General features: G+C 30.0%; 1 protein-coding gene across 1 annotated transcript; it reads right to left on the bottom strand.

Moving 5' to 3' along the window:
* Nucleotides 1–16,600: 16,600 nt before the first annotated feature.
* LOC142328161 (uncharacterized) lies at nt 16,601–113,087 on the bottom strand. The gene is made up of 5 exons (XM_075371704.1): nt 112,049–113,087; nt 57,924–58,060; nt 49,380–49,566; nt 35,695–35,754; nt 16,601–17,049 (listed from the first exon to the last, which is right to left on the bottom strand). Exons 1-5 carry the CDS (start codon nt 113,085–113,087, stop codon nt 16,601–16,603), a joined length of 1,872 nt encoding a protein of 623 aa, XP_075227819.1.
* Between the last annotated feature and the right edge of the window lie 31,092 nt (nt 113,088–144,179).

Below are 144,179 nucleotides of genomic sequence, written 5' to 3' on the forward strand. Positions count from 1 at the left end.
GTATAGAAGTGAATTGAAAGGAAAAAAATAATTAATCTAACATTCATTAGACTATTAGGTTGATAAGAAAGTTAGTGTTTGACTATAGAAGTAATGATTTTCAATAGATTATTAAAAATATTTTGATGACTATTTTAAGGATATAAATTGGTGATGAGACGGAATGAAGCACAAAGTAAAAGAGGTGCGAGCGTGATCTGGTTTGAAGTCAACAAACCAAAAAGGAAAGATAGTAGCGTAAGAGCATTAGACTCAAAACATGAATACAGCCGGAAAATTTTCCTGTCGATCAGACCGGGTGGAAAGGTTCCTAACCCTGCCTCATTTAACATACTGAAAGTCGAGAGTCTCATTACCATTTCGACATTTGTTTATAAACAAAAAAAATGTAAGACCATGATTTTTTCACAATTTTGTCTGTAGGTCGTTAAATACTGATTTTACAAAAAAAAATATTCTTGTCAAAAATTTAGAGCAGAAAATTCTACACAAACAGTCTATGGACACATCCCGATCAATTATAAATAAGCGAGCAGTCGTAATAAACAATAGGGCTTTATATACTGCTTAAGCGGAGTAGATCTATAAAAATGGCCCACTTTATATCGATTAAATGTATCGTTATCTCGTTTTTCGGTTGTTAACTAGTTAAATATTGAGTTTATCGAAAAATGTTACAAATAAAAGTTGTAGAACGGAAAATGTTACACAAAACATCTAGTAAAAGTTTTGTAAAATCATAAATAAACATGAGAGAATGATCTGTTACATCAAAAAAAAAAAAAAAACAAAATCGTTTTTTTTTCTTAAATAATTAATTCTTTTACGACTCATTTACATCGATATACAGTGGGCCATTTTAGTAGATCTATCCGGATGTATAGATTTACGCACAAGTAGTATATAGAGCGCTACTCTTTATCGCGCTTGCTCATTTATTTATAATCTGATCGGAATGTGTTCGTAGACTCTTTTGTGTTGAACTTTCCCCTCTACATTTTTAAAAAGAATAATTTTTTCTGTAAAATCAATATTTAACAACCTACAGCAAAAAAAAAAAAAAAAAAATATGGTCCTTAATTTTATTTTATTTATAAATAAATGTCAGGATGGTAGTGACACTCTCTCGACTTTTAGTATGGTAACTGAGACATGCTTAGGGATCTTTTCCACCTGGTCTGATCGATAGAAAAATTTTATTCCTATATTTATATTTGGAATCTAATGCTCCTAATTTATAGTGTTTTTAATTTTATTTATTCATTTAAAATTTAGTTACACAATACATTAATTTAATTACTGTTTATCTAGAGTGTTTTAAATAAAAATAAATTACTTTTATTTATTTATTTGTGTCATATAATATTATCTAAAAGAAAATTTAATTATTTTAGAAACTGGTAATGTAATGAACCCCACTTTTTCAGTGTCCCAGACCTTGACTATACTATCAATGCTCTGCGCTCTTTGAATTCGCAAACGTCAAAGATTTTGTTTTTATAACTCATATGATTCTCTTTAGAAAATACTATAACGTTCTTATATTAAAAAAAAAAAAAAATAATAAAATAAACAATAATTTTTCGTTGAAATATATTTTCTGGTTGTATTATATATTATATTATAAATATATCTATATTTATAACAATAATGAATATTTACAATACGTATAACAAATATTATTTTTTAATAATATGAAATCATACATATTTCACTTTTATTTACTTATTAAAAATATTAAAAAATAAAACAATTATACAATTATTAATAATAAATATTATATAATTTTAACATAATAAAAACATTTAACAATTAATTAATTTATAATTAACATTAGTTAATTATTACACGACAACAATAATAATAATAATATTAATTATTGACAGAATTAATACTTTGATTACTGCCCAATATATAATATTGGATACAACTTTATTTCTGTTAAAGCCCTAGACCAGTATATATTTTTTTCAAAATCGCGAACTGAAATATAACTAATGAATACAGTTATGATTCTTCTGATGCTTAATTATGGTGTGTTCATGTTTCAAGTTCCTGCGTTAAGTTTATCTGTATAAATTTATAATTCTTTTGAAATTTAAAATAATATATTGTAGGTGTACAGGATGTATTCTATGTTTTTATGTATTAGTAATTTTTTATGATAATGGATGCATAATTTCAAATATCAATTAGACACAAAAGATATAGTTACGTATATTTTGTTGTATTTCAGTGTTATAAAGGAGAAAATTATTAAGGTTTTTGCTTTACTGATGTCCTATAAAGAATAATAATTTTCATTTATTATAGCTATAGTGCAAATTTCGGTGTATATTCCAGATTTTCTACCAATAAAAATTTGATTAAAGTAAAAATATATGCGTGGAACTGAAATTTTTCATTAAAAAAAAACGTGAATAAAATTGTGCAATACATTTTTTTAAGTACTATTTTTTCCGTGTGGGTCTTCTATAGACTACGCTAAAACAATTGCACTTTGCATTTTACTTTTTGGCTTTGATGTTTTGCCAATATTTTTTCATTCTTTTATTTTGTATTTGTTTTTATACTTTTGTTATATGTTTGCCTTTTTTGCCATTAATTTTTTCTCAAATGAAACTGTATTTTATTTAAAACAAAAAAAAATTATCATACATTTCTTTCTTCCTTTATCTCTAAAAATTATTTAAATATTTTCCTGGTTAGTCTGTTGTTTTTAATCATACTTTTTAAATATCCAAAGAAATCTAGTGTTATGTTTCTTATCGAGTCTAATTATTAAAACTTTTTAGTAACCAACCTCTTAACTATTTTAAACAATAATTTTTTCTATAATTTTGTGAAACTGATTATACATGCTAAAATTATGTTCATTTGGCATTTTATATTTAAGTAAATATTAAATAAAAATGTAAAAAAACCGGTTTTTATTTTTATATTTAGTATTGAAATCTTAAAATTCCAAGTAAGTTTAGTTTGGCTAGTATAAGAATTATTAGTTTTTTTAATATCGTCTAATAAGTGTCGCAGTACATTTTATTATTGTGCGATTATAAAAAACGAAGTACTTCATAATTACTTAATTTATGTAAAAATTATGTTTTAGAAAAAATATAATATAAATAAGTTTTCACGTATTATTACGTGTTTTAGTGCTTAAATTTCACATTGTAGGATATAAATTTTTAATTATAAATGTTTCTTAACTGATATGTTAATTCCAAACGTGCTGTTTTATTTATTTATTTTTTTCTCCGAATAGTTCATCTTGGAACACTTTAAATCATTTATTTATTTGCGGTTGTTTTTTTTTTACTACCTGCCTAGTACCTCTTCTTTCTAATATCTCTTTCATTTGTTCTTTGGGTTTTGGCGCTTCTTGGAACCTTTTATTTTCATCTTTTACTATCCTCTTTAACATTTCTCTTTTTCTTTTAATTTCTTCAGTTATCTTCAGTTCTTTTAGGATTTTTTGGACTTGCGCGAACCATTTTCTTTTAGTTTTTTTACTTTGGAAGAAATCCAAAATTTGTTTAGTCAATCTACTGTTATTCATTCTAAGTAAATGGGAGTAAAATGCAGTTCATCGTTTCCTTATCGTGTCTGAAAATTTTTCAATTTTAGTATAAAATTTGTTTTTTTTGGAATTAATTTTTTCTGATTATTTTGAAATTTAGATCTAAAATTTTTCTTATAATTTTCCTTTCTTTTTTTCTAGATTTTCTAGTAACTTTTGGTTGCACAGTCTTAGTGTTTCTGCCGTTTAGAGAGCTTTATCACTATTTTTGTGTCGAAATTTTGAGTTCCATAATAAAGACTATTTGTTATATATGTTGTTCGTTAGTTGGAAACCTAATTCCATTTTATTAGCTCTATCTGTTAACGTATTTTTATCTAAACAATTCTAACTGATCTACTCTCTTGATATTTTTAACTATTCACTTTCTCCATTTTTTTAATAATTATACTAAAAAAATTCGGGCAATTTTTATCAATAGTCAAAATTTTCGTTTTCTCAAACGCGGTTTTTAATCCCATTTTAGCAGCTTTTTCTAATTCTTTAATTTGTTGGTCAGCTTCTTTTCAGTTTTTAGCAAATATGGCCAAACTTTCAGCGAAAGCTAAACAGTTAATCCTTAGTCCTTTATTTCCGTCTTATTCCACTATTTTTGTTTCATTCTGCTTATTATTTATTAATAAAAATAATTTATTTTCATTTGTATACTGCTATATATTTTCTTCAATTCGTTAGCCAACTACCGAATTGATTAGAGTTATGTGAACAAGACGTCTTTTAAATAGAATATTTTTTCTCTATTCTTTCAAGTTTTCTAAGTTTTCCATTACTATTTTTTGTTTTATATTTCTACAAATTTTAATTTAAAAAAAAAATCAAATTTCATATTTAAAAAAAATCTAGCTGTAAAATTATTTGACACGAGAGTACACAAAAAAAAGATGATATTCAATAAATAAAATTAAATAAATAGCAACATCAGTTTATTAAACCGAATGCTAAAGGTTGATTTACTATAATCGAGTAAACACAAACTAATGCGAACAAAATTTAATTGTAATTCTTGAATCTAATCCTTTATTATGCTGTCTGAGGAAGTACAGCATAATAAACTAGCGTTTGTTCGTATATCGTAGATCGCTTTTAAAGATTTATATATATTCAGGACTATATATTGTGCTTAATAGTAAACTAACTACTAACAGGTATTAGAAGCAAAATTCTTTTATGAACATTTTCTTTAATCGTTTGACTTATTTGTCTGGATTAACATACGCGCGCGCGCGAGCACACACATAAAATATATATATAAGTACATACATATGTACTTATATGTATATGTGCGTGTGTCTGAACAAGTTTTGAAAGCAATCTAAAACAGTAAATTAGTTTGATTTCTTTATAGCAGTCGGGATGCAATTCATGTGCGGGATTTTTTTATCAGTACAAAACTATTTCACAAACTTAAAATAACTATTTATTGTAAGATTGTTAAATTTTAGTTCAACTAATTTGCAACATTTACCCACCATAATTATGCATTAGAAGATACTTAACCAATAATATATTCTGTATAAACTTATTATTTAATGTATATAATATTTTTCACAGTTTTATACATTTATAATGATACATATATGAATAATTTTTTTTTTTACAAAATTATATTATACTTTTCTTATGTTCTAATGTGTTTATAATATATTTATATATATTTTTATTTACATCAAATATATATTTGTATATGTGTGTAAGTAATAATGATATTTTAGCTACATTATACTAAATACATTTTTTTTTTGTTCCCGAATATACAATACAGTTTTACAGTTATGTTTCAATTAATGGTATAATAAATATAATTATATTAACAATAATAAATATTTATAATACAATTATGAATTATTTATTTAAGGAACATCAGCTATAATTATGTAAATTTATTTACAATAATTAACCATTTTTTACGCTGTATTAAATATATTTATTTAAATTAATAAATAAATTAGCACATACATTTTCCAATAAATAAATAAATATATTTATATATATACTTATATATATATTTTTAGGCACACATTTACATCGTGTACAAATATTCTATTTATTTATCGATATTATTTTAAACATATTTACATTATTAAATAAGCATTTTAAAAATCTGTTCCTATTTATTTATACAAATACATATAATTTTTTTTTTAAACTATCGTCTAAGGTAAAATATCATATTTGTAAAAGATATTTTTAATTATTTATGTTATAATTTTTAAAATAAGCAAGGTATTTAATCGCTTTATTGAGAATTTTACAAAAAAAATATAATTATATATATATATATATATATATATGACCAAAGCTATATCTATTTTTGTCATAAATATTATTTTTTAAACTTTTAAAAATTTTTGCCGCCATATTAGTTTCAACTTTATTTAAAAATAAATATACTTATTGTATTTTTAATTTTATAAATAAGTGAAAATTTTCATGTTTTATTACATACACGGTGATCTATCTTTATATTGTTATGGATTATCCTTAATCAAGCTTTCCTTGGAGTGTTAAATAATAATTATATAAAACATAATAATATTGACAATAAGAAAAAAATAGTTTAAGATCTTATCAGTTATTAATGATAGAAATAAAATAGTTTTTTTTATAAGTTTTCAAGTTGGCGGCTATAAATTTACAATTTTCTAGTTTAAATAACCCATAAGTTATCTAAGTAATCCCACGTTAAAAAAATAAATAAACAAAAAACTATTAAGTTCTAGAAAAGAGAGGGTTGCAATATTTTTATTTTTTATAATTTTTGACATATATTTTATTGTAATATTATATAAGTTATAATGGAAAAATTAGTAATTTATAAAAAGTGGAGCAAAATACACGTTTTTATTTCATATTAATTAAAGTACTCCATAATAACTGATACCGGTTTATAGGTATCTGAATCAGTTATATACAACAACAGTGCAGCTGTGAATAGAAACTTATATTTTCTATTGTCGAATTATATTCATATTTTAGTATTAGCATTATGTTTATTTGTTCCTGTATCCTATAGAAAATAATATCATTTTCTTTTATGTACCCCTATTTTTTTGTCTTATCAAAAAAAAAATTACGGATTGCTGTTTTATGTGTAATGTTACTGTTTGATTACAGATAATATTTTTCTATTTATAAATGATATTTAATACAGTGATTAGTGCCTAATTGTATTTTAGAAATCAATAATGCATTTTATAAGAAAAGCCGTAACAAAAAATACCTATATATATCGCACTTGCGATATACGGTAAAATATGATACAAAATCATAAAATTAGATCTTAAAATAAAGTAAAAAATTGATAAAGTATTTAAAAATATTCAGATAAATGATTAGAGTAGAAAGATTTGAAGGAGAAAAAAAATCGGTTTGAAAATTAATAAGAGTAAAATATGTTAGGATAATATGTTAAGATAATATGAAAGGAAAGAGAAATATACTTAACTATAAACTATAATTAAGTAAATATAACATATTAAAGTTACAGAATTTTTTCTATTTAGCGAGTAAAATTACAAAAAAAGAAGAAAAAATAACACAGAAATAAAACAAAGAGAATGGTGCAATAGAGAAATCTCGGTACTTTTTCGTTTTATGCTACCCGATAATTCTTGCCAAAATCAACTCAAAAATAATTATGTTGAAAAAAAAAATTTTTAGGCTAGAAAAAAGTTAAACATTTTTTTGGCTATTTCGACTCTCCAGATCTAATATGTTTCGTCTAAAATCAGTGTTTTTAATTCTGTGATTGTAGATTCTAATACCTGAAGAAATAGAATATTGGCTTATAAAAGGTAAGAATTTTCAGATAATTTATTATTTTACATGAAGTATAATTTAAAAGTTTGTTTTGTTTATCGTGACGTAATAGCTACTTTAAAAAATATATTTACAATTAAGAAACGCAATCTTATAAATTTGCTCATTACCAAAATGTTCTATATAAACAGTACTACTTATAGCGTGATTACTGCAAAGTTCACAGCACGCTATCTATTAGTTTATTATGGAAGCTATAAAGTTTTGATAACCTCCGCGCTCCACCAGTTTCTTTTTGTATTTATTGTTTGATCGATATAGTAGCTATAATTTGAAGTAGGCATTTGTATCTATAATAATTTGTATTAAAAATTAATACTATTTATTTTAATAATTTATATTTATAATTTTCACTTTATGTTTAAATATTATTAATTATCATTATTATTACGAGAATATATTATACTATTACGAGAATTGAGACCCTTTAATTACATGTTTTTAGAATCCTAAAATTTACGAGTAAATTTTAATTAAAAATTTTAAAATAGAGTTCGTAGCCTTGTGTAAATGAGTGTCTTCTTATATGTTATTAATTACTAAAATATTATCCTTTGGTTTATAATTTTAAAATATGCATTAAAAATCTACTTAGTTTGAAGTAATCATAATTTAAGGAAATTTATTTTTTCCATTATATAATCTTAGTTGCAAGACATTATAAAACGATTTTTGAAATTATAGTTGAAAAAAAATTTATCATGAAGATAAAAAAAATCCACATACATCTTTGAAAAAGTATGCACGTAGAAGAAAAATATACGTACTAAAAATAATATAAAAATCATACATAGGTGATAAAAAACAAATGCCAAACATAGATCTATGAATTACATAATAAATGATGTAGTTTAACAAATTATGTGAAATAAGTTTCTAAAATATAAGGTATATACTTCTAAAGTATATGGTATATACTCGTATATTACAAATCCAACTTCAAAAAATCAGGTGGGGCTGTGTCAGGGCGCACGGCCATTGGTTTAATGTGAACGTTACAGACCTTGGATGAAGTACAGACCGACCAACTTATCTGTAGAGTTAAATGGAAGAGCCACCATAGTATTTCTTTTGAACAAAACTGAAAGTCTGATGGAAAATTTTAGTTCCTTCATTTGGTCAAGTCTATAGATAAATTAGTCGGTCTGTATGTCAGCTAGTCAATTTTAGTGTATTGGACTGAAATAAAAAGGAGACATTGACTGCGTACTAAATTTAATTTTAACATAAAACCGACACTAAATGGTACATGATATTTATCTCGACTAATATTCGACGACAATTTTGTTCAACATTGGTCTGTGATATGAGAAGTAAGAGATATAAACATAAAGCAGTGGTAGAGGTGCTCGCGCCGTCGGCGCCGTTCACTAAGCGCGCCGTGGCAGCTTTGCGACGCTTCTGAAATAGTCTCGCTCGCTCGGCATCGGACATTGGGGTACCTGTGCGTGGCCCATAACCTCCCCTTTCCAATGATATGCGTAATTTATATTTCCTGTTGACTTTTACGAGGGCTGAGGGTGATATATTGAATTTATATACTTTTTTATGATTATTTTAATTTTATATGCTTAAATATTGTCAAAAATTCACTTATTATTATTTAAATCGATCTATCTCGAAAAATTCTAAACACAAACACACGAATCACCGTCTAAGTCGTGAGCTACACTGAATGGAAATGAGGGAGAGCGCCAGTTTTGGCCGATCTGCGCTGTTCCTTCTCCCCGCCAACCCGCTCGCCAGTGATGCAACTCAAAGTCGTATCGGCAAGATGACTATGTATGTTATAAAATGACACCGTATTTACGTCTCTGAGACTAACATTTAGGGAGTTATTAAGGCATGATAATATATTACGTTACGCTACAAATTTCTGTTCTGGTACCCTATGTTTTGGTGTGATTTTATAGACGTTTCACGTTAAAACCTCCCTAAAAAATAGTAATTTTTCTACTTTATTTTAAATTTAAAGTTTTTGAAGTTAGTAAAAATTAAAAACAACATAGGTATTAATTAATTATTTAGTTGTATTTGGTACCGATTTAAAAAAAAAAGAATAAATTTGAAGAAAATTGAAAAAAAAAATCTATTTTTACTTTTAGTGATTTTTTTTTTTTTTAAATTACGTTTAGATAAAATATGGGTAGGCTAATAATAATGATATCTGTATCAAAAAAAAAAACAGTTTTTAAAAAAATAAAGGAGAGAAAGATTCTCTTCACAAAAATAAGAATTGGAACGTTAAGAAACATTGTAGACTACTACAGATCGTGAGCAAATTGTTGTAGTGCAAAATATATATATATATATTCGACTTTGTTATGTTAATATATTTTCTTAAAAGCTTTTCATGAATAATTATTTTGAATACCAGAACTTTACATCATTTCACAATGAAAATTCAAAACAGGAATGACGAAAAAATTCCACGTTATTTTCGTAGATGGAAAATATTTTCGTTAAAAAAAAGTTATTCACTGAAATTATAAGGAAGTAAGAAAGAAAATTAAGGAATTAGCTAAGGTATTTTCTCAATACAATAAAAAAAAAATCATTGAAATCGGTTCGTTTGTTGGTGAAAAGAAATATTTAAATAAAGAAAATACGTATGGATTAATTTATATTTTTATCCTTTTTCAACGTCAATTAAAATGTTTATCTACAAAAAAAAGATATTCACAGAGAATATATCATTGATAAAAAGTGATTTTAAATAATGAATTTAGTCATATGTTTAACATTAATATTGTAAATATTATAGTTTCATAAATATGTTTTAAAATATATTAAACCTTTTCTAAAACGTATGTTATATAACATTTATGTGTTAAATATAAAACATAATTTTTTATATCACATATCATATGTTTGGTTCGTTTCATTCATAAAAGAAAGGTACAAAGTGCAGTTCGTATGAATTACTTTTTTTCTTTTAATTATCTGATCAATAAATAAGACAAATTTTTTTTATTAATTTTGTATAAATTCAATTAATCAATCAATCCCAATGCGCGCAACATACATCGTTTAACTATTATTGCATACACTGGGTTTGAAAAAGTTCGTGTATGTGTACATACATATATATATATATATATATATATATATATATATATATATATATATACATTTTTTTTTCATTTAAACACGAAAGCAAAGGTTATACCTATGTAAAGCAATTTTTTTAGGTAGTATTTTAAAAATAATTATAAATTTTCAGTTCTAAGATCTATTCGATTACAAAGTTATCTCTAATTTTTCAGTTTTCCATTAATTAAAAAAAATAAATAAATAAAAGCGATTAAGTCTTCTACGAATGAATCAATACACTGTGACAATTCAAAAAGTCGAAAAGCAGAAGTTACTCTATATTTTCATATTTAGTAAAGTACAAATAAAAGTGATTTTACATACATATATATATATATATATATATATATATATATAAAGGTAAAGGCTACAATTATAAATCTCTCCTTTAGATTTCTCCTTTTTTGTTTTAAGAAAATATAAAGGAAAGAACGTATTGACATGTAATTCATCAGTTTATATAAAGGTGCTGAAGTAAATCATATAAGCGTCTTGGAATAAGGTTACGTACAAACAATTTTTCAAATATTGACAGATTTCAGCAAGCGTTAATTTTTATACTTCTGGCAGCCCAAATAAATTATATACTACTTATTCTAGTATCATTTTTAAAAAATATATTCTTATATTTCACTGGAAATTATTGGTTTTTCATCTTCTCTATAATTTTACAATATAATTGTTATTACTAATTAATTACGAGTATTATTTTTACAGTTAAATATAAACTTTATTTCACACTTAAATCTACCAATCAGTATGAAATTATAATAATTTTTATGATATATTTTTATTTAGCCTATAATATATTTATTTTTAGCATAAATACATTTAATTTTCTTATTACATAAATATAATATTTAAATAATAAAATAAATAATTTAAAATACTACTCACTTTCTAATTATGCATTCTAAATAATGTTTTAAAAACTAATCACTTTTTTAAGCTGATCAAGTTAATAATCGGATAATTATCCTTTATTTAAATTAATTTTAATTTACATTATGAATACACTAAAAATTATAAACATAAATATAAACTTTTATTGAAGCGTACGAAAATTAATTTTAATTAAAATTGTTGAAAATAAATATGTTTTTTGTTAGCAATTATTACATTAATATATAAAGTGCATTGATAAGTTTCTATAAAGTTTGTTGATATTATACAGAAACAATAATGAAGGCCTTTATTTGTATACATATTTAACCTTTCATTCCTGCGTTACTGAATTTTGGTATTTTATTATTTTTTTTAAATAAATGTTGTTTGAATAATTTATAAGTAAACTGTGCTTGTTTATATATATATATATATAAAACTGAATGACAAATTTACTATTAAAAACTTTTCTAATATTATTATTATTAAAACAAATTTACACTAATTGAAGGCTATGTATACGTATATCTATCGAAGAAATAATATATTAATAAAAATGAAAAAAAAATAAATTTATATTTAAAAATTCTTTTAAATATAAACTTATTATGTCATAATAGTAAAGAACATCTATATAAAATAGCTAGTATAATTTTTACTCAAAAATGATGTAAAATTCTATTAATTATCAATAAAAAAAGTAAAGATTTTTGTCTAATTTTTCGTGAAGCAAGAAAAAGATCTGAGAAGTATTTTCATAATTTTTAAATGGTTTTGTGGAGAAAAAACTTTAAAACCTTAGTATTCAGTGTTAAGTTGAGATAGATAATAAGGAATGAGTTGGAATTGAGAGAAAAGGAATTAATAAAGATGATAGAATTGTATGTGAAAAAGAAGACAATGTTTTTGGATCACGTACTATTAAAGAATTGAGAGGGGATGGTAGTAAAATGGATAGTATGGTAAGTAGAAGGTTTTATAAAAAAAAAATAATAAACGCCTTAGAAGTAACATATAAATAAAGAAATTGCCCTTTAGTACCGAAAAATTAAGTATATCTAAATTTCATTCACCACAAAATAGATTCAAAGACGAAAGAACATGAAAATTTTAAGATATTTTTAAAAATATTACTTATTCCATTCTTTTTAAAATATGATATAATGGAATTTATTTTGTGAACTATTACTAATGCAATAAAATAGATAGGATGTTGGAAAATTTACGTATATTAAAGAAAAGGTTTCCCTTAATTAATTTACTTTGTTTCTTATTTTCTAAAAGAATCGTATCGATTTTATTTAAAGTCCTTCAACCATTTAAAAAATGTTAACTCCTAAAACACACGCTCATACAAACAAACATGAGAAATATGGAAATAGACAAAGTGACTGGAATCTTACGTTTATTATCGTATTTTTAGATATGTTTTGCTTTAATCTAATAAATAAATAAAAAAGAAGTTAGCTATTATAAATTTATTATATTTATAAAATTAATTAATTCTTTTTACAATTCATCCTTTTTTAAATTGTGTATGTGTTGTGTGTGTGTACGCGCGCGCGCGAGTGCTACTTTTAATAAAACTTCATTTTAATTATGAAAAACAACGAATTAAAATGATTTACAGAAATTTCCATTTAAAATTTTGTAATAGTAAAACTTTGAAGATATACAGGACGTTTCATAATCTTCTTCGGACTTTCGAAAATTCATTAACAAAAAACTGTTTCACTCATAAGCATAAAACAAGTACTGTACGAAAGAGTACTTCAAACAGTTTTTTCCACATTTACTAGGCAGTTAGTAAACCATTTGCTCGCTAGGCGTCGACAGTAGAGAAAATGGCTGCCACGGGAAGCGAGAAGTCGTTTTGTGTGTTAGAATTTCACTTGTCGAAGTCAGTAATTTCTGTGCAACGTGCGTTTCGGTTGAAATTTCATAAGAAGCTACCAAGTGACAATTCAATTCGTGCCTAATTCTCTGCCTGCAGAAAATTAGGAATTCCGAAAACAACAGTGTGGAGAGTTCTCCGTAAACGTTTATTATGCAAACCGTACCATCTTCAAATAATCCAGCGTCTTTCTGATAGAGATAAAACACGTAGGCTCAATTTTTGTTTACAGTTACAGGAATAGATGTTGTTAGATGAAGGTTTTCTAAACAAGATAATTTTCAGCGATGAAGCTGCTTTCCATATTAGCGGCAAAGTAAACCGTCATATCTGAAAACCCACACGCTTATGTGAAACACATTCGGGATTCTCCAAAAGTAAACGTTTTTTGCGCGATCTCTCGTGAGGCAGTGTATGGGCCGTTTTTTTTTTTTTTTATGGAAACGACAGTAACCGACATGATGTACCTGGATATGTTACAATCATGACTTATGCCTCAGCTACACAACGACTTCATTTTCCAGCAAGATGGGTGCCCTGCCAATTTTCATAACGAGGTTCGACAGTACCTTAACACAACATTACCTCGGTGCTGGATAGGATGTGCGTCTGAAGAAGACCAACACATTATGCTGTGGCCACCAAGATCACCAGACCTCACGCCATGTGATTTCTTTTTCTGGGCTTACGTGAAAGATAAGGTGTTTATCCCACCAATGCCGCATGGTATCAGTGAGCCAAAGGATCGCATAATCAATGCAATCAACTCTATCGAAAATGACATGTTAGAACTAGTTTGGCAAGATCTAGACTTTCGTGTTTATGTGTGCCGTGTCACCAGAGAAGCACATATTGAACATTTATCGATTTTAACAAAAACTGTTTGAGTCCCTGCATCACCTCGTACAACTTTCATTTAAGTAAGTGAAATATTTTTTTTGTACTGAATTTTTGTAACTCCTAAGAACATTATGAAACGCCCTGTACAGCTTTAAGCTTTTATAAATTTCCACAAAAGTTGAGACAAACATCTTTTTGTATTGGTATTTGTATTTAAAAATTGAATTACAAAATATAACACAAACAAATAACTGTATCTTTTTTCTAGTAACAGTTTTGAGATAGGTATAAATCATTAAAAAGTTACTTACTACAAATAATTTTTTACTTTACATCATAACTTATGTTTCCAAAAAAATTATTCAAATTAATATTCTCAATAAATTTAACGATTGATTGTTTAAAAAGTTCGATTTCCGTCTACTAAAGGATAATTTTCTTTTAGCTTTCTTTTTCTCTTAATTTTTTCCCATCCTTTTTCGTTCTTTTTCAGTGTTTTTTACTCTTGATTCTGGTGCTTATTTTGTTTCTCTTTATCAGTGGGGATCAGCTTCAGAATCATTTCAAGTTTAAGGATATATTTATTTTAAGGTATATTAAAATTTTAATTTATTAAAGGTTTTAAACATTTCTTTAACTATGAAGTGCCGTAGGTTATTTTATTTTTTATTAATGTTCAGATTCATGTACTTTATGTTTTATTATGAACGGCTTCCTGGTTTTCGTAATGATAAGCATTAACCAAATTTATATATACAAACACTTCCTGTCTGGCTAGGGGACTCTGTTCCCTGGACTTCTACTGTGTTCGTTATCCTGTGGTTGTGTGTAAAATACTGATTAACAACAGTTAAAGCCTGAAAAGCTCTCTTTCCTCCAACGTTTCCCTCGATCTTGACATAGAAGCATCTGTTATAGACGAACAAATCCCTTTTGGTTCCCCTTTTCCATTATCCTGGAGAACCCTATATGTCAGGAAGGGGTTAAGGTAGAGAGCTGAAAATTGGATAGTCAAAAACGCATAGTTTATTATTTTTACGTCGAAAAACGTAATCAAAAATGATATAAAGTCGTCGTCCAAAAGGAAAAATCTACAACTTCACCTCCAAGGCGGCTGAACCTCGATCTGTTGCCTAAAAACCTTTTCAGCGATAATCAATCGTTCGGTTGATTCTCATGTGTTACTATTATAGATAGAACCGCCATAAACTTTTGCATTTATAATATTAGAGTATCTATTTTTAAATTCACTGAAATATCAGAGTGAATTTTCAGCTATGATTAAGAAATATCTTTTGTTATCCTTATTTGAAGATGTTTTTCTTTAATGAATTTAAAATATTTTGTGTATTTTAAATTGCTACTTAAAAGCAAGAATTGTTAAAAACGTAAAACAATTTTAAAAATTTACAATAAAACTTCGTTGATTTTGTAATTATAAATAAGTTAACAGTACTAAGAAAAATGTTAAAAACAATCGTTAGGCGTATTTGGAGAATATTTTTATATTTATCTACATAACTTAGGTTAAACATTTACAAATAAAACATTAATTAACTAATAAATTTACTACTTTTTTTGTGCGTAAATGCTGGCTACCAGACATGAACTATCTGATAATCGATAAAATAAAAATTTAATTGAAGACATTAATTTTTTTAAATAAAATTTTTAAAAAGAAAAACTTAATTTTTTTTTTATTTTTAGAAAAGTTTTCCCGATAATTCAAGTTCAAGTTTGATACACTTCAACAATCAGTGACCACTAAATATTAATATTTAAAATTTAAAGATAACTTAATTAGCCGAAATTTAGCGCGCATAAATATTCTTTTACTCCGCTACAGAGGAAAGAAGAGAACCTTCATTCGCCAACGAATATAATTAAATGGTAGCGGAGAGGTGAAATAAAGTTACCGCGAAAAAATGTTTAAGAGCAACCAAAAGAAGTAATTTTCCTTTTTCTCGTTACTTCAACCTTCATAAAAATGGTAATGTAGTTAGAAAAGAGGAGTTAAAATATAACTTACTCATCTTTTGTATGTTTACATATTTTATCCAAACGTACACAGTTCTTTTCGCCACTCCGCTTTCCATTTGACGAGCAACGACGCTCTCTTCTTTTCACTTCCCAGTAGTAAGCGATTACCTACGTAATCTCTAATATCTATTATAAAACGGCGATCACCATATTTTAACAATATAAACCTTAAGATCAGTAATTTGACTTATTGACCGTACGTCACGTATAAGATGTCGAAATTTGAATCCAGAATGATTGAATTTTTAAAATTGGTTTGAGTAATCGGTATTTATACATAATTTGAATATACATATCTAATACTTATACAAATAGCTGAAAAAGTTATATATCATTTTATTATGTTTTTCTACGACCGGAATGAAAGGTATTTGTATAATATTTATATATATGTATTTTTAATTAATATTTAATTAATTATGTAATTATCTATTCTTCACTAGCATTTATTATTTGCAATGTATGAGCATGGAACAAACACATAGTTGACAACTTATTAATATAATTGTAATAATAGCAATTATACCAATAACTGAATATATTATAATTAAATGAACCAGTGAAAATATAAATAAAGTTTTATGACACCATTTATTTGGTTCGTATAATGTCGGTTGAAAATCAGGCCATCCTATTCCCCATATCCAATAATTTCCTAATATAAACCATATAATTAGGAAACTGGTCAATAGAAAATTTGTTATTCTTCCTCCGGCTGATGTATCATCACCTGCACTTGAACCCGATGAACGATTTCTGGCATCTAATCTTTCGTATCTTCTTGACCTTATTTGACTCCACAACATCCATATCATTTTTATAAGGCCAAATCCACCTCCGACTATCATATAAATCGGAATGTGTGGTTCCATTGGACAATCCCTTGCAAATTGTATTCCTGTAACATAAAAATTAATCATTATTAAATTAATTGATTGTATTATCATATATAATGTAAGGAACTTTTAGTTCTTGATTTTAATTATACGGTGTGGAAACTTCCAGAGGAGTACGAGAGAGAGAGAGTGAGAGATGGTATGGATACAAATTTAGTAAATAGTATATTTAGTTGTTGAGGCTAGAGAGATGATCGATCAGAATCTGAGAAAGGAAATTACACCAGATGTGAATAAAGTTAAGTATTTAGGCATTTTTTTTCAATAAAGAACAGCTACGATGAAGTTATAAACTAAAGAAAAGGCATAACTAAAGGAAGGATAATTGTTAGAGACTTACATCTTATTTGATGAAACAATAGAACACCAGAAAGAGATATGAAGAAAATAATATATCTCACCATGATTCAAAGTGTAATTCTGTACGGAGCGGAAGTATAGAAAATTAATAGAATTACTGGCAAAAGAGATGGAAGTATTGTAAAGAAGTAAGAAGATTGGACAAAATTAAGAATGAGGATATAAGAATATTATTAGGATATAAGAGAATATGGAGGCGGAAAGAGATATTATAGATGCAGAGGCAATTGAGGTCGTTTAGCAATGTGTGTAGGATGAATGGATCAAGCCTTCATAAGAGGATTTTCGAATTGCTTCCTATAAAAAAAATCGAGTGGGGCTGTATCGGGATGCACGGCCGTTGATTTAACAAGAAACGCTACAGATCTTGGATGAAATTCATTCAAACTACAGACCGACCAACTTATCTGTAGAGTTACATGGGAGAGCCACCATCGAATTTGTTTTGAACAAGACTGAAATTCTCCATTGGAAAATTTTAGTTCCTTCATTTGGCCTACTCTACAGATAAATTAGTCGGTCTGTATGTCAGCGAGTCACTTTTAGTGTATTGGATTGAAATAAAAAGGAGACATTGACTGCGTACTAAATTTAATTTTAACATAAAACAAACACTAAATGGTACATGATATTTATTTCGACTAATATTCGACAACAATTTTGTTCAATACTGGTCTGTGATATGAGAAGTAAGCGATATAAAGCAGCGGTAGAGGTGCTCGCGTCGTCGGCGCCGTTCACTAAGCGCGCCGTGCCAGCTTTGCGACGCTCCTGAAATAGACTCGCTCGCTCTGCACCGGGCATTGGTACCCTATTGGGGTACCATTTTCCAATGATATGCGTAATTTATATTTCCTGTTGGCTTTTACGAGGGCTGAGGGTGATATATTGAATTTATATACTTTTTTATGTTTACTTTAATTTTATATGCATAAATATTGTCAAAAATTCACTTATTATTATTTAAATCGATCTATCTCGAAAAATTTTAAACACAAACACACGAATCACCGTCTAAGTCGTGAGCTATACTGAATGGAAATGAGCGAAAGCGCCAGTTTTAGCCGATCTGAGCTGTGCCTCTTCCCCGACAACCCGTTTGCCAGTGACGCAAATCAAAGTCGTATCGGAAAGATGACCATGTATGTTATATATACCGGTTATGGTAAGCTTCTCTGTTAGAACTGCACGGCGTACGCATGCTCACGCTCGCAGTTCAAGTTTCGTATTTTTCGCCGACCTGAAGATAGGCCGATGCTAGCTGATAAAATCGTATAGAATATACATTTAAGCTATCTTGGTCATTCAACTTTAGTCATAGACAATAATCTAACAATATTACTTTGTATTCAACCTTATCTACTTCAACTAGTATTATTTTATACATTTTTTTTTCTTAACAGAGATAATATTTAATTTATAAGAAAAAAAATTATAAAAAAATACTGTTAATATTGAAATTCCAATAAAAATGGAATTTAAAGATTTTATTAAGAAACGAGATATTTTGAAAATCTGCATAGCAAAATTAAAAATATTCATTAATAATTTTAATTGCGAATCAGACAATTATGATCTGTTCACTATAAAATTCAATAAACTATTAGAATACGAAAAAACATTTTTTTGAAGTTCAATCTGAAATAGAATTGCATAAAGATGCAACAGATAAAGATTTAGAGGGCAGGGACGTATATGATAACATTTTTGATAAACTTAAATTAAAACATAAAAAATTAGAAAAACTTTTCAAAATTTCAGACGCAATTGAGTCAAATAAAATTACTGACAAACCCAATCAATTTAAATTAAAATCTATACAAATTGAGCTCTTTTACGGTGATGTGAAAGCATGTCATATATTTTTTGATCTTTTTAATAGTTTAGTTCATAACTGCAAACAATTTTCCGATGGTGAAAGATTTTTTTATCTAACAAATTTCTTAAGGGTAATGTTTTAGATGTAATAAAAAATTGATCAGTAACGTTTGAAAATTATGAAACTGCCATAAACTTACTTACGGCTTGTTATGACAACAAACGACTAATTGCAACTAAAGATGCTATGGAAATTATTAATCTAAAACCATTAAAAAAGGAAAAGTCCGAAAATTTATCTAAATTCATTGACCAAATTAATTCAAATATTAATACATTGAAGAATCTAAATATTGATTATTTAGAATTTATTATAATACACTTAATTACTCAAAATTAAAACTTAAATACTTAAAGAGACTGGGAAACAACATTGGAAAATAATGAATTTCTAAAGTTAGAAATTTCTAAAGTAAACAGCATATTGTGAAAAAGTGTCAAAGCAATCGTAAATGTAAAAAATGCTCACGAAAGCATCATACGCTAATTCATTTAAACAAAACGCTGCAAGAGCCAGCAATTAAATCTTCTAAGCCGAATAAAGCTCCTTCGTCTAATAGTTCATATTGTACTTTAAAATCAGAACCTAACAACTGTTTTACTTGCAACAGCTGTAGTTAATGTAAAAGATAAAAATGGTAATTTCATCCAAGCCAGGATATTACTTGATTCCGCTTCAATAATTTCATTTTGTATGAAAGGTTTGCTGCTAAACTTGGACTTCAAACCAAATCTGTTTTAATGCCGATCACAGGTATTAGTAATGTTATTACTAAAGCTAAGTGTTGATTTAAACATCAATTTTAGGTAAGAAAACTTTAATTTTAATTTGAAATGTCATGTACTGCCATCTATTACAGATCTGTTACCTAATGAGTTTGTAAACATAACTGACTGGAAAATTCCTTTTCAACTTTTTCTTGGTGATCATAATTTTAATATTCCTGGGCAAATCGACATTCTTATAGGCGTTCAATATTATCTTTCGTTGTTTAAGCCTGTTCAATTAACTCATAATTCTAATCATATCATACTTCAAAATACTCGTCTGGTTTCATATTCTCGGGTCAAATCCGTAATAAATCTAGTAAACGGAAAAATAATTCAGATTCATATCATTTTTTGTAAGCAATGAACAGCTTTCCTCTCAATTAGAGTCCTTTTGGAGATCTGAAGAGGTCGAAGATCGTTTACCGACTAAGGAGGAATCTTTTTGCGAAAAACAATTCGTAGTGCCAGTTCATACTAGCTCTAAATTCTACCAAATGTTTTAACGTATTTCCTTCCATAAGGGATTAGGTATGGACTCCATGGAGACTAGGCCTTCTCGTATCCATCTAGTTTGTTTTTGAATAAAAATACATTGCGGTCTAACGACTCAGTAGGTAAAAAGTAACATATACACTTGCTCTTTCAACCGGGGTCACTGGGATCAGAATAACAAAATTGCACGATGGACGTACAGAGATTCTGTAATAATATATGAATAAAATTTTAATTATATTTATTCGCTAAAACCAAGGAACAAATCCGTTATACATTTGGATAATATGTATTACTTTGATTTTTGGGATGTATTTAGCAGAAATTATTTATTAACTTGTTTCTTATTAAAATATTTTCAAGTATTGCTTTTGTAATCTGGCGTCTTCTTTGTTTAGTCTTGTGTATGTTTGTATTAGTTGCCTGGCCAGTTGCTGCTCCTTACTCTGCTGATAATGGCGCAGGACGAACCAAGATATGCGCCAGGCGACTGCGCGCAGCTGACTCTGTCCCGCTCTCTATGCTCTTAGTCTTTCTTTCCCACAGTCCGATGTAACATACTTTTAAATATTTCATTAAATAAAGAATCCTTTTTTGTTACTGTTAAATATTAACTAATACTTTCTTTCTTTTATTGATAAGTTTGAATAATAATTATATAAATATTTGAGTTAAATATTAATTGTTAGTCTTTGATTTAGATTTAATAATAAATTATAGGTAAATAAATAATAATTACCTAATAAATTCTAATTCATATGGTATAAATCAAAAATTAAATTATTATAAATTACATAAATAAAATTAATAAATAAATAAAAATACAAATATAAAATATAAATAAAAATAATCTAGGCTAAGGAATTAAATTAAATAATCTGTTAATTAATTGACAACGGACTGCTTCTAGCCTGTAAAATTTAACTGTTTCTTGAGTTGTGATTTTTTAACAATTGAAGCGCTTAATTCAAAATAAAGAGCGCAGGGTGCGGAAAAGGATTCTTTTCCGCACCCTGTGCTCTTTATTTTGTGCACCGTGGTGCACCACGTGGTTCGCTCTGCGCCAATAGCATCTAAAATAATAATGTTAGTATATACAGCAAACAAGATTCATTGGGTGTCTTTTGGATGCCCAATGGTCAGATGAGTAATTCATAGTCGTGCGAGTCATGAGAGGTACGCTCGATGTCGTACTAGTGTCGAGATATCTCCAGCTTGGATGGAGTATCGATCACTTGCTGGAACAAGTTGGGCAGGATTCTGGATGGTCTTCCGGGCACCAGAGTGCTGGTTGCTCTGAACACTAATGCTAAATCTCCCGCCTGGGGTTCTCCACTCACTGACCCCAGAGGCACTAGTCTCGAACACTTCGTGGAATCCAGAACCCTCTACTTGATTAATACTGCAGAACTACCGCCAACTTTCTCTTCCGAACTGTGGGAAAGTTACATCAACGTCACTTTGGTGATGGGTGACTTGCTACGAAGTACAAGTAATTGGAGTGTCTGGCCCGAGGCCAGTATTAGCGATCATAAGCTTATGGTTATGATCCTATGAGATCGTTTACGGAGGCGGTCTAAGAGCTCTAGATTCGGGACGCTATAACCTAAGGGGCCTGGATCAGCACAGGCTGCAGTGCGAGTACGGGGTTGCCTTGCAGGGGTTGAACTGGCGCATGGAGCACAGAGAGAAGGTGGAATTGATGGCTGAACAATTCGGCCGGGCCATCAAGACTGGCTGCGATAGGGTCCTACGGCGGCCTCAGCCAATGGACGGGCTCTTAGGTAATGGCCAGTCCGCTGATCGGTGAGTGCCTGGAGCCGTCATGGCCGCTCTTTCCGGGGAGACGTCTGTCTAAACGCAGGCGGAACCCCGGGAAAAAGTTATGGTCATCTGCTTAGCGTGCTGCGCGCAAGAGTTAGGTCCGCTAGGAGAAGATACCAGCGTCGCCTCCAAACGGAGATTATCGTTGATGACATGCGCGCTCAGCGTCTGCAGATCTACCTGCACGCTCGTAATGAGTATTTCATACCATCAACGAAGCCAGAGTCAAGTTATGGCAAGAATTTATGCACGAGTTGTAGCGTAGCCCCTGGCAGCTGGCAAGATCATGTTACCGGCCGAAGCCATTGCACATGCTATCCAGTAATCGATGCGGGTTTGGTAGTCGTGACCACACTTTAACATCTGCGGTGACTTACCAGGCGTTCCTGGATACTCTGTTTTCAGATGCTCCGGAGGGTGAAACAGAGGTCGACGTTAGGGCGGGGGCTACAGCCTTCCCTGGCATACGGGCTGTGCATCCCGTAGATATAGATCGAGTGGTTTCTCGAATGGCACTGAAAAAGGCACCGGGATTGACCAACTTGATCCGGATATATTCTACCATCTGCTGTCTGTCATAAGAGAGCCGCTTGGCAGGCTGTTCACGGGGTGCCTTAGCTGGGCTGCTTCCCGACTTGTTGGAAAGTGGCTTTGGTGAGGTTGCTCTTAAAACCAGGAAAGGATCCTGTGAGTTCGACAGTTATCGGCCTATCAACCTCTTGGCGGTAATCGGCAAGTTGTTTGAAAGACTGGTTGTGGAACGGCTCTGGGAAAGCATTGAGGTGAACTGTTTTCTAAATCTAGGCCAGTATGGCTTCACGAAGGGGTTGGCACGGAAGATTGCATTTTAAATGCTGTTGCCGAGGTGGAAAGCGCCGGCTGTAAATATGTTTTGGCAATTTTTATTGACATAATGGCAGCGTTTCCTTCATTGTGTTGGAGTTCTGTCCTCTATGAGTTGGAACGCCGCAATGTTCTCGTAGCCCTTCAGGCCGTAGTACGTGACTATTTGTCTAATCGTACGGTTCTGTTTAAAGATGCGCACCTGTTTGTGGAAAAATCCGTCACCAGGGGAAGCCCGCAGGGTTCTGTTCTCGGTCCCCTGCTGTGTTTCTGGGATTGACATTTCCGGAAGGGGTCACGGCCCAGCCTTTCGCAGATGACTGTCTCCTTTTAGTTCGTGATAATTCACGACCGCAGCTGGAAGATCGAGCGCAAGAGGCTTTGTCAACCGCGGAGGGCTGAATGGACATTCAAAATCTAAAGATTTCTGTGCCCAAGACGAATGCTTCTCAAGGGTGCAAACAAATTATCGTACAGTCGTAACCACCAAAGGCTCTGTGATCAGCCGAGTGAGAGTTCATAAGTACCTAGGCGTTTTACTTGATGAGAAGCTGCTGTTTAGCAACCACATTAGGCAAGTAGCGGCGGACGCCGCCTCAGTGATGCACGAACTTAGGAGGATTACTCGGAAGGACTATGGGTTGTCTGGCCGTCAAATGTACATGGTGTACCGAGGTGTCTTCGAAAGCATGATCTCTTACGCGGCGCCTGTTTGCACGCAAAGATTGGGTATGAATACAGCACTTGTTCAAAATTTAAGGAGTTTCCAGTGCAGAGCCTTAATTGCATGCACTGGCATTTTTACCAGTATTGGGAAAGGCTAGTGGTGAAAGTTCGGGCAGCCATGTGAAGATTGCGAAGAGGCAGGGAGGCCGAGGTATTTAGGATGCGGTTTCGGACCGAGCCAGTACCGGAACGGAACGGTAATCATAATGCACCGGATCTAAATTTCATTCGGTTGCCCAACTCCCGCCAGCAGAAGAGGCTGCAGAGCCTCGCGATGGAAGCTAGGCAGCAGGAATGGCACACCATGATTAAGGGAAGATCCTTGTATTAATTTCTACAGGATCTAGGAAGATGGCATGCCTCAAGCTCGTTTTAAAGGGCAACGGGTGCCCAGATGATCACCAACCATGTTAATTTGAACCAATATCTGTTTCGGTTCTGCCTTACAGCTGATGAGCTGTGCGTCTGCGAGGAAGTCCAGTCAAATGAACACCTGATGTTTGACTGCCCAGCTCGGGGGGGGGGGGGGGGGTGGCAGAGACCAGACCACCCTGGAACTTAGAGTTCAAGGGCAAAAATTGGCTAATCACAAGCGGCGAGTCAATGTGACGAGAGCCGTGTGGGAGTTCCTTGATGCGTTGCTATGTTCATCCGACATCAGTAGTTTACTTAAAGGAAAGACTCTTAACGCACTGCTGTGGGAAGCTAACCTTGAGATATATGGCTGACCACCAGCCAATTAGGGCCCCAAGCGCTTTAATATGGTAGACAGGTACTTGCTGGCGTTCAGTAACCTAGGCGTGACAGCGAATTGCTGCCTAGACAAAGTAAATTTTAATTTATGGTTGTCAAATTAATTTTTAGTAGCTAACGAGGTGCGCCTACCCATTTTAGTAAATATATGACAAGTGAGCGGTTGGGACACGTAAGACGGTGGTGTATGGCACCGCGCTTAGTCCGCTCACGCTGTTAGGTAAGTTCTAAACTGGTTACTAAACTGTTTCGAGGCTCAGTAGCCGTTTGTGGCACAGACATTCAGTCTTATGCTTTAGGGCGCCCGATTTGGGTGATGCCGGGAGAAATGCCAAGCAAGCCAATACAGCAAACAAACAAACCAACGCATTATAATTTTTTATTGGAGAGGTTTAGAGTACTCTATAATATTATATATTTTAATGATAATTAGTATAAAAAGGATATTAGTTTAAAATATCAGTAATATTATAATGAGTTTTAATAATAATAAGAAAAACTTAGGTAAATTTTGTTGTATAAATAAATAAAGTGTTTATTGAAAATGAAGTTTTAAAAGAGATTTTCTAAGTTTAAATAACGAATCATTTATTTCACACATAAATCCTATCATCAAAACAGAAATCTTTTCTTCTATAAGTTACGCTACCAATAAACCATATGAGGCTTATATTATACGATTTCTAACCATAAACCTAGTAAAAGTTTAAAAAGTTTTAAACGTAATACAATTTATATAATTTAACTACTCTTTTATTCATAAAGTAGAAGATATAACTAAATTTTATTAACTAATTTTAATAAAATTTTTTAATTTTATATTAGTTAATATAGTTTTAATAACTTAAAACATTTCATTGTAACAATTAATCAGCTTAAATTATTATAAGCTGCACTTAAAAAAATAAAAAATAAAAATAAATCCAGCGATTTATCTGACAATTACGTTAATAACCAATGGAGATCAGAAAAAGGTACAACCTTTCATTACATAGGTGCTAAGAGAAAGAGTTTTAACTGTTCTACTGAAAACTCTTCGGTCAATTTTTAAAAATCTTTCGATAAAATAATGACTGTTTTGACATTTAAACAATTAATGACTCAAGGAAAAGGTTTTTTTTATAGTTCCAATCTTGTTATTAGAACTACGGTACATGTGAAGCGATGAAGCGTAATGTTGTAGATAAAATTAAATTTATTTCTTTTCCAGAACTTTAGCTAATATCAGCATTGTTAGTGATAAATTAATGTACGCTTTACTAGAATTTATATCGAGAAAAAAATAAGAAAATACTCGTTTGTCAATAAATAATACTTTAATGGCATAAATCAGAAAAAAAGAATATTACTAATTAACTGGTAATTACGAAATATTTTTATTTTTCAAATGAAAAATGCTAAAAAAAGTTTATTTTATACATTTTCAATAAAATGTAATTGTAGCTCTTTATAAAATTACATCTCACACAAGTGTTTTATTACATTTCTTTCTCATTTACTAAAGCTGTAGCTAAAAGATGAACTAATTGGAACTACAACAAAGTCCATTATATGGTGTAAGGAAGTGGTCTCAAACTTTTCCGAGTCGCGGCGCCCTTTTTCAATTAAAATTTTACCATGATGTCCTACCCTAAGTAAAAGTATGACTATTCGTAAGTAAGAAATAAAAATAAATAATACTCGTGTATCTTCATTATTCTTTTACTTTATTAACACTAAATTAATAATTATAAAGGTCTTGGTTCAATTAATTATGAAGATTTTACAATATTTTGCGGCGCCCCTGTGAAGAGGCCGCGGCTCCCCGGGGCACCGCGGTGTACAGTTTGGGAATCAGTGGTAAAAAGCCCAATTCTTTTTAATAATATCGTCACGAGAAAATTCAATTTAATCAAAATCTGGTTTCAAAGAAAAAATTTTCTGATTTAAATTCATAAACAAAATAATATTTTGCTAAGTTTATATATACTCCTGTATTTTTCACTTTCATAAATTAGTTTAAAAAATAAATTACGACGCAATATCTGAAAAAGGTTTTTCATACTCTTCGTATTGTAATTGAAAATTAATGGAAAACTTTTCAAAATTGCATATGTATAAAAAAAACTGAAAGCTATTTTTCAAAAATGTAAACTTTGGTTGGTTTACTTCCCCATCAATAATCATATATAACTCCGAGCTAAAAATTAATTCTTCTATATTTCTTCGATCCTTATTCGATTATGTAAATGTTATCCAGTAAAAAACTAAAATAAGTATTCCCAAAATAGAGAGTGTCCCACGAAGAAACGAAGAAATTTTCGGGACATGTCTTCCTGGAGAAAATAATGAAAAAAAAATCATAGGTCTGGAAACGCTTTGTTTTCGAGTTAGTGGAAGATTTCGTCCGGATTTCAGCTCTTGTAATAAAAAGAAGCGCTACTGTTATTTTTGGGACCCAAATTAAGAAGTAAAGTTGCTGGTTTCTTGTGTAATTTGACCTGGGAAATAGGATAAAATAGGTTCCAGAACTATAACTCCAGTAGTTTTTAAGATATTCGACGTAAAACACAAATTTTGGTATCGAAAAGCAATTTTTTTTTTTAGGTTTGTAGTACAATAACTTTGTTAATTAACTAATAAATGCGGAAAATTTAGTAACAAAACTTGTAGAGAATTTAATTCTGAGAAAATTAATGTAAATACAGCCAATAGAAAGTAAATAAAGACTTTTAAAAATCGGGTTTTTGTGCTGATACAATCCTAGGCCACAAAGATAAAATTCAGCCAAAAAAAGTAATTTTTCTCTTTTTATCATAAGGATTGATTAAAAAGGAAGCAAACTTAACTACTATTTTATTTTTTAGCAAACTTTACGTTTTTTTTTTTTTTTATAAAATAGTTAAATAATGTTTAAATTAAATTACGATTATTTTTTATTGAAATTTAAATATATTAATTTATTTTCATATTTATTCAGTTAAAAAAATGAACGTATTCTTTTCAATATATGTGTACAGCCTCTGAGAAATATGGGAAAAAACTTATAGTAAAAATAAACTCATTTCCGCTAGTCACATAAAAACAGAAATGTTTCATTTTTACACGTCGTCATTTTACACGCTAAAAAATAAAAACTGTAATGGTTAATTCATCATATTCGTTCCAAAATAGTTCGCAAGAATAACGTAAATATGTATATGTATATATGTGTATTTTTTTTTTGTCTTCAGTCATTTGACTGGTTTGATGCAGCTCTCCAAGATTCCCTATCTAGTGCTAGTCGTTTCATTTCAGTATACCCTCTACATCCTACATCCCTAACAATTTGTTTTACATATTCCAAACGTGGCCTGCCTACACAATTTTTCCCTTCTACCTGTCCTTCCAATATTAAAGCGACTATTCCAGGATGCCTTAGTATGTGGCCTATAAGTCTGTCTCTTCTTTTAACTATATTTTTCTAAATGCTTCTTTCTTCATCTATTTGTCGCAATACCTCTTCATTTGTCACTTTATCCACCCATCTGATTTTTAACATTCTCCTACAGCACCGCATTTCAAAAGCTTCTAATCTTTTCTTCTCAGATACTCCGATTGTCCAAGTTTCACTTCCATATAAAGCGACACTCCAAACATACACTTTCAAAAATCTTTTCCTGACATTTATATTAATTTTTGATGTAAACAAATTATATTTCTTACTGAAGGCTCGTTTAGCTTGTGCTATTCGGCATTTTATATCGCTCCTGCTTCGTCCATCTTTAGTAATTCTACTTCCCAAATAACAAAGTTCTTCTACCTCCATAATCTTTTCTCCTCCTATTTCACATTCAGTGGTCCATCTTTGTTATTTCTACTACATTTCATTACTTTTGTTTTGTTCTTGTTTATTTTCATGCGATAGTTCTTGCGTAGGACTTCATCTATGCCGTTCATTGTTTCTTCCAAATCCGTTTTACTCTCGGCTAGAATTACTATATCTCAGCAAATCGTAGCATCTTTATCTTTTCACCTTGTACTGTTACTCCGAATCTAAATTGTTCTTTAACATCATTAACTGCTAGTTCCATGTAAAGATTAAAAAGTAACGGAGATAGGGAACATCCTTGTCGGACTCCCTTTCTTATTACGGCTTCTTTCTTATGTTCTTCAATTGTTACTGTTGCTGTTTGGTTCCTGTACATGTTAGCAATTGTTCTTCTATCTCTGTATTTGAACCCTAATTTTTTTAAAATGCTGAACATTTTATTCCAGTCTACGTTATCGAATGCCTTTTCTAGGTCTATAAACGCCAAGTATGTTGGTTTGTTTTTCTTTAATCTTCCTTCTACTATTAATCTGAGGCCTAAAATTGCTTCCCTTGTCCCTATACTTTTCCTGAAACCAAATTGGTCTTCCCCTAACACTTCCTACACTCCCTCTCAATTCTTCTCTATAGAATTCTAATTAAGATTTTTGATGCATGACTAGTTAAACTATGTGTATATGTGTATATGTTTTTTAAAGTATAAAAAAATAACGATGTCTGACCGGATCTGTAAGTGTAACCTTTCAGATGAAACGTTATTTCATCACGGGTTAATATCATATTTTAAAACTAATTTTTGTATAAGTTATAATTTATGTTTGAAATAATATTAAGTTACATAAATAAAATATTATAACACAATTATAATTATAATGACATTAAGTTATTAAAAAAAGATTTCATAATATTAACTTATTATTATCTATCTATATTTGTTTATTGTTTTCTCGTTAGATGGTTCAAGATAACAAGTGTTTGTTTAGTATCGCCTCAATTTTGAACCTTATTTTCTAGATTAAATTGAAAAGTTTATTATTCATGTTTCAGTTTTGTCTTCAGGCGACGGACAATATGCACCCAACAAGCCTCGTAAATATTTCTACACACCTGTTACTAAACTTCCTATCCTAATAACTTTACACAATTCGGTTTATTTATGGCATCCAATTTGGTTACCGTATAAAATACAAGTATAGGTTAATATTTACAATAAAAAAACTTATTTTCTTTAAGGATATCAGATTTAAAGTTAATATACAGCATGAAATATTTTTAGAAAGTAATTTTGTATATTAATTTGATAAAATTCTGTTCTGAGTTGAGTTAGTAAATATAATGAACGTCTAATTTTTTTATAAAAGTATTTGTTTTCGTAGAATATCAAAATCGCAATTAGCATTTGCTACTTATCCTAATGACAATTATTTTTACAAAAATTCGTAAATGGTTAAAAAATATGTAAGATTTAAATAAACCAGTAAAAATTCTAAGCTTCTTTTATCATCGTTATATTTATTTAAATAAAATTTCAGTCTGACAATCAAACTCAGAATAAAATACTTGGGCATTATATTTTACCAAAAAATAACGTGGACACCACTTAATTATAATTAACAAACAACAAACTGGATAAGAAAGAACAAAACTTAATAGTTTTGTAACTTAAAAGGTCGATAAACGTTTTCTAGAAAAATCTGAACAGAGAATATTTTTTTCTCTGGAAAAATAAATGCTAATTATACGTATGAATAGGTAAAAACTAGAAAATGATACTACTCGCGTCCAGTAAGTTTAATAATAAACCCTATGACTTAAACCAATAGTACGTATGTAATGACAATTCATCATGACTTATAAATAACGAACGAACACAAAAACTGTAATAATTACAAATTCTTACGAATGATGTCACTGTAAAATAAAAATTCACTCTTCAGACAACCAGAAAGTATGCAGCAGCAGTCAATTATTTACCCGTTTATAATTTATCTAATAGTTATTAGATATCATCACTAAATCAGCCGATTTTTGAAGTCAAGAGTTCTAAGGTTCCAGTCTTAGTAAAGGTTTTTATATGGATAAATCCATAGATAATGTTCCACAGATAACGATCCATAAATAACACCCATAATCCATAGATAACATTTATCCACAGATAACGGTGTTGTTTGGTGGTTGCATTTCAATTAACCATACGTCTCAGAAGTGATCGACCTAAGTCTATTCCAGACTACATGTTTACCGGTTTATGCTTACATTACACTACGTCTGATCTGGCAAGCCGGTGGCGGTAATTGCATTTGCCTATAAACACATACCTAGGTCCGGAAGTAGCTGGAAAATTGGTTTGAAAAAAAAAATAGTTCATTTACCTGTTTATATTCCACTGAAAACTGGAAAGACGTTGGAACCGAGATTTTTTTGAATAACTAACTTATTTTATTAAATCAAGTAATTTTTTTACTAATTAGTGTTCTCAATTTTTATTGTTGAAGAAGTTGTCTACTTCCTTGTGTTATTCGTGTTTTTTTTTATTCGTTTCATTATCATTCCATTTACCGATGCATTATTATACACAGAAATGAAAAAAAGATTATCAAAATAGTACATTATATAACGAGAATATAATGATAGCCATTAATTCACGACTACGAAGTAAATTACGACACGATTCTTCGCGAGAGTTGTAATTATAGAAAGTTGCATACCGTATTTTTTCTACGGCTGAGAAAATATTGAGATTATTGATTTAAATCGTTGATAGAATACATTGTTTACGAAATACATTAAACAATACATTTTTGTGGCAATAGATTATTAATCACAAATTCTGTCTTTTCATTAATATCGATCGGTGTTAAAGATATTTTCTTCCTCGGAATCTGACATAATTAATAAAAGTATAAACAAAGTAATATAGAAACTTCTCTCTTTTTTCTGTTTAGCCTCTGGAACCACCGTAAGGCATTACTTTAGAGGATGATATGTATGAATGTAAATGAAGTATAGTCTTGTACTGTCTCAGGTCGACCATTGAGGTGTATGGTTAATTGAAAAATCCAACCAGCAAACAATACCGTTGTCCACGATTTAGTATTTAAATCATTGAGTCCCAAAGTGGTCCAGGTGGACCCCCAGGGATTCACGGGAGACTCGACGGGGGTCTACGTTGGCGTGACAAAAAAATGGGGGTTCACAATTCGTAAGCGGGGGTCCACGAAAATTCATCTGGTTTTGATAGTGAAGAACTAAACTGTTGGCTTGACTTTGCGTATCAATCTAGGCAGATAATGTTTTGAGAAGCTCAGCGACTGTTACTTATAAAAACTTGCATATTCCATATTCAGTACAACGAACGTGTCGAGACTTGCAAAGCGCCTCCGTCTGCAATGCTTGTTCAGACGTGCAAAGGGATGAAATATGACTTGTGGTGTGTGTGCTAGCAATCTTGCATGAACTTGTTTGATTCTTCACTAATATAAATACGATTGCCAAGGATAAACGTTACTCATTTGTTTCCGGAATTTCGAAAAGAAAAGTAAAGTGAATAGATGTTAGCGTTTGCCAGTGTCGGAAAAAGTAACCCACCGGGTTGGTCTAGTGGTTAACGCGTCTTCCCAAATCAGCTGATTTGGAAGTCGAAAGTTTCAGCGTTCAAGTCCTAGTAAAGCCAGATATTTTTACATGGATTTGAATACTAGATCGTGGATACCGGTGTTCTTTGGTGGTTGGGTTTCAATTAACCACACATCTCAGGAATGGTCGAACTGAGAATGTACAAGACTAACACTTCATTTACACTCATACATATCATCCTCATTCATCCTCTGAAGAATTATCTACACGGTAGTTACCGGAGGCTAAACAGGAAAAAGAAGAAGAACTGTCGGAAAAAGTAGTAAGTACTTACCTGCTACCCGAAACGCAAATTTTCATAGTTAGATCTAATCTTCACATTTTCCGTCGACTGGAAATATGGTAAAAATGTAGCTGCAGGGAGTCCACCGGAACCAACAAAATTTTGAAAGTGGTCTATGAGAAAAATAAGTTTGGGAACCTCTGATTTAAATCCATATAAAAGTAACTAACTGCCTTTACTAGGATTTGAACCTTAGATTCTCGACTTTGAAATCAGCTGATTTTCAATGACGAGTTCACAACTAGACCAACCCGGTGGGTTTAATATAAAATGTAATATAGAATCATAGTTATTTATTGGTGTACTTTCAAATTAACCTCTGCTTGATAACTACTAAAGTGGATTAAAATCAAAGTAGAAAAAAACAGCTGATAGATTAAACAATACACGATTCTGAATGGTCAGTGGTTGAAAACTGTAGGTTTCTGATTGGTTGAACACCTATGTAGTAATGACAGTCGTGTAGTGTTGTAATTCACATACATATACAGTCGTAGAATATTAACCATACCTCCCAGTAAAACTTAAAATAAAATAGTTTTTTTAATTTCAAGTTTATCATAAATTTAATTTTTCCTATCTTTATTTGGAATTAGCCAGAGCATTAAAGATAATAAGAATTATTTTAAACAGTTATCAAAATCTCAATTGCTCGAGAATTAATCGTTTTTGTTAGCAAATGAACCTTGTATGACGAATAGTTTTATTATAGCGATTATTTTTTAAATATGTAATTAAATAAAATATAATTTTATTGAAATAACAGAAACGAAAACGGCAAATTAAACAATAATTTGGAAAAATAATTATTAAAATAATAATAATAATAAACAAAGTAATATAGAATTAAATATAATTTTGAAAAGTTTGTTTTTACTTGACGTAAAATGCGGGTGAACATAAATTATCAGTGCATTTTAGAGGTAAATAAAAAATTAAAAAAGGAATGTGGTACGCGTTGATTTTTTTAAACATTAGTGTTCAATTATTAGTGGTACCTACATTGTGTAGGTTTGAGAGTTACTGATGACTTTGAATGAGCACGCCGGCGGGATGTTAATGACAGGAGATATCGTCAGTTTGAGCAATGGGTATCGTGCACGAGAAAGCAAATCGCGTATTATGGTTTCATAAAAGCAGATCTTTTTTTACTGTTCGTAGACGTTTTTGTTTAGAGTACGGTCATGATCCTCCTAATAAAAATTCTAGTAAACGTTGGTATCAGCAATTTAAGAATAAAGAAAGTTAATACACAAACATGATGCTGGCACACTTCGTCTCCGACGAAGTTGTGGATCGAGTAAGAAAAACTTTTCAGAGAAGTCCCCGGGTAAATCGACTCGTTGTGGGAAGAACTGGGATTACCGTAATTGATAATTTTGAAGCTTCTAAAAACGTACTAAACTTCACGTCTACAAAATTCAGTTGTTGCATACAATTTAAGATAAAACGATAAACCACGCCGTTACAATTTTTACGTGGACATTCTTGGTAAAGTAAACGATGATAATCTATCATCGCGTGATAAAGCGTCATGAAGCTATCTTCCATGTTTTTGGTCACGTTAACCGTCATAATTGTCGGATTTTGGGTAGCGAGAACCCTCATGCCATTCGACAAACACAACGTGATAGCCCGAAAATTAATATCTGTTATGCGTTGACAGCTTATGAAGTGATAGGATCATTCTTCTTCGCCGAATTAACAGTTACTAGCGCTAGCTACATACATATGTTACAGGAGTATGCAATACTATAAATTTAACATCGGCAACTCAACGTTTACTTCCAACAAGATGGCGCACCACCACACTGGAGGTTTATATGTTAAGGGCTACCAACATGAACAATTTTCTTAAGGTTGGATCGGCGTGATGGACCAATTCCCTGTCCATCTCGATCCCCTGACGTTACGCCATTCGAATTCTTTCTTTGGAGATTTTTTAAAGATAGAATCTACGCAACGAAGGTTATCAACATCAATGAACTAAAGAAGAATCGATGATGTAATGATTGGAATAACTCCAGATATCCTGTGTAATGAATGGCGTTAAATCTAATATGCTTTAGACATTTTATGCGCCACAAAGTTGTTCATGTGGAATTTTTTTGAAGTTAATAACTGTTGTTAAAAATAGTTTAAAAGGCCTTGTTCAACAATAAAACATGCACTAAAGTACATTGCTTTGTTATTATTTTATTAATAATGCGCTGAATTATTTATGATCACTCTATATACTTCTTCATGAATAAATAATGAGTTTGCATGTACGAATTTCCACTGTAAGTATCTTGGAAGAATAATTAACAAACTAATCAGAATGTGATTTCATTTTATTTTGAGTTAAAGGCATGCTTTTATATTGTAGAGGTTTATTGTCACAAATAAAAACCTATAAGATTTATCAGTTATATCAATTATGGTTTCTGAATAAGACCGATGAGTTGAGTGAATCTGTTAAAAAGGTAATGAATTTTTTCAGAAATTATTTAATTAAATAGTTATCTGCGATTTTTGTACTGCTTAAATACTTTTATCCTAAATGACAAAGTTTAGATATCTATACTAAAAAATATCAGCGTTGTTAACGACATTTAAATTTGCTTTATGATATTTCACGGAGATATGGGTAAAATTCATTATTTAATCCATGACTAATTTTCAAGGAAATTTCCATGTAGTGCTAATGACAGCAAAGATAATAATAATCTACATAACATGATCTGTATTAACACATTATTGCTTGTTTTACTGTAACCAACAATCCTGTTTAATATCATTTGTCCTCCTTTACCTCAGAGTTTCTATATTATCAGTTGTAGTGTATCTGGAATATTCCAGATAGGTTGTATAGGTTGCTATATAGCAACCTATACACCAGGAAATTGATTAATCTAAACCATTAGGATATACATACAGTTACATATAGATTCACACCCACGCATATCCTACGACAGTGATTCCCAAACTGTGCGCCGAGGCGCCCCGGGGAGCCGCAGCCTCATCACAGGAACGCCGCGAAACATTATAAAAGCTTCATAACCAACTGAATCAAGACATTTATAATTATTAATTTAATGTTAATAAAGTAAAAAAATAATGAGGATACACGACTTTTATTTATTTTTATCTCTTACTTACGAGTAGTCATACTTTTACTTAAGGGTAGGACGCCATGGAAAACATATTGAAAAAGGGCACCGCGACTCGGAAAACTTTGGGAACCACTGTCCTACGGCACAAAAAATTGTTATTCAATGAGAAACAACTAATCAAAATTTCACAACATACCTATGATAAACATCATCAGTGGAAGTGCCAGAAGACAAACGAGTACGACGGTGACAACAACTGTAAAAAAAAAAATATAAACATAATAGATAAGGGAAATAAAAATAATAATTTATCAATGCAAATTTATTAGCGTACATTTAAATTCAAATATATAGTTTTTAATTATAGCCTAATTCTATATGAGCAGGAAGTAAAAGGAAGGGTACATTTTAAAATAATAATATTAAAATTCTAATACATATTACATATATATATATATTTATAGATATGATTGATTTTATCAGAATTTCAGAAATAAAGGTTAATAACTAAATTTTAATTTCATAGAAACATAATCATGCTTATACATTAATTTATTTAAAGCTAATCGCTTTCGTAATGACCTATAAGTCATCAGGAATAATAAATGCTACATAAAATCATTTAAAGTTCTTCTTTTCTTTTTTTAAAGAGATTCAATTGATAAAGGTAAATAACTTTAGTTTAATTTATGGTTTGAACCATGATCTCTGAAGTAATACCTTACGGTGGTTCCGGGGCTAAACATAAAAACAGAGAGAGGTGGTCGTCGTGGTTGGATGAGGCCATATAAGGGGATAGAGTTGCTTGTGTAAATACACTAATGGAAATGTCTGCCAAGGCATTTGTCTCGGTGGCATCTGAGAAGGTGGTGTGGCAACCGGTATCCTCAAAGACGGATGTCTCCTCCTACGGGAGTCCGGATGTTGTCTGGTTTGGTAAAGATGGTATTGTTATTTTTTAAGAATAAGTGACTATTCAAGATTGCAAATTCATAAATATATACACAAGAGTAAGTTAACATATTAAATTTTTTTTGGGCCCCCGATCTTGTGGAGGTCGGCTGGATGCAATGAAGCCGCAGTTACTCCACAGGCTGGGGTCCCGGGGGCTTCCCCCATTTTCAAGCTAAAGCTGATGCCATGTAAGTATGCGTATGGTAAGTATGAGTGTTGCGAGAGTTGTTGGTGTGCGTGTGTCTGTGCGTGGGTGGTGTATATGTCTTAGTATATTTAGTGTTGTTATGTGCTGGTTTTTTAGTTATGTGTGGATCTGTTTTTGTGTGTGTATGTGCCTTGCTATTTTCTTTGTTGTCTGAGTATGTGCGTGGGCGCTTACTCCCCCTTTTGATGTTTTACCATCTATTCCGAGGAGGTGGGGTCGCCAGAGGTGGAAGTTTAGTCGGTAGTGCGCAGGAATACATACGCCCTTTTTACTATCTTGCGGAACCTGTTAGCGAGTCCGACACTGCTCAGCACCCGTAAATGGGGTTCCTCCACCTCTTAATTTTCTCAAAGTTAAGGCTTGCAAGTTTCCCTTCATGTTAAACAATGATCTGACAGCCCATTTTTTATCTTAAAAACAACTCATTCTAACATTTTGAAGGAGTCTTAAAAAATTACGTAATATTTTATACAATATAATTATGTAGGCATGATAAATAATTTAATAATAATGAAAAGCTTAGCGTTTATTAAGGCGTTTCAGAGCAAAATACTAGTGATTGATTTTGTTACAAACGAAATCAATTTCATCATCTTAGTACTTGTTAACCAATAAAACACCCGGAAATATCGCTATGTGGGCATCAGAAATACTATTATTACGCTAATAGTTTCGTTAATAGGAATTCTATCCATGCGATTAGCAAGGATAGAATTCATGGATTGTGATTCTCTACATGAGAAGCACAATGCTTGAAGATCTTTTCTTAGTAGCAGCCATCGATTTCACTATATTCAATAAAACAAATGAAAAAAAATCTGATGTGGACACCACGTCTTCCTTGTACGCCTATTAAATTACATATACAAATTTTTTTCTGCACTTCGTTTAGACTTATTTCCTTTGAGAGTGAGATACGATCCTCCAATTCTTTAATAAAGTGGACAGTTACACAATTGCATTATGCATATGCAATTGCATTTTTGTGGTGTCCGTATCAGAATTTTATATTTGTATATTAATTTTTTTTGACGTCGCTCAAGTAGTTATGTGATGTAAGTGAGAACGTGTCGGATCCGTAACCATGGACACATCTGTTTGAATCCGACTTCACATACATATATACATTTTTTTAACTTTTTTTTTAAATATTGATTTATTAATAATTATTAACCTCTGTAAAATTTTTTGGATTAAAATGAAAGGTACATAAAATTTTGTTTCACTAATAACTTCTGATATTTTTTTAATATTTTTTTAAATTGTTATTATTGATATTTATTTATTACAATCAGGGGTTAATAATTATTAATAAATCAATATATTTAAATTAAGTCGGATTTGAACCGATGTGTCACCCTTTGTAAGATCCAAGTATTTCATTAATAAAATTTTATTTGACTATAACTCTAGAACCAATGAATTAACTACCGCTTATGATATATCGTTGAAAATCTTTCAATGAGGGCTTATTACTGAAGTTAAGAAAAAGTCCAAAATCCAAATTTTTTGGATTTTGGGCTTTATTGGGCACTTTTGGTACAGCCGATTGCAATCAAAAGGGGAGGTCGCAGCTAGATGTTACAACAGTCCTAAATCCACAATTTTAACATCCTACGGCTAATCGCTTTTGAGTTATGCGAGATACATAAGTACAAACAGACGTCACGCCGAAACTAGTCAAAATGGATTCAGGAATGGATATTTCCGTTGAAATCTGAAAACCGAAATTTTTCACGATTACAGTACTTCCTTTACTTTGTTCAAGGAAGTAAAAATAAATCAGTCCGATCAGTTCAGTTGATGCCTATACTGATTGAAAATAGATTTTCAGCCCAATTTTTTTTATATATAAGATAGCTGGGAAAGTCGTCTAATACTTTACCAGATATTATTATTTTAGTCTCTTATGACTAATATTTTCCTTTCTTTTTAGAATTATTATTTTATTAAAATTGAATTAATTTAATGTTGCTTTTTTTTCTATTTATATTATTTATTTTATGAAAATCAAAATTTTTATTAATTTTTTGGTGGGTATTTTCAATGAATTTAATTTAATTACTACTGTATATTATATTATTACATATTAATGTTTGATTTTACTGCTATTAATATGAGTACGGAATTTTTATAACATTACCTGGTTAAAAAAATGACAAGCATAGATCATCGTATCATCATAATAAAAATAAGTCATTAATAATAAAGCAAAATTATTTTGTAGATGATTTTAATATATTTTAATTAATTTAAAAAAAAAAAATTGTTACTATTACAAAATTAAAATTGTGTTACAATTGTAAGATTTGATGCAGGTGGTTATTCCTTAAAACATTTGTTATATTGTAATTATTGATGGAGTAGAATAAGATCAATAAATATTTGTAGTATTTTAAGAATGGTAAGAGTGACTAGCAGTGTTAACGTCACGTAATGTTTAAAAAACTTGGCAACATCGAACGATGCTAGTTAGTATTCTCAAGACCGACTTGAAATTATGTCTCGTCTACTTCCGCCGTCAGATTTGTAATTAGTTAGATATTGTTTTAAAAGAATTTTTTTTTTCTCTTTGTTATTAGTTGCCTACAGAAGTTAATTACAGAAGTAAAACATCCTCAGGGTAATAATTTTTACAAAAAGTTTATTTATGCAGCTCCATGTAAAATGATAAGAAATAATAAAATTTTCCCTCTGAAAATTATTTAAACAATTTGATTGCATTTTATCCAGTCATTATTTATGTTTTATGTTATATTCGAAAAATTCCCTTAGCACTATTAACTTATAAAACTTCTTATACCTCAGCTGATTATTGTTCCACTTATCTCACTGAAAACTATCTTTCATTGCTTTGAAAATAACATAAATCACTTCTTTCCACTTATCTCTTTTGTTTTTTCCTTTAATACCGTTTTCATTTATTCTATAGTAATTTATCTTCACTTGTTTTTGATAAAATAAATAAGTTATTTTTTTATTGGCCATTAGATTTATCCTTATCTGTTTATTAAATTATATTTCATTGATGTAAGTGGATTTTTTAAAATTCTTCAACAGAATAGTAAGAAAGATGTAATCTTTCTTATAAATATAAAATTAAATATATACGATGTTCTGGAATGAAATGTTCGTACCTAGGAAACTGATTAAAAGTATATAAAAGTTAACAAACACATTATATTTATCTCAGGTTAAATGTTCTAATTCGCCGGCCTCCGTGGCGCGAATGGTAGCAACACGGCCTTTCATCCGTAGGTCCCGGGTTCGAATTCCGGTCAGGCGTGGCATTTTCACACACGCTACAAATCATTGATCTCATCCTCTGAAGCATATGCGGTTGACCCGGAGGTTAAAAAATGTTATACCTCGATTCATTATTAGTTTGTCCTTTTTTTTTTTAACAAGAAATTATAATTAAAAAACGAATGAACGTATGTTAACAGGGTTAGATATACTTTCTTTTATATCAAAATTCTCTGATAAATATAAAAATATAGCGATTTTGAATTATAAAACTTCAATACGGCAACCGGTTTAATTTTCAAATTATCAAAATCTCGCTAATTTTTCAGTTCTATAAAATTTTATTTAATAAGTACGTTTAAATACATTAATATATTAAACTAATTGACACTTTATTTGTTATAATATGACTTCATTTACATATTGTTAATAATATTTAATAGAATTTTATTGTTATTGTTTTAATATCTGAATCTGTTCTTGAGATTTAAATTTGTATTAAAATACACGCATATTATCAGGTGTAAAAAAAATATCAGGGTTTTAAATGGTTATAATATTTCTTTAATGAGGTGTACATTGTTGAAGACTGGAATCAAAGACTAAAATGGATAGGTTTTAACTGCGGGCTTGGTCGTTGATTGATTCCCTATCTTTCTCCTTAACAGTGCCAGTAGCAAAGATAATGTCTTTTGAACAGAAAGATTTCTGTGTTTAGCAGTTTGTTAAATGTGAATCCGTAGTTACAGTTTAACGCACATTCCTAAAATTACAATTTAATTTTGATCCACCAAATGATAACAGCATTCGTCGATTGCATAATCAGTTTGAAGCGACTAATTTTTGTGAAAAGGGAAGAGTACGGAACAGCCAAGGCTGCCCGAATGAAACATTGAACGTGTCAGGTAGTCTTTCCTGCCTAAAAATTTGTTAGGAAGACTAGCAACTAACTAGCAAGACTTACTAACATAGGAAGATACTAACTATTAATACCGATTAAGGTATTAATACTATACCTTAATCGGTATATTAATAATATAGGTATATATTATCGGTATATATATATCGGTATATATTAAGGTATTAATACTCTACTATTAATACCGAGCGTAAAGGTTTAAGGAAACGCTTCAAACTGTTACAGGTTTTAAAACCTACTGACTATGCTGTGCATGCTAACTTCGCAATCGAAATGCTGTAGGATAAAGTTGACGACTTTTTCGTTCGTATTGTGTTAAGTGCTGAGTAAAAATTTCATCTTAGTAAAAAGTTAACGTATCTGGTGGTCAGAAAATTCCCGTGAACTCTTATTATGTGAAAGGGACTCCGCAAAATTACATTTTTTCTGTGCGATATCCCGACGGCAAGTTTATGGGCCGTACTTTTTCGTTGAAGCTAACGCAGAAGGAGTTGCTTATTTGGATATGCTGCTTACATGGTTTATTCCTTAATCGAATGCACTGGTGTGTTTAATACAACCTCATACGAGGCTACCACCGTATTGGGAAAAGTTCTCCCAATCGATTTAGTGATGAAAGTTCGGCAGCTATGTGAAAATTGCAAAGAGGTAGGGAAGCCGATGTATTTCGGATGCGGCTTCAAGTCGGGCCTATACCGAAGCGGAACGGTGATCGCAATGTACCGGTTCTAAATTTCGAACAGTTGCCCATCTCCCGCCTGCGGAGGAGACTTAACAGCCTCGTGATGGAAGCATGGCACCAAGAATGGCACGCCACGACCAAGGGTTGGTCGTATACAGGACTTGCGGGGACCTCTAGTTCGTTTTTAAGGGCAACGAGAGCCCCAAGTGCTCTCCAACCAAGCGAACTTGAACCAATATTTGATTCGGTTCCACCTGACAGCTGATGAGCTGTGGGTCTGCGGGGAGGTCTAGACAAACGAACACATGTTGTTCGACTGCCCAGCTCTTGGGGGGGGGGGGGCAGAACTCATGTTACCCAGGAACTTAGAGGTCAAGGGAAAAATAGGCCACTCATAAGCGGCGAGTCAATGTTGCGTGAGCCGCATTGTCGGAACGTGTGGGAGTTCCTTGATGCCGTTGCTTTGTTCAACCGGCAACAGTAGTTTAAGGGATATTAGACTCCTGCCGCCTACTGTAGGAAGCTACCCTTGAGAAATGGCTGGCTGTCGGTCAAATATAGCTCCATGCGCCGCTATAATATGGTAGACAGGTACTTGATGGCATTAGGCGACCTAGACGTAGCAGCAAACTGCTGTCTTTGATGGAATACATTTTAATTTTTTGACAAGTCATATATTTTAGTATGTAGACGGGGTGCGCCTGCCCGTTTTAGGAATATATGACAAGTGATTGGTGGGACACGCAAGCAAGTGATGTAGAGTACTGTGCTTATTCCGCTCATGCAGTTAGGTAAGCTCTAGGAGCTAATTAGGTTATTGGTCGCTAAACCGTTTTGAGGTAAAGTAGCTGTTTGTGGTACGGACATTCGGTCTTATGCTTTAGGGCGATCGAATGGGATGGTGGTGGAAGAAATGCCAGACAAACCAATGGCTCTTTCCTCAGTTACAAGATGGATCAGATAATTTTACTTGGCAACAAGATGGTGCGCCTCCTCATTAGCAAAACTCTGTTTGAATTGGTTGAATGACGTTTTCCACAGCCGCTGGATTGGTCTGCAAGGACCCGATAACAGAGCATGTTTGGGGTACTTCCCAGGTCACCCGATCTGACTCCAAGTGATTTTTTCCTTTGATGTTTAATAAAGGATCTTGTGTATGTACTTTCGTTAGCTGTCTAAGCGATTTGAGGTACAGGACTGAAGCAGCTGTCGTTTCCATTAATCCAAACATGTTATAATATGGTAAGAACTGTCTTATCGGTTGGATATGTGCCGCATGACGAAAGGTGCTAACGTTGAACACTTGTAGCACTGTAAGAGTTACTCGTCCATTTTATTACTGATTTATTACTTTAAGTAAAAGCTAAGTAATATTTAATAAGTTTAAAACCCAATAATGTTTTTTGTACATCTTTAATTAAAAATTATAAAAAACTTACTTTTCCACATTCCGTTCAACGTGTACACAATTATATAATTTTCATAGTGCCTTATAAATTGTATATTATTTTGTAATAATTTTACGTTTTTTTTTTTTTTTTGTTTAAACTCCGGGTCCACCGTTAGGCATGCTTCAGAGGATAAGATGAATGATTTGTAGCGTGTGTGAAAATGCCATTCCTGACCGGGACCTCCGGATGAAAGGCCGAGATGCTACCATTAGTGCCACGTAGGCCGGCAATTTAACTAATTTTTAACATTATTTCACGTATTTATATTTGAATAATTAATATGGCCTTTAAAGGACATATATTTCTGATTTTATAATTTATGTTTTTATATTCATAATTTATATTACAACGAATTGATTTATATATTATTATACACCGATCAGAATAAACGATTTATTTATTTACATAAAAAATTATAGGCAGATGGATAACAAAGCGAGATTGTAAATTTGTTCATAAGAAAAATTTATTTAATGTTTGAATCAGTTAGGTTTTTGCAGTACAAAAATAATTAAATTTTATCAGAGATATTAAAAAAATTGTAGGTATATAATTTAATTAGAAATATATCCTGATATCAGACATCTTGCAGTTCGACTCAATTATGATTATATCCCGGAAGTAAACGTGGTACGTGAGATGAGAGCTAAATTTCAGCTACTTTGACGTAAACGTTGTTCGAACGTGACCGCAAGCAAAAATCTAATATTATAATTCTCACTCACTTTCTTAAAAAACTTTATAAGACGTACTTGAATCCATATTTTTACATAATTTATATTATTCTGATCAATAAAGATCCTTTATTTTAATAATAATAATATAATATACTTAAGATTTACGACAAGTTTTAAATCTGTTAAAAATCAAAAAAAGACAATTGCCCAAATGTTTTTAAAAAATCTGATGTAGACACCACATGACTTCCTTGTGCGACTATTAAATTAATTAAACACACTTTTTTTTTTAAATGAAAAGATCATACAATTTTATTTCAATAATTATTTTTGATATCTTTTGTTATTTTTATTATTGATTTATTTATTACAAAAATCTTTTTACAATCAGGGGATTGAATCAGATATATTGATATATTAATATATCAATATATTTAAATTAAGTCGCATTTGAACCGATGTGCCTTACCCTTTGTAAGATCCAAATGTTTCATTAATAAAATGTTATATGATTATAAATCTGGAACCAATGAATTAACTACCACTTATGATATATCAAATTTTTTTTTTGTTTTTTGGGCTTTATTGGACACTTTTGGTCCAGCTGATTGCAATCAAAAGGGAAGGTGCTCAACTAGATGTTACAAAAGTTTTAAACCCAAAATTTCAACATCCTACAGCTAATCGTTTTTGAGTTATGCAAGATACATAGTACGCATGTACATACATACATGCGTACGTACAGACATCAAGGCGAAACTAATCAAAATGGATTCAGGGATGGTCAAAATGGATATCTCCATTGAAATCTGAAAAACGAAATTTTTTGCAATCACAATACTTCTTTTACTTCGTACAAGACAGTTAAAATAGATTTTGCCATCTAACGGTCGAAATCAGAAACCTCTGGACACGGTTTTTGAAATTCACATTTGATTTTCAAATGAGCACATTCTGAGCATGTTAGGCTTGCAGGTGCATAAACATTGCTCTTAATGTAGGATAATTACTAATATAGGATAATTAAAAAGTGTGTGGGTGACAATGTTGTACATAGTATAATTTTTTCGAGTTTATTAAATTTATTCAAACATATATTTTTATATTTATAACATATTTATGTTTATATATTTATACAATTTATATAGCCTATAACATAAGGGTTTCAATGCAGGGTGATACATCTAAATGGCTTCAGTAATTGAGCTGCTATGGTGGAACAAATATACATACATGCATACATTCTATGTACACTCCTTTTGGACAGTATTGTAAAAAAAAACCTACCAATATACACTAAATTTTCAATTAATATTTTTTTAATATAATAGATACATATTATTTGAATAAATAATCAAAATTACTTAATAATATGTTGATTCTATCCTTTAATGTTTAATACTTAAAGGATATGGAGATAGTCTAAAGATTTTAAATGGAGGGAAAATTTAATCATATGACTTTCAGTTTAGTATTTCAAACATTCCAAAAGTAATTAAAATAACATAAAACAGCATTATTTAAGTTTTCTGATTTGGAAATTCCCATTGATAAAACTAATTACATGGTCAATGGAAAAGAGTACAAGATATTTTTAAACAGAAAGGATCATTAAAGTCGTTGAAGAGTACATATGCCTCGGAATTATTTTAATTTCAGATGTAATGTCAGCTAATAATAATTTGGAAAAGATTGGTAGAGGTATATTGATCATTATGATATATTAACTTCTTTTTTTGTATTGATTATCAAACAGCACTAAGAATTAATAACAGAAGATCCTATGAGTAGAATATTCTATTATTTTACAGAAAGCTCTTCTCATTAAGCATCTGAGTGAGATACATGTGTAATCTTCAGACATGATTTAAAAGCACAGAGATCACTCAACCCTGTTTGAGTTTCTGGAGAATTTATCACATTCAAGATAAAGTTAGAAAAAATGATATCTAACTAAAATGGGCAAGAATTTTTTTTTAATTGATAAATTAAAGGTTGACAGTAGGTGGTCACCTGCAACCAGTGGATGAGAATAAAGTGCTTCAGAGGATCTAATCATGAATTCCAGATACATGGGCAATGAAAAAATTGAAGAATATAACTGTAAAAATGGAAGAATATAAATGTAATGTAGCAAGATGAATGCTGAATGCTGTACTGTATGTATGAATGCTCTACTGAATGCTGTAAGATATTTGGTACAATTAATAATAATTCAGCTGGTCTGTTTCATTGATTTTTTTTTCTTATTTAGGTTAATTTAAATGACATAAAACAGTATTATTTAAGTATTTTTCGATGGAGACTGGAAATTCACATTGAGAAAACTATGTGTATTTTCAGTAGAATGAGAAACAGGATATTTTTAAAGAGAAAAGAATCATTAAAGTTGTTGAAGAGATACCTCAGTTAATAATAATCTGTCCTGCAAAAAAAAAAATTATCCTATTTACAGTTTGGTAGTATATTTTTTTTCCATTTTTTAACAAATATTAGCATTCTATTGGTTTAGTATAATTCAATGGATAATCTTAGAATCTAATGATTATCTGAGAAATATTAGCATTATTCATACAGTGTATTTAAAACATTATATTTTATCTGAAGTTAAGATGAATACTATAGAATTACAGAACTGCTTTCGCAACAGTTCTAAAATATCACTAACCCAATTGGTGGAAACAGTAGAAAACAAACCCAATAACATTCTAGAATTTATGAGAATATATGTATAGTATTATTATATAGTAAAAAAATTATGATTTTATCATAAACTCTCAGGAGTTATACTCAGTTTCATGTATGTATGATAAGAAGGTATTTGATTAAGAGAAGATTTGCCATTAACTAATGTAAATATATGATTTGGGTCGAAATAAGTCAGGTTAAAACTTAAAACCAACCTTTTGATGAATACATGTGTAATTCAAATCAGAAAATTAGGACTAATCTATTTTTCAGGTTAGCTGAACAAATATACAGTTAACAAATGCTGTAATATTTATTAATTTTTTTTTATAATTATGATCTATCCTGGTGCTTTACGTTTTGATATAATATATAACACTAATTTGATTTAAACATTACAAAAGTAATTAAAATTACATAAAACAGGATTATTTAAATGTTTTTCAACGAGAACTGGAAATTTACATTGAGATAACTATGTACTATATGTTCAATGGAATATGGGACAGGATATTTTTAAGGAGAAAAGGATCATTAAAATTATTCAAGAGATACATTACTGCATGCTATTAAATCACCTCTCTGTAAAATAGTTACAGTATATTCTGTAATTACTATAAAATAACATTTTTATCAATTTATTTAGAAAAATAATAATTCCTAATAGGGTACAACATTAATGAGGATGTTTTAAAATAATTGGAAATGATGTTAACAAGTAATTTTTCAATGCTTATGTGGACATTTTGTTTTAATAAAAATAGTGTAAAATCATTAAAAAAAAAATTTTTTTAAATTAAAAACAAAAATGATTAACAATTTTTTTGCAGATGTTCAAAGCTTATCTCTTGCAAAGCTTTAATACATTTGTGGTTTTAATTAAGTGATCTAAAATAGGATCATTTTCAATAAGCTGTTACTTTTTATACAAAGCTATATTACTTCCTTGTACAAAGTAAAGGAAGTATTGTGATCATAAAAAAATTGTTTTCAGATTTCAACTGAAATATCAATTTTGACTAGTTTTGGCAGGACGTCTGTATGTACGTATGTATGTATCTCACATAACTAAAACTATTAGGCGTAGGAGGTTGAAATTTTGGATTTAGGACTGTTGTAATATCAAAAAAAATTTCGATTTTGAACTTTTTATTAACTACAGTAATAAGCCCTCATTGAGAACTTTTCAACTATATATCATAAGTGGTACTTATTTTCATTGGTTCCAGAGTTATAGCCAAATAGAGTTTTAATTAATGAAATATTTGGATCTTACAAGGGAAGGCACATCCATTTGAATCTGACTTCATTTCCTTTTTTCCTTAACAATATTTTTTTTATTTTAATATATTTATTTATTAGTAATTATTAAACTCTGATTGCAAAAAAAATCTTTACAATAACTTATAATTCAATAATAACAATAAAAATAAATAAAATATGAAAAAAATCAGTAGTTATTAGTGAAATAAGATTTTATATACTTTTAAAAGTGTGTATATGTAATTTAATAGACATTATTACATAGCCAGCCTCCATGACCTTTCATCCGGAGATCCCAGGTTTGAATCCCGGCCAGGCATTGCATTTTCACCCACACTACAAATCATTCATCTCATCCTCTGAAGCAATACCTAACAGTGGTCCCAGATGTTAAAAAAAAAGAAAAAAAGCATTATTACATATGTGTATAAGTAATAGATTTGGTAAAACATCTGATTATTTAATATTAATTGAAAATTATAATTTAGAATCATATTATTCTTGGATATTCTAGTTTAGTTTTATTTAATTATTATGGCATCTCTGTTTAATTTTATCTACATTAAACTTAACTAAAGAGCGACTGAGAAATAGATCCTCACAAGAACAACATATATGCTGGGGGCATACATGCCGGATCTTTAATAAATTGCAAAAAATTCTTATCTTTTAGTTCATTACTCTTCTAATATTGTTAGACAATATTCTCCCTAAGTCAGAGTTGATCATTCCATTTATTTGTATTTGTTGCCAATCATTTAATCGCTCATTAGTTTGATGTAATTTTTCTGATCTTAATTTGTGTACATGTTCTCTAGTTTCAGCAATTGTGTAACTGTCCACTTTATTAAAGAATTGGAGGATCGCATCTCAGTTTCAAATGAAATAAGTTTAAATGAAGTGTAGGAAAAAATGTGTAATTTAATAGGTGAACAAGGAAATAATGTAGTGTCCAATCAGATTTGTTTTAAAGTGAAAATTGAATCAATTTACGAGACTGTTTTTAATATATGACACTTTGCATCAAAAGTAAGCAGGAGGAAGTTTTATAAATATATATATTTATATATATCATTATGTGTAACTAAGGTTACATTATTTCTCTCTCCAGTCAAAGTGTTGACTGAAGAAAGAAATAATTTTTTAATTAATTTTTTTTTTACTACATAGGTAGTCAAAATTACCTATATATATAAATCACTGATTTTCTGTGCTATTACTAGAATCCAAAATTTTAAATTTAGTTGCTAACACCCAAATAAATAAACTTATAACAGAATATAATTGTTTAAAAAATATTTTTCAATTTTCAGAGGATTTGTCAACTTTATATTTCTTAATTAAAACATTAATTACCTACTTTCTATACATAATATTTCTCCAAACATTCTTTACAGTTTTTTTTTTTCATTATTATTTTTCCATTTTTCAACACAAATTTAGCAAATTAACATTTATTTAGAGGTGTGTTACTCCTATATCTGTAAATAACACAGTTTTGCAAAATACAAAAATGTATTTTGCTGGTGGAATGTTGCATATATCCACCTTACACCACCTTACAGTCTTTCCAGAGTAAAATCATTTTAACTATGCATTCTAAATTCATTTTCTTTCAACAGCGTAAAATAAATTGTAGTTAAAACCAGAATAAGCTTATATTAAACTAAACACAGGGATACATGTCTTTATAATTTACATTGAAATAACAATCTACTATCACTTAAGTGATGGCTTTATAACTACATGTTTATAATAGTTAAGTATAATAGAGTTCAGTTAATTTTACTTACCAGTTCTATACATAATATGTAAAGCTCTGCAGACAAAGTCACAAAGGCCGGAAGACTCCATATTGGCATGATTCAATTGATAAACTACTGAACCATAAGCAGAAAGTCCCATACTGACATCAGCATTGAGCTTTGTGTGCTCACAAAGTTGACGTCTATCATCTGCTGAGACCTGCAACAAAACCAGCTAATGCTGTTGTCTCAACTAGTTCTGACATTCAAAGAAAACTAAATTACTGTCTATAAATAATATTTAACATATATAGTTTTTGAAATGATTTTACATGAGCTTATTACATTTTGTTATATTTTATTTTATTAAAATACTTATTCAAATAATACATTAAAGTAATTTAGAATTAAACAATGTTAGAAAAGGTTTTATATGTTAAAGAAAGCAAAAATATTTGTGTTCATATTACAGTTAATCAGTTTTATGAGACACTAGTAACATTTCTACATGCTTACATTGCCTAAGTGCCTATACAGATGTATACAGCTAATGTATACTCAATTTACACATGAGAAAATAATGAATTTTAAGCTTATAAATCCTATTTTTATATGAACAAATCAAAATAATTTTTGTTTACTTTCATTATAAGGAATATGTGTAGGAAATTTCAATTTCCAAAATATTTGGGAAATTGGCTTAGCTTATTTACTACCAAAGAAGATCATATCTATCTGTAAAATTTTCAGCTATTCTTATCTTCCAACCATATTTCGACAAATTTTTAATTTAACTTTTTACTTATAATAACTTTTGTATGATTTAAGGCACTTCTAAGGCTTTCCTATTTATATTTGTATGTATGACTTAAATAAACTAAATTAAATTTAAAAAAAAATTAAAAAAGTATGAAAATATTGATGTATTAATCTCGTATAGTTTTTAACCTAAATGAACAGATGCTCAAAAAATTAGATTGATTCATATGATACTAAAGTGGTTTATAGATGTATCTAATGGTAGCTTTCTTAATTCAGGACCATCAGCTCTTGTTTTTGTGAAATGATTGTACATGAACTTGTTACATCTACGGATTGCTATCACAGTATGTGTTTTTATTAGGACCCAACAATAAAATGATGTCTAGGAATCGTATTGAAGACCATTAGCATTAAAGTATAATTTATAAAATAAAAAATAAACTTAAATAACAATTAATAGTTCTCTAAGATGCAGAAAATGCATCATTCAGTATTTAAATAAAATTTTTTAATGTAAATTTATTTCAAAGCATTCTTCTGATTCTTTAGAATGATAATTTGAAACTGTTTTCCTTTTTTTTTGAAACTGATAATCTTTAGCTCATAAAATTTGATAAATGAAACAATTTAATAATTGTTTGTTGTTCAAGACAATTGGCACTGAATATTAGACAGAATAATTTATTTTTATGATTAACTGAATCAAATTTAAACTTAACAATGGTTATTTATATATGTTAATTTTTTTCCGCTTTCGAGGTAGTATTTTGTAACAATAGCACAACTAAAAGTTATTACTGTCAGGTTTTCAAGTTAGAAAGATATATTTATGATATAATAATCTGTACTGTAAAATTTAAATGCTAATCTTCCTCATTTTTCACTGAAGATGATGGTGAATACATTTGAAAATCTTTCAGCTTAAATAAAAATGTCAAATTTAAAATTGTTTCATTTTGTAATTCAAAATTAATAATTTTGTATAATAAATATTATTAATAACCATTAATAAATTTTGAAGGTTGTATTACAATATTCCCTCTCTGATTACTACATCATGGTACAGAGATTACAATCAAGATGTTTGTTTTATTATTGGATTGTGTTAATTGCCAAATCGCTAACACCATTTAATTAGTAATAAAATTCATAAATATTTATTTTAATATTAATTTTTATTAACAATAACATGATTAATTCAGTTTATTAATTTTATTTTTGATCTGTTTTGTAAATGAAAGTATGAGTGATCAAAGCAACTAAGTTATCAAGTAAAAATATTTAATTAAAATATTAAGACACTTGTTAAATGGTAATGATGATTATGATGTAAATGATTTTATTTACTGATCAAAATTTAAAAGTGATTTAAAAACCATTTATTTATCTAATAAAGAATAAATAAAAAAACCCTAATATATCAAAATAAATAAATTTAAAATTTAAAAAAGAAGCTTCATAATGCATTTTTTATGTGGGTTGATGTTTAGAAAACAAGGATGAAAAGTTGGTCAGGGGTTATATAATTCTTTTAGAGAGAACTGTCAGGAAAATAATGGAATTTTAGATAGTGAGAGGGCTAGAGTTGTAAAGAATACTGACATAAAAGAGAGAACTGGCAGATATAAAAGTGAATGTAATTTTACTTTAAGGTCAACTAGTACATGACATTAAAACCAAACAAAATGTGTTTTAAAAGCCGAATGAACCAAAGTCATATTTTTCCATTATAATTTAATATAAATAAAAAATTTCAATTCATAATATTATGAGAATTGTAAAAACAGTATAATTGTAAGAACAGAATTGTAAAAACAATACTGTTTATAATGAACATTTTAAAGGATGCTTTATTGTTTTGTATTTCATGTAATTAGATAAACGGTTGGCACTGAGATGACACATTTAATAACAACATTACTGTAAATTTATTGGTTTTAATGCTTTGAAAAGGGTAATAAAAGATTAAAAAAAAAAAATTAAAATGAACCCTTCTGCAGTCAATATGGTAAAAAACAACATAACCAAAATAAAGATTGACAATAAAAGTAAATTCACCTAAAGAAATTAACTGCTTAATTGAAATTTTGTGTTTTGTTTTCATTAGTCACAAAACTAAAGAAAGCAAAAGATCATACAAAATGTGCAATTATCAAGCTGTTCTCCTACTTTTCAGACATGTATTTCAATTCAATTTATGTCGATTTCAATGTCTGTAAAAAGGAATAATAAATGATTTGGCATATGTTTCTGTTTTTTAAGGAAGAGTGCATTAGCAAGGGTAGGTACCACAATTTCTTTTTCCAAAGCTGGCCTTGAGCAGGGTGTTGAACAACATAATTTATTCCTAAACGGATGTATGAGTACTTTCTCTGAGGGTTCTTATACCCTCTTCCATTTAATAATCTTTATCTTTTCTTCCTGGTATAGGTAAAATTAGAATGTGGTAGTCTTGATTCTGGCAGCTTTATAAGTATAAATGTGTTTTTATAAACATTTTAAAAATAATTAAAATATTAAATAATATTAGATTAAAATTAAAATAATTAAATATTTACAAAAAAATATTTTAAAATTGTTTCTTTATGACGCTTAGTGCACAATTAATCTTACAGAATAAACAATTTTACATATTGGGGAAAACAGACAAAACAATAAATATAGGCAAATTCAACTGGAAAAATATTTGAAATATCAGTTGACATTCAAAGTTTATGAATTGTGAGCATCAGTATTAAATTCTTACTTTCCTAAGCAACTGGGGAAGTGTCCTTTACTAATATATCCTTTAGAAAACTTTTTTCTGTCTAACTGTGTTGTGTATAAATCACTTTTTATTGTTTTTTGTCTTGGCAAAAAATCTCTGGTAAGTGATTTTTACAGGCCTCTTTTGAAGCCAATTTTATACCATTAAGAGAGATCTGTAAAAGACAAAACAAATTGTAGTCCGATAGTTCACAAACAGGACTATATGGTGAATGCATGGAAACTTCCCAGTTAAGCTACCTCAGTTTTTGACAGGTTACAAAAGAATTGTGAGGCATTGTCATGACAGAAGACAACACCTTCCCTAATGATCAATTCTAGTTATTTTATCTTGATTACTTGGGATAATCTTTCCAGTTGTTGACAGTAAAATATCAATCATCTGACATCTGAATCAATCATTTGACATGTATCAGTTCTTAGTTAATAATTCCTTTCCAATCTTATCTCTCTCTCTCTCTCTCTCTCTCTCTCTCTCACACACACACACACACATTTTTCACAATTTTACAAGGACCGAGCTTGATGTCATTAACCACAGAGTTGGTCTAGTGGTTAACGCATCTAGCCAAATCAGCTTATTTGGAAGTCGAGAGTTACAGCGTTCAAGTCCTAGTAAAGCCAGTTATTTTTACACAGATTTGAATATTAGATCGTGGATACCGGTGTGCTTTGGTGGTTGGGTTTCAATTAACCACACATCTCAGGAATGATCGAACTGAGAATGTACAAGACTACACTTCATTTACACTCATACATATCATCCTCATTCATCCTCTGAAGAATTATCTAAACGGTAGTTACCGGAGGCTAAACAGAAAAAAAAAAAAAAGAAAGAAAGAGCTTGATGTCAAGATGTGTATTGTGCATGAATGATACGTTTTGTATGTTTGAATGGGGCGACTGAATGTGTAGAAAGGACTTTACAATTTAAAATAATTATTTCTGTAAATCATTCAAATCATTTTCTGTAGATTATTTCATCTCTGTAATCATTTATTTCTGAAAACTTTTAACCACATTTCCCTAGTTATTGATTGTGATGCAATTTTGTATTGTTTTTACACAATAAAAGGATTATTTATCTATTTCACACATGCTCACACACACCAAAGTGTGCACGCACATATTATCACTTTGATGCTGCAAAATTTAATCCATTAAATTTTTCATTGTTTAATCATGCAGCACTCAAATATCAAGTTTATTTATATCCAGCCTTCTTCAAGCAGTTTAAAACTGTTTTGTGGTCAATGTTTTGGCTCATTACTGATATCATGGCTGCTAAATTAATTTGATATCATCATCTTGTTCAGTCTTTCCCATGATTTCATTGTCTTCTTCAGTCTCGATCAGAGTAATGTGTTTTATAAAAACAGATCTGCATTATACAATCATTACAATATTTATATTAATAAAAGTTAAATATCAACTAAGTTAATAATAAACTAAAAATATGTACATGTACACCAAATCATTCATAGAATGACTAGCGTACCCCATCGCAACTTCGCCCACAATATAGATGTAGCTTCACTCGCAATTTTTTTAATAGCATACTAATTTTTTTATAAATAATATTAAATCAACAATATTATATTTAGACTTTCATTAAATCCTGATAAAACTGTAAATAAAAATTTTTATGAAAAATATTGAAGGAATATACGATAAACAATGAATTGTTGCCCAAAACTTATAAAGGAAAACAAAAACAAGTCAGTCATCAGCCAGGCCTGGGTTGGAATGCCACTGATGTAAATGCCTCAGTAAATTTGCATCAATAAATGCACCATTCGTAACTGTGAATGCCTCAGAAAACGAACGAGTTTAAAGTTAAATCAGTGCTACACTCATACCGATCAAAATTATGTCTTATGCAACAAAGAAATTCAGACCTACCCCCAAATAAGTCGATTTATTTATGTCACCTAACAAGTTGAACGTAACCTCATTCCGGTCCGAGCAGGAGCCGGGGACAAACCTCGCACTACCGCTCGGTCCAATCATGGTGTCTCGTGTGGTATTACCAAGTTACGATCAGGACCGCCACCGGCGGAGGGAAGCCACGCCCACACTCACAAGGGTTACCATACCCCGGTGGCGCGGCCACCCTCACCAACGGGAGTCCGAAAGCGAATCACAAACAATACCAATATAACCGTGGCACGATGCGCCTACCTGCAACCAATCAATTGTCTAAGACGGAACCCTAGCTACCCGGTATCCTACCACGATCGAGTACCTCGATTAAACTCCCTCTGCAGACCTACTCACCGCAAGGGCGCGAAGAAAACCAGCCACTATAGGCCATTCCTCGTGGATCATCCAGTTAATACGGAGATCCAGAAAGGAATTATTCTCTCAAGTTCCCTAACAGCTCATGAACGTTCGACCTCATATCGGGAACAGACGTAGAGAACGTGATCCACTCATCAGTCCCACAATCCGAGCATTGACTCGAATTCACCAAACGAAACCTAGCCAAACTCGCCCGAAAGGCACCATGCCCGGAGAAAAACTGTACGGTATACCGATTGGGGAAGACCCATCCAAACGCACCTAAATCACACACTATAGGAAATATACCATGCGTGTAGCGACCTGTGGGCGATTCATCCCACCTGACCTGCCAAGATGCAAAGCCCCGGTCTTCAATCTCCTGCTTTCGTTCTGTCGTCAATAGGTTATTTACCTGGAAATGTAGCGTTCCTTACGCTTATTAGCCAAGATATCAATTGGTTTGACTGCGCATTTCCTTCTCATCAAGGATAACACCCAGATATTTTTGAGCCGTAGCATACCGAATCGGGAGACCAGCCATCCGAACCCGGATTCGTCAAGAAGCAGCCAATCGGCCTTTAAGCAACATCATTGTGGTTTTCTCTGGACTAAAAATTATCTTATGTTGGAGAATCCTCAGTCGGAGTGTCTCATAACCACGAGCAGCTCGAAACTCTACCTCGTTACGCGAATCAATAGCAGCGCGTCGTCAGCGTAAGCGACAACACTTAGTTAAGGTCTTACAAACCTCCGATCCAACATCACGCAGGGAAACGATCCGGTGGCTGAAATAACTTGAGAGCACTTCTAATTCATTTCGTGTACACTTACGCTTCTGCATCTGAAACAGGGCAGAGGGCCACCATAAATTATTAAATGCCCCGGGTATGTCCAGAAAAAACCCTAATACATATTTACATGGACTAGACTAAGCTATATCCATCACCATTAGTATGGCATCCTCAGTGCTCTTGCCCGGTCGGAAACGATACTAGTTGTCCATTAGCAAATGATCAGTGGACAATCTAACATTAATACGCAAATATAGGACCTTCTCAAAAACCTTGCCAATCGGGCAAGAGCGTTAGTGGACGGCAAGAACTAACAGTAGGATCTTTGTCGCCACCTTTGAACAACAACACCAAGTCTCCACGCTTCGGACACGCTGGAAAGTGGCCGGCGAAGAGAAACCTATTATATGTTCTTGTTAGAGGACTAAGGACTTTTGGAAGCGCTCGGACGAGGAGCTCCACTGTGATCATATCCGGGAGCCTTGTGTTGTGCTATACTACAGAACACCTGGCGCACCTCCGCCTCAGTGATCTCAGTTGATTGTAAGTCGGTCTCGAAAATCGCGACTTCCCGCCTGACACGCCGGTGGTATGAAATCTCACTCACCACAGCGTCATCCGGAAGCAAATCATTCAGCAAAATACTAAGGATACGGTCCTTATCAATTACCATACACCCTGGCGGGTTGGCAAAGCTGACAGGAGGACATCTTTCCTGCGCTTATGTCCAAGGGCTCTATATACAACGGCCAATGGGTCTCTATTCCCTTGCTTCTGAACGAAGGAGCGCCAGGAATTACGCTTGGTGGCCCCAATTCTATGAAAGTACCTAGCCGTCCTTCTGCGGTAATCCACAGTTAGGACCGCACGCCGTCAAGGCGTCAAGGCAGAATCACCCTCTCGTTGCGCAGCCCTTCCGAGTCGATTCACAGACTGCTTCATTGCTGTCAGATTCCGAGACCACCAACCAGATATACGTTCCCGGCCGGTGATTACCAGAACTAAGGGATAGATTACTGAAGAAGTTAACGCCACACCCTACCACATGTGTAAAGAGCTGTACGAAGCTTCAGAGATCGTCTCCAACAATGTGTTGCTGCTAACGGCCGCCTTCTTGGGGACATTACTTTCAAAACTTAATGGTTATTAAATGGTATGTTTTGCTAATTTAGAAAATAAAAATATTTTTTCTCTATATACTCCCCATTACGTTTTCATAACTTCTCAAAACTGCTTAATTGGTTCTGCCGCACTCTGTACCTGTAATAAAAAGAGCCATGAATTTTCTCTGTACAGCTTTCTAAAAGCATAAAATTAAAGTGTTTTCTGATTTCATTGTTTCAGAGTGTATTTTTCATTTCATAAAAAGTAAGTAAAGTTGCTTAAGTTGCTTTAAATTAATTTTCCAATTAAAGCAAAAAATAAAAAAAAGGTTCTAATTAGCCTCTGGAACCATCGTTAAGGTATTACTTCGGAGGATGAATGAGGATGATATGTATGAATGTAAATGAAGTTAATCTTGTATAGTCTCAGGTCGACGATTCTTGAGATGTGTGGTTAATTAAAACCCAAACACCAAAGAACACCGGTATCCATGATCTAGTATTAAATTAAGGAATATATTTGTAGGTTAATTACATCATTCATAGTAAGTATTGTTATAACAATTTGCAGGACATCTTATAAAAAAATGTAACAAATTACCAAAATTCCAAAATTTGTGAGGTTTTTATAATTATGTAATTATAAAAAAAGTAATGATTAACAAATTTGTTGGTTAAAAAATGTCTAAAAATTTAGATGTAATGATTATCAGCATGACTGGCTAGGTTTAAGAAAGCTTAAGTTTTTAAAAAATTTTTTGATCTTATTTATTCTTGAACGTTTAAAATATTTTTTAAGGAAATAAATTTTTAAGTAATTAATTAAAACAATTTTATATTATTATTTTTTAAAACAATGTTATTAAAATAATAGTAAAAATACTAACCTGGCTTACACTGCTACTAGCTCTTCTTGATCCTCCTTCAGCCATAACAGAACTATAATTTAAATTCACTTGTGCTCCTCTTGCTGACATTCTATATGGAGATGGACTTCTATTTATACCACCGCCTCTTGATGTACCTGTAATAAAAGCAGAATTGGCAAAATAATAATAAAATCAGCTAAAAATTTGATTTATTTTTTAAGTTAAATATGAGGGTTATCTGAAAAGTTAATAAAAGTAAATTAAAATTAATATATACCGAGTGTTTCTAAGATAGGCCGCCAAACTTCTGCAGTTGTTTTCTTATATTAAAATAAAGGAAAAGATTCCTATAAACATGGGACTGGAAATGCTTTGTTTTCCCGCTAGCCGTCATTTTTTTTTTTCTCTAAATAATTTGTATCTCGGAATGGTTTGACTAATTACGTTGAAATTTGGCATGGCACTTACTTTTGTTTGAAAAATAAACAACCGTATCTAATAATATTTTTCAAAATGCCGCCCATTTAAAATTCTTAAATCAAAATAACGTGAAAACGATAAACTTTATTAAACAACCACAAGAGTCGAAAACGTTTTCTTTTTTAATCCTAAATAAACTAGCATACTTGGTTTTTTATACTTGTTTTATAAAATAACAAAGTAACCGGCGTTACTCGTATATCATTATTTGCATAACAGGATGTCGAAGTAATGCAAAAAAAACTTCATTCGTGATTTTACAATATTTGTTGTTAAAAAAAAAAAAAAGATATGCATTAAGATCAAAGTTTTATTAATCAGATGATATTTAAAAAAAAATATTTAGAGCTGTTGTTATTGTTTACATTTGCATTCTTAAAAGTACTCAATTTGTTTGTTTTAATATTATACTATTTAAAACGGTTCAATATTGTTATCGTGAGTAGGCGGATATGAATTTTATGTACGGACGAGCCAATGGTAATAGCCAGGAAACAGCGCGGTTGTATTCGGAAGCATTTCCTAATCAATGACTTAATCATCACATATTCGCTTCAATTTTTCGAAAGCTTTCTGAGACTGAAACTCTGCACATTAAAACAGAGAACCGAGGAAGACCAATGAGATCGAGGAAAACCAAGCCAAACAAGAACAGTTGCTCTAGAGGAAAACATTTTAAATTGAGTCGAAGAAGATCTATATGTAAGTACTCGACAGCTAGGAGATATGCTACAAGTAAATTCAACAGTATGGAAAGTGCTGCACGAGTAATTGTTGTATCCATACCGCATACAACGTATTCAAGCACTTACACCTGCAGATTACCCAGTTAGAGTGAATTTTTCCAGTGGTATCAACTGCAGAATGTCGATCCCATTCGCAGTTTTACTGTTTTGTACTGATGAAGCTACCTTTATGAAAGATGGTATTACAAACTTACATAACAATCATGTGTAGACAGATGAAAATCCCAATGCCATATTTGAAGAAAATCACCAGGAACTCTTCAAAGTGAACGTATGGATCCGCATCTTCGGGGAAAGTTTGTTGGGCCCTTACTTCCTGTCACAACTCTGAATGGTAGTAATAATTATGGACAGTTCATAGAAAATAAACTTCCTCTACTTTTGGAAGATTTGCCCTTGGAAAGAAGAAATAACTACTTCTTCATGCACGACGGTGCATCAGCACACTACCTACTACATATGAGGCAGCTACTCAATATTACATACGGACAGAATTGGATCGGAAAAGGCGGACCGGTATCATGGCCTGCTAGATCGCCTGATTTGAATCCTATCGATTTTTATGTGTGGGGACACTTGAAACCTTTGGTTTATTCAGCGATGTTGAGACTCTTCGACAAAGAATTACGAAATCATGTAACGTCATAAGGAATCAACTTGGGATTTTTGAACGAGTACGCCAGTTAGTGCAAAGGCGTGTTGTATCATGTATTACCACAAATGGAGGTCATCTTGAGAACTGTTGTGATTTTTTTCTTCTGTTTCTGGACGTTTTAGGTGCCTGCTGTGAACTTGTTATTTCATGTATTTTTCAAAACATTTATTTTCTAAATGTTTATCTCTCAAAACATGTCGTCATATTAATGATTATTATATTTTCTATTCAAACTATGTATTCATTTTTAGTAGAAAGCTTGGTTATTTCATGAAGCAAGTAAAAGAACCAATTATGTTAGTTTGTTTAAAATTAAAAAAGAAAACGTTTTTGACTTTTGTAGTTTTTAAATAAAATTTCTCGTTTTCGCGTTATTTGGATTTAAAAATCTTAAATGGCCGGCATTTAGAAAAATTATTTTTCTAACAGTATGTCTTTATCTTAATAAGTAGTACCATCCCAAATTTCAATGTAATTAGTCAAACAATTCTGGAGATAAAAATTATTTAGTGAAAAAAAAATGGCGGCTAGCGGGAAAACAAAGCATTTCCAGTCCCATGTTTATAGACACTTTTTTCTTTATTTCAATATAAGAAAACCACAGCAGAAATTTGATGGCTTATTTTAGAAACATTCTGTATAATTAAAAATTATGCTTATTTTTCTTTTTTTTTTAATGTTAAAGAATTTGGCTGTAAAGCTCCATAATAATTACATTCTTCCACTAAATACAATTTACCACCTCCTTAAATTCTTCAAATAACAAAAGTTTCTTTCTATGAGAGAAAGTAAATTTATTTAGCAATGACCATAGGAAGGAGTAAATGAATTCAGCTAAATCACCTGCTTTTATGGTTATAGAATGAACTAACACGCTTTCACAGACTATTAATTTACTTTTTCCAATTTTAATTATCAATAATTGATATGATTGTTAGATGCTAAGTTTTAGCTGCATCTAATTATCCAAAAGAGAAAAAATTGTAACCAGAATTGTTAAACTTCAGTGATCTGTGAGATCCAAGTTAAAAAATATAAATTTGCATTTAAAAAATTCCAAGAATTTTTATTCTTTTCTTTTTCAAGATATTCCTTCTTAAGATTTTCCCGTTATTGTAGAACAGCAGGATATAAAAAGTGAAAGACTATGTTTATTATTTTTTTTTAACAGAAGCTTTTTTATGTGATGACTATAAAAACAGTGATATATCTACATAAAAATTAAATTTTACATTGCTACATCTGATCGATCATCAGTAATTTCAAATTATGTCTAATTGATCAAGAATCTTAGTGAAATAATGTCCCTACTTGTTGATGCAGATTGCTAAATAAAAAATATCACTAGCCCCTGTGTGAATTATAGAGAATTAGATTTTTTTTCCTTTCTGGTAAATTTTTTTCATACTATCTCTTTCAAAGGGAGAAAATCATCATCAGTCCATTCATTTCTATTAATCAGATTATATTTGTTTTTATTATACTGTAGTAAATTGTACCTTATATACCATACATATATTACTACAGTAGTAAATTCAGTAAAAACGTCTTTAAATGATCTTTGAGGAATTGTGAATTACAAACTTTATTTGATTGATTGTAAGGAAAAGCTATTTTACAAGTTTTCAAAACTTATAAAATTTTTTCTGTTTGATCAATATTGTTACACTTTGTTGACATCTATTACAAAGATTTCCTCAAGGTTTTTTTTAGTGAAAGTAAACTTAACATAAAAAGTTTAGGCTGTTTATTTGAATTATAACCATATGGTGTACCAAGCAAAACCTTCATACTGTATAGATGCTGATTGCTTGGGCTTAACAGTTTTTCATCAATTAACATTTATCTTATTAAATGTACTCGTATAATTAAAGGTAAAAATTAAAAAAAACTTTTTTTCTAATTTCTAATAGAATCTTTTTTTCTGTAAAATGCAAGGACTACTCTACTTTTGTTCCTTCCTTATGTCATCAACCATTTGTTATTTTATTACCTATGCTATAAACTACTAATCTCCCCATGTAAAAGTTTAATTCCTTATTATTCCTTTTCCTGTCATATTTCATCACCTTTAATTGATTAGATCAATCTGATTGTCAGAATGTACTCCTTTCTATTCAAGGTCTCTTTAAAATCGATTGATTCTAGGATCAACGGGTAAGAATGTATTGGAAGGGCTAGTACATTTCAGTACACGTTCTATATCTTTAAAAATATCTTAGCGAGTTGAATGATAAAAATTAATTCATGAGATGTTAGATTAAGTTGTTGTTCTCTCATTTATTTGCTTCTAATTTCATTGATATGCTAAGAATTACAATTTAATTTTAAATCTTAAGACTTTCTTCAATTTAATCGATTTTTGACACAAATACTCATCAATTTAAACCCGTATAGCGTATTCAGTGCTATTTTAAAAAGTATATTTCTTTTGATGAAATATCATCTACCCCTACTTATTTTTGTTTACATTTTTTAGAGTTGTATAAAATTTTGATTTCATAATGAAATTATAAAGAGCTAAATTCATGTGGAATTTAGCTCTTTCTTTCTCCTTTAATGTGATTTTTCATTCAAATTTCTGATGTAACACATTTTGGTTTCATTTCATTAAAATTTTCTTTATATTTATTGTCTTTCAAGTAATTAGATGTAGATTTTTACACGACTGCCCAAAAAGAAGTGTAATATATTTAGGGTGTATGTTTAGGTATGTATGTGTTTTTGTTTCATTGTAGAAGCTCAACGGCATAACCTATTTAGATGTGTGATCCCATGTTGGAATCCTTATGTTACAGGGATGGTCATAGGCTATAAAAAAAAAAAAAATATATATATATATATATATGTGTGTGTGTGTGTGTGTGTGTGTGTGTGTGTGTGTGTATGTACATGTGCATGCGTGTGTAGTTGTGGAGATTTATTAGTATCTGTAATCAAATCATGGAAAGGTTTTTCATTTCATAATTTGATCTAAAAGTCTTGTAAAAAAATTATGAGGTTTATTTTATATTTTCCCAAATCTCCTGGCCTTTTCTCTTTTCGATTTGTGTTTTCTTATAGATTAATTTTTATAAATGATGATTGCAATCTCTTATTTAATGTAACATTCTCGAAGTCTAATTCCCTTTTTTTTAAATTATCTAGTTTTTTACTTTTATTTTAACTTCTAACATTCTATGTCCTGACTCACAGAATGTCAGACCAAATGAAACAAAAGTCACCATGCTATCCACTACATCATTTGGTCAAACAAGTTATTGAAAATTAAATATTTTTTATTTCATTAAAAGGTTTTTCATTTTCAGTTAAAAGGATTAACTTAACATGACTTAACATTTATTTATCAATTCTGCAATGATGCAGATTGATGGTAAAAATGAAAAACTATTTTGATTTGTATTATTTAATTTTTTTTAAATTCTATTCAGAATGTTTTACGAGAATTGAAAATAGATAAATTTATTACAGTGATGATTTATTTTCATTCAATATTCAGTTTCTATTATGAAAAGAGGTGGCTAATCTTTCATGTGATGTAACTGCAGTAAAGTTAGATATCCCGTTGATATTAGTTACAATGTAATTAAGGATTCATTATGCAGTCTGCCCACCTGGTCTGTTATTCCCATCCACCATTGTTACAGTAAAGTGAAATTTAAATGAATGGAGTAAAATGCAGTATCAGGTGCAAATATTAATCCGGTTTTTTTTTTTCAATTAGTCACATACATTTAATTTATCATTTCATGTTATATCTTTCTTCAATTATCATTCATGTGATGTAATGACATAAGATATTAAATTTACTTTTATAATAATAATAAAAAAATTAGAAAACTTTTTAAATTTTTCATTGTTAAATCATGTAGCACTCAAACATCAAGATATTTTTTGTACCAAATCTTTTTCATAAGATTTAAAACTGTTTTATGGTCAATATTTAGTTTCTAACTGATATCATGACTTCTAATGTGTCACTCTTGCCCAGTTTTTTCCATGATTTCATTAACTTTTTTCAGTCACTCGCTGACCAGGGTGAGATGCATTATAAAAATAAAAATTTCCAGATTGTAAACATTTGTGCCATAATACTAATACTGCATGATATCCATAAACATCACAAACTTCTTTAGTAGCCTGATTCACATCTTCCCTTTTCTTGTAATACAATTACAAAATGTTAAATTTCTTCATTATTTTCATTCATATTCAGGGGGCAATAACTTTTAAATAAATAAATTAATATAATCATAACCTTTATATAGATATTCATTAATTTGACATCTTTTAAAAATATGCAAGTTTTGATAGATTTTATTAATATTGCAAAAGTTAAGCAATCCATCTGCTGGGAAAATACAATGAAACGTTTTCCTCTACCATACACAAATACTTATACGTACACATAGATAATATTATTAAAAAAGCTTTTAAATTATTTATTATTAAAATTATAAAAATCTATTTTGTTTTTTTTTGTTTTTACTTTCCTGGATCTTAGCTTAATTTCAATGTATAAACTGATTTTGCTGAAATTTGGGACAGAGACTTACGTGTATACAACAGTTTGTTGGTAAGATTTTGGAGTCAATTTTATGAAAATTTTGTAAACATAACCCCACTTTATGCTCAATACATGCATGCATGCTTATCTTACCATTTAAAAAAAAAATTGTCCCAAAATTCTCCTTCCCTAAAAGTCAAAAAAGTTATCTTTTTATTTATTGCATATTTTTAATTGAATTTTTTTATGTCTTCCTAGGCATAGCAGTAGTGCAAGTGAACCAATAATATATTTTGGGGGCAATTTTGAGATGAGGGAGCCAATAAAAGTTTAAAAATATTGATATTCTGAATTAAAAAAAAGCCTTTTTTGATTAAATCTTTTTTATTAATCTTTTAATAATAATATTATAATTAAATATTTTCATAATTCACTCCCTCCCTCACACCTTTAAAAAGGTATCATAGGTAACTTTTTATAGGTCGGTAATATTTTTTAGTTGGATATTTTTTAGTTTTTTCCATTTAACATAGAAAATGTAGAGAAATCAAAATATTTTCTTGAAAGATGATTTTGGAGGTGGGGAGCAGAAAAAAAATTAATTTTTTGAACTTTTTAAACATTTTTTGGGGTTATTTAAACATATAATTATAATTTTACAATAAAACTTCATCATTAATTACCCCTACACAAATAATAAATCTTAGGAGACTTTTTTCATGTATGAGTATTAGTTTTCATGTATCATGTATTATTTTTCCATTATATACGAATAAATAACCAATACCAGGAAAGTATTACAATTTTTTGTCAGTTTTTAAAATATTTTATTGTTAATTATTAGTTCATTATAAACTAGTTGATTAATAACTATTATTAATTGTTTAATTTGGAATTTGCATATGATATTCATAGACCTCCAGAAAGCTTGCGATCGAGTGCTGCAAAATTTGATATGGACGGCATTGAGAAGTAACAGTGTTCCAGAACGATATGTTGACATCATTGTGGACATGTATCACGATGCGACCACAAAGGTTAGATGCATGCCAGGAACATCAACGGCTTTTCATGTGAACATGGGGGTACACCAAGGCAGCGTGCTGAGCCCACTGCTCTTTAACATTGTTATTAATTATCTGACATTGCACATCATGGATGAATTGCTGCTGAGAGTACTTTTTGATGACATGTGGGTCTCGCGAGTGAAAGTGTTGCGGCGCTACAACATGTTTTCAATCGCTGGAAATGTGCAATTGAAAGTCACAGTCTGACGATCAGTGAATCCAAAACAAAATATATGTTCTTGCCATTCAGTGACGCACAAGCACCATCGCCTGACGTTATGATCAATGGTCGAGTTATGCCGAAGTGTACAAGTTTTAAGTATCTTGGTTCTATATTGAATCAAAGAGATGTGAATCATCGAATCACCGTGGCATGGTTGAAGTGGCAGCAGATTTTGGCTGTTCTTTGTGACAAGCGTATGCCTCCAAAACTTAAGGGCTGAATGTACACGATATGAGCAGTTTGATCGAGATCTCACGACCGCAGAGATGAAAATGTGTCGAATGTCTCTTGGTGTGACTAAGTTGGACCACATCAGAAGCGAACGAATACGAGGCTTCCTTCAAATAAAAGAGTCAGTGGTGGAGAAAATCTCTCGAGAGCGAAATGATTGGTTCGAAAAGGTTAATTCTCAGCACCCTTCAAGTGTTACAAAAAAAGACAATGGCTCTTGATATCCCGCCGGTCAAGAAATGAGGAAGACCGAAGAACAGTTGGTGTAGGCAGTTGGAAGATCGATGATTAAAACATGGCTTGACCCAGCAAGAGAAGGACGATAGAATGAACTCCAGAATGACACTCCGTTCAATGAGACCAAATTGAATTGAAATTTTTACTGTTTTACTGCTTACCCTGGAGACTTTTGTCTCACAACAGGAATTATATATGTAATCTTAGTCATTACGTATATTAATAAAGCAAGGAAGAAGATTAATTGTTTAATTTATTCTTGGTTAAAAAAATTAACGAAAAAAGTTATAATTAAAGAATGAGTTCTAACACACGCATTATGTACTATTATTTTATCACCAAGTAAATAAATATATTAAATAATAATATAATAAAAAATAAATAAAATTTTTTTAGCACATGTAATCAAACTTTTGTCTACAATAAATTAATTAAAAACACTAACCTTCTTCTTTTTGTGTAGAGATTTTTCTTTTAATAATAACATATAATTTCTTAAAGATTAATTAAAAAATTTGTTTCTGTGAGATTAATTTTTTCTGATATATTGAACTAGAAATAAAGGATTAAAAAGTATAAATAACAATTATTCAGTAACTAAAATCTGATGATGTTTTAACAAAAGAATAATTGAAAGCATAATATATTATTGCTCTATTGTCACTCTATTTACTCTTAGGATAACCCATACTGAAACTTGCTGGATGAATTTGTTCATTATATTAATTAATAATGAAACTCATAATGACCAGAAAACAACATTGGGTGGGCATTTAAAATCTAGTTACAAAAAAATTATCCATAAACAATTCTTGAACCGAATCCTGCAGCATCTTAAAAAAATTTTGTAACAATAAATCCTAGGTAAGATGTTAAACTGCATTACATAATGTGAAGACTTCACAATATCATTAAAATGTTTGAAATTGAATGATATAAGGATAATTAATTAATTAATTGTATGGTAAGTATGTCACTGGTGAAGTCACATTTAATAAACTAACTCTCATAGATTTTTTGCAATTTTTTTGCTGAAATTAATGAATTCTGGGTACAATTTACATCATGGTGTTGGCATTTATAAGTGGATATGACCATAGTAGCTGATATCACTTAAAATCTTAAAATATGAAAAAATTTGGCTGGTAATGATACAACTTCAGTATAAACCATTTTACCTTTGGTAATGAAACATTCAGCTAACTACTTATTTATTTCTAAGTAATCATAACATCATTTTAATTTTTGAGGGTACAAAAATGAAAAAAAAGTGTATTTATAAATCTTTTAAAAGTTAAATATTAATTAATTTAGCTTTTTTTAGATGATTAATTAATTCACTTCATAAGCTCAAAGATTTGCATGGGAAGGGAAATAATGTAAAATATGATTTTTCATGTGGCATTTTTATCAAACCTAACTGGTATTAAACCCAAAACCTTCGAGATGAAACTAAGAGAAACTAGAATCCTGTCATAAGGATTACTATTATACCTATCTGTATGTGAATTTACAAATATGCTTTTAAAAATAATTTGGATATTAAAAAAACAAATGCTTTCTTACTTACTCTTATTTAAGTCTTATTAATGTGTACTTTTAATATAAAACATTAAGTCTCTTATACATAACTAAATTATTAGAAGTAATTTTTTTACTCTCAACTACATAGAAAATATTTTAGATTACGTATTAAGAAGTTAAAAAAAAATTTTTGTTACTAATTTAATTACCTGTTAGTAATTTTTTATAATAATAATAATAGGTAATACTAATTAATTATACCTACTGGTGAAAAAATATTATAAAATAAATATCAGTGAATGATGAAAAAAAATCTGGCAATTAAAAAAGAGGTAAATCAACAAACAATGGAAGCCAAAAAAACTTCAATCAAGCCAAGAGTTACAAAACAAGAGAACAAAAAACAAAGGAAACAAAGCTATCGTTTCTCGTTTTTTCTTTCTTTTAATTACTACTATCTCTAATTATGTGTTTTCTATTAATAGCAAAAAATAAAAATTTCATTACAAACATAAATTTTCCATTTATTATATTTATCCATTTCTACTAAAAGCTTAAGTTTTTATGTCATGAGAGTAGCAGAAGATAAGCGATTAACATATAAGATAATTAAATGCTCTTATTAAAATGCTTCTGCATTCAGCTGCTAGAAAGGATATGAAAATTTATCATAATTAAACATTTTCATAATTATAATTATCAATATTAAAAATTTGTATCAGTGATTGAAGATTAGGCTGTTATTAATCACTAAATAAATTATGTGGTACTAATTAAGTTAGGTTAGGTTAATTATACAATTTATTAAGATACATAGGCTAAAAATTAAGATTAGGTGAGGTAATTCATTTTAATATTAGAATTTGGTTTTTTTTTTCTTGTAAATAATAAATAAATTTAAGTTGTATTTAAAATAAAATGTTGTCATTTTGTAAATTTTGTGTTGTAAACAGGTAAATACAATATTCAGGTAAATAAAAAAATACTAGTAGATAGCATATGCTATCAGTATTTTTTAAGTATTTCAGACAAGCACTCTATGACAATGGTAAAAATATAATACATAGAAATGAAAATTTCAAACAGAACAAGTTTTGCATAAAATGAATGAATCTAACACCTAAAATTCTTAATAAAACACTATAATTGGTATTTTTTAAAACAACCCATTTTCCTTATGTGAATTTTTAATATTAATATCTATTTGTGCTCATGGAAAATTAATTAGAAACATGTTTCATATATTTCACAATCAGTTATTTTAAGTTAACTCAGTAATAGTAGGTGTTAATTTATTCTATTTGTCTATATAACTAATATGTAGAAAACTTAACAATTTTTACTAATGATTAAAATATTTATTAATTTAAATTTATTAATTGTACTGTTTATTTATTCACTTTTTGTAAAAAAAAACACAAATTCACAAAATAATACCTTTTCTTTTCAAGAAAACATGTAATTACTTATTCTAGTAAACATCATTTTGTTCTCGTACGTTCCCTTTACTGTTTACTTTAACCTATACTGTTACTTCTTGTACTCTTTATAATTAACTGGATGATTTTATCTCTTCCTCTATATATATATATTTACGTGTGTGTGTGTGTGTGTGTGTGTGTGTGTGTGTGTGTGTGTGTGTGTGTGTGTGTGTGTGTGTGTGTGTGTGTGTGTGTGTACTTGTTTGTGCATATTTTTGTATAGAGAATTTCAAATATATTATGAAATCATTATGTTTACTTAATGGTAGATTGCCAAAGAAGTTGTCAAAAAAGTTAATTAGAAGGAAGATTAATTGGGCTAAAAATTCATTAGTATTGGGGGAAAAACATGGTTGATATATGAATATTTTGAAAATTTAGCAGGAAGGTCCATGTCAGGATGAGCTAGATGAATTGCTATGATGAATTGAATTGGAAGAGGAATCTAGAAATTTTTTGATTGAATGGGTGGAGATGTCTTTCTTCATAAAAGGTATACTAAATTTAATTTTCTTCTGGGAAAGAGAGAATATTTGATTGCTGAATATTTGCACTAGATGTGAATTTAAAATCTTCTTAAAAGTGATTTAATGTGATATTTAATAAAGAAGTGCAATGTTGCCATTGAATAGTTGTTCAGGTAAGGAGAGAGATGAAAGATGTTCTTTAAACAACATATGTGAGGAGGAAAGCTTCAAACATTTCTTGGGTAGGTATCCAATCTTGGATGAATTTAAAATTCAGTATTTTGGAGGTCAGTAATAGGTATTTTTGGGTGAACATGAGATAATAAATATACTGAATAGAGAAAATTGGTTAAAGGTAATTTAGTGAATTTTTAATTTGAGGACTTCAATATTGACTATGATTGATTATAGACAGCAGTTAATTTATGAATTTAATTATTAGTTCAATTTATTTATTTTTTTTGGATTATACTATTTTAATGTATCAACCTGACAGATGACCTCTGGGTTAATCAAAAGTATGGTAGTAAATAAAGAAGATGTTATATTTTATTTTTATCCACATTACTTTATTTCTTTATTCTATTTTATTTGTAATTTTTTGTATTACAAAATGTATTTTCTTTGAAATATTATGAAATTAGTTCACTAAACATATTATTATATATAAGAGAGAAAAGAGGAAAAGAAAGAGAGAGAGTGAGAGAGAGAGAGAGAGAGAGAGAGAAGAGAGAGAGAGAGAGAGCGAGTGAGGGGGGGGGAGAGAGAGAGGGGGCGGAGAGAGAAAGAGAGGGGGGAGAGAGAGAGAGAGAGAGATTACAAATTTTGCTTGGAAGGAACAGGACAATATTTGCATAAAATTAATGAATCTAACACCTAGATTTTTTAATAAAGCACTATAGTTATTAATAATTTAATGTACCTCATTTTCCTCCTGCGAATTGTTAATTATTAATATCTATTTGTACTTCCAGAAAATGAAACAGAAACATGTTTCATATATTTCACCATGAAATTTAGCGTTGCTAAATTATTTTAAATTAATTGTATAACAGTAGTTGTTAAAACAGTTTATTCTATTTGTATACATAACTAAAATGCATATCTAATAACTTAACATTTCTACTTTACCTCATAATTAAAATATTTAGTAATTTAAATTTATGAATTGTACTGTTTATTTATTTTCTTTTTATATAAAAAAAAGAAAATAAATTCATTACATTATACTTGTACATCTTCTCTAGAGAACAAGTAATTATTTATTTCAGTAACAACTTTTTTCTTCTCTTCTGTTCCCTATAATTGTTTCAATAAAATGTTTGTTGTAGAGTTAACTTCTTGCATTCTTTATAATAATTAACTATATTATTTTCTCTACAAATAAATCATTTAAGTAAAGTGTGTGGCGTGTGCGTGCGCGCGTGCGTGGGTGCATGCACGTAAAATCTTTGTAACAACAGCATTACAAAATGTAACATTTATCATAGAAAAAAAATAAGTCGTTAAAAGATCATATTAATTAAAAAAAATATTAAATAAATAAAATAATTATAAAGCAGTTACATGAAAATAATAAAATCTTCAAAAAATAACAATAATTAACGTCCAATAATAGAAATTTTATATTAGTACATGTTAAATGAGGATAAAGAAAATAAAATTTTTATTTAATTACAATTATTTAAAAAATTTATACATTTATTTCAGCTCACTTTAACAATACCGAGACTTCTTCTTATTTTTTCTGTTTAGCCTCTGGGAATTACCGTTCAGGCATTACTTCAGAGGATGAATGAGGATGATATGTATGAGTGTAAATGAAGTGTGATCTTGTACAGTCTCAGTTTGACCATTCCTGAGATGTGTGGTTATTTGAAACCCAACCACCAAAGAACACCGGTATCCACAATCTAGTATTCAAATCCATATAAAAGTAAGGGCCTTTACTAGGACTTAAACGCTGGAACTCTCAACTTTCAAATCAGCTGATTTGGGAAGGTGCGTTCACCACTAGACCAACCTGGTGACACTACTGAGACTTCCTCCATTTTAACTCAACTCGCAAAATAGAAAAAATGTTAAAAAAGAAAAATTAATAATGTTAATAGTATTTCATTCAATTTTGGTTTAATTGTAAGAGACTAGAATTCTAGTGATAACAAAAAGATTTTGAATCCCTTTAGACTCAAATTTTATTTATCAAGTTTTTTTGTGCTGTCACCTAGAAGCTGGACACATGTGATGGAATAACAAAATAATTTAAATTTCATAAATTAGATGGAGTGGCATGTACTGAGAGGAATATAAAAAAGGTTAAATTTTTTTACTTAAAAGGGGACTACAATTAGACAACCAGAAGTAATCTATGCATGTGGAACACTATTCAATCTTAGAAGAAAAAACAGAACAGAAGAACTTAGTGGAAGAAGAATTATAATAACAATTTTTAACAAAAAACATGTGGTAGATTTTTAAATATCAACTTCTTCCTAATGAAATCATTTGTGAAGAGAACGAACCCTTACTGAACATCATGAAAAAACGAAGAGCGTGGCCTTCTGTAGTCATCTAGGCAAGGCTCCCAGAAGAAAGGCTCACCAAGAAACTACTAAACCAACAAAAAAATAAAGTTAAAAATGACTGGCTAAAAGAAACAGAAGAAGACATTAAAGAACTTAAAACTACAAAAGAACAAGTTTTGAACAGAGAAGAAAAAATTATACTTAAAAATATGAAAACAAAATTGAAAATCAAAACTCTGAAACAAAGAAATTATATATCACATATGAACAGAGATTCCAGAGGTCTAAAAGAATGAGAGAGTATTGGACAAAGAGAAAAATTCCCAGAAATGATCTTCCCAACATTGACTAGAATTGTGCCAGTGAGGGCCTAAACCACATAATAAAAAAGGGGAACTTGTTACTGAGAGGCAATTTAGAATTTTAGAATTTAGAATTAACCAAAATACTATAATACAACAAAGATTAAAGTTTTTTCAGTGTATTTGAAAGAGGAAATCATTTTAAAAAAGAGAAGTTTAAATATTATAAGATTTTACCAAGGGTAACCAAGGGGATACGGAAGAAAAGAAGTTCTGGTCCAAGTTGAATTTATGTTAACAATGTGACACTATTTACTTGTACTTATATTTCAAAATACAAAGCATTTTGGAAAAAATATGCTCAATTGTGGTATTATTTTTTTGGTAAATTTTAGAGTGTCTAGATGGTCTAGAATGCCTACGGTTCCAGGGTGTTCTGCAGTATAACTACATTGAGTTTATTTACATTCAAGCAAGTGTAAAAGTAAATTGTTCAGCGGAAAAATATTTTTTTCAAGACAGTAGTTTAAATGTTATAATATATTCTCAATTCTCAATATTAATTTATTGGAAGGGCTAAGAGGAGTAGATAATTGTGAGAAAGAGGTAGTTACATAATTATTTTAATTTTTGTTGAAACTTATCAGGGTAAAGAGGACCACAAAATCTATGATGCTTGGAATTATAGAGGGAGTCAAATTTTATGTAACTCTTGATTTGTTTGTTAATCCTAGAAGTAGGACATTATGAAATAATTATTTCACCATTGAAACATATATTTTTTTACATGAAGGACTAAGATCTACAGAACCTGAACATTATTTACGTCACAGAATTGTTTTTACTTGTCCTTGAAGTCAGATTGCATTAAAAAAAAAGAAAACGGTTTTAATGTTCTCATACATCTGGGTTTTTTATTTTTATTATAATTATGATGACGGAATGCCTGATGGAAAGTCTGACCTAAACTTCTTAGATACGATTCTGATTTTTGCTTGTCCAGTTTAAAAAAAAATCAAAAAAACACAATAAATATGATAATATTGCATTTTTCCTTATTTTAATTTTTTGTTAAAATTCAAGAACAGGAATTTTGGTGCCTAAGGAGGAAACCACCCAAATGGGTTAAAAGACTTACGGGCATTTTTGCCTCTACCACAATTATTAATTTTATTCTTTATTCATTTATTTTTGTTTACTCTAGGAAACAAAAAATATCTGTTGTTCTGATTTTCAACATTTTACTTTTTTGTTATTTATTATTTAGAATAATGGGGGGGAGGGCTAGATGGCTTATAGGGAAATGGATACATAAATATCTTTAAGACTATTACATTTTCTATTTCTTCTTGAAGATAGTATACATCTACAAAAAAATCAATTCAAATATTTCAGTTTAAAAATTTTTCCCTTTTCAATTGAGAGGGAGGGAAGAAACTCTTAATCAAATATAGTAAAGCTCTGGAAGTCCAAAAATATTTTGTTGATGTGTGATACTTACAACTAAACTGTATTATTTTTTTTATGTTAATATATTGTCATGAAAGAATATCAAAGGAGGAGAAATCTGGCAGGAGATTAGGAGAGATAGCTTAACTATTACATATCCTAAACAATATGGAAGAATTAAGCTTTGAAATAGATCTAATTAATTTGCAGATCAGTAGTTTGTAAGATTATTCCAGGCAAACAAACAAACCATTTCTATATCCTTAAACTTGTACAATAGCACTGATTTATAATGTTATAATAACTCTAATTTAGAGATATTTTGCGTTATTCCTTCATAAAATAATAAATAATGCGATTTAATGGGAATTAATATTAAGAATGTTTTGAAGTCATAAAAATAAAATTAAACTATTATGTAAGTAAATTGCAACTTTGCATAGGTCGTCAATTGCTTCATTGGATAATATGTATACGATAATGAAGTTTTCATTTAGTATCTATCTGGAAAGCACATGTATCCACACGATTGTGGATACAGAGTAGTGTATGTCGACTCCAGTGTCTTATTGATTATAGAATCACCACTTCTAGTCAACCTCTTTTTTGACTTACAGACTTCGACAGGAAATTACTGTTTTTAAATTACCAGAATAATTGGTATAATTTCTACCTAAACTAGTTTACTTATATAAGTAATAAATTAAAACTTTTATATATTCTCTTAATAATCTTCATATATATATATTTTTCTTAAGCTCTTTGGTACCTTTATTGAATACCGGTACCATTGATTATTTTTTTAATATCTAGTTTATTTCTTTTTAATAACATAGGAATGAAATTCGATTAAATGCCTTGAATGAGAAGAATAAGATAAAAGTAATTTCCTTATCACAATGAACATACAACTTGGTGTCTATATCTAATGTATTGCATCTGATTTCTTAGAGTTGGTTCGGTGCGTTTATTATGAAACATTTTAATTTTGCTATCAATGATTAACATAAAAGTTTTTAAATTACCGACTAACGAATACGATGCGATTGAGTTACTGCAACTAGATGGCAACGGACACGCTATGCGTCTTTACCAAATTACGGTATTGTGCAGGGTTGCAATAAACGTACTTTGGGTCGAAAGACAATATGCGTGTCGGTATGAAGTTGGAAAATTTGAATGTCGGCTTCATGACCGTCATATTTTTTCTTTATAATTGGGCATGTTTCAACTTTCAAGTATGGCTTGGTGCCACCGTGAATTGGATGACATTCGAATACAGTAGTCGATTGTAATACTTTTATTACAGAAGTGTGTTTCGACTATATTAAATAGCACAGGCAAGATAAAGTTGGGGGAAACGGTGTGGCCATCAAAATCGATGAGAAAGTTGATGACAGTTCAAACCCTGCTGAGTGCTATAAAAGGCAACGGAAGCATAATTAAATAATTCCGGGAGAATATTGTACTAGGATTCCTGGCTTGCGTACCAAAAGATGCATTGGAAATGTAAGGATTCCGCCATTATACTGTGAATCATTGTAGCCGGCCTCCGTGGCGCGAGTGGAAGCGTCTCGGCCTTTCATCCGGAGGTTCCGGGTTCGAATCCCGGTCAGGCATGGCATTTTCACACACGCTACAAATCATTCATCTTTTCCTCTGAAGCAATACCCAACGGTGGTTCCGGAGGTTAAACAAAAAAAAGGGAATGATGCTATAGTGGAATAAAAAGCAGAGGAGAACTTGGCATGGAATCCAAGTGAAATGAAAATGGTTAAAAACTTAAATTTAAAATAATTTAAAAAAAATGAGAAACGAAGTACGGTCACTTCCTAGTGGTGTTTGTCGGATAACGATAAGAACCGGGCAAATAAATTTTTTCCCTACGAAGTACGGATAACCAGTTGTAATTAATATTTTTTAAATGGACGCCGACTGTACTGTACCCTCATTCTTAGCTTATTCAGAGTTTCGGGTCTTGTACTGATAAAACTGTTGCTTTGAAATAATTTCAATACACTGATATTTTTTTTAATTAACGAATACAGGGGAAGGGCGAGTGAAGTGGGCCTTGACCGACTAAACAACCCCTGACCGCGGCGGGAAACCCAAGTAACCATACAGCGCGGGCGAAGCTGTACAGAGATGCTAGTATATATATAAATATATATATATTTATTTATTTAAAACATGTTATGAGTGTTTCATAATCAATGCCTAGCAAAAACTAATGAAATTAAATTAATGAAAATCTGTGTACACGTTCTTCTTAGGTGTAAGTGCACATTAAAAAAAGATTTTCTTTAAATTCCGAGTTTAAATTATTAAAATAGATTTTTAGAAGTTTTTAAACCCGGCTATTTTTTTTTAAATTTCTCGTTAGCAGATGAAGATATCGGTTTGATTATTGGTGTGTGAATATTTAAAAACAAATTTTTAATTTCTCGAAATTCGATTTTGAATTGGGTGAAGAAAATTAAAAAAATGTTGAAAAATGATTACAAATTGTTCCCATTTCCGACTATATTAAACGATATTTTCACTAAATTTAGGCTTGCAAATACTTTTTCAGATAAACATCTAAAAACCATTTTCGGTTTTTTAATTTCAATTTTTTAAGGAGTGGACTGTGTATGCGTGGCGGCTCAACCAACACACAGCCTCTTTTAGTGTATGTAAGGCACGGTTTGGGTACACCTTTCTCCGGTTACTTGATTAAAAAACAAAAAAAAAAAATTGACCGCATCGGGAAACGTAACTATTTAGCGCCGCGGGCGAAGCCACGACGGGGATGCTAGTAAATATATATATAGATATATATAATTATGATAAAAAAAATAATTTATTTAAAAATAAGAAATCTGATTATTTCTATAAATTTTAAAAATAAGAGTATATTTAAATTCAATTATAATAAGAAGTAAATTATGTATTTGTAATACAGTGAGTAGATTATTTACAGGTTGCTTTACGTAGCTCTTAATAAATAGTACGTTATGTGTAGAACAAACAGGTACAGTACTAGTAACATAGACTTCGCTCAGACCTGTTGTAACTTGTCTGCCTGTGGTGAAGTGATCGTTGAAGTGGAGTAGTAGTTGTGTAAGTTGCATACGCATCACCCGGTCTCTGTTGCTAACGTTTAATTAAATCTCTGTTTATTTGGTTAAGTGAACGATCTGTATGCACATATATTTATTTGTTTGTTACTAGGTTTCTAAGCCATTATTGTAATATTTAGTGCATTTCTAAAGTGTCATGAGTACATTTTTTTATAAATACGTTTGTAATGAAGAATAATTTCTCCTTCACGGTAAGAATTAAATTATTAGTAATTTTATACTAGTTAAATTTTTTTTCATACAACTTATATTTATCTAAACGTAAACATAATACTTTAAGCTTAAGCATTTTTTCTAAAAGTATGTTCATTGGAAGTATAGCTTAAAAAATAAAATTATTTTATAAAAGGTGTCCAAATTTTTAAGCAAAAGCTTGCAGATATATAGATTTAGTCCTAAATAAAATTAATTTCCCAATTATTTATAGAATATATTCTAATTATGACGAATGGTATTTTATGGTGAAATTTAAGTAATTTAAGATTAGAAAATGTCGTTAGGTTAGGTTCAATAAATTTTGCTATTTTATTTCATACCTTGAAAACTTCAGCTGTTGAAGTATTAAGATGAAAAAAGAAATTAATCGATTTCGGCTAAACTTCAAAATCTTTGCATAATTAATGCATTTTAAAATGGTTTTCATTCAACTAAAACAATGTTTAACGCAAATGCATAGGTTGTTACTGAAGAATATTTTTACAATCTTATTTGTTTGGTGTGTGTGTGCGCGCGCGCAAGTGTGTACAAAAGTAGTTGCACAAGATAAATAAACTTACTTGTATTAATACTTTATTAGAGAATTGTTTTTACTAATTTCTATCATTGTGTATAAAACATTGTTCTGTCATATATATTTGATTACTTAGATATTTATTTTTATTGCTGTCCTCCAAATATTAATAACTGATACATTAAAAAAAATATATATTTTAAAAATTGTCATTATTACTAGCTTGAAATTAAAAGTATTTTAAAACTGGTAAATCGATTATGATAAAATTTTAAATTTTTTAACATCAGAAACATTTTTGATAATTGTATTTAAGCTATACATTTAATGTTTTATAAGTCATATCTTATTACTAAAATTGATTTTGAGATTTTACATCTGCAAATGGAAATATTGGCTCTGAATATCATACTTGAAAAATAATCATTTATAAATGATCCCCTAATATGAGTGGCATGTTGTAGACCCCATAATATGAATGTTAATCAGTTTAATTTACAATTAGAAGATATTTTGTTTTTAGATAAGGTTAGATATTCTAAATACTTTATGGGAGATATTAACATTTGTTGTTAATCAAATTCATATGGCTCAGAAAATTATAATAATATTCTTTATATTCATGAGATGTCAAACACCATTATTAAGCCTACTGGAATAGAATGCTATGGTAATGTATTGGTTGAATCACGCATAGATTATGTAAATGTAAGGCTTAAGGAAAATAATTATAGTTAATTTATCATAGAAGATAAGTTAGCACATCATTATTGGTAGGCATGATTGTACATTTAAAAAAAATTGTTAACATAGAGAATAAGGTAGAAATTAAAAAATTAGTTAGCCTGAGAAAGATTAATAAACATATCTCTGCTGAGAAGTGGTGGCCTATTCTGGACATTAATGATCCTAACAAAATTTATAACTATATCACAAATAAGTTTAATAAAATATATGAAAATTCTAAGGTCAAAATAAGAATCTATCAGAGAAATTAACCATGGTTCAATAATGAAATAAGATTTTTAGTAGAAAATACCTTATGGAAGCAATTAAAGAAGGATTAGTATAATTTAGGATTAAGAAATTGGTTTAGAAAGGATGAAAATGATTTACTAAATAGTCTGTGGTATCTTAAGTCTGATTTCTACTGCAATTTTTTCTTGCAGAAAGATTACAAAAAGGTGCTGGTATTTAATGAATGAGATCATTAACAAAAAGAGAAGGCCAACCATCTTATGTACAATAAAAAATAATTTTAAATAGATAAGGAAATAGAAATTCAGCTTATCGCATATAGTTTAATTACAGTTTTAAAAATGCGATTAATGAAATAAATCAATAGATGATGGGGACAACCTTTGATCTGAGTGAAGCTATGAATCAGTATAATGGTAGGGTAGGTGATATTATGAGTATATTTCTTAAGCCTATAGACGAGTAAGATAAATAGTAGATCTACTATTTGATAAATAGCTTTGAATAAGATAAATAGTAGATCATCTGCTGGTCCTGATAATTTAAAGACCAAAGGATTTAATAAATAATATTGTTTACTTAAAGCTTATTCTTATTCATCTGATTCGGAGGGTTTTTGATTCAGGGGTAATACAACTTGATATGATAAAACCAATCTCAGACCTATTTTTAAGAACGGGAGTAAGCAGGATTTGAACTCGCATAGACTGGTGGGTACAATTTCTGTATTAACTAAATTATTAGAACACTATGTTTGTGATCAATTAAAGAATTATTTAATACATCATGATATATATAATTAGTAAGGAACAATTTGGGTTTATGCCAAAGAAATCAACAATCTAATGTTGATTTATTGTTTTTATTAGAAACACTTATTGGTGATATTAGTGCTGTAAATGACAATGATTTTATAACAGCATTGGCTACTGATTTGTCAAAAGCCTTGTAAATTATGATTCCAAAATTAATTCAAATAGGTATTGAAGGTAAGCTGTTGTTTTTTTTTTGTAAATTATTTTAAGGATAGAAAAATGTGTACAAGTATAAGGCATATTTCAAGCGGTAACTGTGACCAAATTGTGATTTCATTCAGGGGAGTATTTTCTCACAAATTCTGTTTAACATTTGTGTTAATGACTTGGCACAGTTAAAAATAAAATGGAAGGTTATTATAATACACAGATGAAATATAATTTACTAAAAGTATCACTAAAGATATGGAGACAGTAGAAAATGATTTGAATTTATTAGCAAGATATTTCTGTAACAACTCTTTATTATTGAATGTGTAAAAAACTATAACTATAGTTTTTAGAAATTCTAGGCTAAATTTGAATATGATTCAGCTTGAAAATGTCAGTTTGCTCTGCCATGACATGAATGTCTATTACAACAAAATAAATGTAAATGCCAAAGCCTGCCTGTAGTTAGTAGTATTAAACATTTAGGCCTTAGATTTTGTTATGAAGTAAATACTCATATAGAATTCCTTATAAATAAGTTAAGTTTGTGTAACTAAAATGTAGGGAAATAAGCTATTATTTCTCAGTTAGTATTAATAGAAGAATTATTTATTTTCTATTGAGCAAATTTGTTTGTTTATGGTATATATTTTGTTTATCTGAAATACATCTCATTTTGTTTATCTGAATACATTTTGAAAGGATTGAAGATTGTGTTAAAATAAAATCATAAAAATAATCCTAATATTTCCTTAGAACAGTTAGGTATTATGAATTTTGAATGTTTAGCTATGTATTTTGATTTATCTAGAAATTATTTTAGGCTACAATACAGGAGAAAGCTTGATGTAGAGTATAATTTAAGAAATGGCCAGAATCAGGTACAAGTATATAATAATCACTGTGGTAAATCGGCCCCTGATTATAGGATTCCAGCATTAAGAATAAATTCATTACCTGTTGAATTGCAGATACTCCAAAATAAAAATCAAATGGCTGCAAATTAAAAAATGATTTTCTTTTCAAATTTTAATAAATTCAAAAAAAATGACAAAATACAACATTAAATATTCTCCATAACAATAAATAGTTCTAAGGTTCAAATCCTAGTAAAGACATACGGATTTGAATACTACATCGTGGATACCGTTGTTATTTGGTGGTTGGGTTTCAATTAACCACACATCTCAGAAATAGTCGACCTGAGGCTGTTCAAGAATACACTTCATTTACATTCATACATATCATACTCATTCATCCTCTGAAGTAATACCTTACGGTGATCCCGAAGGCTAAAAAGAAAAAGTAAGAAAATATACAGTACAGGGATGCTAACCTAGACCAACCTTTTTCTAGCTCATCAGATTAGAAGAATCATTTACACAGGACCAATATCATGAAAGAGCCCAGCACAAAATTAGTATCACAAAATCATTATTCCAAATGAAAGAAATATGATCAATTTAATTAGGCTTACGTACAAATTAATACACGAATTGTTGCACAAATATGTAGTACAAATACACGCACAACAAAACTTAATCTGCTGGGATTTCATATAACGAAAGTAATTCTACAAGAAAAGAGACAAAACTAATAAATCAATAGAGATTATTTATCTTTTTGTAATGTTTAAATTCGTCCATTAGATAAGTTTAAACAATTTGCTTTAAATTGCATTGTATTTTATAACCTAAAAAGTGAAAGTGAACTCGGTATCTTAAAGTACAGCAGTAGATAAATCGATATTATGATTAATAATAAATCGATAGTTTGAATAATTGCATATGAAAATTAAACGTACAACTGGCACAATTAATAATCTGTGTGGACAGTACATGAATTCTTTGTACGCCTATTAAATAAATTATGTATACAATTTTTTTTTCTTTCTTTAATGAAAGTACATAAAATTTTATTTCATTAATAAATTTGATTTTTTTAAATATTATTACTGAATTATTATTTAACGTATTTTTTTTACAATCAGAGGTTAATAATTATTCATAAATCAATGTACTTGAATAAAAAAAAAAAAAAAAAAATTAAAACAAAAGGGAGATGAAATCTGATTCGAAGCGCAGTGTCTTCCCCTTAAAAGATCCAAATATTTCTTTAATTAAAATTTTATTTTGCTATAACTCTGGAACCAATGAAAATAAGTACTACTTATGATATATCGTTGGAAAGCTCTCAATGAGAGCTTATTAGCCTACTGCAGTTAAGAAAAAGTCCAAAATCCATTATTTTGGATTTTGGGCTTTTTTGGACACTGGTCCAGTCGATTGCAATCAAAAGGGAAAATGCAAAATTAGATGTTACAACAGTCATAAATCCAAAATTTCAACAACCTACGTCTAATCGTGCTCTTTCACCACGATTGTGTGTCTGCACACACAATTCTCGGGTTGCTGCAAAACTTCACAATTTATGTTTCTATGTGCTTCCATATTCGGCATATTCGCCGGATATGACTTAATCTTCCTAAACCTGATGAAATGACTCAGTGGGTGAAAATTTACTTCAAGTAATGAGGTAAAAGCTGAGAAAACCGCTTATTTTCAGAGTAGGACCAATCGCTACATTCTAAGGGTATTAAAAAGTCGGAAAGTCGTTGGTCTTATAAAACAACCATCAGCAGACTACCGACTAAAACCACCCCCTCTCTACCAGGACTCGACCCGGAACTGTTTTAAATATTACTTCAGGCCATTACTTCTATCCTCTCTCTTTTTCTGTTTAGCCTTCGGAACCAAAGTAAGAATATCTTACTCTTAAAGAGGATGAATGAGGATGATGTGTATGAATGTGAATGAAGTGTAGTCTTATACAGTCTCAGGTCGATCACTCCTGACTAGCCTGAGAAAGTCGCTACCTAGTTTTCACCTGGCTCAAGACTTATCTTGGTCGCCCTTTGCCTTGAGAATGTCCCCATCGAATCAAGCCACACTCCCCCAGCTTCTCATAACCCGGAGCATCATCGCAACCATATTATGGGTACTCAGTCCTCCGAAATTTGCCTCTAATGTCCTTCGGTCTATCACCCTTCGAGGACACTTTAAAATGGTGTGCTCGGCGTCGTCACATATACTGGGACAATAGTGGCACTTTTTCTATGGCATGCAGATAAGCGCGGAAGTACTCGTGAACCATTAAAAACTGGGTCAGTTAGTACTCCACCTCTCCTTGTCGCCGCTCTGTCTAGGGTCTGACCAGAGGGCCTTGCGTCCATCGTCCTCTAGTCTCGAGGTCCCAGGTCTCTTGCCAGGAACGGGTGCCTGACAAAAGATTAATAATAATAATAATAATAATAATAAATTAGCAAATAAAGTTTCGTTTTGAGATACTTATTTTATGTGTTACTACCATATGTATGCTAGGGTAATAACTAATATTTATTTCCAATAAGAACAATCATTGGATGACATAAAAAATCTATTGTTTTTTTTTTTAAATGTTCATTCTGCTACGTATCAGCATGCCAAAACCACCAAACACAATTAGTATTCAACTTTACTTCACTTATTTACGTCAGGGATGACACTAAATTGAAGTAACATCATTACTCTCAAAAAAAGAAATCTTGATTGGTGATTTGCTATGTATAGAACTGTAAGAGAGATTTGCGAGAGATTTTTTGAAGTAATAAATAATTGTAGGTTCCCGATTCCTGTTAGAAACATTATATACTTTATTTCGAATTGGTAAAAAAAAAATTACTTTTATCATCAATTAAAATTTATTATCCATTTTTCCGATCTGTTTTTCAGAATCAAGGCTTTATATCTTGGTTTAATTTTTTTGTTCAAACGAAAACAAAAAGGTGGCTAATAAAGATTAAAATCTTTGCGAATATTTAAATTAATTGAAATAAATGTCGAATTGATTGATAAATACGCATTTGTGTTATTCTGCCTATTCGCTTTATGAATTTAATATACCCTATTTTTACAATAATTGTTACAGTTAGTTATTATAAAAGTTTTAGGTTAAATTTATGCTAAACTTCATTTCAAAAAAAAAGAAAAAAATTGTTTGAGAAAGATGTATTCTCTAACTCACGTGAGTGAAGCACGTAGTCCATGGCTAGTTTTACATGAATTTTACTCGTTTGTATCATGCTCGCTCATGAATACTTAATTATTCAAGACGTTATTACAAGAGACAAAGTTTATAAAATAGTTTCATCATTCTCCCTATGGGAACTCGGTGTTGTAACTTGAACACAGCGGGCTTTTCCAATTATTGTTTTAATTCAGGTGCTATAGTTCACTGTGCGGTAATATTAAACCAGTCCCTTAGGATGAGAATCAGCATCTGGCAATGTTCAACTCATATTCGTTGAATATGTAGCGAGTTCTTCCTGCATATAATTCTTATGTTCAACTGCTGTACAGAATTGAACCGTAACATGTATTTATTATATTATCATAAACATTATTTTTATTAATGTATTCTGTTTGAGATATTAGAATATTTAAAAGGTTTTATTTACAATTTTCAATTCAAATAAAATTCTTTTATATTAATTCACACTACGCTCATTTTTTGTTCATATACACTTTAAAATAAGGTGAAATGAGTATATTCATGAAATTTATTAAAGTCTAAAGGCATGAGGTACAAACAATTACTGGGACACAAAATCAAACATAACAGAAAGAACTGGTACTAATTTTGACAAGTTAGTTTGAAAAGTATTTTACTTTATTCACCCCCTCCCAATATTGTTTTAATATAATTAAATTTTATTCTGCAGCATTGTAATAAGTATTAGTAATTTTATGTATATATACGGGCTGTCCTAGAAGGTGACGACCAAAATTAAGGGACTGATTCATGACATTAAACTAATTCTAATCTAGACAAATATTTTATCTCACTTCATCTTCCCACTGTCCATCCTTTTGGAAATTTATTGTAGATGTACTCGATCATCTACAAAACTTTGATCATTTTATTTTTAAATATTCCAAAATGATGACCAATAATAATTCCGAAATATTTTGTTAATCATTAATGTTGTAAATTTTATTTTTATCGAATTTCACGTATGTTTAACGTATAAAATAATTTATAAAAATAAAAACCGACTTAACAAATAATAGCACTAAAAAGTTAAAAATAGTTATATTTTATTTATTAACTAAATTAAAAGTATTTACAACAAATGAGTATTTTTTAAATCGGTTCTAGCCAACACAAATTGAACGTAAGGTTACGTTAAGTTAGTACCTCAACCAACCCACCGGGTTGGTCTAGTGGTTAATGCGTCTTCCCAAATCAGCTGATTTGGAAAGTCTAGAGTTACAGCGTTCAAGTCCTAGTAAAGCCAGTTATTTTTACACGGATTTGAATACTAGATCGTGGATACCGGTGTTCTTTGGTGGTTGGATTTTAATTAACCACACATCTCAGGAATGGTCGAACTGAGAATGTACAAGACTACACTTCATTTACACTCATACATATCATCCTCATTCATCCTCTGAAGAATTATCTAAACGGTAGTTACCGGAGGGTAAACAGGAAAAGAAAAAACGTACCTCAACCAACCGCTAGGCGGCTAAACGGAATTCCCTCATGCAAACGTGGATTCAAGAGCATACAAGAGAGAGCGTCTCACGATCATTCTTCATCTTGAGTTCGTTAAGGTATATGTACTTGGTGATAATATATGTACTTAAGCATCTATAAAGTATTCTTATATCATATTTTTGTATGTCGCATTTTATTGTTGTATTATATTTTTGTAGATCTCATTTTATTGTAGTAAAACTTATACTCGTATTACCAATTTTGCATTACTTTTACAGATTTTCCGTATAATCATTAAAATTCTAATAATTTTGCTCTGGTTATTATGAGTGAGAATATCAGTAGTTTAATAACGTTTAATTCTGGGAACTTATACGTTACAATTTGCCTACTCTAAACTAAGAAAGTAAAGGAGAACTTCAAACTAAGTGAATGATTGCCAGCAACACAAAGTAGCTGAATACGTAGTTATTAACTTTAACTTTGTATAACATTTGAATAGGTGAACTTATTGTTAATTGATCCATTCATATTCAAATTCATTCTTAATAAAAAGAATTTCATTAGAATCTATTTTTGTTCGTTTGAAGTTAGAAGAAATAACATTTTGAGCAATATGTAAGTATCGATAACAATAGATATATAAAATTTTTACATCTTAAACAAGTAAGCGACGTTCTAATTTCAGAATCTTTATTATTCAGATATTGTGTGAATTGAAATAAAATTAGAAAATTGAAAAAAATAGAAAAAAATGTTAATAAAATTAGAAAAAATGTAGATAAATAAAAACGTAAATGTTGGTTTGTTCAAAATCTTAAATCTCTAAAAGTTCTTCACCGATTACTTTGAAATTTTGACACAATGTTCATTCGAATACGCGCGTGTTTTTATACACTAACTATTTATATACCTAAGATGTCACACCTGTGACAGGTAAAAACATCCTTTTTTGAAAAACAGCGCTATTTACCGGTCGTAAAAGTTACACACGCTATACTAAATATTTTACGATTCCATTTCAATGTTTCCGATATGTGTGTCCGCTATAGACTAAAATATACTGGTCCGATTTACGTGCGGGGAAAAAGAGAGAAAGGGAAAAATCGAAAAAGGTAAAAGGGAAGGAGGGGAAAGTGGAAAAAATTAAAAAAGGTGAAAAAGAAAAACGGAAAAAGGAAATTGAAAGGGAAAAGGGGAAGAGGAAGGGGAAACGGAAATACAAATGGGAAGGAAAGGGAAGGAGAGCTGAAAAAGGGAAATTGGGAGAAAGCGAAAATGGTGGAAATAGAAAGGGAATATGGTTAAAATAAAAATTGGAACAAGTAAAATGGGGATAAAAGAAAAAGGAAAGGGGAAAAGGGAGAATGGAAAAAAGGGCAAGGTTAAATTTTATGAAGTTCCGTAATGTTCATTTTGTTAATATTTCATCAAACTTTCAAATGTGTTCATTTAATCTATATACATATAACCAAATCCAGCAATTGCGAAGCATTGTCGGGTCTGCTAGTTATAAATAAAATTAAAAAAATATATAAAAAATTACACGTAATAAAGAAGTTTCTTTATTACGTAAATCTTTAAATTTTCAGCAAAGTATCCAGATAATATTTAGAGTTTTAATCAATTATATAAAAAAAAAATTCTTATAAAATAATATATAATATTATTTAGTTATATTTATAGTAAAAAGTAATAATTCTTGATTATAATATACTAGTTGACCCAGCAATGCTTTGCTATTGCTAGATTTTTGTATATATAAATATATATAGATTAAACGAACACAAATGAATGTTTGATAAAACATTCAAAATTATGGAACATCAAAAAATTTAACCTTTCCTTTTTTCCACTTTCCCTCTTTCCCTCTTCCTTTCTTTATCCCTTCCCCTCTTTCCTTTTTCCCTTCTTCCCTTTTTCGCAAAATATTTCTCTTCATGTAAAAATATGTATTGTAAATACGAGTCACGTCGGACCATAAATAATATTTTTCGAAATATCTCGACCCCGACGCCACCTAGCGGGTCTGTATTTTGCAAAAATATTTATTTTCACGTAACTAATAAATATTCTTAATATGAACCAAATCGGACCATAAATACATTTTTTTGAAAAATCTTGAACCCCGCGCCACCTAGCGGGTCCAAACTAATTCAGAAACCTTTACGGATGTGCACACAACAACTCACGAAAGTTTCATCGCAATCAGATGAATGGTGTAGAAACGCATATGGAACAAACAAACAAACTTTCAATTATATATACAGAGTGTCCATATAAAACGCAACCCAACCTTATATTGGTAGGTATTGAAATAATAAAAAGGTATGTGTAAATGTAAATATAATTTTTATTATTACTATCCATTACCTTAAATTTAGAGTAAATGTTGGAAGTGGCCACCATCTTCTTGAATACAAGCTTCAATTCTTTTTTACAGCGTTTCTTGCAACTTTTTTCAAAGCTTGTGGCTGGATATTTAAAACAGCTTGTTCAAAGCTTGTGGCTGGATATTTAAAACAGCTTGTTCAATATCGACTTTCAATTGTTCAAGTTTTCGTCGTTTGTTGCTGTAGGGGTTTTCTTTGAGGTAACCCCATAGAAAAAAATCCGCCGCAGTCAAATCTGGAGATCTTGGTAGCCACAAGCCTCGACCGATAGCACGATTACCAAAGAATTCCTCGACGAAATCAGAAGTTGAACCTGCGTAGTGCGACGTCGCACCGTCATGTTGTAGCCAGCAGTGTCTGTCTTCCTCTTCCAAGAGTGCAATGAACTGAAATAAAATATCCTGATATCGTTCTGCATTAATAATGTACTCGAAAAAATTAGGACCGATTATTTTCTTCCGCGATATCGCGTACCACACGCCCAACGTCTGCGGGTGTAATTGTTGTTCGTGATAAACGTGGGGATTTTCAGCACTCCAAATTCTACTGTTTTAGCTGTTTACGTAGCCATCCAAATGAAACCGTGCTTCATCTGTGAAAATTAACGAATCCATAACATTAATTCCCTCACGCAGAAATCGACGGAACCATTGACAATATTGTAGCCGTTTTTCTTTGTCAGGCTCAAGAAGTTGATGAACCGTTTGAATGCGATAAGGTCGTAATTGTAATTGTTTGGTCGCCCGATGAACAGTTGATGTAGACAAATTAACTTCTGCAGACAAAAATCTGATCGATTTATAGGCGAGGCGAGAAATCGGTCTTTGATTTCAGTGACTGTATTTGTATTCAACACTGACGCAGATCTTTTGTGTTCCTTGTTATTAACTGAATCAGTCTTTCTAAATTTTGCAACTGACCTTAATACTGATGTTTTGTTAGAAGCTGGTTTATCTGGGTACTTATGGCGAAACAAATCTTGCACTGCAACCACTGATTTCGTACTGAAGTACGACTTAACAATGAAAACACGTTCATCTAGCGAAAACACCATCTTGTCTCTAGCAATACACTGCACGTTATGATTGCATTATTGTTACTATCGGTAGTGTTCTACTGCGTCGCCGCGATGTTCAGATGTTGGACGAGTCCATTTCAGAAACTAGTAGGGGAGTAAGTTGACTTTTGAAATTTCATGTATGAGTGATTGATGGGTTGCGTTTTATATGGGACACTCTGTATACGATTAGCCTTTTTATAAAGTGTTTATGAAATATGGGAACACGTAAATAACTTTTCAAAAGTTAATCATTAAGATGAAATATAAAAAATGCTCTTATCTCGAAAAAATCTTATTTTTTTATATGAGATAACCGTACTTCAAATCTTTAGGAGGCAACTCAAAAATTTAAAATGAAAAAGGTAGAGTTGTGATAAATCATTTTATAGGACACTGAAAATAACATTTCTGACCTAAAACATTGTAGACTCTAACAACCTTAACCAAAATAGAGGTCATTTATTGTTTTTCACAACTAGTTTCAAAAGTGGTGTTAATTAGTGTTCAACAATAAAATGTAAATAGTATAAAATTTAACAAATGCTCCTATCTTGAAAAAAGACGATATCAAGAAATTTTGTTTTAAGGCTCATGATACTTACAATTTTTGAGTTACCCTCTCTGGATGGAAGGTTGGAGGTGTCGAGATCTTATAATGAAGAATAAATCGTTTCGAGGTAGAAGAATTTTCTCAATTTCATTTTTTACGTTTAACTGTTAAAAAGTTATTTAAGGGTTTACATAATTTGTTAACCGAACTCTAAAGCCGAACTCCTTGGCGGAATGGTAGCATCTCAGCCTTTCATCCGGAGTGCCTGAGTTCGAATCCCAATCAGACAAGGCATTTTTTATACGCAAAAAATTCCCATTCTCATAAGGCAAAATGACAAAAGCATTCGATACGCATTATAAAAAAAAAAAAAAAAAATTATGTAATGACTTTAATTGTCGATGTGATTATATGTAAAAATATTAAAAAAAAAAAAAATAACACCATATAAATCAGAATATAAATATTTTGTATTCGTTTACATCGATGTTTGGTTAAAACTCAAAAAAAAAATTATTAGTTAAAAATTTTTTTTTACTAATATGTTTATTGAACTTACATAAAGGTTTAGATGTAGATTTATCTTAAGTACTAAATTATTGAATAACCAGTTAGGCGTAAATGGTTTGAATCGTATTTAAAACATAATTTTTACTTCAGTATTATTTTGAGTTGCTGACTAAATCGGGTTCTTTTGTAAATATCAATAAGGTTTCCATAAGTAAATTTAGAAATTATTTTCATTTATATTTTTTATAAAAATTGGTTCTTAAATATTAGAGGTTTGATAGAAAGTATTACTGTTTGATGTTTATTTCTAGGTAGGCAAAGACGTAATCTTTCATAAAGAATTAAACGTTTTGTAAAGACTAACTAGAAAACTATTTTTACGTATTACATAATATAAAAATTTATTTTAGATTACGTTAAGAAAAATTTAGATATGTTTTGCAAGAAAAATTCAAAATTGTTGATTGTACGCCTAAATCATTAGTATGTCGTATTTTACAGCATAACTTTTTTTCTAATAATATTAAAAAAAAAAAAAAAAAATTAAAAATGTCATATTCTGTTAAAGATAGCTGTATAGATCTCCCGAGCGAAATTTAGAAGATATATAGCATCAATCTTCTTTCGCTGTTTCACTTATCAAAAATCAAACTATATATTTTGTGCATAGCAGAGATTCTCACATATTGTATAGGTGAAATTTTACTTATGTATTTAATACATAATTGATAAGACGCAATTTTTTAACCGACTTCTAAAAAGTCCCGTTTTATTTTTTTTTTAATGTTTGTTCGCGCATAATTTTTTTTATTAATCCGATGGTAATGTTGTTGCAATCGACGTAGTTGCTTTTTGCGGTGTTATCATGATGTTGAAAAAAGTTCTTAGATACAAAAAATCGGTTTGAAAATTGAAAAAAAAAAGCCGTCCGGCGGGAAGGTAGGGACAGTGGGAATCCTGATTTTCTATATGTATGCGTCACGTAGTATAATGTTATGTGGTCTTCTATAGAGCAGGTAATGTGAATTTCTGCACAAGATGATATGTAGCACCGTTAATAAAATCATAAAAAATATAGATATTTTGTCTTAAAACTTTCAGACTCAATATACATTATATATCATTTATTTACAGCATCGGTAGGGACAGTGGGAATCTTATAATTCTATATACGAGCATTACATTAGTTGGCCGTGATTCAGGTGCATTTTTTTTTTTTTTTGTAAATAATTGATCATAATATCTTGGATTCCAAATAAAAAAACTAAAACAAAAGCAGGTTATTTCAATATTTACGTAGGAATTTATTATTTCCATGTGATTTTTTACTGGAATACTAATTAAATGAAAAACTTATTTTAACGAAACTTATTCTGTAAGTTGAAGGTATTTTAACCTAACCTAGCAGTTTACATGATTTAAATCTTTGCCATCCGTTGTATATTTACTAGAAATATTTACCAGTAGGCTATCTTTTGAAAATGAACATTTCTTTACTCACTTAGGATGTACTTTAAAATCACCTGAATAGGGCAAAAAATCTTCTACTTTTTTAAAAGTAACATATTCTGAATGTAATTTATTGAAACAAACATATTTAAAGATTGAATTAAATATCTTTAGAAATTTAAGGAAATTAGTAATTTTATAGAAAAGTATGTGTTGGTGAGAGTTAAAGAAAATAACGTTTTAAGTGGCTTACGTAGAACATAATTTGTATATTTCCAACTCTGATTTGTCTTCCATCTTGCAGGAAGAGCAGTTAATGATGTCTAACTTGTAATAACGTAATGAAACCTACACTGTGTAGTATTTTTTTTTTGTTTTTAACAACAATGGGATTATTAAGAGAAGTAGGCTAACTTACTTAAAATTCTTAACTATTCTGATTTTAAAAGGATTATATTTTGTTTAATATTTATGAAAATATTACTTTAGTTTTTATGTTTTAAAATAAGTAATATGCTAATGTTGTTGTAATACTCGTATTAACCGAGTAGAATAAATGGGTTGCGTGGGTTTAATATGTTGCCGAGTGAAATTAGAAGGAAAAAGCTGTAAACAAAAGCTGTAAGTTAAGCCCGAGGTTTTTAATTACTGTACACTTAAAACGATATCTTCTATTGGAATAAAAAACTTTATATTAAAAGAAAAAAAAATTTTCCATTTTTTTGCTATTTTATAACCCGTATCACACATTTAGAAAAAAAAAGATAAAACAGCGGGAAAAGGATTGCATAATTATCCCGAATTTGCCTCTGAATGACTTTTAATTTTGAATTATACAGCTGTAATTATACAGCTGTGAAAAACATCAGAATCTTCGATAAAAATATTTTTGAACCGATTTCACCTTCTTCATGAAATGACATTTTTACCTTAGAAATCATGCAGTATTAAAATAAAATTGAGAAAAAATGAAATTTCTAAGTTCCAGTTGACAAATTTTGGCTTTAAGTTGACCACGTTGGCTAAATCGCGTTTTTATCATCAAGATTCTACTATATATTTGCAGTATAATTGCTAAAAAAAATAATCTTCTACTTTTTTTATCCCCGTGCTTTACAGTTACCTTACAGAACATTTTTAATTACGCCATAACTTGATAAAACAGAAAAAGATGAAAAATTATAAAAAAATTCAAACGATCTTTTAAATTCTTAAAAACTCCGTTTTTAAAGACATTCCCGTATCCTTACATTAGTACTAAGTAAAAATTGATTTTCAGTGTTAAGAATTAAAGTTTAAGGAATTTGATATTGTAAGTACGGGACTCATTTAACTCCTTCTTTCTTGGGACTTGTCAACAAGTTAGTCCGATTTAACCCGCCGGGTTAGTCTGTGGTTAAAATTGTAAAATCAGCTGATTTTAGAAGTCGAGAATTCTAAGCTTCGAGTCCTTGTAAAGGCAGTTGCTTTTATATGGATTTGAATGCTAGACTATCGATACCGATGTTCTTTGGCGGTTGGATTTCTATTAACCACACATCTGAGGAATGGTCGACCCGAGTCTGTTCCAGACTACATGTTTACCGGTACATTTATACTTAGATTGCAGCTACGTCAGGCACGGCAAGCTAGTAGCAGTAATTGTATTTGCTTATACACACACACCCAGACTCAGCAGTGCTGGAAAATTGGTGCTTGAAAAATATATATATGCATGTTTAAGTTAGCCCAATTTGGTGCAATGTTATTCAACTTGGCTAAAAAATTATAATTTACAAAATACAAATTATGGATATCGTGATGCCTCCTTGTCCGTTGTAATAGAAAACCAGGCCAAAGTTGGAATATAAAATCAAATATTTTTGCCAAATTTCATATTTTTTGTTCAATGGGTTGTCAATTCTTATTTATTGTCAATGGCAAAATTTATTTAGAAGTAATTTTTAATATCACCCCATCACTATATCTGATTGACTTAGAACTTTATCCTTTAAATAACTTAATCAGGCCTTATTGAATAACAGTTTTCTACGACCAGTATACAAAAACCAAAAATTAAAAATGAGCACCCCCTAATAACACATAATTAATTTTTATTAAAATTTAATATTTTAGGCGTATATACATACGTTCGTAGGTGCATACATTTTCCGAAAATTTTTATAATTTTTTTTAATTTTTGGACTAAGAAGGTTTTGAAAATATTGGTATTTGTAAAATCATCAATAACCAAAATATTGACCCACCACTATACTTTCCTTTTGAAGCTATGCTGCTACAGAAGCAATAGAGACACAACCAGGAAAATAATAATAACTCAAAGTATTGATATTTGTGTTTTACATTATCTGAAAATTTATCTTTAGATAATATATCTTAAGAAAGGGTTGAATGTTTTTTATTTTTTTAACTTTTTATTAGTTTAAGAAATAATGAAATCATGGACGTTTTATTATTATTACCTTTATATGACCGCCCAAAATGGAATGCAATGTATTTTGGATGTAAGTATCTACGTCTGTTCCACGTAGCAGCTCAACGATAACTGATTTATCCCGCGCTGGAATCCTTACATTATCGGATGTGTCTTAGTCTATATATTTTTTTTTTTTTTTTTTTATATTCCCACCTACTCCTCTGGAACGGATCTACAATCAAGTTTGACTCGCGCCAGAGGAGTGTCCTTTACTCTAGCTTGCCTCCCCGCCCGCCGGCTGTATGTCCGGCACGGCAGGTCAGTTCACCGGTTAGCTCTTTTATTTATTTTATAGATATTCATCATACACTGATCACTGAGAGTCCACCACCCTTGTTCTCTCAGCAACAGTCACCCCTATTCTTTAATCTCTCTCTTTTTTTTTTATATGATATCATACCAACCCAACCAATTAGTTTAAAACTTAAGCCACGGAGTCCTCAGGTTTCTTCACCTCTCTGCCCATCCACGCAAGCACGAACGAGCATGAGCTCCACCTTCGGCTGTCCGTCATCACAATCGAGCAAGAGCACCACCTTAAATTACCCGTCAACAACAAACAATTACCTTATGACAGTTTTCAGTATCTTTTAACAAATTTTTATAAACTTATAATATAAGAAACACAAAGTTTAAGAATCTATAAGTTCCTTCACCATTTATCCGATAAAACCTATAAACCAGAGCTCCATCATCAGCTTCCCCTCAACAACAAACAATTTCCTCTTGTAAGTTTTCAGTATATTAATACATTTTTATACATATTTTATACATTTTTTTTGTGTATGTAAACCACACTCAAAGCTATATCTCAATATTGCCCATTCTCTCAAATATTGACAAACGGAAATTCCACCTACGACAAACCGCCATCAGCGAGCGGTTTCTTCTTGACGAGCTTCCTCATCTTTCTTCTTTATAACTGCTGTTATAAACGACGAGATCACATTAAAGTTATCCTCGTTAAGTAGCATTTTATCCACCACATTCTCCGTAGATAATGGCCCTATACGTCTTACACAGGATTGCCTGCTTTCAGTCCAACGGTTACATTCAAATACTACATGTTCAGGGGAATCATATGCCCCACAGTAAGGACAGTTGTTGTTATCTACCCTTAGTCTCGCACATAAATAGGACCTGAACGACCCATGCCCTGTAAAAAATTGCGTTATCCAGTAATTTATGTCCCCGAACTTCCTTTCTATCCATGGTCGGATCAAAGGTATCAAACGATGTGTCCATCGTCCCGTGTTGGCTACATCCCAACGATGTTGCCAATTACGCAGCATCTCTTCATATGCTTCTTTAGAAGGTTGTCCACGTGCTATATTCACTCGCATCTCCGCCAGTTGTTTAAGCGGAGGAACTCCTGCAATTACGAGTACTGCCTCGGTGGAGACTGAAGAATATGCGCATATCACTCTTAAGCCCATGCGCCGTTGAATTCCTTCAAGGGCTCTTCTGTTCTTGTCGGCACGCAGAGCTCTTTCCCAGACTTGTATACCGTAAAGTAAGATGAAATTAACTACTTGAGCGTAAATCTTACGCTTCGCAGTTCTGGATCCTGTCATATTACCGAGTAATCTGCTAAGATGTTTGACCGTGCATTCAGCTCGTTTACGTATTTCATTCACGTGTGCCGTAAAACTCCTCCTCTTGTCAAGCCAGATCCCTAAATATTTGGCTGAAGTCTGTTGCTGGACAAGATTACCCCCTACTCGGATTAGGATGTCAGATATTCTCCTACGGCCTGTCATGACTACGTATTTTGTTTTACCGTGCGAAAGTTTTAAGCCTTTAGTGGACATCCAGACTTCTGCCATTCGTATCGCTGCGTTTGCCTTCTCCGATACCTCTACTTCAGTTTTTCCAGTAACAACCAAGGCCAGGTCGTCAGCAAAAGCCACTGGGAAAACACCCAGAGGATAACTCAGCCCGAGAATAACGTCATAGACCAGATTCCAAAGGAGTGGCCCCAAGACAGAGCCTTGAGGCACTCCACACGTCACTTTGAAGCGGAAGCAGGATCTACCCTGGTGACAAACAACAAACCTATCCTGCAGGTAATTCTGGATAATTCTTCTTAGGTATCCAGGAATATCCTTATCTCTCAACGCTTGTAGGATCGCATCCCATTTCAGCGAACTAAAAGCATTGCTCACATCAAGCAATATCACAATTGGTATCTTCCTGGTGCGCCAAGTACCCGATGCCGCTTCGTCCACCAGACGCATAACTGTCTTAACAGCACCCACCGTAGAACGCCCCTTACGGAAACCAAATTGTGCGTTAGAAAGGCCACCATGTTCTTCAATCGCATTTTTCAGCCGCAATTCCATCAATCTCTCTAGGAGTTTGCAGATGTTATTGATCATGCATATAGGTCTATATGCTACTTGTAAGTCATCGGTCCCCGGTTTCTTGATAAGGGCCAACCTGGATTCTTTCCATTGCATTGGAATACAACCATCTCTCAGGATCTTATTCATGATATTAAGAAGCTCTGCAGGCATCCTCTCTGCTAATATTCTGATTATCTCGGCTGGAATGCCATCTGTCCCTTATGTAGCTTCAGTCTTTTCACCGCCATTAATAGCTCACTAGCGTCAAGAAGTTCAAATTTATTATCCACAATCTCTTCCCAATAGGATCCGCTTGCTGAGGAAATAATTCCTTAACAACACGAGTCTTAGTCTATATATGTGTTTAACTATATGCACCTACGTTTAAATAAATTTAAAAGTTTGAGAAAAAATATTTTAATGCATACAAAATTGTCACTCGCACGCTCTTTAATTATCCTACATTAATAATTATCCTATATTAAAGAGCATGGTTTTTAGCAGTCGATTTTTTTACTTCCTTGTACGAAGTAAAGGAAGTATTGTGATCGCGAAAAAATTCTATTTTCAGATTTCAACGGAAATTATCATTTTGACCATCCTTGAATCCATTTTGACTAGTTTCGGCGTGACGTCTCTATGTACGTATGTACGTTTGTATCTCGCATAACTCAAAAACGATTAGCCGTAAGATGTTGACATTTTGGATTTAGGACTGTTGTAACATATAGTGCACCTCCCATTTTGATTGAATTCGACTGAACCAAAAGTGTACAAAATAGCCCAGAATCCAAAACAGATTAGGATTTTGGACTTTTTCTTAACTGCAGTAATATGTCCTCACTGAGACCTTTTCAACGCTGTATTATAAGTTTTACTTATTTTCATTGGTTCCAGAGTTATTGCCAAATAAAATATTTACTAATGATACATTTGAGTCTAACAAGGGGATGGCACATCGGTTCGAATCCGACTTCATCTCCTATTTTTTTAACTTTTCTTTTTAATTTATATATACTGATTTATTAATAATTATTAATCTCTGATTGTAAAAAGTTTTAAAATAAATATAATTCAATAATAATAAAAAAAAGAACAAAAATGAAAAAAATATCAGAACTTATTAATGAAATAAAATTTAATGTACTTTTCATTTAAAAAAATAAAAGTGTATATGCAATTTAATAAGCGTACAATGAAGTCATGTGGTGTCCACATCAGAGTTTTTTAAATTTGAGTATTTATCTGTTATTACATATGAAAATAAGATTTTTAAAAAATGAAGGAAATTTTTCGTAATTGAAGGTATATTAATATTTATAGTTTTTATAAAATTCGGGAAATTTCAGAAACACCAGTACCATTAAAAAAAAAAAATAAAAATAAACTTACAACATGTTTTGAAATTACGTTTACATATTTGTTTTGTTTATAGCTTGAAATGTTACTTCAGTTTTCATTTTGCAGCATAAAACTACTGGTTGCAAATTATTTATTTCAATTTATTCAAAATGATTAAATCTTTTACTAAGAAATAAATAAAATAAGATCCATAACGGAGTTTAGTTTTTAAAAAGCTAATAACAAAGTTGTAATACTTTGCTGGCGTTGGTTATTTATTCTTATGTAATGGAAAAATAAGTACATATGAAAAAAGTTACTTAAAGTTTATTTTTTGTGGTGTGGGGTAATTTATTATGAAGTTTTATTATAAAATTATCATTATATGTTTAAATAAACTGAAAAAAGTTTTAATAATTCAAAATATTTTAAACTTTTTAATTTGTTTCTATTCCTGCACCTCTGAAATCAACTTCCATGATTGTTTTTTGATTCTTATACGTTTACTATCTTACTGGAAGAAATTAAAAAAAATTCCATTAAAAAAATACAATAAAAAAAATTTACCTAAGATTTCTTTTTGGTAGTGGGGATGTATTATGATGAAATTTTATTGTAATATTATTACTAAAATTTATTATTTAAACTTTTAATTATTAAAAGTTTTAATTCAAAATGTTTGAAAAATTAAAAAAAATTGATATTTTAAAAATTTGATCGGCTTCACCACCCACCCAAAATTTTTTTTTTTTGATCATTACTCTACTACTATGCCTAGGAAGACATTAAAAACATCCATTTAAAAATACGCAATAAATAAAAGGTTTTTTCGATTTTTGGCGAAGGGGTGAATTTTGGAGGAATGTTATTTGAAAAATGGTAAGATAAGCATACACGTATATAGTGAGATTAAAGTGGGGTTATTATTGAAAAAGTTTAAGAAAATTGACTTCAAAGAAAATATAACCACCTCGCTACTTGACCAACAAATCTTTCCATACACGAATCTGTATAAGATTTTATCAAAATCTGTTTATCCAGTCAAAAATTATTAAGTTTAAACGCGCCAAGACAGGTACATACGTAAGTACGATCGTTATTCCTTTTTTTTTGGGGTGGGGGATTCCTGGGTGGTGAAACATGCAAAAACATTTATACTTAAGTTATAAATATTTTTTGACCGATTACCATGCTTTTCTATTTGTAGCAAAGCTACGATGCTGGGAAAATAAAAAAAAGTGACTAGAAAATATTTAAAATATTGATGAATGTAGTTTTAAGTTAGGTAACCATAAATTATTCAAGACTTTCAGATGAAGTAAAACTAATCAGATAAAATTTAAAAGTATTAAATTTCTATATTTTACATATAACATGCTATATAACATATAACGTGTATTTTTTCGTTCTTTTGGTTTATATTTATTCAAATTTTAGCCCGTAAGATATTTTAAGAGGTTTTTAGTAAAAACCCTCTTTTGTTATTTTTTATTTAGTTAAAGCGGACGAATATTTTTTTAATTCAGCGAAGCAGTTAAATTATGTAATAATTTAACTTTTAATTATTCTTAAATCGTTTTCTGGGTTCAATATTACAGCTATTTCACTTCTTTTATATTACTGTTGTAGAATTTTTCTTTTGAAATTTTTTGTATATGACATTATTATCTTAAGAATTAAAAAAAAAAATTTTTAATGAAAAAAAGACGCACTGCGGAAGATAAACTGAGAAAAGCTAAAATGTGTGTGGAAGAAATTGAATTCAGATGGGACTACCGTATGAAAAACGAGAGTTATTAAAATCTGTTTAAAAGTAATAGAATTTTACTTACGTAAAATTTTACTTACGCTAGGTTGCATTATTATTTCTTTAAATTTAATGCAATTTTAGTAAATTATTTAATCCCTATAAAGAACTGTTTGTTTTAAGGTCTATTACTGAATCCATTTTTTATACATCTATTAGATTATTTTATATGTAAATTATTTAAAAAAAAAAAAATACAATAATAATAATTTTAAATATTACAATAATGTTAATTATATGAATTGTAATTACAGTTACAATCAACTATTTATTTTATTTTATTTTTCATGCGCAAGTCATCTAATCAATGTTCAAACGTTAGTGAATTTTAGTTTGTTCGTCAACATTTCATTAAGTTATATTAAATTAGAATCTGTTAATTAATCAAACAAAAGGTTGTTATTTACAAAAAAAAATCTTTAAATGAATTTTTTTTACGATGTACTAATTAATAATTAATTTTCAATTTAATTTCTTGTAAATAATTAAAATGAATATAAATTTTTAATGTTTGATTTTGAGAAAATAAATTAATTGTGTACAGCCTGTGAAAATTTATTTTAAATAAATACTCTTAGTTAAAAATTAATGTAATAATTGAAAACTGAAGATTTAGCTTAACGCTTTCTACCTCAAGGAAGTTTATATTTTGAAGTATTCATAATTGAAAGAAAAAAATCCCAGGAAATGTTATTTTATTTTCATTAAATCGGTTGTTTGATTCTTTTTAATAATAATAATAATAATAATAATGATATTTCAAATCATTTTTATTACGGTTTTAAGAATATTCGAAGTAGATTAAAATATATATGACTGTTTGTTAAAAATAATAACACATCGCTTTTTAAAAGTCAAATTATTTAAAAATCTTATAACAATTAAATTTATTTGAATCTTGCTTTGTAATTTTATACTATTAATTACAACTTTTTAAAGGAGAAAACATTTTAACCAAAAATTAAAAACATGATTACTTTAAGGTTAATAAAAAAAATAATGCAAATGTTTTATTTTTTAATAAATCTCATCATATTCTTTCTGGCTACTTGATCTGTATAAACTGAAAACAACTCTAACTCAATCATTCTATTTGATATCGCTTAGTTACTTGGACCGACGCTTTTGGCGGATTATATATCGGATTTTTTCGGCCATTCCTCTGGTGTTCCCCAGGGCTCAGTGTTGGAGCCTATCCTCTATTCCTCCTTCACTGCGGATATTCCGACCACTATCGCATCTTTTGCCGATGACACGGTAATCATGGTTATGGATGATGATGATTCAACACAAGCCTCAACCAGGTTGCAATTTTGGGATTGGACCTTCTAGCCAGGAAATGGAAAAAAGGAATTTTGAAGAAATGAAAAATACAGGTGAATCAAGCGAAATCGACTCGTATGAGATCGGCGAAGAGAAGGAGTGACTGCCCACGTGTCAGTTTAGATGGGGGTTATTTCCCGCAAGCTGAGAGTGTACTATATTTAGGTATTCTCGTACATCGTCGTCTAACATGTAAGGTTCATATTAAAGAAAAAAGGAAGGGGCTAGATATAAAATTTAAGAAGCTATACTGGTTATTAGGCAGGAAGTCGCAATCGTCCATACCTAACAAGATTCTATTGTACAGAGTGATCCGAAAACCGATTTAGATATATGGAACCCAACTTTGGAATACAACAAGTAGCGACAATGTAGAGGCTATTCAACGCTTCCAAAATAAATTTGCGAAATGCATAACGCCATAGTTCATTTGGAACACCGAAATCGTTGAGTACACAGGGTTACTATATGTTCAGGAAAAAGTCGATCGATTTGCAAACCGAGTAGAAGATAGAACTTAATGACCACGTGAACTATCAAATTGTTAACCTTTTGGACAGTGGCGAAGATATTAGGTGGTTTAACCGGTTACATTTATTAGACCTAGGAACCTAACGTCCCATTTATTAAGTGATACTCGGATGAGGCGCTTCTATTCATAAGTTTGAACTCGTCCCTAACTCCGGGTTGGATAGTGGTTGCATCGACTTAGTCGGGTGGTCCTGTTTGGGACCTGATAAAATTATTTATGATTGTGGGTTCCGAGCTAGGTACGGTATACAGATGTGAATGTCGGTTGTGGCATTCGCATAGGTGGCTTCTTGCCAGTGGCCAGATGAGATATGACTTTAGGCCATGAAGATGACCTCCAGTAAAGCCCCTAAGGGCTGGGCATGGAGGGGGTAGCGTGACCCGTCACATGGTGGGTGACTTCCCCTCGCGGTCAAGATGCACATCATTTAAGTATATTTATGATTGTCTGTCACCAGAAACATAAACATTCATAATTATTGTGATTTGTTCTTATGTTACTTTTTCTTTTACCTTGTGGTTTCATTAATATTGGATTTTTTGTGAGTTGTAATGCCGAGTTCTCTAGACTTTATCATTACACATGCTATCTTTGATTTACGATTAATGTTTTTTTGAATGTATTTAATAAAGCCGTTTCAAGGAAACTCCTTTACATTTTCTTACTGTGATAAAATATTTATTCTATCTAATAAAACTGATTGTAAATATGATTTTAGATAAGAAAAAAAAACATATATATCTATATAAATGAAAGACAATATTCGTTTTATGTGTGTCCTAATTATTCAAAAACTAAAGCGAAAACTTTTTAGCGAAATTAACCAATTTCGCTAAAAAATGTCAAAATTTATTATTATTTGTCACGGGAGTATTAACATCTTATTAGTACCATAATATTTAATCACATAATAACTGTCTGAGGAAGTCGATGTTGATATAGACAACGATTGACATAAACAATGACAATCAATATAGACGATAAATGTCGATATTTGTATACAACGACAAATTTAGTAAAAGAAGTTTTAGATTATTTAGTTAGTTAAATTTTATACTTTCTCGTCCAGTGCTATAGCAGAGAAGGAGAGAAGGAAAAGTACTGTAATCGGTCCAATTTGGGCATATGCGGTTTTCACCGGATCTTGACGTTTTGATACCTAAGGAACCCAAAAAAAACCAAAAAACGGATGGAAATTCTCCGGATGTTTGTATGTAAGTGTGTATTTTCGGTGTCGCACTATAAATATATCTCCAGAACTGCTGGACCGATTTTCACCATACTTGGTCAGATTACTTCTATTTATGGGGCATTAATGCCATTAAATTTTCAACTTAAAAGGTCAAAGGGGTGAGGCTGTAGAGCAAGGTTACCCTCATTAACTCGAGATTTCGTCTAAGGTCTTATTTTTTGTTTTAGGCACATCTATTAACAATTAAAAAATAATAATATATTAAAAAAAATATTTTTGTAAAATCGCATTCCCTACCCCAAAAAAATGCTGTAAATAAACTAGCGGCTAAGTGGTATACTGCGTCAATAGTACCCCTTCTCACCACAAGGAGCGTTAGTATAGCACTGACTACAGCTGTTGTAGTCTTCTGCTATATTGTGACGTCACAGGTGAGCGGTAGAATTAAATAAATGAATAATATTTAAAGTGTAAAAAAATATTTTAAGTGGCCGCTAGTACCGCCACACCTACGCGAATGAAATACAGTATGCGCGCGCGCTTTAGTTAGAATCATTGAATTAAATAAACAAGAAAAATATTGTATTTAAATAAAATGAAAAATATTTTTAATGAAGTTGCATGCAAGCCGTGCATCACAAAAATTCCGCGTGACAGGAAAGTCCTACAACTTTGTTGTCAGGATATTTCTTTATGATTTATATAGTAGAGAGATAGGTGAAGTTTGAACGGTCATAGACATTCTCTCAATAGTGAAGCATTGCCGGGTCTACTAGTAATATATATATATATATATATATATATATATATATATATATAAAATACATATCTTAATAATAAGTGTAAGAGAATACAAAAAAAAAATCTATCTTATTATGATAAAGATTGCTATTTTTTAATTATTTATCTTTAGTTTGAATGATTCAGCTGAAATCATACTTTATTATAACAAATTTTTACATTTAAGTTGTATGCCAGCTAAACTTTAAATAAATGAAATTTAAACCGTCATTAAATTTAAACCCAAAAACAAATAATAAAGATTAATGAAATATAAAGTTTATTTATATATTTTAACTTGTAAAATGAATGAAAATGAACCAATTTTCTATATCGTGAATTTTGCTTATAATTTTCGAAAAATATCAACTAACTTAAGGAAAAATATTAATATAGTGCTCTTGTTTGTTTTGTATCTTTGTTTATTTTTTTTTTTAAATAAGAGAAAAATTAAATACGTTCACCTACCTTGTCTATATACATAAACAAACAAAATTTGCCGATGTTTACAGTATTACAGTATGATAAGGTTTGTGCAATTTATAAGGAATTTGTTTTCACTACATAAGAGGTATGTAACCGCCTACGAACTAAAATAAGAACACACAGACCCTTAGTAAAAATATAAGTGATTTTCATTTCTGGAAGCTTTTATTCATACACAAACACTCAAACACACACACACACACACACACACACCCCAAACTGCATAACCCTCAAGGCATTTACATAGGCTTACCTCGTATAAAGTATACTTAAATATTCATCAAACTTCCATTTGCTACTAAACCATACGCATCTTACTTAGCACATTACTGTTCGTATAGTTACTCGTTACTCTATAAACATCTTTGTAGCAGTAAATATACAATATTTAATATAATTTACATATCTGCTATTACGTATTATTATCTGCCCCTGAAAGGCCTTGTATTTAAATATTTATAATAAAATATTTTTATTAAAATTATCTTTGTGTTTATAAAATATATATATTTTATTACTTTTTTTTAAGATCCTCTTTTATCCGAATAATAAATATTTGACCACTTTATTTCTTCTTTACAAATAAAAAAGTGGAATTAAAATTGTTTGTAGAAACCTCTAAAAATTAAAAAAAGAATTAAGTCGCCATTAAAAAGTATTAAATATAGAGAAAAATTTAGAATAATTATCAAAAACATGAAAGGTTTTCGGAAAAAAATCTCTTCATAAAAACGGAGGAGCAAATTAGATAAAAAAAAAAGCTGAGAACACGGTTGTGGGATTTCCCATCACGCGGCTTTTTTTCTGATTCACGGCTTATACACACATACACACAGAACTTAATTAAAAATTATTATAATTTTATTTAAATATAACATTTTTCTACAATAGCTGTACGTCAGTGCTACACTAGCGCTAGTTGAGGTGAGAGAGGGTACTATTAACGCAGTATACCAACTTAACCACTACTTTAGAGTATATTTTTGGTGGGATGCGATTTTTAAAAAAATCTTTTTTAAAAATGCTATTATTTTTTAATTTTTAACAAATCTAAATAATAATAATAAGACCTTAATTAGGCGAAATCTCGAGATAATGAAGGTGATCTTGCCATAAAGCCTCACCTCTTTGACCTTTTAAGTTGAAAATTTAATGGTATTAATGCGCCATATACAGAAGTAATCCCCAAGTAAATCGGTCCAGTAGTTTTGAAGATATAAGGCGATTTATAGTGCGACACCGAGCAAACACACGTACATACAAACATCCGGAGAATTTCCATCCTTTTTGGGTTTTCTGTGTTCCTTAGGTGTCAAAACGTCAAGATCCGGTGAAAACCGCATATGCCCAAATTGGACCGATTACAATAATTTACGTTTTACAGCTCTGCTATAGCGCTGGATGGGAACGTAAAACAACGGAAAAATATAAAAACATGTGGGAAAACATTAAGAGGAAAAACTGTATGTTGGTATGCGGTCCTTAAGTGGCTAAAATAAAAAAAATAAACAAATGAAATGGTTAACATGCCTCTTTGTATTTTAATATTTTTAATTATTTTTTTAAATTAAATTTCATAAAAAAAACTATTTTATAAAGCAGACTATGAAAGTACAAATTTAGTCGAAAAAAGGAATTCAATACGAAAAAAATAATTTTATAAATAATAAAATAAATTGCTACTAGGAACATTTTTTTGTAAAACGGTTTAATTTTATAGGAATATTAAAAATAATTGATTATGAAGCTTTAGTAATCCTTTATTATGCTCACAGTACGATTTATTATCGAGTTTACCTCATCTGAAGTGCTATTTAAGCACATATATTCAAGTTGATAATGCAGGGTTATCATAAAAGAATGGTGCGGTTTTGAACATGGTTTAAATTAAAACAGAATTACTTACAGTTTATGTTTTTTTATTTTTCAAATTTGTCGTCTCAAACATTTTTTTACATAATTAATAAATTTCAATATGTGCGTCCTTAGTCGCTCGACAAATGTCCAAACGATACTCGACTTCTCTCCAAACATTAGTTAACATTTCTTCGTTAATGGTTGTCATTGCTTCATTAACCCTGTTTTTTAAGCGGTTTAGGTCGCGAATTTTTTGTGTATAAACAACGCTTTTGATGTACCCCCACAAGAAAAAATCGCAAAGTGTCAGGTTTGGACTCCTTGGAGGCCAAAGTACGGATCCTTGCCGGCCTATCCATCGATCTCCAAATTTTTCGTTCAAAGCGTCCGTGACCAATGCATTGAAGTGCGGGAGAGTCACCATATTGTTGGAAATGAAGTCGATGAATGTTTTCGAGTTCATCCGGCTGAGGAAAGCAATAATCGGTTAACATGTCAAGATACGCAACTCCATTAATTGTTTTTTCAGCAAAGAAAAAGGCCCTATTACACGATTTTTCATCACACCACACCAAACATTAACTTTAGGCGAATTGAATTGTTTCTCAATAATTGCGTGTGCGTTTTCAAAGTCCCGTATTCGTGAATTGTGTCTGTTTACACATCCATTCACATGGTATGTAGCTTGGTCTGTAAAAATTATATCGTCTAAATATGATTCGTTTTCACTTATTCTGTCCAACATTTCAACAGCGAAATTGTAACGTTTTACACCATCATCGGGTTTCAATTCCTGCAGTATCTGGATTTTATAAGCGTATAATTTCTGTTTTTTATGTAAAACTTTGTGAACTGTTGATTTTGGAATACCTAATTTGACGAGGGATGGACTTCCCAGGACTTCTAATTGCCGATTGTCTAATTAGTTCAACCGTTTCGTCTGGTACACCTGGTCTGCCGGTTGATTTCTGTTTCTTAACCGATCCAGTTTCTTCGAATCGTTTGAACCAACGTGTTATGTTATTTTTGTGTGGCGGATCTCTTCCGAATTCACGTTAAAACGCACGTTGAACTAAAATTACGGATTTTAATTCAGCCATCAATAAAACGTACTTTGCTTTGTCTTTATCCGAGAACATAGTAACTCGCTAAACTCACCGCAACAACAATACAAGAACTGACGTTGTGGTCACAACTGCTGATAAACAAATTTTTGGGTTGGAGGCTTTCAGGATACCAATATAACATCTAGAAATTTCCCTACAATCTTCCTATGAATTACTGAAACCGCACCATTCTTTTATAATAACTCTGTATATTTAACATATATATATATATATATATATATATATATAAAAAAAAAGAGGGGTGAGGCTGTAGAGCAAGGTTACCCTCATTAACTCGAGATTTCGTCTAAGGTCTTATTTTTTGTTTTAGGCACATCTATTAACAATTAAAAAATAATAATATATTTAAAAAAATATTTTTGTAAAATCGCATTCCCTACCCAGAAAAAATGTTGTAAATAAACTAGCGGCTAAGTTGTATACTGCGTCAATAGTACCCCTTCTCACCACAAGGAGCGTTAGTGTAGCACTGATTACAGCTGTTGTAGTCTTCTGCTATATTGTGACGTCACAGGTGAGCGGTAGAATTAAATAAATGAATAATATTTAAAGTGTAAAAAAATATTTTAAGTGGCCGCTAGTACCGCCACACCTACGCGAATGAAATACAGTATGCGCGCGCGCTTTAGTTAGAATCATTGAATTAAATAAACAAGAAAAATATTGTATTTAAATAAAATGAGAAATATTTTTAATTAAGTTGCATGCAAGCCGTGCATCACAAAAATTCCGCGTGACAGGAAAGTCCTACAACTTTGTTGTCAGGATTTTTCTTTATGATTTATATAGTAGAGAGATAGGTGACGTGTGAACGGTCATAGACATTCTCTCAATAGTGAAGCATTGCCGGCTCTACTAGTAATATATATATATATATATATATATTATAATATATATAATATATAATAAATATATATAAAAATATATATAAAAATTTTTTTTTTTTTTTATATATTAAATTTATATATATATATAAATTTAATTTTTTTCTTATAAATGTTTTAAATTTTTCATTAAAACAAGTCTGCATATGTTAAAATCTTTAGAATAATATTTGCTCATCTAAAAAATGTTGAGTTTTAAAACAATAAAGATGAAACGTTTTAAATTATCATTGCCGCTTTAGAAAAAGCTTATCTAAAATAAAACAATTATTCCTCTGAAAAAATAATGTATTTAAGTAATTTTTTATTATTATTATTTTTTTTTACCTGTAATTGAACAGAATAAAAATCATATATTTCTTTAAGAAATTAAATTTCTGCTACTAAAATGTAGTAGTTTTAACAAGAATGTATTGTGGATAGGAAAATTCACCTTATCTCTATAAGCTAGGTCCAGCAGACAAGTTTATCCCACTCTTAAGTGTGGGATAAAAACCCTCACTTTATCCTTTTTCTATTCAACGTAGATGACAGTTTAATCTTTTTTTTTTCTTTTAAAAACCCACACAAAAAACATAAGAAGGGGTTTAACACTTGCATCTCTATTTGTTTTGTTAAAATAGAAGTACTATACATCAGGATTTCTTTATTTCTTACCTCTTGATAATACTCCATTGTAAATCTTTTTCTTTGTACGTTATGTAGTAAATAACAACTTTTTTATACGACCTCACAAAAAAAAAAGAAGAGTTTCTAATCATGTACCATGATTAAATATTTTGGTTAATTAATTCATAAACCGTATATCCTAATGTAAACCACAAATGCTTGGATAAATAGGAATTTAATTACGATAAGATATTCCACAACCTGATTATTATTAGTATTATTAATAATTCCTGGAAAACTTTTCAAAACAAAGTGGAAGTTGATATTCTAACATCATTATTAAATAGAAGGTTAGGATGTGGGAATATTTGATTGTTAAGAGTTAGAAGCTCATATATTGTTATCTTGGGAGTAATTTTAATGAGAATAATTAAAATATTTATATTGTTTGACTTGATTTATATTCTATTCCTGATTTGTATCCATGTAAATACAGCAGGTTTTAGGTGGAGGAATGTGTACTATTTTACTTTAATTTTCTCCTCTCCATTTTCAAACTGCTACGTACTTCTGTTTCCAATCCATAGTAATTGTTTGTTTAGATATAAATCTTTCATCCAAAATATGAGCAATTGAAAAAGAAAACTAACTAAATTAAAATAAATATAGGAGGCTTTTAAAAAACATTAAAAATTAAAGAATTTTTGCAAGGCATATCTCTTATAAATATTTTTACGTAATGATAATTCTAAATACATTAGTTCTATATCAAATATTGCTATGAATTTATAATAGAAAAATATTTCTAAAAAAATAAAAAAATGAATGTAGTCGGGTAACAAGCCAATATATGTAAAGAGATAATGTACTAACTGGTTTTCTAACTAGCATGGATGAATGTATAATCATTCCTGCGCAAAATTCGTACCGCTTGACATGTCTGATGAGGTAAAATAATTTACGATCAGTCTTTAACTAATTTGATGGGGAGATCAATCAGACGTTTAAAAGCTTTTAGTAATTATATGTAAGTTTTGCTATTTTAATAACACTGAAAATGCTTATGAAATTAAATAACCTCATTTTGTGTTTACAGACTTCATAAGTAAAAAAAACAAATAATCCTTATGTTTATTTAAAAATTAATTATTAAAAGTAGTAAAACATATTCATGATAAAATAAAGTTAGCTTTGTCTTCTTGGATAATGAGTTATTAAATATAATGTAAAGGATAACAAGACAAATATTAGTCATAAAAAAGTATATGACTAAATAATTAGAAAGTAAAAGATTGGAAATAAGCGATTTGATATAGAGTAGTAAGTAATACCAAAAAAAAATTGATTAAACCATTCAATTTTCAAAAATGCCTAGTTTTTATTCTATTCCTTGAAATATCAAAGATTAATTTAAAAAAAAAAAAAATTAGTTTTAAAACTACCCATTTCGATTGTTAAACAATCATCATCAGTAGCCACTTACGAAAAAACTATATTTAGAAAAAAAAGAAAACTGAAAAAAAAAAAAGATTAATAGATGTTAGTTTTATATCTTGTGTCGTAAGTTTCTTTATTCGTCAATTAAAGTTTTTTAATTAATATATCTTATTTTCCAATTTATTTTAATAATCGTTTAGCATAACACTTTAATTATAAAAATCCTATTATGATTTTTTTTTTGTCTTCAGTCATTTGACTGGTTTGATGCAGCTCTCCAAGATTCCCTATCTAGTGCTAGTCGTTTCATTTCAGTATACCCTCTACATCCTACATCCCTAATAATTTGTTTTACATATTCCAAACGTGGCCTGCCTACACAATTTTTCCCTTCTACCTGTCCTTCCAATATTAAAGCGACTATTCCAGGATGCCTTAGTATGTGGCCTATAAGTCTGTCTCTTCTTTTAACTATATTTTTCCAAATGCTTCTTTCTTCATCTATTTGCCGCAATACATCTTCATTTGTCACTTTATCCACCCATCTGATTTTTAACATTCTCCTATAGCACCGCATTTCAAAAGCTTCTAATCTTTTCTTCTCAGATACTCCGATTGTCCAAGTTTCACTTCCATATAAAGCGACACCCAAACATATACTTTCAAAAATCTTTTCCTGACATTTAAATTAATTTTTGATGTAAACAAATTATATTTCTTACTGAAGGCTCGTTTCGCTTGTGCTATTCGGCATTTTATATCGCTCCTGCTTCGTCCATCTTTAGTAATTCTACTTCCCAAATAACAAAATTCTTCTACCTCCATAATCTTTTCTCCTCCTATTTTCACATTCAGTGGTCCATCTTTGTTATTTCTACTACATTTCATTACTTTTGTTTTGTTCTTGTTTATTTTCATGCGATAGTTCTTGCGTAGGACTTCATCTATGCCGTTCATTGTTTCTTCTAAATACTTTTTACTCTCGGCTAGAATTACTATATCAGCAAATCGTAGCATCTTTATCTTTTCACGTTGTACTGTTACTCCTAATCTAAATTGTTCTTTAACATCATTAACTGCTAGTTCCATGTAAAGATTAAAAAGTAATGGAGATAGGGAACATCCTTGTCGGACTCCCTTTCTTATTACGACTTCTTTCTTATGTTCTTCAATTGTTACTGTTACATGTTAGCAATTGTTCTTCTATCTCTGTATTTGAACCCTAATTTTTTAAAAATGCTGAACATTTTATTCCAGTCTACGTTATCGAATGCCTTTTCTAGGTCTATAAACGTCAAGTATGTTGGTTTGTTTTTCTTTAATCTTCCTTCTACTATTAATCTGAGGCCTAAAATTGCTTCCCTTTTCCCTATACTTTTCCTGAAACCAGTAATTATAGCACTTGCTTTTTATTATTTCTTAAAAAAATTTTTTTATAATATTTAATTATCTTTTTTAATTTATTATTATCACGTATTAATTATTTTCTTAAAAATTAATTTTCATCCGAATGCTTCCCCTTGATTACGGGAGACCCCAAAACGAAAACCATTTTTTTTCGCAATTTGAAATTTTTAATGCTCTAATCGTATTTTTTAAACAATAAAATCTCTAATATAACTTACTATCCCTCCTCTAATGATGGCACTCATATTTATAGTCTAGAGAGCACAATAGTCCCACTGTACAACTTTAGTTTACCTCTAGAATTATAAAAGTAATCATTTGTTTTGTATTTATTTATTTAAGTATATATCATAAAATTAAAATAAATATTTTTTGTTTTTAGATCTCGAAAACATACTTTATTTAATTTTGATTTTAATTTATTTAAAATCAATTATAGTGAATATTTTAATCATTACGATAAAAAATCCTGATGCTTGAGCCCCAAAATTTTCAAAAAGTCGAAAACATATTTTTCGAAATTATGATGCTACTGACATTAAAAATTTTTGTTATTGCTTTATTTTGTTGAGAATCTTGACTTCAAATATTAAAAGATTTAAATATAACCAAATAAGTATTTTTTGATATATTGGGTACTGCCTACCATTCTTAGCCTAATTCTTTTAAAATTTATGATTATATCGAGATCATTCCATTGTCAAAACTTGTTGTAATCAAATTTTTAATGCAGGTGAGTACAATAAGTTTTGACAATGAAGTGGTTTCATAACATGTCAATAAGTGATAAAAGAATGAAGCTAAGAAAGATAAGCAGTATTTAACGTTAAAACTATAGTAATATTTGCAGAAAAGATAATACTAATTATTATTTTAATAACAACAATTTTAAGTAATTTTTTATTAAAAAAAAAGTTTATTACGTTATAGGTTTTCTGTTTTTAATATATCGATGAAGAAATAACTGATGCTGGTTAATTGAAAATGTTTCGTTCTGTATTCACTTGCTGTATTTTTAGTTATTGTATGTGTTTGAAAAAAAAAAACAAGAACACAAAAAAATGCTTCCACTGTACAACTTTCATTAAGTCCTTCACAAGTATAGAAATAATCAGTTTTTTTTTTGTATTTATTTAATTATATATCATAAAATTAGACATAAATGCATTTACGTAAATATATGGTAAAAAAGTTTGATTATTATTTTTCAATAAAAAATAATTATTTTATGATAAAGCTTAAAATTATTGAATTGAAAAATCCCGGTTTTTCCGGTTGTTTTTCATTAGATGTGAAAATGCAGTTAATTTTAGGCAAATTATTTTAAAAATATTAAGTAGAAAAATCTTACCTGGTGCAGTCATATCGATGCTTCCACGTGGACTTTTATTGCTATCCAATATAACTCCACCGGCTGATACTATGCTTCCTCTTGGGCTACGTCCAGATACGTTGTCTTGTAGCGGGAGACTGTTACGTGGGCTTCGATTGAATGACGCTTCTGATGCGATGCTTCCTCTAGGACTATTTCTGTTTGTCGACGGTTCTGGAACAAGACTTCCTCTGGGACTTCTATTTTGGGTCGGTTCTGGTACTAAACTTCCTCGCGGACTTCTCGTCACACCGGTTTCAGGAACGAGGCTTCCACGCGGACTTTTACTAGGGGTCGGTTCCGGTACAAGACTGTTACGTTGTGACCTGCTCGGGCTTATATCAGGCACTAAACTGTTCCGAGCACTGCGGTTGTATTCGGGTACAAGACTGTTTCGCGGGCTTCGATTGTAATCCGGATCGGGTAGTAGACTATTTCTTGATGCCCGTGTAAAGTTTTCAACATCCGGTAATAGACTGCCGCGTGGACTTCGGCTATAATCTGGCACTAAACTATTTCGCGCACTACGACTTCCGCCTTGACCGCTACCGGTATCCGGTACCAAACTGTTTCTCGGACTGCGACTGTAAGTTTCCGGCACTAAACTGTTTCTAGGACTTCGATTATAACCTGCCGCGTCCGGTGTTAAACTATTTCTCGGACTACGATTTACATCCGGGACTAAACTACTTCTCGGGCTACGATTAAATCCTTCAGGAAGCAGGTTGTTGTCGTTGGTCTCCGGTTCGGATTCGTGACCGTAATCGCTGGCTTCATCTTCTGCTGCCGTTACTGTAATTCCACGCGTTGTTAAATCAACAGAAGACACGGCGATGCTTGCTCTTCGATTACGAGGCCCGATTCCTCCTCCTTCACCACCGCTTGGAGAAGGCAGTGTAGATGCTGCCAGTGAACCCACAGCCATGCTGGGCCTTCTAGCTGACTGTCCTCTGTGCGGTGACGTAGCAGCACTCCGGGATGCGCGTCGCCGTCTTGACGACGCTGTGCGGTGGATCATCTGAACATAAAACGATAATGAAACGTATTATTTCCTGTAAAATAATATTTAGATCTAGTACATTCCTCAGATACTTTAAATCTATACATTCCTGCATATAATTATAGATGTAAAATAATTATGGATCTCTACAGTTCGTAAGCTTTTTATGATTTAATCACAAACTTTGTTCGCAATTAATTTGGAAGTTATCCGTTTGTTAATGCATGTTTGCGGTAAAAATTATTCTATTAACGTATTACGTAAGTATCTTTTTCCATTTAATCAAAATTAATTTTAAAGATTATTTACTAATTTTTCATAAAAATCTTGTTAAGAATGGGAAGTATCATCAATCACCTAACACTTTGATTATTTCAATTTTAATAAACAAAAAGTAGCGGTGTTGAACATAGTAATTCACTACAAAAAAAAAAATAAATAAAATAAAATAAAATTTTATTGTAATTGAATGTAAAGTATGGTTATTGTTAAATGTTATTCGGGAAAAAAAAATAAATCTAAGAAATTAATTAACCCTGATACAAAAGGTACTAAAAAAAATATTATTCTAAATTAAAATTTAATTATCCCTTATAGTACAATAAACTAAATTAAAAAAAATAAAAGACAAAAATATTTTTTCTAAAAAAAACCTGTTAGACCTAACTGAATTGAACAGTTAAAAATATTTATTGTTGATAAATAAAAACCAAAATCCGGCGGTTCTAGATACCCTTTCCAGTATATCTACTTTGTTACGACTATCTCAATTTATGAGAGTGACGGGCGATATGTACATAATTCAGAGCAAAATTAAAAAAAAAATTAATTTAAAAAAATTACTATTAAATTCAAAATTAATAAAAAAAAAAAAATAAAAATTAATGTAATCCATAATAACCTCCTTATAACTACATCTTGACCTTACATAAATTTAAAAAAAGAAAAAGAAAATAAATTTTCATTACACTCAACGACAGCGATATACAAGAAAAAAAAGGTATAAAAATCGTGGAATATCATTTAAATTACAGGTTCCTCTAAAAAGATTTAAAAACCGCCAGATCTATTAAATTTCAATCAACAAAATATACTACCGTAGAAATTAAAATTAATTTAGAATAACAGGGTATCTAATCCTGGTTTAAATACAAATTTAAATAGAGAAAAAATTTATTATATAAATTTCACCTAAATACAAAATATAAAAAATATAATAAAATTAAGTTCTAAAAAAAATTAACTTAAATCTGTTGTATAACCGCTAATGCTGGCACAATATTTTTTAGTTCTAAAAAATATAACTTCAATTAAAAAATTAACTTTAAAAACTTTAACACTGAAAATAAATTCTAATTCCTTAAGAATAAAACACCTAACAAAAATTCACATGCATTATAAACTCAAAGCCAAATAAAAAAATAAAGATCAAATTTTAAAATAAACCTATCTATAAGTCCTAAATTTAAATTAAATAATAATTATTAAAAAAAGGTCTTCCTCCCCAAGTGACAAATAAAGCTGCCCCTAACTACAAATTTTAATTTAATGCAAAAAAAAAACAAAATTGTTCAAATTTACTAAAAAACCACAACCGAAAATTAAATAACAACTACAAAAAGGAATTTCCCCAAGTGATAAATAAAGCTACCCTTAACTTCAAATGTCAATTTAATGCAAAAAAAAAACAAAATGGTTATTGTTAAACCAAAGAGATTATTTCTAATTTTTTTTAGGGGATGTTCATGGTTCAGTAATTTTAAATTTAATTAAAGTTTCGTCAATTAAATTAATCTTGATGTTTCATCTAATCTTAAGTGATTCGTCATCTTGGTAGCGTTTTTTAGATATTATTTTTATTTAAAGATGTCTGAGGAAATAAATTAAATTTTTTTATATTTATATTTATCTCTAAATGATTTCTTTATAAGATAAATGACTGAAATTGTAATAATAATAATAATAAAAATATATAGTTTTGAAAAACTATTTCTATAATGAATGTAGTCGGGTAACAAGCCAATATATGTAAAGAGATAATGTACTAACTGGTTTTCTAACTAGCATGGATGAATGTATAATCATTCCTGCGCAAAATTCGTACCGCTTGACATGTCTGATGAGGTAAAATAATTTACGATCAGTCTTTAACTAATTTGATGGGGAGATCAATCAGACGTTTAAAAGCTTTTAGTAATTATATGTAAGTTTTGCTATTTTAATAACACTGAAAATGCTTATGAAATTAAATAACCTCATTTTGTGTTTACAGACTTCATAAGTAAAAAAACAAATAATCCTTATGTTTATTTAAAAATTAATTATTAAAAGTAGTAAAACATATTCATGATAAAATAAAGTTAGCTTTGTCTTCTTGGATAATGAGTTATTAAATATAATGTAAAGGGTAACAAGACAAATATTAGTCATAAAAAAGTATATGACTAAATAATTAGAAAGTAAAAGATTGGAAATAAGCGATTTGATATAGAGTAGTAAGTAATACCAAAAAAAATTGATTAAACCATTCAATTTTCAAAAATGCCTAGTTTTTATTCCATTCCTTGAAATATCAAAGATTAATTTAAAAAAAAAAAAAGTTAGTTTTAAAACTACCCATTTCGATTGTTAAACAATCATCATCAGTAGCCACTTACGAAAAAACTATATATAGAAAAAAAAGAAAACTGAAAAAAAAAAGATTAATAGATGTTAGTTTTATATCTTGTGTCGTAAGTTTCTTTATTCGGCAATTAAAGTTTTTTACTTAATATATCTTATTTTCCAATTTATTTTAATAATCGTTTAGCATAACACTTTAATTATAAAAATCCTATTATGATTTTTTTTTTGTCTTCAGTCATTTGACTGGTTTGATGCAGCTCTCCAAGTTTCCCTATCTAGTGCTAGTCGTTTCATTTCAGTATACCCTCTACATCCTACATCCCTAACAATTTGTTTTACATATTCCAAACGTGGCCTGCCTACACAATTTTTTCCTTCTACCTGTCCTTCCAATATTAAAGCGACTATTCCAGGATACCTTAGTATGTGGTCTGTCTCTTTTTTAACTATATTTTTCCAAATGCTTCTTTCTTCATCTATTTGCCGCAATACCTCTTCATTTGTCACTTTATACACCCATCTGATTTTTAACATTCTCCTACAGCACCACATTTCAAAAGCTTCTAATCTTTTCTTCTCAGATACTCCGATTGTCCAAGTTTCACTTCCATATAAAGCGACACTCCAAACATACACTTTCAAAAATCTTTCCCTGACATTTAAATTAATTTTTGATGTAAACAAATTATATTTCTTACTGAAGGCTCGTTTCGCTTGTGCTATTCGGCATTTTATATCGCTACTGCTTCGTCCATCTTTAGTAATTCTACTTCCCAAGTAACAAAATTCTTCTACCTCCATAATCTTTTCTCCTCTTATTTTCACATTCAGTGGTCCATCTTAGTTATTTTTACTACGTTTCATTAATTTCGTTTTGTTATTGTTTATTTTCATTTTTTTACCATTTTTTCATCTTTTAACCTTGTACTGTTACTCCGAATCTAAATTGTTCTTTAACATCATTAACTGCTAGTTCCATGTAAAGATTAAAAAGTATCGGAATTAGGGAACATCCTTGTCGGACTCCCTTTCTTATTACGGCTTGTTTCTTATGTTCTTCAATTGTTACTGTTGCTGCTTTGTTCCTGTACATGTTAGCAATTGTTCTTCTATCTTTGTATTTGAACCCTAATTTGTTTTAAATGCTGAACATTTTATTCCAGTCTACGTTATCGAATGCCTTTTCTAGGTCTATAAAAGTCAAGTATGTTGGTTTGTTTTTCTTTAATCTTCCTTCTACTATTAATCTGAGGCCTAAAATTGCTTCCCTTGTCCCTATACTTTTCCTGAAACCAAATTGGTCTTCTCCTAACACTTCTTCCACTCTCCTCTCAATTCTTCTGCATAGAATTCTAGTTAAGATTTTTGATGCATGACTAGTTAAACTAATTGTTCTGTATTCTTCACATTTATCTGCCCCTGCTTTCTTTGGTATCATGACTGTAACACTTTTTTTGAAGTCTGACGGAACTTCCCCTTTTTCATAAATATTACACACCAGCTTGTATAATCTAGCAATCGATTCCTCACCTGCACTGCACAGTAATTTTACAGGTATTCCGTCTATTCCAGGAGCCTTTCTGCTATTTAAATCTTTTAATGCTCTCTTAAATTCAGATCTCAGTATTGTTTCTCCCATTTCATCCTCCTCAACTTCCTCTTCTTCCTCTATAACACCATTTTCTAATTCATTTCCTCCGTATAACTCTTCAATATATTCCACCCATCTATCGACTTTACCTTTCGTATTATATATTGGGTACCATCTTTGTTTAACACATTATTAGATTTTAATTTATGTACCCCAAAATTTTCCTTAACTTTCCTGTATGTTCCGTCTATTTTACCAATGTTCATTTCTCTTTCCACTTCTGAACACTTTTCTTTAATCCACTCTTCTTTCGCCAGTTTGCACTTCCTGTTTATAGCATTTCTTAATTGCCGATAGTTCCTTTTACTTTCTTCATCACTAGCATTCTTATATTTTCTACGTTCATCCATCAGCTGCAATATATCGTCTGAAACCCAAGGTTTTCTACCAGTTCTCTTTATTCCGCCTAAGTTTGCTTCTGCTGATTTAAGAATTTCGTTTTTAACATTCTCCTATTCTTCTTCTACATTTTCTACCTCATCTTTTTTACTCAGACCTCTTGCGATATCCTACCCAAAAATCTTCATTACCTCCTCTTCCTCAAGCTTCTCTAAATTTCACCGATTCATCTGACGCCTTTTCTTCAGGTTTTAAACCCCAATCTACATTTCATTATCACCAAATTATGGTCGCTATCAATGTCTGCTCCAGGGTAAGTTTTGCAGTCACGAGTTGATTTCTAAATCTTTGCTGAACCATGAGTGATATAATCTATCTGTTACCTTGCAGTATCGCCTGGCTTTTTCCAAGTGTATATTATTCTATTATGATTTTTAAATTGGGTGTTGGCAATTACTAAATTATACTTCGTGCAAAATTCTATAAGTCGGTCCCCTCTTTCATTCCTTTTGCCCAGCCCGTATTCACCCACTATATTTCCTTCCTTGCCTTTTCCAATGCTTGCATTCCAATCTCCAACTATTATTAAATTTTCATCTCCTTTTACGTGTTTAATTGCTTCATCAATCTCTTCGTATACACACTCTACCTTATCATCATCATGGGCGCTTGTAGGCATATAGACGTTAACAATCGTTGTCGGTTTAGGTTTTGATTTTATCCTTATTACAATGATTCTATCGCTATGCGTCTTGAAATACTCCACTCTCCTCCCTATCTTCTTGTTCATTATGAAACCTACTACTGCCTGCCCATTATTTGAAGCTGAGTTAATTACTCTAAAATCACCTGACCATTATAATAATTATTATTAAGAAGTTTGTTAATAACAGAATTCGTTTTTAATGTAGATTTAAAGGATTCACGCTAGTGGTTTTAATTTTTCAGTACATGAATGTTTTGAATTAAAGAACTTCATAATAAAACTAGTTTTTTTAATAACAGTTCAAAAAGTGATAATCTCTTAATTTTCTAAAAATAAATTTAACATTAATTTTTATAAATGACGAGTAAACTTGCAAGTAAGTTTAAACGATAGAAGTTTTAAATTTAAATATCCTGGTAATGTTAAAAAGAAAAAAATAATAGTATGGATATTTATTTCTCTCTGTTAAAACAACACAGAATAACATCATTGGTTGTAAGATTGAAAGTACGAAAAAATTGAAGTTCCAATTTATATCATTAACTGATATTTCAAGAAATGGAATAAAAACTGGGCATATTTTGAAAATTTATTAGTTTAATACATTTTTTTGGTATTACTTACTACTGTTTATCAAATCGCTTATTTTCAGTCTTTTACATCCTAATTATTTATTCTGTTCTGTAATTTAACAAACTGCATCCTAATAGCAAATATAATATTTTGTTAAAATTAGATTTCAGTTTTTTCACTTACTCTTTTTCCTTTTTGTTTTTAAAATCCTCATTGGTTAATTTTACAGAAATTTCTATTTTTTTAGTAGGGATTTCTAAGGAATAATTAATTAAAATATAATTTAAATTTTAAGATTATAAAGATAAACTGAAAATTAATTTCAATAAAATGATTATATTCTGCTGCTAGTAACATCATTATAATACAATATATACACAGTTGACGTGAAATAGAAAATGTAACATACCTTAAAGTTTTATTTCCAGTTTTTGAAGTACTTTGTCGTTAATTTCCATATTTTCCTCGTCGGACGTCATTTTGATTTATTAGTTGCTTTTATGTCAACATCTGAAAAAAATATACCAATTTTGATTAATTATCTACTATTAAAAAATAATGTCTGTAATTAATTATATATGTCAAATAATAATAATTATAAATATTAATCTTTATCCATCTGTTACATATATAATAAGTATTATGAACAACAACAGGAGGTTGCAGATATAAAAACTAATGAACTGCAACTAATAGAAGACTGGATTAGATATTTTAGGAAATTCATAACTTAAAAGTAAATCTGTTTAATTTTGGTAATAAATTTTCCAACATCTTATCGCAAGATGTTGCTGGCATTTGATGTTATGAGATGCGTAGAAAAAAAATTGAATTGTATCACAATATTCTAATTTAATCTATTTTCGTAAATTTATTTAAAAAACATCCCAGAAATTTAAATTTCAAAGTGTTAAAAAAATTTATTAATATTTTAATAAAATTTCAGTAAAATTTAAGAAAAAATGAATTAATTGACGTAAAAAACTTTTTAATCTAATTTATATTTGAATAAAAGAACTAACAGTCTTTTGTTGTTTCCTTAAAAGTATATGGAAGTCTTAATTACTTCAGAAACTATACGATTGTAATGTTAGATATGAATAAAACCGTTGCATTGTCCTCTAGAGATGTATATATATATTATCGTTTTCTAATATCATGAACATAGAATTCTCGTTAATAATATTGATAATTTTCTGTAACACAAAATGGAAAACATAATATTTTCAAATTCTCCGTTCGAGAGGAGATACGGTGATTCAGTACAAAATACAAAAAGGGACTGAACAAACATGTGAACTGGCTAGCAGTTAATCTCCTAGATATCAGCGAGGACGTTAGGCGCCTAAAGCGACTATAAATATTAGATAAGTTCTCCGAGACTTGAAGTGAATATGCTACCATAGAATGTTAGGCATCGTCAATATTCTTCATTTCCTTTCATTGTTTACTTTTATTGGCTCTATTTAATCGATTTCACCCTCTTTTTTATTAATTATTTGTGATTCATTGGGCGACTAATAGGACTATGTTTTGGGTTTTCTTTGCTTTTTATGTTCTGGACTTGATCCGTATTCTTTGGATTTATAATTAGATTTACTTATTTATGTCTACTATTTATACCTATTTATGTCTGGTTAAGAAAAGTTTTGTTGGACAAGTAATAAATTCTCTTCTAACTAGAGTTAGCGTGTATCAATAAATGTATTGATAATATAATGTACGAGCGCGCACGCGCACACACATACCTTCAAACATGGTTTTTACCTTCAAACATTTTTATAATGTGTAACCCTCTCCCGTGTGAAGATCATGCATTCTTCAATAACTCATACTTAAAATTACTCAATTTTAAGTTTATTATAATCCAAAAGCATATATAAACGAATTACATACAATACAGTATGCATAACTGGATGTTTATTAACCAAATATCATAATTAAATCCTCATATTAGTGAAAATTTATTGGCTCCTAAGTTTCACTATTGTATCTAGCCAAATGTTTCCAGCTTCTGCCATTCGTAATAATATAGGAACATCGGCTTTGTCAAACCACATTGATTAAATTATGTACTGTGCATCTGCTATAATATCAGTCAAACGGAATCTATGTATATATTATCTTAATTTTTCCCCATTATTACATAATGAATTTCTCATATGTTTCCCAGGAATCCAGACTACTATTTTAATTTTATTTATTTTTTTCTAACCATAAAAAAAATACTTAATGTTTATTTCCTCCCTATTTCAATATTTTCAGTATCATCCGATTTGTAATTTATTTGTCCTAAACAAACCGAAAATTATATTTTAGTTTAGAAAATATGGAATTTAAAGATAAAGAGTTTGAAAGCTTGAAGTATAGTTTGAAGTTATGTTAAGTTTTCCGTTCAAGTTAATGTAGTTTTTATTTATGTTTAATGTAACTTATGAGTCAAGGAATTAAATTTATTTATCAGAGATCAATAGCAACAGATTAAAATGTCTTAAATAGATTTAAATTCCTCTCCAGGCATTAAAAAACATAAAAAAACAGGAACGAAAAATAATGTAAAAGTGAAATTTGTACATGAAGAATGAATTAGGAAAGTAGTATATTTAATTTAATTTATTCAAATTATATTTATATAATATAATTTATTTATTTAAGTTATGTTTTCTTCAATGTATAAATTTACCTTTTTCAAGATAGATTTATGGTATATAGAATAGATGCTACGTGTAGATTGCCATAATTTTCTTCTTAAAAATGAATTCTTTAACATAAATTATTGCATGAAGTTAGTTATTTCGTTGATGAATAATAAATAAAATGCTGGTTTTAATTAAATTTAATTTAATTCCGTCAATAGCAAATATATTTATGAATATTCAATTCTTATTACACCACTTTGATTGGTATATGATCAAAAAACATAACACTTAATTAATTAAGTGGGTTAATTAATTTAAATAAATAAAGCTGACAATAAAGTAGTAATAATTTCCTGGTACAGGTTGTACAGAGTATTTCTAAATTAGTTATACAAAAATAACCGTTAGTAGTGAAAAAAGTAAATACGGGCTTTCAGGATTGTTTCATACATCGCTGAATGCAATATATTATCAAGTTTCATTTCCGCCTAACCTTTAATTCCCGACGTTTTCTCTTGGTGGCACGCGCGAATGAGTATTTCCATCTGTAATCATGGGTCGTATACTTGTGCAGAGCTTGCTCAGTGATGTTTCAGTGTTGTATGGTTTCTTGAATCCAAATCGGCTACTACCGTTCAGAAACAATTTTGACTAAATATCGTAAGCAACCACCTCAAAGACAGTCTGTTTTTTCGTAATACAATCGTTTAATTGAAACAGGTTGTATATCACATAGGACGCCAGATCAGGGTATCTGAAAGGCAGTCGAGCAAATGCGGCAGAAATTTATTCATAGTCCAGGTAAATCAACGGGACACGACAGTTTAGCAATTAAGTATTACTAAGTTATAGTATGGAAGGTTTTGCGTAATCGACTGTAGTTTAAACTCTACAAATTACAACCGACACATACTTTGAGTGAAGGTGCTATAGAAAAACCAATTGAGTTTTTTTTAAAGCATGTTAAACAAAATTGAGATTAACGATAATTATCTTAATAAAATTATGTTCAGTGACGAAGCAAGCTTTCATACCAGCGGTAAAGTGAATCGACTAATGTTCTGATAAGCTGAGCGCAGAATTCATATCACACAATAGAACATGTACGGGAATCGGTAAGATAAATGTTTTTTATGCGGTAAGCTGTCACAAAATTTCCGTTCATTTCTTTTTTTCTGAGCCAACTGTAACCGGCTTCGTGCCCTGGACATGCTTGAACAGTATCTAATGCCACAATGACAACAGTATATGGGTACATAATTCATTTTCTAGCAAGATGACGAACCACCTTATTATCATAAGGTATCTCAATAGCAAAATGCCGTCTTAGATTGGTCGTGGTGGAAGAATTTCCTGGCCATCACGATCGCCTGATTTAACTCCAATGGACTTCTCTGTTCGGGGTTACGTTAAAAACCGAGCGTTTGTTTCTTTGCTTCCAGGAAATGTCGACAAACTGCAGCATCGGATAACACAAACAGCTTACCACCATAGGTCAAGACATGCTTTATAGGATTTGGCAAGAAATTAGTTACAAGCGGAACATGTGCCGTGTTACAAAAGGTAGCAATATTGAATATTTGTAAATAAAGCTTGAAGATATATTGTATTTAGTGTTGTATCAAATATTTCTGTATTTTATTTACTTTTATACAAGGAAGTTTTGTAATAGCAAAAAATTTCGGTTTTTGAGATTTCAACGGAAATATCCATTTTGACCATCTCTAAATCCATTTTGACTAGTTTCGGCGTGATATACAGATGTCTGTACGTACGTACAGACGTACGTATGCATCTCTCATAACTCAAAAAATATTAGCCGTAGGATGTTGAAATTTTGGATTTAGGACTGTTGTAACATCTAGTTAAGCACCTCCCCTTTTGATTGCAATCGATCGGACCGAAAGTGTAAAAGCCTAAAATTCAAATTTTTGGATTTTGGACTTTTTCTTAACCAGTAATAAGCCCTTATTGAGAGTTTTCAACGTTATATCATAAATGGTACTTATTTTCAGTGGTTCCAGAGTTATAGCCAAATTAAAATTCAATTAATGAAATGTTTGGATCTTAAAAGGTACATCGGTTCGAATCCGACTTCATTTCCTTTTTTTTAAATTTATATATATTGATTTTTTAATAATTATTAACCTCTGATTGTATAAAAAAAAAAGAAGATAAATAAGAATTCAATAATAATGATAATAAAAAAATAAAATACGAAAACATATTAGAAGTTACTAATGAAATAAAATTTTATGTACTTTTCATTTAAAATAAAATGTGTACATGTAATTTAATAGGCGTACAAGGAAGTCATGTGATGTCCACATCAGAATTTTTCATTATTAGAGGTTACCTTTGCATAAATAATTTAATTTTTTTTTTTTTAATTTGGTATAATGGCAAAATATTGGTATGTGAAAATTAAAAAAAAAAAAAAAAAATTAAAAAAATTGATATTTTTAAACCTTGATCGCTCCCCTATCCCCAGTATTACCCGGAAGTATTTTTTCGGGTCATATGCACAATTACTATGCCTAGGAAGACATTAAAATAATTTGGTAAAAAATATGCAATAAATAAAAAAATTTCGATTTTTGAAGAAGGCGAAATTTTGGGATAAAGTTGTAAAAATGGTAAGATAAGCAAGCATGCACGTATGTACTGAGAATAACATAAAATGGGTTTATATTTTGACAAATTTTGAGAAAAGAAATTTTGACTAAGAAATTATCTACCCTATCCTCTAGTGATATTGACCCCCAAAATATTACCAAAAAATTGCCTCATATACACGAGTTTCTACAAATTTCGTCAAAGTCGGTTTATCCAGTCAAAAGTTATTAAGCCAACACACATACATACGAACATTACCTCCCACTTTTATAAACGTTTTTGTGGCCTTTGGGTCATGAAGCGTCGAGAAATGAAAAAAAAACCCATCCATTTTTTGATAGTTACCATACTTTCCTTGCAGCGTAGCTTTAGAGCTGTGACGGCAGGAAAGTAAAAATTAAATATCAACATGAATTAAAATTTATTTTATTAACTTTAATAGAATTGTGACACTGTCAAAGTTGATCAGTAAACTTAACATAAATAAAGCAAATTTCATTTACATTATATTTTTTCTTTGTCTACAAAATAGGTTTAGTTATACGTTTTAAATCGGAAAAAAAGGATTTTATTTACTCTAAAATTTTATTTTGTAAAATACTTAATTTAATGTTTTTATTACCCTCTAGGGAGAATTTGGATGAACTTTGTTGTTTAGTTTTGAATACTTTGTAGTGAATTTTGAAATGGTTTATTTGACTTTTTCATAAACTACACAATTTCAAGAAAAGCCGAAGTTGTTCCATTAAACCATGTACCTTTTTCTGAATGCGGCACTTATTTTTTAATCTCTAGACTTTAAAGTAATATAGTTGATCAATAAATAATCGTTGAGACCATATTGGTTCAAATTTACCCGATCTTTTTAAAGCTTATAGAGGGATAACCGGCCATCTAGAACAATCCTTAGAAGAGAGGATTACTTATCCCGTAATACGAATGCTTCTGGGATTAGTTGTACTTTCTTACCATTCATCCATTTTCTTTCTTTGAATCCTTCCATCCGAATTTTAAAATCTACAGATGTTTCTATAGATAATCTATAAGAAAATTCTGACATTATAAGCAAAAGGATTGGGGAAGATGTCGGAACTCATACACACTTACTATGACTTTTTGGGGCAGGCTACCATATACCTATCTTTGACCGGTTGTTTGCAGTAAGTTTAAGTGGAATAATGACTTACATGTCTAACTGAGAGAAATTCAGGACTCCAAATCTCTTCGAAAATAAAAAAAATACAGTAATCGTATTACAAAATTATTTAAAGTTATATATGAAAATTAAATAATATTTTATAAAATATTAAAAAATGAATAAATATATAAATCTAATTCTATTTAAGAAGTTGGTTGTACTATAATTACTTCTTTTGTTTGGTTTTCATCAAAATTTCATGCATAAATGTATTTTGTTTTGAAGTTAACTTATATCTAAATAGTAGAAAACTTTATGAAGTTTACCGTTAACCTTTTTACTCACATCCTGAGTTTTCCCGTTTATATCTTCTTTTTTTTACAAAGTTTAATTTTATTAAAGTAAGGAAAATAGTTTCACTGATATTTTATGACATTGATTGATTTATTTAAAATTAAATTTTTGGTACTAATAGCTACATAGTGTCTCCATTCCTGTTTTTGCTTAGTCCACCAAACCTATAATTGATGTTATTATAAGATTAGTTATTTGAAGCTGATTATATTTCATATGTATATTCATCAACCAGAAGATTAAATTACTTCTTCAATATCCTCTGTAGTACAAATTGTACACTGCCCATAAGAGGTGTATTTGAGAAAAATTCATGGTGGGAAGTAGGTTAAAGAATTTTATTTCAAAAGAATTTTAATAAAATTTTTATTAGGCGAAGTGAGCTTAATTATTGAAACACAATTTTTAATTATTTATTAGGATAAAATCAAATCAAAAAGTTGTAATCTGCACATATTTAAATTAATGCTACAAATTATTTTTTTTACATTTTTCAAATAAATGTTTTACAATTTTGTTGACGGAAATAAATATTTATAAATTTTAAAATTTAAATAGCTTGTTTTTATTCTTTCTTATTAATCTTTCAGAAATTTTCATTCCTAAGACTAAACAAAATTATCAAATTATACATAAGTATATAAAGTTTAAAAATACTATATACATAAAATTGTAAAATTAACATTAATTTTATTTAAAGAACAATTTAGATCTGGAGTAACAGTACAAAGTGAAAAGATAAAGATGCTACGATTTACTGATATAGTAATTCTAGCTGAGAGTAAAAAGGATTTAGAAGGAATAATGAACAGCATGGATAAAGTCCTACAGAAGAACTACCGCATGAAAATAAACAAGAACACAACGAAAGTAATGAAATGTAGTAGAAATAACGAATGTAAAAATAGAAAGAGAAAAGATATGGAGGTAGAAGAATTTTGTTATTTGGGAAGTAGACTAACTAAAGATGGACGAAGCAGGAGCGATATAAAATGCCGAATAGCACAGGCGAAACGAGCCTCCAGTCAAAAATATAATTTGTTTACATCAATAATTAATTTAAACGTCAGGAAAAGATTTTTGAAAGTATATGTTTGGATCGTAGCTTTATATGGAAGTGATACTTGGACGACCGGAGTATCTGAGAAGAAAAGACTAGAAGCTTTTGAAATGTGGTGCTATAGGAGAATGTTAAAAATCATCAATCTTTCAAATTTATGTTATAATTCTTCATTTGATCATATTTTTATTTCTTTTACCTAGTATTTTCATTTCCTTTTTTAAGGGTTTTCCAATTTTTTTTTCATTACTTGTTACTCTCATTTCTCTTGAAATAAATATTCAATTTTTATTGTTGTATTGTGTCTAAATTTTGTTTACTAAAAATCTTGTTTTAAAATTTCTGGGCGTTTTGTTTATGTCGGTCGTACATTCAGTTGTTTCATAGGATATTTAGAGACCTGTTTTTTTTTTCTGTAAGGATTTTACTTGTCGCTTTGGCTACATTAAAACTCAGTTGCAGTGGTGGAAATATCATTAAAACATTTTATTTCCATTTTATCTGTTTTATATTTCAATCAAGTTGCTCATGCTTTGTTGTCTATTAGTATCTTTTTTCTATTCTTTGATGGCTTTATCTAAAACATAACTGAACATCGTCTTCCTGAATTCCTCCAGTCTTTCTACTTTAAAACAATCCGACTTAATTAAACTTAATTTTTTAATAGGTGTTTCTTATTGTAAGTTTAATTGTATCTTAAGTTTTGTCTTAGATTCCCATCTCTCTTAATATTTGATCTGTAGAACGGGAACTAGAAGTCATTCTCTTTTCTAAAATTACAAATACCATCAGATATTCTTGGCTGTTAAGTAATCAGTCTAATTATCGATGTTACGCAGAAGATCTGTTCTGTGCAGGATTTACCCTATTATAAAACCAGCCCGTCATTTGGTGGTTGGATTTCAATTAATAACACATCTTAGGAATGGTCGACCTGAGACTGTACAGGACTACACTTCATTTACATTCATATATATCATCCTGATTGATTCTCTGAAGTAATACCTTACGGTGGTTCCGGAGGTTAAACAGAAAAGAATATTGTATTCTCAAAGTTATTTATCTATATGATTTTCTATTTTTGAGAGCATTTTATATGTTACTGATAAAAGAGAAATGCCTCTATAATTATTAACATGTATTTTGTCTTATTTCTTGTATTAACGAATGTATCGCAGAAGTTTGATATTCCTCTGGGATCTTCTCTCCTTTTTTTCATATTTTTGAAATTAGTTTTTCTAATTAGTCACGTGTTTCTTCATTTGCTAATTTGGAAATTTATTCTGTTATACGATTTCTTATTCGATTAGCAGTTCGGAAAGATTATTTTTTTATTTCTTAAGTAAATAACTATATAAGTCTATTCCACAAAAAAAAAAAAAAAAAAAAATTGAACGAAAAATTACATTATTAATATAGAGGATTTGAGTGTTTTTATTTAATTTTTTATTATCATTATAAGTAGTATTACACAGTTATACTGTAACGATTCACAGAAATTCTGATATTCAAAGATAAAAGTGAAAATTCCAGGAAATGAGTTTAAAAATTTAGGTTAAAAATAATTCATAATGTTTGGATCCAATGAGGTTCAGCTAACACTCGATAATACCCTCTGTATTCCTTTTCTTATTTTTAATAAGACAGGTTTTCGTCTGTGCATTTCTTACGAATAAATTGTTTTTGTACAAAGTGTTGTTCTAGGCAGGTAAATCCATATTTTAAAACTCGCCGGATTGGTCAAGTGGTGAATGCATCTTCGCAAATCACCTGGTTTCGAAGTCAAATGTCCAACGAAGTCGAAGTCCAACGTTCAAATCCTAGTAAAGGCAGTTACTTTTATACGGGTTTAAATATTAGATCGTGGATACCGGTGTTCTTTGGTGGTTGGGTTTCAATTAACCACACATCTCAGAAATGGTTGACCTGAGATTGTGCAAAACTACACTTCCCTTACACTCATACATATCACCCTCATTCATCCTTTGAAGTAATACCTGAAGGTAATTCCCAGAGACTAATAAAAATGAAAGAAAAAATGTAAAATAAGCTAAATTAAAAAGAAAAATAGAAAAACGTTAACCAAACCGGCTCAAGAAAAGCGTTTCGAAAAATTAAAATCTAATAATTTTCAGTTGTTATTTAAATTCAAAGTTTTAATTTTCGGTAAAAAATTATGGTTTAATAAAGTATTATTGTGTTCATTTGGCATCGGTTTCTAAGAATTGAAATTAAAAGAATTAAAAGTACAATTTTTTTTCTTTTTTAGAGTAGGATTTATTTTGTGTTGATCTTTTTATTATTATTAATATTTCAATTTTAGTTTATATTAGATAAATTCTTAATATATGTTCAAAATTTTATTTATGAGTTATGATAATATAGTCGATATTAATTGATAGTAACTTAATGTTTTAGGTTTTGAATATTAATATATTCATGAATGAGTTGTACGGAGTAATGTACATAAAAAAATTAAAAATAGAACATTTAATACACACATAGTTGTAATACAAACATACATGACAATGTAAATTGTAATTTGTTTTTTTGTAGCTTATCTTAGTTGAAATAGTCGGTTTTATCAACCGCTAACGTTTTAGCGTTGTCTAGTGACAACAGTATCTTAAAAATTTATATACAATACATTTCATTATTTTAGTACCATGAATTCATTATGTGTTTATATTTCTACTATCTGAACCATTTTTAATAATTAAAAATTCAATTCTCTTTTGATTAATCATTTTTTGTAAAAATTGGTTTATTAAAGTGAGTCTTTTATTTTTATTAATGGTATATCTTTTAGAATAAATATTGAATTTATGGTAATTTTTTTGATGAAATATAAAATTGTGTATTTATAATTAAAAGAAATGTAATACATTTTTAAGATAATTGGTAAAGATATCTGATTTGGACTCCACTTGACTATTTTGTACGCCTATTAAATTATTTTTTTTTTTTTCATTTTTATTTTGTTATTGAATTATTATTTATTGTAAACATTTTTTTTTACAATCAGAATTTAATAATTATTAATAAATCTATATATTGAAATTAAAAACAAAGGAATTAGTCGAATTCGAACCGATGTGCCTTCCCCTTGTAAGATCAAATATTTCATTAATTAAAGTTTTATTGGGCTATAACTCTGGAACCAATGAAAATAAGTACCACTTATGATATATCTTTGAAAGCTCTCAATGAGGGCTTACTGGAGTTAAGAGAAAGTCCAAAATCCAAACGTTTTAGATTTTCAGCTGTTTTGGACACTTTTGGTTCAGTCGATTGCAATCACAAGGGAAGGTGCATAAATACATGTTACAGTAGTTCTAAATCCAACATCTCAACATTCTACTGCTAATCGTTTTTGAGTTATGCAAGACACGTAGATACGTACGTCCAGACGTCACGCCGAAACTAGTGAAAATGGATTCAGGGATGGTCAAAATTGATATTTCCGATGAAATCTGAATACCGAGATTTTTCGTGATTACAATACTTCCTTGTACGAAGTACAAGGAATTAAAAAGGAAGAAAGTGTACGTATGATAATGTATAATAAATTATTATATTAAAATAAATGAAAACGTGTAGGTTGTTTAACGTAACTTATAAAAAGTTATGGTATATCATATTATACTTAATATGATAAATTGTTGAAAAATATTTAATCTAATATTAGAGAATCAATCATAATACGATAATTGTGGCAAAATAAACTAAGTAACCTAAATGTATACCACGATAAAATAAGTGAATAAATTTCAATTATATTTTAATTATGAATGTTTTACAGCAAACTTTTAAGGACCCAGCATCGTAAAATATTACGAAATAAAATCGGATATACCGATGTAAATTTAAATGTCCTAATATGAGAGTTGGTATCAACTAATATGAGATAGATACAAATTCAGTTACGTACTTCGATTAATCTGTACAATCGCATTTTTAGTGTAATATTTTCCTTTGCTAGAACACCTGTGTTCATTAATAACCTCTACTGAATTGAAATCTTCGTGTTAATTTCTTTGTTCCCATTGAATATTTTTAAATAATTCAAAATTTTATTACTTTGAAAAATAAAACCTTAATAATCATGGTTATTAAATTAAAATGCAGTTTATATAAAGGTTAATTAAAAAATACAAAACAATCTGTTAATGGTAATAAATGTTCATTTATTGGTAGAATATTTCAACTTATCATTAATTATGTATGGCTTACCACCAGTTTTCAGGGCTTCAGCCTGTTATTGTGGCAAGGTTTGAAGCGATATTATTAAGCGATAGTATCTATATTGGATCGGTATTATAAATTCTTGAGACGATAACTGCACGTGAGTGATGATAACTGCACGTGAGAAAAAAGAGCTGTTAATCACATTTGGGCTTTATCACTATGATGGAAGGCTGACCAATACGTGATCATTAAATTTGATTCATTGATGAACCACCAGGAAAAATTGTCATTAATTTACAAAATATGGCCCTTAATTAACTTTTTCAATTGAAAGGAATAAAACAGGTACTTATAGTAGAAGGTAAATTTCGCCGTTTTTTCACAATATTTCTTTTTCAAGTTGTTTGCCAGTGGAATAGACGAGTATCTATTATTAGCCGAGTAATCTTTTTTTGTCTGTAACTATAATGTTAGGTCTGTTTTCCCTGACTTATCTGTGAGAATCGTATGTCATAATAAACACAGTACCTTGCATTTTCAAGCGCAAATAGAGAAGTATACCGAAAGGTACGGATCGGAATCTGCAAGTATCTTTAGGTCCAGCCAGACATTGATCTTGGTCACGTTGCTGTGTAGTCTTTCGGAGTCAAAACCTGACAACTGTTAATTACATTTTTTGCCACAGAGACGATATAAATGTAATTCAATTATAAGGTCTTTCATAATACACTTCCAGTAAGGTAAGTAGGGTGCTGTATGACAAACACAAGACTTTCACTTTCAGCAGATAGCCATGCACCTTCCAGCCATCAAAAGGAAGCAAATAGTCCACCAACCCATCCATAAGGTACGCAATCAACTGTGAAGGCCACAACTAAGTTAGAAATCATCCTGCTGTAGTGGAGTTGATGGAATATCAACTAACTCACTGTGAAGCAAACTAAGAATGCTTCTTTCTCTAAAGAAACCTGTAAGGTTGTGCAATTGTTTAACATTTAGCTCAACGAAATGACTTTTCTCTCCTCTCACTGGATAAATAGAACCACTCAACCGAGTCCTTTGGATGGTGTGCGCGGAACTTCGTAAACATCATGCGCATGCGATTTAGCCCCTCGAGATTCGATTTAGACTACTTTACAATTATGAAACGGAAGGGAAAGAGTATTTATTATCTTGAAGACGCTCAGCTGGGATTTCATAACAGTTATAATTCGACTTTTAAAGTCAGATGTTAAAGCATCTCTTGTGAGGCCATGATTCAATCCCACGAAACTAAGATATTTGTAGTGTTTCTACACTCTTTAGCTGGACAGTGGGAAACAAATAATAATAATAGTACAATGCCAAATACTGAAGTTTACGCAAAACTGATTCGTGAAAAAAGGCAAAACTATTTCACAGAAGAGGTGTTCAAATATATTCCTATCATTAGGTAATCTATTATTTCATTACGCGTATATACATTTTATTGTAATCCTGAAATAATAAACTTTCAACGTCCATTTAATATTGGAGATATTTAGCATGTTTTAATTCTGAATATATATAAATATTTAGATTTTACACTAATGAGGTAAAAACACTAAAATTTATTATCAAATTTTATATTTGTTTAACATTCAATGAATATTTTTAATATGTTTCGTAATGGATAGAGTTAAAAATTAAAAATAATATTGCGCTATGTACCATTATTGTTATATATAAATAAGTTCATTTCTCGTTCCTAAATCCAAAAAAAAAAAATATTTTTCTAGAAGTTTCCTAATGTATTTTATATTTGTAATTTCACGTAAATAATTAACATTTATATTAAATTGTTTTTATAACAACTATTAAGAATAAAAAGAAAAATCATTAACGAGATAACTGATTGTAACTTGAATTAAGGTAAAATTTGCGGTTTTTATTTTAATTAAAAGTAATGAACCTTTAATAAAAGGTATTTAATTAAAGCTGGTTTAGTTATTTCGAAAAAATAAAACCATTTAGTCTTTTTCTTCCGCCTTTTATAAAAGAGTAAATATTTAATTGAAAGAAAATAACTTTTACAAAAAATTAACGTTTGATTTTTGTAGATGATAGGTTTATGAATTCAAAATTACAGAGATTTTACTTAAAACATCCTGAGTGTTAGCATTTATTTTGGTTTGTATCTCAAAAATGGTTTAAAATTTGTTAAATTTTATTCTAAAAGCTGTACTTCGGGATCATATTAAAAAAATATATTAGTAATGAGGAAATAATAGGTTGTGCTTTATAAAAATTGTACTCGCGTATTTTTTAATATATCTAGAAAAATTATAAATTGAAATATTATCAGTGTTAATTAATAATAAAACTGCTTTCAAAAAAATACATTCCACTTTTAAGCATTGTAATTTATTCATTGATTCAACCTAACTATATTTTTTTTAAATGTTTCTTATTTATAATGTCTATTCTTATCATATATTGTTTGTTCATATGTATATACAAACAACTATGTATTTGTAATTAATTCTACGGAAGAACTTCAAGGTTTTGATTTTTAGACTAGATTAGGTTTGTTTAGGTTATTATAATTTTATTTTTACTCTTGCCAATATTGTTGTATGTATATTTTACATAAATATATATTTTAGTACGCCTTGCCTGGAGATGAGCTTATAAGAGTAGTCCGTTTTCTGTCCAGTTATCTGTATTATGTATATGCGATATCATAAATGTTTCCAGGCTGAGAATGCATTTTTAATCTATATACAAACTGCTATACAAAATTACGTCACAACAAAATTACTGCGTCATCCATTAATTGTGATTGTTATTACTATGGTTTTATTTATATAAATATTATTATTTTGAAAGTTCTGCAGTAATATTATTGCATATACATAATAAAAAAATATTAAATATAATCTATCTATATAAATAAAAGACAATCTTTGTTGTGTGTGTATCCTAATAACTCAAAATCTACTTAACCGATTTTGCTGAAAATTTCACAGTTTATTTTGTTCCTGGAGTGTTTACAGATTATTAGTTCCATAATATTTAATGGTTCCATAATAATATTTAATCAAAGAACAGGTGGTGCACGGACCATTTGACCTTGAACGCCTCACAAATCTTCTGAGGAAATTTAAATAGATGAGAGCGTGGATAAGCCCGGTGTATCCAATTCTTAGCCGAGTTAAGTTGACTTGGTCTTTTCTGTTGCTCGGGGAAAGAGGTTTCTCGAGCACATTCTCCCGGATTTTATGTAATGCCGTGGGAGGACTCAGCAGCCAGAACTTACTCCACTGAGCTCGCAATTTTACACGGACTGATCGCATGAAGTGTCTCTCATATGTCGATTGTACTCGGATGCCATTTATTGTAGTTTTCTTGTCAGCCTCATCAGCCCGTTCTTTCCCGAGGATACCACAATAACCAGGGACCCACACTAGTAACACAGTCTTATTTATCCTTGAAAGGATGTCATGGATAATCTGGACGATGGATTCAGAACGTCTGCAGCTCAAGTCCTCAAGTGCACTCCTAGAGTTGATAATTACTAGGAAGCTGTCAGCTGTCATCACTACGGGTTTCGATAACTTTCAAGGCGGAGTAAATTGCATAGACCTAGCAAAAGAATGCAGAGGTGCAGGCATTTAGCTTATATAATATCTCGGTGTCAGAGAGTTCAATAGAACAGCCACATCCGTTGGCCGAGACAAATTTGAGAATTTCTTGCAAGTAATAAAATTAATTACACTATGAAATATTCTGTATAGAAATAATTATTTTATAATGTAATAATAATGAACAAACTGTTTTATAGAAATTCATCCTTTAAGTTTTTAAAATATTGGAATGGGTAATAAGGAAAACACAATCATTTTTTAAGCGCTATGCTGGTTTTAAATTATAACTGGTAATCTATTAATGACCTTTGTATTGTGTACGAATTACAATTTTTTTGTTTCTTTTACGTATTTGTGAGAGAGTGAAAGTTTTTGTAAACGGTTCTTCGTCATTAAAATGTATGCATTATATATGCAAATACTGAATATTCATGTACCTTTGCAGCACTGTAATCATTATGGCTATGTATAATCTTTAATAAACTATTACATTATGCGTTGCAACTTCCGTTATAAATCTTGTAAGGATAATGCAAAGCAAAGTCGTCTCTGTTTAATTAGAATTGCAAATAAATCCTTACATTATGATATAGGATCCCTGTTTTATTTCACAACATTTATTTATTATATTGAAAAACGAATTATTTATAATTGGGGTATAAATTTTAACCAAATATAAAAATAAAAAATTTCGATTTCAAATTTGTTTTTTAATAATTTTTTTAATCTTTAATTTTTAACCCAACTTAGAGGTTACGGTATGCAATCATTTTGTTGTCTCTTTCTGGGATTAACATTATCTAGTTGTTATTACAGTTGCTGTGTGATGCTGCAAGACAAATTTGGTTTAGATCCAATTAAAGGAAGAATTTAATTTTAAAATTAATTTTAATTGCCGAAGTAATTTTTGGTTTTTTTTTCTTTGCGTGAGGAGGGGAAACCTTTTATAGTCAACATATGGTCTCGGACCCCATAGTATTGTGCGGTCCTACACACTAAAACCCTTCCCCCTCTAAAACATGGCGCGTTAGGCCCATCTTACAGCCCTCCATGTGTCTTATCTCCATCCGCACCTCATCGCTGGCCCCATGTCTCGAACTCATCGGGGTCTTGCAGTTTTTTTTTAACAGGCCGGGGACCTATCCCAAGGGCGACTCGGAGGTAGCTACTCATACCTGGATACCTTCCACCAATTTTGTTCAAATGATCTTAAACAACATAGTAGATAGCGGGCGCTTCGATCGTTCGATCTGTAGGATAGTCCCGATGAAGTTCTATGGGATAAGCACGCCGAATTCTCTCTTGTACGTTACCCAATGCTGCAGGAACCGATTGCACACGAACATTGTGTTCTGCGGTATCCTCCCCGCAACAATTGTATTCCGCGGAGGGTCTCAGCTTCCGCACGCATAGGTATGCCTTAAAAATACCCGTGACCGGTAAGGAACTGGGTCAACCAGTACCCCAATCCCTCGTGTTTTCGGCACAGCCAATTTTTTTTGGATTATTTAACTCTATTATTTCAAGAATGGTTCGTTTAGAACTGGTTTAGATCATTCAAAAATAAATTTTTCATGTTTCAAAAGTGATCTGCTAGATCAAGCCTTTTGTTTTTTAATGTTCTATAAAATGTTTGTCACATTCCTATTCTTTCTATTTAACATTTTTGGATTTCCTTCCTCCTGAGGGGTACTGCTAAATTGGGATAGGGCAACTGCTAACTTTATATTTTTTTGTTTTTGTCGTGAAAAGTTATTTAAGAGCTGCCTACTTTATTAACACCCAATATGTTTATGAATATATACTATTTTAGCATTTTTTGTTGTTGTTGAAGGAATTATTCCAGTTATAACTCGATATCCCTAAACCTACTATTTATAAAATCTTAACCAATGACGTAAAACATTTTTAATCATTAACCATTTTAATCTGAAAAAAAAATTTATTTTATGGTAATTTTTTGACAATAGTTAAAATATTGTACAAAAATATAATCCGGATATTAACAATAAACATATCAAAATGTTTATTAACATTTTTCTTGAGAATTTAGAATTTAAATTAAACTTTTATACATTTAACTTAATAATTATCTAAATATAATTTTATAAAAAATTCTGCATATCTTAAAAAATATGGGCAAAATATCATGTTATATATTAAGCAATAAATAATATATTATGAAAAATTATTAACCGTTTTTCAGAAACTCAGGATTTTATTATCTTGAGAATTATGTTACTACCTTTGTAAAGACTGTAGCTTCTACAATTTGCGTTCAGTTTATACTAAATGTGTATTGAAATTAACAATGCAAGAATTTTAAGATATTATTATTTCTAAATCAATGTTTAACGAAAAAATGTTTTACTATTTTTTTATCATATATTGCTATCCGCAGCAGTCTAAGGGTCACAGTAGATTATATTTAATTGTTTTTTTAAATCGTAAATCGAACCTGCCAGAACTTTCCTCTGCATCATCACATCGATAAGTATCAACTTCTAGTTGGTCATTCTCTTTTCTTACTTTCATCCGTAAACTATGCCCATATTCTGTTAAGCTGTTGGTTTTCATCCATTCTACGCATGTTCCAACTCTTAACCAGGCGTTTTCTTTCTTTATTTACTATCATTCATTCTAATCCCGTTCTTATCTTTTTATTATCTTTATTAAATTATATTTAACAAACTATATCTTTATTTAATATATTTCTTTATTCTTTTCGTAATCTCTTTAATAAGCATACATTTTAAACAAGAAATCCTTTAGCTCTGTCGTAAAAACCCATCTCAACCTCGACCTTTTTTTCTTGAAGTCATCACTTATTTCACCGATTGTTGCTATTCTCCGATCTTTTCTGTTTCGTACTATTATTTTAACTTTAAGATATTTATTACTCTTTTATTTGTTACATTTTTGTGTACGTCTACTAGCAATAAGCCTTTCTTTATTCCTAAGCGTAATTTCGTACGATGAATGAATTAGTCAATTCTCTTTTTGTTACACTAATTTTTTTTTCAGAACAAAACAATGAATTCATTTGATTTATTTTTTCTTTTATTAGATAAGAGTATTATTTATCTCCTTCTGACTGTTCTCTTTACTGCTTAACTATGCGTCCAACGTCCCTATTTTCATGGATTTATTAAGGAATGTGGAATGTATATATATATATATATATACTCACACATATATGTATAACAAGTATATATATCTCAAAATAACAGAATGAATGTTCAACAAAACTTCTTTAATCTCAATGGCATCTCCTCCTATCCTATTGCCTCGTCTCTTTGCACCAGGTTATGTAAATTTTGTAAACTCAATTAACTAGTTAACTTTTGTTTCATGGTAAGAGAAAAAGGTTTGGAGTTTTAATACTGTAGTCCATCCAAACATATCCTTAATTAAATTATAGTAATGAATTTCTTTTAGTATATTATTGTATGTATTTATGTACGGAGCGAATAGTTTCGATTGTCAGGATAAAAATAAGAACGATTTCTATATACGAGGTCTGTCAAAAAAGTAATGAAACTAGTTTTTTTTTTTTGGGTTGCCAAAGTGGCAACACTGTAAAGTTACAGTGATTTTTCAGATATAAATATTACTATTAAAATTTGTATAGCATTTATTGAGTAAAAAAATTAAATAATAGTTTTATTAATAAATTAAAACAAACATTTTTTTTGGGTCGAATAAATGAATAAAGGTGTGGTGTTTATAGTTCTGTGTTGCTTACATTTTGTTGGGTTTTGCATACTGATGTACAACAGCGTGGTCAGTTCATAGTAAAAGGTTCGTAGGAAAAACAGTTTCTTAAGTACGATTGGCATTTTGTGCTTGTTTTTCTTAAGTATGACTGTACCACGTTTCTAGGTAATTATTTCTAATTTTCGATTAGTTGTTTAACTGTTTTGAAAAAGACTAATACTATTTTTGTTTTATATAAAATAATTTAAGAGTTTGAGTGTTTTTATAATAAGCAGTGTAATGTCTTTAAATGATTTAAAAAAAAGAGAGAATATTCTCAATTCAAACCGTATGTAGTTTTTATATGTATATTCAAGCTTAAATCTTCAATAAATAAACTGGGAGTGATTACTTTTTTTTAATTCTGAGAGATAGCTCCATTGGTATTCCTGTTGTTAGTATTATGTAGATTACTCTAGTTGAGGGTTATTTAAAGGAAAAATTATATTGTGTACACAGACGATTGGAAAAGTTTCCGTTATTATTATTGTTCAGTATTTCTGATTTATGTCTTAGTACTACATACAAATACATTACGTTCTTAATACACTCAAATACATTACTAATTCTTAAAGGTATCTTCACGTTAAGATTAAAAATTATATATAAATAATATAATTAATTATATATAAAATTATATTTATAAAAGTTAGTGTTTCCCCCATGTTACTTAATACGAAATATAGGAAAAAAATCAACAAGTCAATAAATTTAAATAACTGGGAGAAATAATCCAAATTGATTATTTAGATAAAGAAACCGATCATTGAAGATCAGGAAAAATGAAATTGGCCCACACCAACAAAAGATATTTACAACAAATCGAACATCTCATTAAAAGCTAAAACCAGGGATTACAATTCGGTAATCAAACTGGAAGCTTGTACTCATCTGAGTGCATCTTCAGTTTGAAATCAGGTGAAATAAATGCAATAGAAAAAAAATAAATCTTGAGAAAAATTTAGGATCAATAAAAGTACATGAAAACGAATACATATTCATAAGTGATAAAGATCTTTATAAATATAATCAAAATGACAAAAAAATATCAGACTCATCTGAAAAAAGAGCCAAATTCTTTGGCCACTTTATGAGAATGAATGATAACAGGCTCATAAAAAAATCTTTAAACACATTTAAAACAAAACGAATGGAAATCAATGGATGGATAAAGACCAAAAGAAATGAAAATATCTTAAGAAATATTAAGATAGAATAATGTTCAGAAAAGAAATACAATATATACTTCAAGGATTTCCAAGAGAAGGAGAAGAAAAAGAAGAAACAATGTATGATCAGAATAGAAAAGGCAAAAATAAATCAAAAGAATGAAATATTATTGGAAGCCCAGGAAATAAAATGTCCAAAAGAAAAAGAAATGAATGCAAATTGGTTGTTTACGTAGTTTTAACTGGGTCATACTCGAAAAATACTTTAAGTAAAAATTAATCCATAGAGCGTTAATCATATTTTTAATAATAATAAAAATAAAAAGTGTAAAATAAATGAATATTTTTACAAATGAGACCGTCTTAAAAAGTAAAATGATACAACACATACATTTATTTAATATCAATATAATTTTATGTAAAAAACATCATTTCTGATAATTTAAATACATAGAAATTTAATTCTTATAACATTGAGTAGAAGTTTAATAGTTATTTAAAACAAAAATGGAACAAATATCACCTTCTTTTCCCCCTAAATTCCTGGACCGGATCTGCAGTCAAGCATGACTCAGTCCAGAGGCGTGTCCTTGCGACTCTGACTGGCCTCCCCCCCCCCCCCTGCGGCAGTAGGTTTGGCATGGCAGGTCGACCTGCCGGTTCTGGATCTTCTTATTTTAATTTTCCTGCTTCTAACTTCAGAGGCGAAGGTAACCGGGACCGGTATGCTGTTCCCGGGACCCCGCCCCATCCGCCGGGACTCGGTCTTTTCTCCATTTTTTTTTTTTGACCCGGGGTTGGAAGTCCCCGTGCCTTCTCAATGCCGCCCATCCGTACAAGCACGGACGAACGGCAGCTCAGCAGGGATCTGTCCTTCCCCCCACGTCTTCCACCTGGGCTTCAGTCTGGCCCCATTCTCTGTAATCCTTTTCCTTCCTCTTTAGGATTTCCGCAATCAGCTTCTCCATCTTTAGCCATTCCCTTAAACATGTACGGGACATCAAGACCATGTAATGTGACGCATGTATATAGAATTATAAGATTCCCACTGTTCATACCGATGTTGTATATTATATTTAATGTGTGTTGGGTATGAAAGGTTTAAGACGAGATATTTCAATTTTTGATGATTTTATTAACGCTTCTGCATATCTTGTGCAGAAAATCACATTACCTGCCCTTCAGAAGACCATGTAACATCATTTAAAGTGACACATACATATAAAATATCAGGATTTCTACTGTCCCTATCTTCCCGCCGGACGGCGAAAAAGTTTTTCTCGTCATTTTTCAGATCAATTTTTTCTGTCTAAAAAGCTTATTCAACTTCATGATACCATTGTGAAAAGCAGCTGTGTGGATTGCAACAAGATTTATTTCAATCGGATTAACAGAAAAAAAATTATGCGTGAACAAACTTAGAAATATAATGTATGGGTCGAATACATAACCTCTTTTTTTAAAGTCTGTTAAAAAAAAATCATTCTTTATTTGTACTCGTATATCGATTGGATTAAAAATTATTTTTTCGTTGTTTTTCTTATGCTTGTTTAATTACGTAATTTGAATTTATATAAAATTAAATAATCTTACTTTTGCCAAATATAATCAGTTAATGAATAATATAATCATACTTATTAAGCTAAAGCGTACCATCTTAGACTAAAACAAGAGAAGTTGTTAATGATGTTTGACCTACGTCTAGTTGACATGAGCATCTGGATAGATTCCAGCTCTTAAGTAAGACTAATGCCCTACCAATCTGCAGACGCAAACCGCATCATACTACTTGCCCTTTTCGCTTAATTCTATTACGTTATCCTTGATTCTCTTCGTTAACTAACCAATTTACCTTTTACGCATGTGTCCTTACAAACATCCAATCATGATAATATCTTCTTTTTTTTTACTTTTGTTTAAAATATATAATTTTTTTTTTAGCTAATTTGGCTAACGAGAGAAATAACTTTACTATGGATGTAATAATTTTTATTAAAAACGTTTGAAAGAATCATATTATATACCGAATTAAACTTGATTTTTCTGAAATATTTTATAAAAAACCAACTTATACACAAAGGGACATTATTAAATGTCCCTTTGTGTTAGGATATTAAGGAGTTATTATTCATTATTTTAAAACGCACAGAAAACAGTAAAATAATTTTCAATTTTTTTTAAATTTATTTGCAGTTTTTAAGCAAATTTTGTTAAAACTTATCCATAAGTATATAATAAATATATTTTAAAATTTTCCTCTTCAGTTGAAGCTGTATACTTAAAGCAGTTTTTCACAACTTAAAAGATTATATTAATTTATTGCTTTACATTTTCTGTCCCAGTCATTCTTATAGTTCGACGTTTGTGAATCATTTAAGGTACAAAAAATTTCAATCAGAATTGCTCTTTCTGTAAATAATAATACTTATTATATAGATTTTCCCTGTGATACAAATTGTTTTCACTTATTGAATATCACCTTAATTTCAGTGGGCTTAACACACTGATATTTTACGGTATATTTAGCTCATTGAAGAAAGTAACGGGAAACCACTTCACTCTTCAATATCACAAAATTAACTTTACAGTGATTTATTCTTGCGATTTAGTTATTTCCTTTTCGGAAGTGAGTAGTTACTCACGCCATGTGGCTCTACTCACATCAGGTAGTAAAGTTACGGGGCCTAATATGTGTGTATTTTGAGACGTGAATTTTTTCTTTTTATTCAATTTCGGATCATCTTGTTTATTATTTTACCAGTGGTATGATTTTGAATAAATAACGTATATTATCGAGGATAGTTCTGAAACTAGGTTTTAATTTTGCAGCAATTAGTTAACAGTTTTTTTATGTTCATCTAAATATCTATTACTATTTTTTAATATGTATTTTTGTTTTGTACATGCAAAATAAATCTGATAAAGAATATATAATTTTTGGGTTTATTGTTCAATAATTTGTTTATAACTGATAAAAATGTAGTTAGTTGTTTGCAAAAAATATCTTTACAATGGCCTTAAAATGTGTACGAGCATTTAATAAAATTGTATAAAACATTTCTTTCAGTTTTGTTTTATTCACTTTTAATTATCAATCTACGAATATTTAATTGTAAATAATAAACCAAACAATTATTAGATAAGATTAGATTTACCAAAATAAGAACAGATAATTTCCCAGTTACTACATTCCTTATACTTCACTACAATTCGTACCCGGCGCTTACTCTGCCTTTTAAATTTTGACACACCTTCTATTTTTCCGACCTATCCCTGTTCATATCCTCCGTGGAAACTCGACCCCATAAATCTTAATTATGACTCATCATATATAATAAAAATCCCTTTGACACGCCAGAAGGCGAAAGTAGATTCCATCTATGCTAAGTATAGGATAAAAAAGATTTCCACCTTAAAGTTAAGAAAAACTTCAAATTTACTCAATACAACAATGTTTGCACGTGAAAAAAAGGTTATGATTTTTTTGTCTTCGAAACCCAATTTTTTCCTCTCCCTGGTTCAATGGTTGGTGATATCAAAAAACTTTACTCAGAGAGGTTTTAGGCCGTTATCCAAAGAATAGTAATCCTAAAGTTTAGTTCTTGATTTTTGAATAGGTATATAAGCTGATTCTTTCGGTTCTTCCATTTTAAAAATCAAATTTATTTTTGATTGAAGCTCATCACGTGCTGGAAACGAATTCCCAATAATTTCATTATACCTTTGTCATAATCTAAAAATGCAATCTGCTTTGAGTTCGACAGTTTTTAAATGAGTTATAAATATTCCACGTCCTGTTTGAAAATTAACAACAATCCTATGATTTGCCTATCTTGCTCTAGTAGTGAGTTAAAAGGAATTGTACAAGTTTTCTGAGTTAAAAAATCAAGTTAAAAGTTGGATTTTCCAAGTTTATTTATTTCTTTAAAAACTACTGTCCAGCATAAGGTTTATACTAACACCACAATCAGGTTCGGGGCCAATGTATGGTATGTTCATAACTTGAAGTCAGTTCTTTCAATATTCTCCATTTCTAGGTGTTAACAAATTCATCATAATTTTTTGTGTTATTAAAGGATAAGATGTACTATAACTTTCTATAGTATTTTTAGATCATTGATTCTCAAACCTTTTCGCCTACCGCTCACATTGAGAACCAAACATTTTCGAGCGTCCCCAAAATTTTTAAACTACCATCTGTTAAAAATAATAATTGCAATTGCTGTTTTTAAGACAGTTTTTAAGTTTTTATTGCTCTTAAAAACAGCAATTAAAATTATTGTTTTGAAACGTGGCGTATCCTATTTCTGAGTTCAAACTTACATTTTAAATGATAACAATTAAAGTGTAGTAAAGCTAAATCTATTAAAGTTTGAGTATTCAAGCTTTAATTTTTTTTTAATCATCTCTCTTCTAAGCCTTTTGGTTGCAAAATTAAAGCAATTTGAATAAAATCATTTTTTATCATAAAATATAAGTGTCCCTTTAATTTTTTGTACTATTCTAATAGATATTTAGTTTTAGTTTGAAATATCAGGAAAATATCAGGGCCTAAACGCCCTCAATTATCTGTGGGCCTTCTACTGTCCCTCCTGAAGACCTCTCCCTGAAGGGGACGTTATTGCCCACTTTCAGAACGAATGTTGAAGGTAATCTCACAAATAAAAACTGGCCTGAGTTAGGTTTCTTAA

This window comes from Lycorma delicatula, chromosome 7 (genome assembly GCF_047948215.1).
Source record: "Lycorma delicatula isolate Av1 chromosome 7, ASM4794821v1, whole genome shotgun sequence".
Taxonomy (NCBI): Eukaryota; Metazoa; Arthropoda; class Insecta; order Hemiptera; family Fulgoridae; genus Lycorma; species Lycorma delicatula.

Excerpts from the sequence above, each read along its gene's own strand:
- LOC142328161 (XM_075371704.1), bottom strand. The coding sequence starts at position 113,087 with ATGATCCACCGCACAGCGTCGTCAAGACGGCGACGCGCATCCCGGAGT. Across the intron at positions 49,567-57,923 it reads CTAGTAGCAGTGTAAGCCAG|CTGGTTTTGTTGCAGGTCTC; the intron begins GTTAGTATTTTT and ends CAACAGCATTAG. Across the intron at positions 35,755-49,379 it reads ACATATTATGTATAGAACTG|TTGTTGTCACCGTCGTACTC; the intron begins GTAAGTAAAATT and ends TTTTTTTTACAG.